We start from the raw sequence: 137213 nt of genomic DNA on the forward strand, positions 1-137213 counted from the left end.
CGTTAGTTGTAATAGCCCCAAACTGGAAATAATCCAGCCATCCTTCAAGCGGTGGATGCTGACACAAAATGTTTACATCCATACCAGGGAATATCACTCATCAATAACAAGGAATAAACTATTGATACACACAACAGCCTGAATGAATCTCCAGAGAATCCTGCTGAGTGAACAAAGCCAATGCCAAAAGTTATAGTACATGCTGTGTGATGCCATTTACGTAATAACATTTTTTTAGGTTTTATGTATTTGAGTAATCTCTGTGCCCAAAGTGGGGCTCAAACTCATGACCCTGAGATGGAGAGTCACAGTCTCCTCCAACTAAGCCTGCCAAGTGCCCTTATATAACCTTCTTGAAATGACAACAGATGAGTGATTGTTGGCAAAGAGGGGGTGGGGTTAGGAGAGAAGTGGGTGTGGTTATTAAAGAGCAAATGAGGGACCCTTGAGGTTTGGAATTGCTGTGTATCCTACCAATGTCAATATCCTGGTTGCGATACTGTATTATAATTCTGCAAGACGTCATCATTGGGGGAAACTTGGTAGAGGGTGTGGGGGTCTCTGCATTGCTTTTTACAAATTGGCTTTATCAGTTTTTACAACTGTATGTGAATCTTTTTTTTTTAAGATTATTTATTTTGAGTGAGCCAGAGACAGCGTGAGTCTGAGAGGGGCAGAGAGAGAGGGAGACAGAGAATCCCAAGCAGGCTCCGTGCCGTCAGTGAGGAGCCCCACGCGGGGCTCGAACCCACGAAACCAGGAGACGGTGACCTGAGCTGAAACCAAGCGTCAGACGCTTAACTGAGCCACCCAGGTGCCCCCCACTGTATGTGAATCTACCATGATCTCAAAATGAAAAGGTGAATTAAACAAACAAAGATCACAGGTGGGGGGTTCCGGCAGCACGTGAAGTACGCATGCCCCACTGAGAAGCGTTCTAACTCAGTCTGTAGAAGAACTTTGTGCTGGTCAAACAAAACTCCACGGGCTGAATTCTGCCCCTGGGCTGCCGTTTGCAACCCTTGGCCAAGCATTGGGAACACAGATTAGCACCGTGACCAAGTGAAATTGATAACAGAGTTTAAAACACACATTTAGCGATATGCAGAATCATTACTGCTTATTCCTCATTCTCACACATCCGGACACATCATACACAAATACTGCACGTCCACACACACGCACACACCCTCCACCACACCGACACCCAGATGCTGCCACCAGTTACAGGGTGACACTTCCTCCGAGGACTCAGCATCCACAGTAGGCACAGATGGGCTCCCTATGTACCCTCGTCCCTGGGCTCCACATGGTTTGCCCCCAGCAAGGGACAGGTGGGCCCCCAAACTCCTCAGGCTTAGGCTCTTCCCCTGCCCCCACCTCTGCACACAACTCTCACACTTCCAATGCTGGAGATTGCAAGAATGTGGCCCTAGTGGTGACTGCCTACGGGGGCGAGTAGAAGGCCGGCCAGAGCGCGCTGGGACAGGAGACCCAGGAGGATGGCTACTCTCTGGGTTGGACGCTGGGGAGGAGATAAGAAACAGGCTAATCTAGCTGCAAGCCCTCTTCCTTCAGTTCCTCTTTTCCTAGCCCCGTGCTCCTTGGACACACACACACACACACACACACACACCCCATTCTACCCAGTCACACCTAGTGCCTCCAGCAGCCGAATCCTTCTCCATCAGCCCCTGCCCAGCTTCCTGTGGACCGCTTTCCTGGATGAGCACAGCCCCAGAACTCTCCTTCCAAACATCACTCAGCCCTGCAGGGTTCCTTGCTGACACTTAAAGACAGGAGGCTCAGGAGTGTGCTTTGGGGTGGGGGTGGGAGGGATGCATTGTGTCTGGAGCCCCCGAGCCTCAGCCTCCTCCCACCCCCTTCACAGCCCTCTTCTTTCAAAGACAGCAACATCCTGTTCTCCTTCCCACACTCTGGGGCACGTACACCCACAGACATGCTGCAGGTCCTGAGCACAGTGGTGTGCGCGCTCTCTCTCTCTCTCTCTCTGCCTCTCTCTCAAAATAAATAAATAACCGTAAAAAAAAAAAGCACCCTGTACTCATTAGCAGCCGCTCCCCGTTTCCTCCCAACACCCCCACCCCCCAGCTACCACCAGTCTGCTTTCTGTCTCTATATAGATTTTCCTGCTCTGGATATATATATTTTTTAATGTTTATTTATTTTTGAGACAGAGACAGAGTGTGAGCAGGGGAGGGGCAGGGATAGAGAGGGAGACACAGAATCTGAAACAGGCTCCAGGCTCTGAGCTGTCAGCGCAGAGCCTGACACGGGGCTCGAACCCACGAACTGTGAGATCATGACCTGAGCCGACGTCAGACGCTTAACCGACTGAGTCACCCAGGCGCCCCTGGATATTTTTTGCAAAAGGAATCACCTAGCATGTCACGCTTTGTGACTGGCATCTTTAACTTCCCATAAAGTTGTCAAAGTTTATCCAGGTATCTCGGTACTTTATTCCTTTTTATGGCCAAATAATATTCCATCGATAGACATATCACATTTGGTTAACCATTCACCAGCTGACACTTAGGGTGTTTCCACTTTTTTTCTTTTATGTTTATTTTTGAGAGAGAGAGAGAGCAGGTGTACGAGTCGGGGAGGGGCAGAGAGAGAGGGAGACAGAGGATCCGAAGCAGGCTCTGTGCTGACAGCAGAGAGCCCGAGGCGGGTCTGGAACCCACGAACCGTGAGATCATGACCTGAGCTGAAGTTGGTCGCTTACCCGCTGAGCCACTTGGGCGCCCCTGGGTGTTTCCACTTTTTGGCTGTTATGAATAACGTTGCTGCAAGCATTCATGTACGTGCTTTTGCGTGAACATATTTCTCGTGTCCCCTGAGTACACACCTAGAAGTGGAAATGCCGGGGCAAAAAAGTAACCACCTGTTGAGGAGCTGCTGGACTGTCCTCAAAAGCAGCTCTGACATTTGACATTCCCACCAGGGTGTGAGGGTTCCAGTTCCTCCAACTCGTTGTCACCACTTGTCTGTGTGCGTCTTTACGATCCCAGCCGTCCTCGTGGGTATGAAGTGGCATTTCTTCGTGGCTTTGACTTGCATCTGCCTAACGACTAATGGCCTGGAGCATCTCTTCATATGCTTCTCGGCCATTCGTGTGTCTTCTTTGTCTATTCTGAATGTTCGGATCCCTTGACCATTTTCTAAATTGGGTTATTTGTCTTTTTATTATTGGGTTGTAAGAACCGTGATAGATATTAAGCACCAAGCTGATTGGAGCTGTTTGCCCAGAGCCAAAGTCTTATTTGCAGAGTCCCTGAAGTTTGGCCCCTGGGCACAAAGCTTTCTGTCCCTGATACCTGATCTCCGCGCGGCCCTGCCCAGCACTTCCCTATCCCTCAGCCTCAGGAGCAAGGCACCTCTCCTTGTCCGTCACACCCCCCCCCCGTTCCCCCCTCCCCCCTCCCCCCCCCCCCCCCCCCGCCAACCCAAGCATCTCAGAACAAACCCTTCCTCATAGGTGAGGATCTTGAGGCTCAAGGAGGAAAAAGTACCTGCTCAAGTTCACACGGCTGGGGAGGGGCAGCCGGGCTCACCTTTAGGTCTGTCCAGCTACACCCCACACTCGCTCCACATTCCCTGCACGTTTGCATGGCCCGCCTGGGTTGTTTTCTAATTTGCACTCCCACCGCGTCCATTCTCATCCCCGCCCTGTGAGGTGGGTCATGTCGACGTCGTTTCCCTCATTTAACAGAAGAGGAAACTAAGGTAAGAGATGATAGGACTTTCCTCGGCCTCGCAGCTGGCAAGACAGAGCACACAGCACCCCACCCAGGCACCGCCAGCCAGGGACCCGTGCTCTGGCCCAGAGCACCTGAGCTCGGCCCCCCTACGCCCAGCCACACTGCCTGAGGCTTCTGTTTCTCTTCTGGCCCAAAGCCACCCTCACTAAACAGGAAACTGAGGGCAGCCAGCAGTCCAGTGAGGTGGACCCAGGCTTACGAAGTTCCTCACCCAGCACCAGCTGGGCCCTCTGGCCGGGCACTCCCAGCCCTGCCCAGCCCGGCCCCGACAGGCCCAGCCCAAGACCTTTGCCCCTGAAAGAAGCAGGGACCCTGGTTTTCATGGCCCTCTGGCCCTGTTTACCTTACTCTCCTATCACCCCAGGGCCCGGGCACTTAGGGAAGAGGCTGCATGCGTGTGGTTGGACAGACATGGGGCAAACCAGAAAAACGCTCAGGGCTGGCTCCGTGAGGCCTCTCATCTCACCTGGAGGTGCCCCTGGTTCCTACTAGATTACAAAGCTCCCTCGCAGCAAATAAAACCGGCAGAAACCCTCGCCCGTTTGAGGACATTCTGGATGTCCCAGTGGAGCTGACATACTGGAGAAGAGAAAGGAAGAATGAAAAATAAATTAGAAAACTCAAGTACGACGGAGGGTGTTTAACGCTAAGGAGGGTATGAAGTATGCAAGGGAGATAGGACGTGGTGGGGTGAGTGGCTGCAGGAAATCCAACTGCTGGGGTGAGAGGTGAGACCGAATGGGGGGCAGCCCAGCCAGAACCACCAAGGCCAATGCCAGAAAGGCTCTAAGCAGGGTCAGGAATAAAGGGAAGCCTCCCTAAAGTGGACCAGGGATGCTAGAAGGAGAGGCTGGGGGTGGGGCAAGCCTTACACCTCCATGTCAATTACAGGAAGCACTGTCAATTACGGGCCCAACAGGGAAGGACATACAGAACATCTTGCATCTTCTATAAGGAATCTGACCACCCCTGAAACTCAGCCAATGAGAAACCCTCATCACCTTGAACTCCTGCTTCTCTCCAATGGAATTCTGTTCAAAACAAGCCCTCCCAACTTCCTCCTTCTTCTCCATAAAATAATGCTCCCCTGATTTGTCGGACTTGCCTATGGTTGGTTTTGCCCTAGCGTGCTTGTTGTGGATTATGAGTTCTCTACTATTCCCAAAGAAAGCCATTTTTGCTGCTTAAATACTGGGCAGTTCTATGGGTTCTTTTTAATGGTTTTTTTTTTTTTAATTAATTTTTGAAAGAGAGAGAAACAGCGCAAAGGGAGGAGGGGCAGAGAGAGAGGGTGGGAGACACAGAATCTGAAGCAAGCTCCAGGCTCCAAGTTGTCAGCCCAGAGCCCGAGGTGGGGCCAGAACCCACGAACCGTGAGATCGTGACCTGAGCCGAAGTCAGACACTTAACCCACTGAGCCACCCAGGTGCCCCAAACACTTTTATGTTTAAGGTCAGCCTTTCTTGGTGATCAGAGGTGGGATCCAGAGTAGACCCCCAACCACTCTGGGGCTGATAAGCAGACAGGTGCCAATACCCACAGAGCCCAGCTCACTGCTTTCTCGCTGATCTTGGAGTTTGAGGACACCTGTTCTCCTGAATTTCAAGCCCTATGCTTTGTGTCTGAGCTCTCCAGGCTTTATTTGGGATCTGATGTAAGGTCTTGGTTCTTGTTGATGGGTTTTTTGGTGTGTTGTTTTTTTTTTGTTTTGTTTTGTTTCAATCGATGGATTAGGAGCCAAAGTTAGGAGTTTCCCAGAGCTCCTGGGGGGCTCAGTCACTTAAGCGTCCGACTTTGGCTCAGGTCACGATCTCTCAGTTTGTGGGTTCGAGCCCCCCGTCGGGCTCTGTGCTGACAGCTCAGAGCCTGGAGCCTGCTTCAGATTCTGTGTCTCCTGTCTGGCTGCCTCTCCCTGGCTCGTGCTCTGTCTCTCTCAAAAATAAACATTAAAAGAAATTTTTAATATACATACATACAGACAGACAGACATAAATAAAGTCCCAAAGTGACTGAGGATCCCCTGGCAACTTGCTGAATAATCTAACATAGTTATTCAAACCTAGCAACCTGGGTTTTGAGATTTTTATCAGTCTGCATGCTTGTTGCTGAGGACCAGCCTAGCCACTGGATAAAATGAACTGAAAAGTAACATCCTGAAAGGGGATTTAGAGAGACAAGCCCCTAACTTTTGGCAAGATGCTAGAACACTCACTGGAAATCCCCGGCGAGCAACACTTTTTTAAAGGTACTAGTCCTACAGAAAAAAAAAAAAAAAAAAGAAAGAATATTCTGGTCTCCCTTTAGATGTTAAGTCCACTTGGGTAGCATTTAACTTTATGTTTGTTTATTAATGGCCTGAACCAGTATCTTATTCTTTCAGTTAAAAGGACCAGGATGGAACGGAAAAGTGACCACTATAGATTTAGTTAGTGTGGCAAACTGACTCACTCACATCTTTAAAAGAAAGACCAGGGGCGCCTGGGTGGCGCAGTCGGTTAAGTGTCCGACTTCAGCCAGGTCACGATCTCACGGTCCGTGAGTTTGAGCCCCGCGTCAGGCTCTGGGCTGATGGCTCGGAGCCTGGAGCCTGTTTCCGATTCTGTGTCTCCCTCTCTCTCTGCCCCTCCCCCGTTCATGCTCTGTCTCTCTCTGTCCCAAAAATAAATAAACGTTGAAAAAAAAAATTTTTTTTTAATAAAAAAATAAAAAAATAAAAGAAAGACCACTAAAATTCTCAATTTTCAACTCTGACAAATGAAGGCCCATAAACAAAACTAATAACCTTTTCATTTCTGCTATTATTGCAAAGAGCCAGGTCATCTAAAAAAAATTTTTTTAAGATTGTTACAAACTTAAGCACTCCAGGGGCGCCTGGGTGGCTCAGTCAGTTGAGCGTCGGACTTCGGCTCAGGTCATGATTTCACGGCTCATGAGTTCGAGCCCTGCGTCGGGCTCTGTGCTGACAGCTCGGAGCCTGGAGCCTGCTTCCGATTCTGTGTCTCCCTCTCTCTCTCTGACCCTAACCCACTTGCATTCTGTCTCTGTCTCTGTCAAAAATAAATAAACATTAAGAAAAATTTTTTTTAACTTAAGCACTCCAGCTGCCTTCAGCCCTCTGGTCAGTCTTTTTAATGTCCCAGCAGTTCCCAGGGTCGGGGCTCCCAGAAACTCCAAGGGGCCGGGGATGAACCTGTGTCTGTCTTCATTGACACCGAAGGTAATTCTCACTGCTCAACCTCTCTGCTGTAAAGCAACCCTTATCTCAAAGTCCTAGAATAGTAGGGGTTCAAATAATAGAAATTTCTAATCAACCTCAACAGGTTCCTGTCTCTGAACCTACTCCCTCTTGTCCATGACCTTTGAGAGACAGGCACCCTTTTCTCCTTACTTCCTCTGCCCCTATTCATTTGCTGGGCCGCGATTTCTTAGAAAAGTAGTACCGTGCCAGAATTTGTTTCTCCTAAAAGGGAGAAATAACTCCAGAATTTGACAGAAGAGCCAAACAGGAGAAATAAATGGCCCTTTGGCATATTTTCTGTGCTTTGTCTCTGATGGCACCATAGTTGAGACTTGGGGACACAGATCATTTATTCCTATCAGATCAGGTATTCTCTTCTTTATGGGCAAGATCCTCAACTGATATTAGCAGAATCCACAATGCACCTCCCACCAAAATTCAAATAGATCCCTGAAAACCTCTTCCCATAATTAATCAATGCCGTAGAACTAAAGAGGAGCTTCGAGGCAGCAAGCCTGTAACAGACGATTACAAGGCTCAAGCTTCATGAATCCCTGCACAAGTCCCTGTAAGGCCCCAATTATACCCATGAGAAAACCCGAGGGCCAAGGATGAAGATTTGTCCAGGACCTCTGAGCAATAAATGACAGTTGTCCCTGAGCACCTGGTATTCCTAACTCCAGTGTGTTATTTCCAACATCCATTCCCACTGAGAGCGTATTTTTCACGGTAATTGATCTATGCGGTACATCTCTAGTATTCCAGTTGATAAGGACAGCCAGTAACTTTTTGCCTTCACTTGGAAGAATGGAAATAACAGCTGGACAGTAACGCCCCAGGATTTCACAGAGAGTACTTCCTACCTTAAAAGCTGATGTGAAAAACAGAACGTTTTCTGCGGGCTCTATTTGGCCAAAATGCGTAGATGGTTTGCTTCTCTGCCCCCTTCCTCAAACCTCTTCACAGGAAGACAGCATCCATCTGTTAAGACTTTTGTCCTTAAAGGGACATAAAGTCTTCAAAGAAAAACTACAGTCTGGTCGCGTTTAGGTTAGATACTTAGGGCATCTGATCTTGGAATACGGGCTTACAAATGGACGCAGATGAAACCCCTCATGACTGCTTACTGCTAACAGATAACCTTTTGACACCCACTGACAATTTACAAGACTCCTCTAACAGATGCAGATTTTTCATGGTTTATTTATAGTTCTTATTTATTTTTTTTAATGTTTTATTTTATTTTTCAGAAAGAGAGACAGAGGGCCAGCGGGGGAGGGGCAGAGAGACAGGGAGACACAGAATCTGAAGCCGGCTCCAGGCTCCGAGCTGTCAGCCCAGAGCCTGACGCGGGGGCTTGAGCTCACAAACTGTGAGATCATGACCTGAGCTGAAATCAGACACTTAACCGACTGAGGCACACAAGTGCCCATAGTGATGGTTCTTATTTATAGAATGAAAATGGTAAATACTGTCCTGGGTATGCTTTTCCCACTCCCTTGAAGTCATTAAGGCAGTACCTTTACCTCTGGCTACTTCAGCCCAATGTCAGTGAGTTATAGGCTGAGTTATATGCTCTTACTCAGGCTTGTACTTTACCCGTGGGTAAAACCTCAAACATTTATACTGATCCTTGATATGCCTTTGAGGTAGCTCATGACTTTGGAATATTGTGGAAACAATGAGATGTTCTTATCTCCAGTGGGAATAATATTAAAGATGGCTCCTATGTCCAAAATTGATTAAATGCCACACTTTGGCCAGCTGCTCTGACTCTTAACGATCCTGGGCACTCCAGCCTCGACTTCTTGAGGACCAAAGTAATCCACCCTGATGATATTTCCATCATCAAAATGGAAATGCTGCTCTCAAGGAGTCCAATAGCCAAACCCCTGTTATAGTCTAAAGAGATGGTGTCTCAAATGATAATTTTGGAGACATCAACAAAAGATACCTAACAATTGGCCCCAGAGAGGGGAAAAACAGCTTTGGAAATGTATCATTGTAGGTTCCACAAGAAGAGAGAGAACTCTGGTCGGGACCAAATAATAATTGGCCCTACTAGAAATTCTAAAATTTCCAGTACTTACAACCGTACACGCATTAAACCACTGGTCTGGGGCGCCTGGGTGGCTTGGTCGGTTAAGCGTCCGACTTCGGCTCAGGTCATGATCTCACGATCCGGGAGTTCGAGCCCCGCGTCGGGCTCTGTGCTGACAGCTCAGAGCCTGGAGCCTGTTTCAGATTCTGTGTCTCCCTCTCTCTCTGCCCCTCCCCTGTTCATGCTCTGTCTCTCTCTGTCTCAAAAATAAATAAACGTTAAAAAAAAAATTAAAAAAAACCCACTGGTCTACTGACAAAATGACAGCATTCGTCAATGAACATTTGTGGTGAAAAGTTCGTAAGGGCCACACAAAGTGCCTCTCTCACTTGCCCCACGTGTCCAAAGTATAATCCAGGGAAACCTGTTCATATAAATGGATTTCATACAGCTTCCCCATCTCATGGACAAATGCGTTTTAGTTATGGCTCATATGCTTTCTCACTGGACCAAAGTTTTGTTGTGTAGACAGGCCAATGCTTCCTCTGTTAGAAAAGATTATCACAGGGCGCCTGGCTGGCTCAGTCGGTAGAGCATGTGAGTCTTGATCTTGGGGCTGTAAGTTTGAGCCCCACATTGGGGAAAAGAGATTACTTAAAAATAAAATCTTTAAAAAAGAAAAAGATTATCACGACCTGGGGAGCCCCTCTCAAACTTCACAGTGATCAGGGAATCCATTTTGCCGGTTGGGTGCTTCAACAAGTACTAATGGACTATTAAGACTCAAAGGGAAAAATTTGTAGAAACCCTCCAAACACCTTGACCTAAAGCATTGCTGTTGGTCCTCTGAAACTCAGATCCACCCCCTTAGCAACTCTACTCTCCCCCTATGAGGTAGTCGCAGGACATCCAAAACACTTGGCCTCTGCCTCCTTTGACCCACAGCTGATAAAAGGAGATATATTTCAATAGTGTAAAGGCCTAATGGCTTCTATTAAAAATGATCATGCTGGGGCACCTGGGTGGCTCAGTTGGTGAAGCGTCCGACTCTTGATTTCCGCTCAGGTCACGATCTCGTGGTTCGTGAGATCGAGCCCCGCATCGGGGTCTGTGCTGACAGCTCAGAGCCTGGAGCCTGCTTCTGATTCTGTGTTTCCCTCTCCCTCTGCCCCTCCCCTGCTCACACTCTGCTTCTCTCTCAAAAATCAATAAAACATTAAAAAAAAAAAAAAAGTTCTCATCACAAGAAAAAAAAATTTTAAGAGGAAAAAATAAACTTTTAAAAATAAATAAATAAGTAAAAATAAAAACCAACTATTAACTGACATTGGATTCTTATACACATCCATGGTCTCTGAACTTGCAACTTTACAGACTATTATTTGATAACATTTGTTTTCAAACCAGTCCATTTGAGATAACTATTTATTTATTTCTCTCTTTTTTTTTTAAGTTTTTATTTATTTTTGAGAGAGGGAGGGGAAGAGTGAGAGGAAGAGAGACAGAATCCCAAGCAGGCTCTGCACCATCAGGGTAGAGCCCAATGGGGGCTCAAACCCATGAACCGTGAGCTCATGACCTGAGCTGCAACCAAGAGTGGGATACTTAACCGACTGAGCCTCCCAGGTGCCCCTTCCTCTCTTTTTAAAAAGATTTTATTTTTAAGTAATCTCTACACCCAGCATGGGGCTTGAACTAACAACCCTGAGATCAAGAGTCTCTTGCTCCACTGACCAAGCCAGCCAGGCGCCCAAGATAACAATATATGTTTTTTTAAGTCTTTGAAGTGTTGCTGCTTTGCATCGGATCTTCCCAATGTACTTGATTCCTTCTTCTCCTGTGCTCTGGCAGTGTTTACCATTCTGCTTTCACGGTTGCTTTAGGCAGGGACTTCCAGGAGGCATAGGTGAGTCCAGGTCTGCCTTCATAGCCAGAAACTTTTCTTCCCTAAATTGGAATAAGTGCCAATGAACATTTTCAGCTGGCTAGCTTCAGACCTAAGGTCCTGATTTACAACCAACATACAGGTTGGAATTGTCACGTTGCTTTTGATTCTGTACTTGTTGCCTATCAATCTTTCATTTTAAAAAAATGTACCCAATAAGATTATACTGGCTCCATACTTCAAGATGACTTCCAACGCTGATAACCTTGAGAAGATACAGACTTGAGATGGGAAATGCCTGCCTGAGAGCTCTCCCTCCTAGCCCTCCTTGCTATGCCAACCTGGCCTTAAGTGGTTTCCAACTGCTATGCACTTTCCTTCCAAAGTGGGGCGTGACAACCAGAAAAGGTCCTTCCAGGGACTCAGGGACAAAACCACTATACGCAAAATACCTAATTCTCGATCAGCGATGCTTTCAAGGAAAGATCTTGATCAAAAGAAGGAAATGTGAAAATTAATGAAGCAGAACTGGGGAGCTAGAACGGGAGGCTGGCACTCCATGTCAATTACAGGAAGAATGGTCAATTACAGCCTCCAGCAGAAGAATCTCAACAGGACAGAATAATCAATTACAGACCCCAACAGCGAAAATTGTACATAGCATCTTCTGTAAGAAATTCACCACCCCTGCAACTCAACCAGTGAGAAAACCAGCATTATCCTGAACTCTTGCAATCCCTCCCAACTTCCTCCTCCTTCTCCATAAAATAATGATCCTCCCCTTTGTTGGACTTGCTTATGGTTTTGCTGCAGCTTGCTTGTCCTGGATTGCAATTCTCTGCTATTCCCCAATAAACCCATGTTTTGCTGGTAAGATAACTGGCGGCTTTACTTTTAAGGTTAATAGGAGGGAAGGCATTGTAAGTAACACCTCTGACTCCCCACTTCTGCCAGCAGCAAACCTTTCACTACGATTTCATGAAAGTGGGCCCAGAGGGAGGAAGCACGAGGCTGCGCAGGAGGAGGGGAATCAATGAGGAGGAGGGACTTCTGGGAGGGGAGAGCGGCTCTGCTACCAGGATCCAGGAGCTAAGGGAGGAGCAGTGGGGCTGGGAAGTGAATTTGAGTTCGGCGCTGGTTTGGGGCATCTTCTCGGTGTCTTTGGTGGGGAGTGGCGGATTTCTGGCTTCTGAGCGCAGACTTCCAGGGCCTGGATCAAGCCCGGATTGTGTGCCAGCAGAGCCTCAGAGGCCAGAGGGACCTAGGAGCAGGTGTGCGGCTCCCGGAGCAGCCGCCCACTCCGGAAAACAGCCCCGGCCACGCCCACTGGGCCCTTCCAGGCCCCATGGATCCCGGCCAGCTGGCAGAGACCCCCTTCCCGACGACGCCTGTGCGAACGGCACCGAAAATGTGGGGAGGTCGGGGAGTGTCGAGCGGATTGTGATTTGCACCGCAACCCCTGCGAGCCCCGGAGAATTAGCTTGGGAACTGGGCGATGAAGAGCGAGGGGCGGGGTCGCAGGCCCCGGCCCCGCCCTCTCTTGGCACCCTCCCCCCCAACCCCCACCCCGCGCGGTGCGCCACTCCCCGCCGGGTCCTTCCTCCCAGGGCGCTTGGTGAAGGTGGGAAGAGGGGCCACGTCACAGTCTCCAGGCCCGGGGACCCGCGGCTCCGCCCCTCCCACCCCCGCCGGAGCGCTGGGCACGGATCTAAGACTCACCGGCCCCAGCCCAGGGCCAGCCCAGTCGCCGCCGCCCGCCCACAAAGCCACAGGCAGGTGCAGGCGCTGCTTGGGGGCGAGCGGGCTGAGCGGAGCCGTTAGCGCGCGCCGTCCGTCCGTGCGTCCAAGCCGTCCGCGCGTCCGTCGAGGCATCCCTCCGTCTGCGCGCGGCAGCTCCCACCCAGGCCCGGCGGCCACGGCCCGTCGTCTTCCCGCACCCTGAGCCGCCCGGCAGAGCCGGCCTTGGCGCGGCAGCCATGTCCATGGGCCTGGAGATCACGGGCACCTCGCTGGCCGTGATGGGCTGGCTGAGCACCATCGTGTGCTGCGCGCTGCCCATGTGGCGCGTGACGGCCTTCATCGGCAGCAGCATCATCACGGCGCAGATCACCTGGGAGGGCCTGTGGATGAACTGCGTGGTGCAGAGCACCGGCCAGATGCAGTGCAAGGTATACGACTCGCTGCTGGCGCTGCCGCAGGACCTGCAGGCGGCCCGCGCCCTCATCGTCGTCGCCATCCTGCTGGCCGCCTTCGGGCTCCTCGTGGCGCTGGTGGGCGCCCAGTGCACCAACTGCGTGCAGGACGACACGGCCAAGGCCAAGATCACCATCGTGGCGGGAGTGCTCTTCCTGCTGGCCGCCTTGCTCACGCTGGTGCCGGTGTCCTGGTCGGCCAACACCATCATCCGGGACTTCTACAACCCCCTGGTGCCGGAGGCGCAGAAGCGTGAGATGGGCGCGGGCCTGTACGTGGGCTGGGCGGCCGCGGCGCTGCAGCTGCTGGGGGGCGCGCTGCTCTGCTGCTCCTGCCCGCCGCGCGAGAAGAAGTACGCGCCCACCAAGATCGTCTACTCCGCGCCCCGCTCCGCCGGCCCGGGCACTAGCACAGCCTACGACCGCAAGGACTACGTCTGAGGGGCGGCCGCGGGGAGACCCCACCACCCCACGGGCGAGAGCGCCCACCGGTGCCGCGTGCGGCCTCTCCTCGGAGACCGGCGCCCCCTCCCCCCAGGTGCCAGGAGCTCTCACACGGGACCGGGAGGGACCAACCCCGCGGCCCCTTCCTGGGCAGCACACCCCGCTCCCCGGCCCCACGGCGCGCGGGGGACCAGCCCACACGGACAGTGAAACCTCAGCCCCTCCGGAGAGCGGGGCCGGGTGGCCGCCGCTACTTGCCCGCCCCGTCGGGCCTCGGTCCCAAAGCCCGCGTTGGGCAGGGACCGGCAGTCTTGGAAAGGGCCAGTTGATATTTTTCAATAAAAGCCTTTCGTTTTTGCAGTTACGGGCGCCTACTTTCCTGAGCGAGCGCCCACAGGCCTCCACCTCCCTGCCGAACACCCGCCCCTCAAGGGTTGGCCTTGGCCGGGTTCTGCTCTCCCGCTATGAAGCTTAGAGAAGGCAGAGGTTGGGTAACCAAGAAAGTGTGGTTCGAAACCGAACTGGGTGCGCCCTAGGTGGTCATTTGACCTACTCTCTGGGAATTCAGACATTGAAGGGCCAACCTAGAGAGGCATGAGCACTTCCAGCCCGCTGCATGGACGGAGGCATGGGGGCGGGGAGAAGCGTGGCCCCGGGCCCTCCTCCCTAGTCTTTGCCTTCTGGGTTTGTGCTTGGAGAATCGTCCTCCCCTGTGCGGCTGCACATCTAATCTTCCCTCTCCGTGTGAAAGAGCACATTCAGTGCTATGATTTCATATTTGGAAGGGGGGAACAAAAAGCCCTATTGTTGTGGTAAAACAGCATCAAAAGTGAAGCCGGGCGGCAGTTTCTCACCTGGAGGGGCGAGGAGGAAGGGGCCTCATTTTCTTCCTAGGGACCCCCAAGGGTCAGGATGCATGACCCTCTGGCGAGGCTGGAGGGCTTGAGTTTAAACAGGCTTGGAAGGCCTTGTGTCCGGGAGAAGGCGCAGGAGGTTCAGGTAATAGGAAAGGGCGCCTGTGCCTGGGACCAGGAAAGAGAGATCCCCCAGGGCTGGCCGCATAGCAAAGTGTGAGGGGAATGTGGTGAGGCCCAGCCAGGGGCCAGGAGGAGGCCAAGCCATGGAGTCTCAGATGCAGAATTACAGACTCTGGACCTTCACTCTGGTGTTTTGGGAGTCATGGAAGGACACACCTGGTCAGATTTATGCTCCAAAATACCATCTCCAGGAGCCCCTGGGGAAGTGGGATTCCAGGAAGGAGAAGAAGGTGGGGACACCATCGAAGAGGCGCCACAGCCATCCTCTTGGAAATGGTGTGGCCAGAAAGAAGGCAGGGACAGTGGGGTCAGGAGCAGGGCCTGACAGGGGCTGGAAGGAAGCAAGATGAGGGCTTGAGAAGCATCTCGATAGGTAGGGTGAGGGAGATGGAAACATTAGGATAACCCCAATCTTCTGCCCTAGGTCATTGCTGGGATGGCGGATGCCATTTACCAAAATGGGAAACTAGGTTTCCGGGGAAAGATGATGGTTTCAGTTTGGAATGCACAGAGTTTGGCAAGCCTGTTGGGCCTCCAGGCAGAGACGTCCAGGAAGCGGCAGGGCATATATAAAGAACTGAGACTCGGGAGTGGCCAACGCCAGCTGTTGTTAGCATACAGATGGCACCTGAAACCAGGGTGACTGAGGTTGCAAGAGTGGTCAGGCAAGATGAGGCCCGAGGAGTAGCCGTGGGGTTCAAGGCAGCAAGGTGGTTCCTAGTGGCCTCGGCAGGAGGCAGGCAGGCAGACGCAGCAGGTGGAAAAAACAGTGGGAGTTGAGAAGTAAAATCAGAACATCTGGACCATGGGCCCAAGACCTTTGCTTATAAAGGGAGTCTAGGCCAAGTTAGCAAGTTGACAGGGAGCAAGGGTCAAGGGACAGGATATGGGATGGAAGAGAATGATTTCCCAGTTATTGTATCTCAGACTTCTCCACCTGCAGCAAAGCTTCAGCAGAAGGTCCTAGTGGCCACCGGATTTTTTAGCAGGCTACTCCCCCCCCCGTCCCCCCAAATTATCCAGTTAGGGAATACCGACATGTAGCCACCCTTTATGACCCAAGGAAGAGGAAGGAGGTTACGATGAATAGTAGGGACACCCTGGCTTTAGGTCATTCTCTATAAGATTCCAGGAAAGTTCGAGGGGTTGGGGTTGGGGGTGCTTTGGGGAAACCACTCTTCTAGCCTGAGGGGGAGTAAAGGTGAGGGAGGAATGAAGGGGAGAGGCTGGAGGGAGAGCTGGACCGGAAGTGAGCTCAGGAAAGGGGGAGGGCAGAGTAGGGGGGCCTCCGTGAGGGGAGGGGACCCAAAGAGAAGGAGGGAGCTCAGTGAAGGGGAGGGGCTCAACGGGGAAGGGTCAGGAGGGAGGAAGCTTAGCAACAGGAGGTGAGAGGGAGAGAACTAAGAGGAGAAATTTCTCTGGGCCTGGCTGGGATGGAATTGAGGGAGTAAGGGGGCAGACGGGCCAAGGGGGTTGCATTTGCCCTTGAACCTCCACAGTCTCTGGCCATGGATGCCAGGTTGGGCCAAGTCAGAACCGAGGGGCACCTGAGTGGCTCCTTTGTCCCAGAGGGCCCTGCAGGTAGGAACAAGGTTATTCATTTACCACCAGCTTCCAGAAGGCAGCCTGAGCACAGTGCCTCCTGGGCCATCCTAGGGCAGAGCTGCAGCCCAGGGCTGGAGCCAGCCTGCCCTGCAGCCCACCCCCAGTGCCCCTGAGCCAGAAGGATGTGACAGAGAAGGGAGACAGCCCCTTGGGTGGGAGGCCCTCAGCTCCTCCCCTGGCTCCCTGGTCTCTTCCCAAGCCTGGGCTCCCCGGGGGCCCCCTGGGGGCAGTGAGGTCTCCTGTCCCATCCAGCGCTCCTCCCTGACCCGCGCACACGCACGCGCACACACACACTTGCCAAGCTCCAGGGCCTGTCCTAACTCTACCTGCTCTTATGCTTTTAGAGTTTAGGGTCTATACACGGGCATGCAGACCACAGGCTGAGGGGGGTCTCACGGGAAAGATCCGGGAAAACTTCAGCAGGCTGGAGGAGAGACAGGCATTTGATGTGAAGAACACCCTGGACTGAGAGAGAGTAGTTTCTAGATCTTTTCTCCGTGTGCCTCTGAGCACTTCCCTTCCCCTTCTGGGTCTCAGTTTCTCCACCATTTCAACCAGGGGGTTGAACCAGGTGGTCCATGAGGGCCCCTCTAACTTGTATTTTCCATCCCTGTTTTTATCCTTTTTTGAACGTTTTTATTTATTTTTGAGAGAGAGAGAGAGAGAGAGAGTGCAAGCAGGGGAGGGGCAGAGAAAGAGGGAACACAGAATCTAAAGCAGGCCCCAGGCTTCTGAGCTGTCAGCACAGAGACCAACACGGGGCTCGAACTCGTGAACCGCGAGATCATGACTTGAGCGAAGTTGGATGCTTAACTGAGGCACCCAGGTTCCCCTTTCCCCGTTTTTATCCTTATCACCCCTTGCAGAAGAAAATTAGAACCAAATCGACAGGGTAAGCCGGGAAGTTCGCTCCTCTGAGCCTCGGCTTCCTCATCCGCAAAATGGGTATGATAATGGCACCAGGCGATGTCGAGGATTAGCTGAGTCATCTTCTGGGTTCCCGTTCAGCCTATTCTCACCCCATCACAGCACTATGTTGTTTTGTTTCTTTCTCTTTCTCTTTTTTTTTAAATCTTTATTTATGTTTGAGAGAGCGAGCACAAGTGGGGGAGGGGCAGAGAGAGGGAGACAGAGGATCCCAAGCAGGCTCTGTGCTGACAGCAGAGAGTTCAATGTGGGGCTTGAACTCACGAACCACGAGTTCATGACCTGAGCCAAAGTCATACGCTTTTTTTTATATATATAAATTTTTTTTAATGTTTTATTTATTTTTAAGACAGAGAGAGACAGAACATGAGTGGGCATGGGGCAGAGAGAGAGGGAGACACAGAATCCGAAGCAGGCTCCAGGCTCTGAGCTGTCAGCACAGAGCCCGACGCAGGTCTCGAACTCATGAACTGGGAGATCATGACCTGCGACAACCGGCTGAGCCACCTGGGTGCCCCGCCTTTTTTTTTTTTTTTTTTTAACATATATTCATTTTTGAGAGACAGAGTGTGAGCAGAGGGGTGGCAGAGAGAGACAGGAAGACACAGAATCGAAAGCAGGCTCCAGGCTCTGAGCTGTCAGCACAGAGTCCGATGCGGGGCTCGAACCCAAGAACTCTGAGATCGTGACCTGAGCTGAAGTCAGACACTTAACCCACTGAGCCACCAAGTCGCCCCATGTTGGTTTTTCTCATCAGACTTCCCACCACAAGGTCATCCCCCAAGCTCAGGGGCACTGTCCCCAGCTTCTGTCCATCTGCAGCACCCAGCGCAGGCCAGCGCCCATTTGTGGAAGGAAGGCATGACTGCGTGCTTTTCCACCTAGCACAACGCTTGGCACGCAAAAGGACTTCAATCAACGTGAACTGGTACCAGTGTTTTGGGTTATTCAGCCAGGCAGGAGCCTGGGAACATGAGGGCAATGGCTGGGCCATGAGAAAGTCCTCGGTTTCTTCAAAATCCACAGCCCCGGACACCCCCTGCCAGGCTCTGTCCCATTCCACCTCCCACCGTTGTGCCTCAGGCTGCCCAGGGCTTGCCACACCTGTTCCAGCTCTTCCTCCTGCCCGGACCAAAAGCCAAGTGCTTTATCAAACAAACACAGCATTTATTGTGGCTCCCTCAAGGTCTGTGGCAGGCCTGGAAGAACAGACAGTACCTTCCTTCTCCCTCCCCTACCAGGGCTCCATTCAAGGTCATCTGTGCCAAGACAAGTATGTTCTGCAAAGCAGGTTAAGGGAGCAAGAGTGCGGGCTCTTGTGCTCGCTGACGGACCTTGGGCATGTCTCTCGCCAACTCTCACTCATCTGTAAAAGAGGTGATACCGTCCCTGATCTACTTGACCCCCAAAGAACCCCGCAGGGTAGGCATTACAAAATGAGGCCACCAAGGCTCACCAGCTGATGGCCCTCCTGCCAATGACCAGCCCCTGGCCTGTCAACCTCGTCACTATTTCTAGATGTGTCCACCTGTCTTCTTCCCCACTTGCTGCCATGACTCTAACCAGGCCACCACCATCTTTCAGTAACAGCCCCAAGAGGGTCACCTGGCTCCAGGCTCCCTCCCCAACCCGGCTATGCCCCTGTCCAAGCCACTCCCCTCAGAATAGCCAGGTGACAGTTCAATCTGACCATATCACTCGCTTACTTAAAATCCTTCCAGTCCCCTACTCCCTATGGCTCTCAGGATCCCACCCAGACCCATGCGCCATGATTGCCTCCATATTGGCTCACGTCCTCCCCACCCCAACCACCAAGGCCCATCCCCTCTGGATTTCCTTCATTTCTTCAGAAACCCTGCCCTCTCCAGGCCCCAAGCCTCTCACCACAAGTTGTTCTCTGTTCTGTCCAGCTTCCCCACTCTCACCTCGCCCCTCTTGGCAAGTTTACAGGTCATTTCACGTCTTAGCTGAAGGAAGCTTCCCTGACAGCCAGCCTCTTCCCACAGAGTCCTGTCCATCCAGGAGGACACCATGGCATTTGTCACTCTGTACCCAAATCACTTCCCCCTTTTAAACAATCCCACGGCATCTATTGTCATCTGGTAAGAACATAAGCCTAATCAAAACAACACGAACAAATGTTTCAGAGCTATACTCCCAGCAAAGGACACCTAAAAAAAAAAACAAAATGCGTTGTCTTCTCAACCATTTCTCACCTCATTGACCATTTCTAGTTGAAGACACTTTGGAGCAGAGTAATACGGTCTCCTTTTAGCATGATTCAACTTATCATGGCTTAATCGACTGAGCCACCCAGGCGCCCCAGATTTTCTTTATTTTCTTTATTTATTTTAAGTAATTCCTACACGCAATGTGGGGCTCGAACTCACGACTCCCCGAGATCAAGAGTTGCAGGCTCTTCCGACTGAGCCGTCCAGGCTCCTGATTTCAATAAGGGTGCCAAGAGAACTTACTGGAGACAGAATAGTCTCTTCCACAAATGGTGCTGGGAAAACTGGATATTCACATGCAGAAGATGAAGCTAAACCTTTACACAGACAAGAATTAACTCAAAATAGATCAAAGACCTACACATACGAGCTGAGCCTATAAAACTCTAAGAAGAAAACATACCGCAAAAGCTCCACAGCATTGGACTTGTCACCAGTATCGTGGTTATAACACCAAAGGCACAGACAACAAAAGGGAAAAAAATAGACAAATTGGACCTGATGAAAATTTAAGGGGCACCTAGGTGACTTAGTCAGTTGAGTGTCCGACACTTGGGTTCGGCTTAGGTCATGATCTCACGATTTGTGAGTTAAAGCTCCGCATCAGGCTCTGCATTGATGGGCTCTGCTCTCTCTCCCTCTCTCTCTGCCCCTCCCTGCGTGCACATGCTCGCTCTCTCTCTCTCTCTCTCTCTCTCTCAAACCTGAATAAACAAACATTAAAAAAAAAGAAAATTTAAAACTTTATGCATCAAAGGACACTTACGGACAGAGTGAAAAGGCAACCCACAGAATGGGAGAAAATACTTGCAAATCATATATCTGGTAGGGAATTAATATCAAAAATATACAGAGAACTTCTAAAATTTAACACCAATTCAAAAACAGGCAAAGGATTTGGCTAGATGTCTCTCCAAAGCAAAGAAGATATATGAATGGCCGATAAGCACATATGAAAAGATGCTCAACATCACTAATCATTAGGGAAATGCAAATCAAAGCCACAATTAGATACCACCTCACCCCCATTAAGATGGCTACTATGTACTATGACGAAAGAAGAAGAAAGAAAGAAGAAGAAAGAAAGAAAAGAAAGGAAAGAAGAAGAAGAAGAAGAGGAGGAAGAATGGAAGAGGGAGGAGGAATAGGGAGGGAGGGCGAGAAGGATGAACAGGACGCAGAGTCTGCTGTCATGGTACTGAGCCAAACTCTTCCTTACTCTTCAGTCCTCCCTTGCCTTCGTTCTTCGCAGTACTCCTCCTCCTCCTGACTTCCGCTCCTGTCTGTCCTTCCGCCTCTTTCCCTTCTTCCTGCCTTCCCTTCCTTCCCCTTCCTTCTTCCTTCCTTCTTCCTCCTTCCTTCCTTCTCTTTCTTTCTCTTCTTTTTGCTCTTTCGTCCCTTCTTCCTTCCCCGCCTCCTTCCTTCCCCCCCCCCCGTTTTTGAAGTTTGAAGATTTGAGCCTTGTGCACTGTTGGTGGGAACGTCTACCGGTAGAGCTGCTGTGGAAAACAATATAGCAGCTCCTCAAAAAAACTAAAAATAGCAACGCGCATGGATCAAACAATTCCACTTCTGGGTTAGATACCTAAAAGTATTGAAAGCAGGGGCTCAAAAGTCATATTGGCATACTCCTGTTCCTATCGCTAGTCACAGAAGCCAAGGGCGTGGCAGCAAAGCAAATGTCATCTATGGTAGTCGAGATTGGGTGGCCTCTCCATACAATGCAATGTGATTTAGCCTTAAAAAGGAGAGAAATTCTGACACCTGCTACAACATGGGTGGATCTTGAGGACATTCTGCTAAGTGAAATAACCCAGTCACAAAAAGACAAACGCTGTGTCATTCTACTTATATGAGGCATCTAGAACAGTCAAATTCATAAAAACAGATAGCAGAGTGGTGATTACCAAAAGCTAGGACAAGGGGAGCAGGGGGAGAAAGGAGTTATTGTCTAAGGAGTATAAAGTTTCAGATTTATAACATGAAATAGTTCTGGCTACATATTTCACAACAGGGTAAATACATTTACCACTATGGAACTGTACCCTTAAAAATGGGTTAAGACGGTAACGTTTATATTATGTATTTTTTACCACAAGTTTAAGATTTTGTATAGAGAGGAAAAATAAATTTCAACCCGAAGAAACAAAAAAATATTTGTATCATATACAACAGAAAAATGGTTCATATACCTAATATAAAAAGAGTTCCCGCAAATCAATAAAAGAGAGTACGATAAGCCAATAGAATAATTGGCAAAGGGAAAAAGCAATTACAAAAAGAACTCTTATGCTAATAAATGTATGAAACGATGCATAACTTCCCTATTAAACAATATTTCTCCTGGGGCGCCTGGGTGGCGCAGTCGGTTAAGCGTCCGACTTCAGCTCAGGTCACGATCTCGTGTTCCGTGAGTTCGAGCCCCGCGTCGGGCTCTGGGCTGACGGCTCAGAGCCTGGAGCCTGTTTCCGATTCTGTGTCTCCCTCTCTCTCTGCCCCTCCCCCGTTCATGCTCTGTCTCTCTCTGTCTCAAAAATAAATAAACGTTAAAAAAAAAATTAAACAATATTTCTCTAAATTCTCTAAATTAAACAAGGTTTTTTCCCTGCCTTTTCAGATTGGCAAATTTTTTTTTAAATTTATTTATTTTGAGAGAGAGGGTGTGTGGGAGGGGTAGAAGAGACAGAGAGAGAGAATCCCAAGCAGGCTCTGCACCATCAGTGTGGAGCAGGGCTCGAACTCACAAACCATGAGATCATGACCTGAGCTGAAATCACGAGTCAGCCACCTGGCCAACTGAGCCACCCAGGTGCCCCGAGATTGGCAAACTTTAAAAACCAATTGTAGGGGCGCCTGGATGGCTCAGTTGGTTAAGTGTCCGACTTTGGCTCAGGTCATGATCTCGCGGTTTGTGAGTTCGAGCCCCGCATCGGGCTCTGTGCTGACAGCTCGGAGCCTGGAGCCTGCTCCGGATTCTGTGTCTCCCTCTCTCTCTGCCCCTCCCCGGTTCATGCTCTGTCTCTCTCTGTCTCAAAAATAAACAAAACATTTAAAAAAAAATTAAAAAAAATAAAAATAAAATAAAAATTTAAAAAAAATAAAAAATAAAAACCAATTGTATCGGGGGGGCCTGGAAGGCAGCAGACAGCACGCTGGATTTGGAAGAGATTCTACTGGCGGGATTATATACAGAGAGGCATGAATGGAGCTAGGGGACTCAGTAACTAAGACACTGAGGTATGAAGAAACTAACAACGGTGGGGAGCCATTCCACCCCCAAGCCTGAAGAAGCAAAGGGAACTGTAGCAAACCAGTAACCTGGGAAAACCAAATAGCTCCGCATCTCTCTCTCTCACCCTCAGAAGACAAGAATAACCCAGTCTGGAAAAGTCAGACTCCAGGCGGTACAGAGAAGACCAGACAGGAATTGGAGACAATAATCAGCACTTCGAGGATATTCCACCTGAGAGAAAATAACAGCTAACAGCTTGTAAGCACAAGGGTTACCAAGTGATATCAAGTGGTATCATCATCATCACCCCCATTTTTACAGACAGGCAAACTGAGGCATAGAAGCGTTGTACTATTTGCCCAGAATTCACACAGGGGATCTGGGCTTTGAACCCCGGGCAATCTGGTACGCTAGAGCCCAGGTTGCATGCCATGTCTCTCCTTTGCCCTCTCCCCTGCTGGGGGAGGATATATCGATACCACCGTTTTAAAGGGCAATTTGAGGGGCAGCTGGGTGGCTCAGTCAGTCAAGCATCCACCTTTGGCTCAGGTCATGATCTCACCATTCCTGGGTTCCAGCCCCGCGTGGGGCTCTGTGCTGACAGCTCAGAGCCCAGAGTCTGGGAGGCAGAAGGGATAGGCTTCTACATTTCTAAGAAAGAGAGCACTCTGTCTTTACTTGGATGTTGTCTTGTTAGGTGATGGCATCTGGAATTCTATCGCCAAATTGAAGCCTGCAGAGAATGAGCCTGGGGATGATTTTGATGAGGGCATCCCTCTGAAGAGGAGGAACTTGCAGCCCTGGAAATATTTTCTACCCGGTTATAACTGCCTGTTCTCTGGGCCCTCACCCTCCTTAGATCTCTGGCTATGGGGGACACAACTTTTCTTTTTGCTTAAGGCAAGTTTGACCTGGGTTTTCCAGCCAAAGATGTCCTAACCAGTACAACTTGGCTGTCCTTAAAAAGGGGGGTGGGGGGGGTGGGGGGACGGCGCCTGGGTGGCTCAGTCGGTTAAGCATCTGATTTCGGCTCAGGTCATGATCTCATGGCTCATGAGTTTGAGCCCTGCATCAGGCTCTGTGCTGACAGCTCAGAGCGTGGAGCCTGCTTTGGATTCTGTTATCTCCCTCTGTTTCTGCTCTCTCCCTCTTGCTCTCTCTCTGTCTCTCAAAAATAAACATTAAAAAATTTTTTTTCGGGGCGCCTGGGTGGCGCAGTCGGTTAAGCGTCCGACTTCAGCCAGGTCACGATCTCGCAGTCCGTGAGTTCGAGCCCCGCGTCGGGCTCTGGGTTGATGGCTCAGAGCCTGGAGCCTGTTTCCGATTCTGTGTCTCCCTCTCTCTCTGCCCCTCCCCCGTTCATGCTCTGTCTCTCTCTGTCCCAAAAAAATAAATAAACGTTGAAAAAAAAAAATTTTTTTTTTTTTTAAATTTTTTTTCTTAATCAAGTACACTGTCTCTCATAAAGTAGTGTTGCAGAAAAATAAACAAATAAATACAATCTGAATCTGATCACTTTCCTAGATCCAGCATTAATGTACCCGGTAAGTAAGTGGAACAAAGTAACACGGAACATAGTCTGCAAAATGACAACTGGGTTTTTCGTTGACCTTCCCCCCAAAAAGAAATCAAGGGAAAAACCTGAGATGTCGGGGAATCTATAGATCAAAAGAGACCTAAAAAGATCTAGCAACCAATCCTAGCTGTGGCCACTCATTGATTGCTGATTCAAACTGTTAAAGTTGATGGTATTTATGAGACAATTTGAAATTGGAACATTGAGTAAGATAATTGATAATATTAAGGAATTATTACTTCTTTTTTTTTTTTAAGTTTATTTATTTATTTATTTATTTAAGTCATTTCTCCACCCAACGTGGGACTCGAACGCATGACCTCGAGATCAAGAGTCACATGCTCTTCCCACTGAGCCAGCCAGGTACCCCAGGGGATTATCACTTCTTAACATGTGTAAATGATATGGTGGTTTATGTTTAAAAAACAAACAGGGATGCCTGGGTGGCTTAGTCAGTTAAGCATCCGACTTCGGTTCAGATCATGGTCTCACTGTTTGTAGGTTCAAGCCCCATATCAGGCTGTCTGCTGTCAGTAAAGAGCCCACTTCGGATTCTCTATCCCCCTCTCTCTCTGCCCCTCCCCTGCTCATGCTTTCTCTCTCTCAAAACAATAAATAAACATTAAAAAAAGAAAAAGAAACGTATCCCTCAGAAATACCTTCTTTCTCTTGCAAAAAGAGAAGTTTCCTTGACTTCACATCTGCAAACAAAGACCACCCCATTTCCCTGCTCACCCCTGATTCTGCCTCCTCCCCTCCCACATGCCAACCAGCCTCTCCTCTCTGCTCCTTCCCTTCGCCACTCCAAGCTGCTCCCGGCAGGGTCCCTGGTGGCCTCCAGGTTGCTATGGCCAACGGTCACTTTTCTTTCTATCCGGAGCTTACTCACTCTCAGCAACTTTTGACCTGGGTGATTGCTCCCTCCCCCTCAGAACCCTGGATCCTGGTCCTGCAGCTTGCAAGCTTTGTGATGGTGGGCAGTTAATTAACCTCTCTGTGGCTCAATGCTCTCGGCTCTAGAGAGGGATCAATAAATAATACAGCCATTAATGGATGAAACGACTTAATGGACATAAAGCACTTAGAACAGTGTTTGGCAAATGTTAAGTGCTCCATAAATATTAAGTGTTATGATATCTCAAGGGCATCTCAAACTTAACATGGCTCAAGTAGAACTCTAGATTGTCCCTCCCTAGTAGTACCGTGTAGACTGGAAAAAATGTTCCTCTCCGGCCTTGTCCATCTCAGTAAATGGCGCAACTACCCACCCATGCGGTCCGCCCAGAAACCTGGGAGTTGTCCTTGACTCCTTCCTTTCCCTCACCACCGTCTTCCTCTCTACCCATCCAATGCTTCATCAAACCCCACTGATTCTAACTCCAAAACATATCTCAGCTCTACCTTTCTCTACCTCCAGGGCTGCCTCCCAGCCGGAAGTTGGCATCATGTCCTAACTGGACAACCACAGTAGTGTCCGGGCTGATTTTCCTTCCTCTCCTCCGTGTGCCCTTTGGTCTGTCCTTCTACCCTCCCCTGTGCAGCCAAACAGTCCTATAAAAATGTAAATCATGTCAGGGCACCTCGGTGGCTCAGTCAGTTAAGCATCCACCTCTTTTTTTTTTTTTTTTTTAATTTTTTTTTTCAACGTTCATTTATTTTTGGGACACAGAGAGACAGAGCATGAACGGGGGAGGGGCAGAGAGAGAGGGAGACACAGAATCGGAAACAGGCTCCAGGCTCTGAGCCATCAGCCCAGAGCTTGACGCGGGGCTCGAACTCACGGATCGCGAGATCGTGACCTGGCTGAAGTCGGACGCTTAACCGACTGCGCCACCCAGGCGCCCCAAGCATCCACCTTTTGATTTCGGTTCAGGTCATGATCTCAGGGTTCATGGGATCGAGCCCCATGTTGGGCACTGCGTTGATGGCGTGGAGCCTGCTTGGGATTCTCTCTCTCCCTCTCACTATGCTTTTCCCCTGTGCATCCTCTCTCTTTCTCTCTCTCAAAATAAATATATAAATATTAGAAAAATGTAAATCATGTCTCTCCCTCCTTAAACCCTTCACTGGCTCTCATTTTTCTTAGAATAAAGACCAAATCCCCTCCCAGGCCCCTGCTTGGACCAACCCCAGGCCACATCATATATGCTTTTCTCTTCTTGCTTCCTCTGTGCACCTCAGGGCCTTTGCATACACTACTACCTCTGCCTAGACCACTTTTACCCCTGGTGTTCATATGACCCCCTCCTTCCTATCCTTCAGATTTCACCTTACTGGAGGCCTTTCCTTACCACACAATGAACACAGTATCCTGCTCACTGAACTTAACACAATTTATACTTACATATTTATTTCTTTGTTTATTTATGTACAGCTGGTCTCCCCCACCGAACAGTAGAAAAGCAGAGAATTTGGGGTTTTGGTTTTTTGTGTTCCTTGAGGAATAGGGCCATGTAATTGCCATACCCCTAGCTTTAAAAATCATAATTGGCATTAGCACATGCTCAGTAAATATTTGTCGAATGAATTATTGGACTATTGATTTAAAAAGAAAGCCAATCGTGGAAGGATGTGCACGGCATTTTCGCAATTATGAAAGTCAGTCTACAAACTTCAACACGCGATGACACTATTTCTGTGATGCTCCCCGTTCTCCCAAGGCCGTTGGAGACAAGTTGAACTTCAATCCTGCTGAGGCTGGGCCATAATTCCAGGATATTCAACAGGGCCAAATCTGCTTGGGGGGAGTTGCTGAGAGAGGGACAGGTTGGACAGTATTGAGCCTTCATGCAACAGATGACTGCTGAGACATCGTCAACTGATTCAATGGCCCCTTCGGTCCTGCGCCCTGTACTGTGTCTGCTTTGGGCTTGGGACCGGGGAAAATGTTACAAGCTGCCTGCCTAGTAGACCCATAAGCTGTTTCCGCTCTGGAGGGCCTGCCAAGAAGCAGGTGGCAGGTCCCCCTCCCATTCTGGGCCAAGCTCTTATCTCTGCTGAGAAATTCCCTTCCCCGAAGGGCTTCAGCTTTTGAAACATACAAACCAGCTTTTCTGCTCTTGGGTCAGCCATATGCATCCCCAGGGGCAATAAGCACAGAAAAGCAGGAAAACATAGGAAAGAACCAACTAGATTAACACAGAAATACATTATATGTTTGGAAAAAATCATGCTGTCCACCATGCGGGGAAATGACTAGAAAGGCCAAAATGGACAACAAGTCCACTGGGGAGTTGGCCACCCCAGGAGGAGAGATGGGGTCGAGGTGTTGGACAGGAGAGGGTGGATATCAGAGCCATTCGGAAGATTAAAATCAGTAGGAACTTGGTGAGGGATGGGGTGGGGGTGGGGGAGGTAAGGAAGGAGGAGGCATCTGGAATGACTCCTAAGAGTCTGCCTTGGGAGGGGGATGGCTCTCCCATTGCACAGAATGTTCCCACCTCCTCCACCATAAGCACTTTGCCCAGCCCCCCTCCTACTCATCCTTTAGACCTCCGTTCAAGCCTCGCTTCTACAGAGCCACCCTACCTCACCCCAGGGCCAGCTGGATTCTTGGATTTTATGTTTCTTCCTTTGAATATTTACTGGGTGTGCGATGACACAACCATTAGTGTCTCCCCCCCCCCCCCAAGACTGTCAGGCTGTGAGCGGATCCGGGCTCATCCTTGCAACCCCAGTGCCCAGCACATAGTAGGTGCTCAATAAATAAAGGCTCTGAAACGCAGGCAGAGGAGGATGGAGTGTATCCTGCAGGCTGGTGTTTCTCCAGGGGAGTGGAGGCTGCTGGGTAAAAAAAAATACATAGACCCCCTCTGCCACCTCTACTCCTCACCCTCCTCACTTTGTGCTTGTGATGAGAGTGTTACTAGGGGTACAGTGTGCAAATGAGTCTGGAAGTCGGAGAAAAGTTGAGAAGATTGCAGTTAGCAGGACCCGTGGGTGTTTCTGGAAGGGAGAAGAGAGTAGATGAAAGCAGGCATGAAGGTCTGTGGGCCTGGCCGGAAGCTCAGAGGGGACAGGGTGCAGGAGGGGCCCGGAGGTGGCAGAGAGGGCCCCCAAGGGGGTTCGGACACCAGAGCTACAGGATGACCCTGAGCAGTCCCCACCTTCTATCCGTGGCCCGAGGGGCCTTCCCAGCCTGGTCTGAAGGAAATAAACACTCTGCTCCATCCACTGGTGAGCAGCCCCTGAGTTTGCTGTTTTGCTCATGGCTGTGTCTGGAAAGGTGTCTGTGTCTAGAAAAGCCCATAGTAGAGGCTCCAAAGTATCTGCTATTATTGAAGGAAGGAAGGAAAAAGTGAATGTTCTCAAAGGGCTTGGTAAGTCTCGGGGAGGCACCGGGATTACCAGGCTCCTGTGGGAAAGGCTGCTGTGAGTGTTAAACAAGATCCTGTTTTTAAAGAATGCAAGATCAAAATCTGAGAAGACAGAGCTGGGCCAGACCAGGAGGAAGCTGGGCAGGGAGTCACCTAGCGGCCGGCTCCCGCTCCCCCCACCCCTAGGCCAGCCCCTCGGGAAACCTCAAGGGGTCCTCCGGGAGCGCCGCCCCAGCACGACCGACACCTTCGCCCCACCCGGCCGGCAGGCAAGAATTTGCCCCGCTGACCTCCCCAGGCGCGCTGCTGTCGCCATGGCGACCAACCGGGAAACAAGCGGCCCGATTGTCCCTGCTCAGCGGGGCAGGTGAAACCCTGGCCACGTGACCGATACTGAGCCAGGTGCGGTGACTGGGACACCCGCCGCCTCCCCGCCTTAACCCCTTCAGCGCCGCCGCCCCCGGGGCGCCGGGTGCCTGCAAGCCGCAGGCCGCACCCCTTCGGGCCCCGGCTTCCCAGCCAGAAGGGAGGTGGCTAGATACCCGGAGCACTGCACTAGGAGTCACATTCCCGGGAAGGAATTCGGGCTGGGCCACGCACGTGCTGAGTGACTGGAGCTGGGTCATTCCCCTCCCGGCGTCTCTATGTTCCCGGCAGTAAAATGAGGATGACAACACCCTCCCACTACCCCGGGACTTGCAGACGGCTGGGAAGGGACGCTGGGAGTAAAGACTCCCAGTGCAGTCTCATTCTGCACCCCTCTCCCCCCGCGTGACCGCAGCGTCTCAGGGGCTCCGGAAGGCCTCCCCTCCAACAGCTGACACTCCCCCAAGAGGGACACCCTCACCAACAAACCAGTTAGGAGCTGGCCGGTTCCTATCAAGCTGCGGAGGGGTGGACGGCCCCCAAGTTGACCCCTTCCCAGCACTCCATCACCAGAGTCCTTCCCAGGTGGTGACAACCCCTCTCTCGAGGCCCCACCACTTTCTCTGGAGTGTTCAGTGGAAACCTCAAGCCAACTGGTTTTTCCGCTTGCCTCCAGGCCCTAACCAGCCACGTGATGGGGCCTGGGCCCAGGTCTCAGGAATGTCTCCGGACTGCTTCTGCCATAGACCCAGGGCTCTGGGCAGATGGTCAAGGGTTGTGGGCCAGGCTCAGGTTACCCGGCTAGACTGTAGGCTGGAGCAGCTGTGGGGGGTGGTTTGAAACCACTTTTGAAATACTACCCTTCTGAATCACCATCACGATGTCAACCCCCAGCCTCTTCATCCGCCAATTCTAGAAAAACACCCTGCTTGATGTCTCCTCTGAGGACCCCTCCCATGCCTTGGATCGGCTCCCATTTTGGGCTCAGATGTCCTCATCACTCCCCTAATGACTATGCTGGTAACAAATCATCACACCACCTGGTGTGTTTAGCGTCCCCAGTGACCTTAAAGCCCTTCTTTCATTAGAACAAAACAACTGCCAGTCCCCAAGCTGACTCAAGGTGAAGGCCATTTTATGGGGCAAGGGATTTATTACATCTTAGAGTTAAGATGCATCCTACCAGGGGAGCCTGGATGGCTCAGTCGGTTAAGCATCAGATTTCAGCTCAGGTCATTATCTCACCATTCATGGGTTCGAGCTCTGCATCAGGCTCTGTGGGGACAGCTCAGAGCCTGGGACCTGCTTCAGATTCTGTGTCTCCCTCTCTCTCTGCCCCACTCGCACTCTGTGTCTCTCTCAAAAACAAGTAAAGATTTTTTAAAAATTAAAAAAAAAAAAAAAAAAGATGCTCCTACTGGTCCTGACTCCCATCAGGCCTGCCCTAAAGAGTGAGAGTCCTGGCTGGACCAGATGTCATCTCTGGAAGGGGCACTGACCCAGCCACCAGGTGAACCTTCACCTAAGCCTCAGCTAGTACCCTGAATCTCTTCACGATCATTCGGTAAAATGATTACAATTGCACTTTGCACCAGATAAACAACACAGGACTCCGGTCCTCCAGAACTCCCAGCCTATGGGGACACAGAGAAAGCCAGTTCTAGGATACCATATGGCAGACTGACAAATGCTTTGAGAACATAGGATAGAAGAGATTAGTGTCAACCGGGGAAATCTGGGAAGGCTTTTGAGGAGGTGGCAGCTATCCTGGACATTTACAGTTGTACAGGACTTGGGCCACTAGCTATCTAGAAGGCAGCCGCCCATCTCAGCAGAGGGAGTCTTCGGGATAAAGACCAAAAGGAAGGTGTGCAATGTAGATCTCTGATTGGGGAGTAAGAGAATAGGAAGCATGGGTGGAAAAGCAGGTAGGATCAGACTGGGGGATGCTAGGGATGCTGTTTCAACTCTCAAGTTTAAGGGTGGGGAGTCTCTAAAGGTTTCTGAGCAGAAGAATGCTGTAAAAGGAGCAGCAGGCTGAGACCTGAGACCATAGCACCACTGCCACCACTGCCCCAGACTGGGGAGAGAAGGTGGCAGCCAGTCAGGCTTCCAAAGGGAGGCTTTTTAATGTGCGGGATGTGCTGAGTTCAAGGGTGGGAGAATCGTTTATTTCTCTGCTGGTAAAGAGGCGTGAGGTCTGACCCATTTCAGCTCAACGAAGCAAACACCCTCCAGTACAAACACCTGGCTTCCCACCTTGATTCGCATCAAGAATGGCAGATAGATAGATAGATAGATAGACAGACAGACAGACAGATAGATAGAAAGAATGGCAGACCAGACAGCCGTTCTGGTTCTGCCTCTTGTACAAGCCATTTGCCCCAGTTTCCCCATCTCGAAAGGGTGGGCATGGAGGGTGGATGGAGATGAGCTCTCTAGAGTTTCCCCTAGCTCTTTCTAGAGTCCAGGACTTCGGGATGGGAAAGAGGTGCACCACCCGGCCTGCCTGGGCCCCCAGCTGTGGAGCACGACGCCTCCAAGCCGGCGCCTCGACGACGGGAGCCACTTTTGGCGCCTCTCCGCGCCCGCCTGCGGCACAGAAAGCATGGCACCCACCCAAGGCGGGGCGTGAGGGCAGAGGAGCAGGCCAGGTGTGGGGCGCGCGCTGGCCAAAGGCAGGGGCTCCTCGGCTTGCCAAGGACCCGTCCCGCGGCCGCCCAGGGCTCCCGCCCCAAATCCAGGACATTCCAAACGGCGTGGTTTGGACTCCCACGCCACAGGACCCTGACTCTCCGCGAGGACTCGGCGCCTGGGGCGGGAGGGCGTTGGGCGGTGCTTCTCAAGGGGCGTGACCAAGGCATAGGGTGGCTCCGCCCGGGGCGTGGCGAGGGCGGCTCTCTCACCCGCTGGCGTCGTGGCTGAGGGGATTACGTAATGACGCAAGAGGAGGAGCTGCGGGAACAGACGGTACTCTGGGATTACGTAAGGAAACGAAAAAGGAGGCGGGGAACTCCGCGGTAGTGGGCGGGATGGAAGGCGGAGCTGCAGTCGGAACTGGACAGGGCTCTGAGCAAAGGCGGGAGGCGGAGCCAGGGGATAGGAAGAGCTGTGCGCTTGGTAGCTGTTCCCGGGCATGCTCCGCTGGTCCCGCGCCTGGAGGCTCCCCCTTAGGGGGCTCGGCCCCTCCAGTCTCAGCGCCTCCAGGGTGCCCCTCGCACCCAGCAGCAGTGGCCGAAGCGGCACCGAGAGGAGGTCAGTCAAGGGCGCCATGTGGGAGGCCGTCCATCGCTCCACCTCGTTCAGTTCGGCTCCGCCCCCTCCGCTTACGCCCGCCCCCCCAGGCCGCTCCCCTAAACCCCTTCCCCTGCCAGTTTAGACCCCTCCTCCATCCTTGCTCCTCCCTCCAGGTCGGTGCTGCTTTCCTACAAACTTCTGGACGGAGAGGCGGCCCGCCCGGCCCTCGTGTTTCTGCACGGGCTCTTCGGCTCCAAAACCAACTTCAACTCCATCGCTAAGGCCCTGGCCCAGCAGACTGGCCGGAGGGTGAGCTTCCGGGAGAGGCGGGGTCCCCGGGAGGTGGGACCTGGCTGGGCGGGGCTAGGGAGATGGCCAAGGCGGGCCCCGCTTTTCCGCCCTCCCTACTAGACACCCGGCGAGGAGTGGCCGGTCTCTCTAAGCAGAAGGGAAGAGGTTGACCTTCTAAGGATGCAGGCCACATGGCACACCGTGGCCCTATGTGGACCCATTCATTCCGTCGTGCCTGCATCCATCCAGTCCTTCATTCGTGTTAATAGATCTTCAAGCTAGGCTCGCTGTCCAGTGCCTAAGTGCCAACACCTCCCTGGTAAGGGGACCAGCCCTGTTTGTTCACCAGGGTTGATGGGGCTTACCACCTTTTACAGCAGCCCATCCTTCTGTGCTCCAACTGTTTTCCACTTCAATATCTTTCCCCAGGCTCCCTACCCGCCCCCCACCCCCTCAGCCTTCAGGAATGCCGTGCCTTCTCTATGCCCTGAATGTGGATGCCAGCTCTTCCCACCCTCGCTCCGCTCCGCAGGTGCTAACAGTGGATGCTCGGAACCATGGTGACAGCCCCCACAGCCCAGACATGAGCTACGAGGCCATGAGCCAAGACGTGCAGGATCTCCTGACCCAGCTGGGCCTAGTGCCCTGTGTCCTCGTTGGCCACAGCATGGGAGGCAGGACGGCCATGCTGCTGGCACTCCAGAGGGTGAGCTGTCCCTATACAGGGCTTCTTCCCATCCAGTGTAGACCATGAGTGCCCAGCAGGCGACCTGGGACTCAACTGAGCCTTGGACGGCCAAATTCAGGATCTGGCGACTATGCCTGAGACCCACTGTGTCTGCCCTAAGGCTGGTCCCAAGTTTGGTTCTTTCACCCAGCCAGAGCTGGTGGAACGCCTGATTGCTGTGGACATCAGCCCAGTGGAGACCACATCCAACTCAGACTTCCCATCCTACATGGCAGCCATGAGGGCTGTAGACGTCCCAGATGACATGTCCCGCTCCTCTGCCCGAAAACTGGCCGATCAGCAGCTCAGCACTGTTATCCAAGTAATGTATCCATGTCCCGGCTGGTGTTGTGGGCTGGGACCTGTCCAGGGAAGAGTGGCAGCCCCAGGCCTCACACGGAGGTTCCCCCGCCCCCCACACCCAACTACTGGACCCCTACAGGACACGGCCGTGCGTCAGTTCCTGCTCACCAACCTGGTGGAGGTGGATGGGCGCTTCGTCTGGAGGGTGAACTTGGAAGCATTGGCCCAGCACGTGGACAAGATCTTGGCTTTCCCACCACGACAAGAATCTTACCCTGGGCCAACCCTCTTCCTCCTGGGTGGAAACTCTCAATATGTGCAGTAAGCCAGACTGGGTGGCGGGAGGGGCATGCCCCACTTACCCAGGCCCCAGCCTGGGGATCCTGCCTTGGGGAGGGCTTCGGTGCGGGCAGGGGGGTGCCTGAGAGTTCACAAATACCCCTGGCATGTGTGTTCACGTAGCTCTCTCCTCCCTGCTTTGCCTCCACTTCTCTCTCCCCCCCATCTGGGCGGCCTCCTCCTCGACGGACAGTCCCAGCCACCATTCTGAGATCAGGCGGCTCTTCCCTCAAGCCCAGATGCAGACTGTGCCCAATGCTGGCCATTGGATCCATGCTGACTGCCCACAGGACTTCATGGCTGCCATCCGAGGCTTCCTAGCCTAAGAGTTGCTGGCAAGACGAGGCAGGAAGCCCCAGGCTTCAAGGCCCTGCAGCCTGTTCCACGCTTCCGCACAAAAGGACTCAGGCACTGAGAGGGCATGAGGGTGCGAAGGGTCAGACCTCAAGTTTTAATGAATAAAGACCCTGCTCCCAAGCCCCCGGGCTGAGCTCTGTCACCGCCAGCGTCCCCACTGACCCAGGAGGAATCGGACCCAGGGAGCCCTGGCAGTTCTGGGGGTCACCGGGGCTCCCTGAGGGCCCCTGGATTCTCTCTGCAGCTGACTCTCGACCTGCTGTCTCACCAGTAGCCGCATGTCCTCCTGGGGGGCAGGAGAGCAGGTTCAGGGCCGACCCTGTGCCTCTTCCCCATGCCTCCCAGGCCCGGCTGGCATTCCCACCCTACCTCCCAGGCCTCCACCTCCTGCCTCAGCCTCAGTTTCTCCTCCAGGACCTCCAGCAGCTGGGCCTCCACAGCTCGCAACTTGGCTTTGCATGTGTCCAGCTCAGCCTCCACTGCCTGCTTCCTGCAGGCGGCAGGGAGAACAGCTTGAGCTTGAACCCTGCAGATCTGCTTCTGGGCCCTGAGGGTGGGCACGTGTGGCCACAGCCCCTGCCTTGTGACGAGGCGAGTATGTGTGTGGCTTTCCTTCCAGGAATGCCTGACTTCTCTCCTCTAGCAGGACAGAGCCCTGAGGGCGAGCCACCCACTGCCCTCCCCCCCCCCCGCAAGCATCTGCCTCTCACTTGGCAATGGCTTCATCCCGCTCCTGGAGGACTTGGTCCAGCGAAGGCTCTGTCTGGGTGTCCCCCAGTGCTACAGCGACTCACGATTCTGGGCTCTGTTGTAGAGTGACAGAGAAGGGAGCAGGGATCTGGAGCTTGTCTGGATGAGGTGTCCCACCCGGGACCCTTCTGCCCTTGCCTGGGCTCTGATGCCAGTGTCAGGAGGTGAGGGGTCTGGAAAGTTTCATTCCCGCCCCCCAGTACCCATCTCATGGACCTCTGAAAGTCGAGCAGGGGGACCGTGCCACGCTGAGGGGGTGGCAGGTGTGGCCTCTGTCTGGCACAGGGCTAAACAGGGGACAGGGTGTTTGGACCCTCAAGGAAGAAAGAAGTTCTCACCCATTGCATAGGAAAGAGACAAGGTGGGTTCAGAAGGACACTTACCCCTCTAGGGCCCCAGACAGAGAGGGTGGCCTGGTAACTGGGACTCTTGTCAGTGGGGTGGGGCACGCGGACAACATGGCCCTTTGCCCTCCCTTCCGGGCTAGGCACTCCCAGTCAGGCCCCGCCCCCTGTTGGCTTGCCCCTGCCTCCCCTCCTTGATCCTGGAACCCTCCCACCAGGCCCAGACCTTCCTCAGCCCCTTCCCGCAGTCACACATGTCCCTCACCCCAAGGGGGCGCTCAAACCACGTCTGAGGGACAGGACGGCTTCAATGCTGACAGGCACAGGTACCCCAGGCCCCCATCCTGAAAGGTTGGCATCTTGATCCTTTGAATGGCATCTATAACCACCTATAACCCATCTTAGCTCCGCAGAAAACAGGAGGAAAAATGTTTAACCATTCCTGGCAGGGTCCTAACATCTTTGGATGTCCATACTTCCTGGCAATAATATTGCTCGCTGTTCCTCCGGTATGTTCCCAACATTCTAATCTTTGAGCGCGGTGGGGTCCGCTGTGCTGGGGTTATCCAGGCAGCCCCCGCCAACCTCCGTGCCCTCATTGAGCACACAAGTGACATCAGACGTGAGAGAGAGTGTTCCCCATTGAGAAGCCTCTTCAGCAAGGTCATGTCTAGGGGATTAGATCCTCAACTCTGTCCTGCATAATAAATATTTCCTCCAGGGGGCACCTGGGTGGCTCAGCCTGTTAAGCGTCAGCCTTTTGATTTCGGCTCAGGTCAGGATCTCAGTTCATGGGTTCAAGTCCCACATCACTTCCTCTCCCTCCCACTCAAGCACGCACGTGCTCTCTCTCTCTCAAAATAAACAAACTTTAATTAATTTTAAAAAATTAAATGTATTTCCTCCAGGAACCCCCCTGCAGACATGATTCCTGGTTGTTCATGGGTGCCACTGAGTCAGGTGCACCTCCAACAGTCAGACCAACAATTTCTTTGGTTGAGTCCCAGGTGGAGAAGTGGGGTTCACATGTACTCCCAAATACACCCTTTTTGTTGAGGAGATTGGTTCAGTGTGTTTTGAGAGGTTCGTCTGTGTGCCATGATCCAGACAGGACCCAGAGACCTGGTCTCAGGAACCTCCAAGGCCAGCAGAGATGAAGCATAGATATAATCAGAAAAGAGTGTCAGGGGGTCCGGGAACAGTGGGAGCACAAAGGAGGTCACAGGAAGTCCTGCAGAAGCTTCTTCAAAATGAATCCTGCAGGCCAGCAGGAGTCAACCAGGAGAAAGGCATTTCTTTTAACTTTTTATTTGGAAACAATTTCAAAACTGCCCTTCAGTGTCCAAAAAAAAAAAAAAAATCCTTTTAGGGTAAAAAAAAAAAATCTAATAGGGTATCAAACATTGTACCTAGTCGTCACATCTCTCTGGTCACCCTCGGTCTAAAACGATTTGCAGCCTTTGTTTGAATGTCATGGCCTTGACATTTTGAAGATTTCAGAGAAGTTATTTTATAGACTGTCCCTCAATATGGGTTTGTCCGTGCCTTCCAATGTTTATTTATTTTTGGGACAGAGAGAGACAGAGCATGAACGGGGGAGGGGCAGAGTGAGAGGGAGACACAGAATCGGAAACAGGCTCCAGGCTCCGAGCCATCAGCCCGGAGCCTGACGCGGGGCTCGAACTCACGGACCGCGAGATCGTGACCTGGCTGAAGTCGGACGCTTAACCGACTGCGCCACCCAGGCGCCCCTGTCCGTGCCTTCCTTATGATTAGACCACTGTTACCATTATGGGGCAGAGATATCACAGAAAGGATGCTGTGTTTTCATGAATCCAATATCATTTGGAACCATGATTGGTGGGATCAATGCTGATCACTTGACCATGATTAATAAGCACTGGGGCAGGGAAGTACTTTGAGATTATGACACATCCTTTCCTTTACCCCACTTTCAGCCATTGGGTTCAGCACCCACTGATGTTTCTTGCCCGAATTAATTATTACTACGATGATCTCCAAATGGTGATTTTCTTTTCTTCCTTTTTTTTTTTTTTAAGATTCCTTGGGGTGCCTGGGCGGCTTAGTGGGTTAAGCGTCCCACTTTGGCTCAGGTCATGATCTCACTGTTCAGGAGTTCCAGCCCCACGTCGGGCTCTGTGCTGACAGCTCAGAGCCTGGAGCCTGCTTCAGATTCTGTGTCTCCCTCTCTCTCTCTGCCCCTTCCCTGCTTGTGCTCTGTCTCTCTCTCAAAAATAAACATTAAAAAAAATCAAGAATAACTTTAGTCCACAACGATCATTTTCCCACTCTTGTGGTTTGTGAACATTGATTCAAACTCTTCACTTGCCTCTCTGCTTCTCTCTTCACATCACGTGTCCATCCTGAGCATCTCCTCTGAGTTCCCTAACACGGTTTTCTCGAACATATCATCCTCACTTGTGCTTGGAAATACAGAGCTTTTTGAACGCACGAATGACACTTGCTGCAAACATTATTCCAAATTGTGAGGGTGGTTTTTTCATCCGAGTGATAGGTTCATATTTGAGATCTCCTTATCGTAGCACAGGATAATATAAAACAGCAATTTGCAGGGCGCCTGGGTGGCTCAGTGGGTTAAGTGTCTCACTCTCAGTTTCGGCTCAGGCCATCATCTCACAGTTCGTGCAGCGAAGCCCCGTGTCAGGCTCTGTGCTGTCAGTGTGGATGGAGCCTGTTCGGGATTATGTCTCTCCCTCTCTCTCTGCCCCTCCCCTGCTCGTGTGTACACGCCGTCTCTCTCAAAAATAAATAAACATTAAAAAAAATAAGTGAATAAAAAAATTAAAATAGCAGTTTCCGGGGCCTTCTTGTTCTCTTGCCCTGCTTTTCTTTTTCTCCACAGCGCTCCTTACCATGCGGTGTACCCATTCACCTGCTTGTTGTCCGTCTGCCTTCACTAGAATGTGAGCTCCGTGAGGTCAGGGAGTTTTGTCTGTCTTCCTATTTTATGCCCACCCCCTGGAAACATGCCTAGAACGTAGTAGGTGCTCAGTAAGTATTTGTGGAATGAATGAATAAAGGAGTAACTATAAAGCTCTTAGACACTTTTGGTAGCCCAGGGGCAGCCAGGAGCCATGCACGAGGATGACATTGGAGTTGAGGGTTGGGAGGTAGCCCCACAGGAGCCAAGCGCACAGGAGAGCATCCAAGTCCAGGGAAGCCCGGTTGTTTAAGGGGATTCGCTGCACACAGGGACACTGGCCAGATTTTGAAGTGTATTGAAGACAATTGGAGAAAGGAGGTAAAATATGGAACGGGGGGAAGCTAGGATGAGCCTATGCCTGTGGCCTGGAATTTAGGTCTAAGGGTAAACTTTTTCTTTTTAAAGTTTATTTATTTTGGGAGAGACAGAGACAGCATGGGTGAGGGAGGGGCAGAGAGAGCGGGAGATCAGAATCTGAAGCAGCTGTCAGCACGGAGCCCGACGCCATGAACCACAAGATCATGACCTGAGCCGAAGTATGACGCTTAACTGACTGAGCCACCCAAGCGCCCCAAGAAATCTTAGAAAGAAAGAGAGAGAGAGAGAAAGGAAGGAAGGAAGGAAGGAAGGAAGGAAGGAAGGAAGGAAGGAAAGAAGGAAAGGAAGGAAAGGAAAGGAAAGGAAAGGAAAGGAAAGGAAAGGAAAGGAAAGGAAAGGAAAGGAAAGGAAAGGAAAGGAAAAAGGAAAAGAAAAGAAAATCACCATTTGCAGATCATTGTAGTAATAACTAACTCGGGCAAGAAACATCGGTGGGTGCCGAACCCAATGGCTGAAAGTGGAGTAAAGGAAAGGATGTGTCATAATCTCAAAGTACCTCCCTGCCCCAGCCCCATTTAAGTTATTCTTAAAAATACGTGATTTAAGGGGCACCTGTGTGGCTCAGTCGGTTGAGTATCTGACTCTTGATTTCAGCTCAGGTCAGGATTCCAGGGTCGTGAGATGGAGCCCCACGTCAGGCTCATACATAGCGAGCCCCTCTCCCCACTCACACATACTCTCTCTCTCAAATAAATAAAAATGAAAAAAAAAAAGCATAATCCTTAAAAAATATATGTGTGATTTGGGGGTGCTTGGGTGGCTCAGTCAGTTGAACATCCGATTCTTGATTACAACTCAGGTCGTGATCTCACTGTTTATGGGATGGAGCCCCCATTGGGCTCTGTGATGACAGTGTAGAGGCTGCTTGGGATTCTCCCTCTCCCTCTCCCTCTGCCCCTCCTTCGCTCATGCTCTCTCTCTCTCAAAATAAATAAGTAAACTTTAAAAAAAATTTTTTTAAATATGTGATTTTAAGATAGTTACACTTTAAATATTTTCGCTAAGTATAACCAGGAAGTCATTTATTTCATATGCATCCCCTAAATGTTTAAACTAGAATATTGGGCCAAAGTTCTTTTAAATATTCTCATTGGGAAAAGGAGGGAACAACCTTATATTCAGGCATATAATGAATCCCATCGCAAAGCCCTACCTCAAATCACACGCTGAGCAGTGGGACCCATTCCCCAGCTGCCCATCACCCAATCTCCCTCCTCCCCTGCTTCCCCAGGAGGGCTGAGCTCAGGGCTTGGGGCTGAGCTGGAAAATGGTCGACGGTGGGCTGGGGTGCTGGAGGATGGAAATGGGAAGGAGACTGCCAGCTGGCCAGGGGGGCTGGGCTGTATGGTCAAAACAGCTGGTACAAGCCATGTCACCCAAACTTTGTGATCTTGTTTGGGCTTACCTCCCTGCGCCTCATCGTCCTCATCTGCGAAATGGAATAAATGGAGGACCTCTCTGATAGGGTCACAGTAAAGGTTAAATAAGGTACCTTGAACAATGGTCAATGCTTGTACCGTAATGGGCCAGGGCCAGATTTCCCAGGAAAGGAGAGAGAGTAAGTCTGCCATTAAGCGAAAGAAAAGCAACAAAGGGAGAACATCAACAACAAAACAACAACAACAACAACAACAACAGCAACAGCAACAACAACAACACGCTCCCTATGCTCCCTCCAGGTCAGCTGCCCCTTCCTGCTCTGCACCTGTCATGGGCTCTGCCCCAGGGACGGTTCTGCTTCTGAATTCTACACCAGCGGCCTCCTCATCCCCCTCCAGCCCCTGCACTTCCACATTATTGTCTTGTCACTTTCAAAGTGTCTCTCCCACCAGCCCGAGAGCTTCTGGAGGACAGGTGGTGACTGTCATCACCCCAACCTGGGCACACAGGTGCTCAAGCCGCGATGGTGGCAGTAAAGCAGCACCAGCCTTGCCCAGCAGGTGGCAGCAGTTCCCAATCACAAGGATCTGGCGGGCAAGGGGCCCAACCCCACCCTGCCCAGCCTGTGGGATGGAAACTCCAAACTGCCCCCAGGGGCTTGGGGAACCCCCAAATGCCCAGCCTTTCCCTCGGTGCTCCTTTATAGGAACACCACTCATTCAGGCGTGCAAACATGTATCACTCATTCCACAAACACAGTTTTGGTGCCAGCCTCCAGGAGTCCACAAGAATGTGAACTGGTTCCTTCCCCTTCTATGTCCCCATCTAATGAAGGAACAGACACCTGACACAGACCATAGCCACACACAGGGCAATACGTGCTACAGTCAGGATAAATACAGGTCTTTGGGGGACCACACGGGAGCCCAGCCCTCATTCTTGGGCAGTCAGGACAAATTCTTAGAGAAGGTGATATCTAGGAGGGAAAGAGTGAAAGTCAAGGGCCAGGTGCACGGGGAGGAGGAAGGAAAAGAGGAGGAGGGTGTCCCAGGCCTGGGGAACTAAGCCAAGTGCAAAGTTCTGAGAGGAGCGTGCCCAGTGGGCATCGTGACTTCATCAAGGGAAGGTGGCCTCCAACAGGTGACACAGGGGTGGACTACAAAGAAAATAGAAATCTATATCGGGGTATCAGGATTCTTCCCCCAAGGGCAATAGAGAAACTCACTGCCCTGAACAAGTAGGGTGCAGAATGCCACAGAGATGCTTCTTTGACTAAAGTGGAAAAGGGCTTTACACGCGTTGGTCTGGACTGAATGCCCATCGATTATCCATCCACATTAAGGAATGGGGTGGGAGTGATGTGTTATGGGGACTGCCTGGTTCCCACGGGGAATAAGCCCTGCTCTCACTATCCCTGTCCTTGGCCCAGAATGCCTCTCCCCCATTCTCCACCTGGCCACCTCCTACTCATCCTGTTAAGCCCCAATTCAAATGCCCCACGTCTGGGAAGTTGTCCCTGACCCCAGGGAGTTGGCTGCTCTGGGGACCCATGGCATCTTGTGCAGCAGTTTCTATTTCAGTCCCTGCCATGTTTCTGGCTCCCCTGTCTCTGCCCATCCCTCACCTGTCAGGGAACATTCCAGTTCCAAATTCAGCTCCTGTTTCTTATGCCATAGACACGCACAGACACACGGAGGCACTGTGTCCCACATCTCTACCCCAAGCCAGCCGGCTCCTGCCTCCTTAGTCTCCAGCTGGTGTTCCACATGGACTCTTCATCGACTATCTGCATGTGTCCCCGGATGTTGGAGTGGGCACCTTAAATGCTTACACGTGTCTGGTCTGAACCCCCACCCCACCCCGCCCCCTGGATCCGCTCCTCCTCCGGGAGCCAGTTCTGCTCTCATCTGCACGAGCTCAGTCATCAGCACCTGTTGCTTCTCGTTCGTAATATCTCTCATCGTTTTAATGGCTTTTAAAAAATATTTTGTTTTTTAAAGTAATCTCTACATCCAGCATGGGGCTCGAACTCACAACCCCGAGATCAAGAGTCACGTGCTCTACCGACTGAGCCAGCCAGGTGCCCCTGATTGTTTTAGTGTTTTACAAAAAACACATTCTTTTCATAATTGAAATAAAGTATAGTTACATTAAATAAGTCTCTTGAAGGGGCGCCTGGGTGGCTCAGTTGGTTGAGCGTCCGACTGTTAATTTCAGCTCAGGTCATGGGATCGAGCCCCGAGTCTGACTCTGTGCTGTCATCGCAAAGCCTGCTTGGGATTCTCTCTCTCCTTCTCTCTCTGCCCCTTCCTGCGCTCCACCCTCTCTCTCTAAAAAAACAAACAAACAAACAAAACTTTAAAAACTTAAAAGAAATAACTCTCTTGGGGCCCCTGGGTGGCTCAGTCGGTTAAGTTTCTGACTTCAGCTCAGGTTATGATCTCACAATTTGTGGGTTCGAGCCCCACATTGGGCTCTCTGCTGTCAGTGCTCTCGCTTCGGATCCTCTGTCTCCCTCTCTCTCTGCCCCTCCCCCACTTGCACTCTCCTCCTCTCTCTCAAAAATAAATAAACATTAAAAAAAAAAAATAAGTCTCTTGAATGCCTTTGACTCTTCTCTCCAGGCCAACAGGCCCTGCTATCGTTCAGATGGTCAAGGTTTCTCCTAGCCACCACTTCCAGCCGTCTTCCATGCTCCTTACAAGCTCTGCCCATGCGTCAAGAACGCTCTCAGCTCGGACTTCTCCCAGGAAATCCAGATCACGTGGGCAATGGCCCACTTGTCCTCCTCGTGGGGGTGTCCAATGGGCAACTCAAAATTAACAGATCCAAACCCCAAATCCTGATTTAGCCCCGCCCCCAACCTACCCCTCCTCCACTTCTTTCCCCACCTTTACAAGAGGTCACACCACCTTTCCAGGTGTTCGGGTCAAAAACCTTGACTCCAGTCATCCCGGATCCCTCTCTCTCTCTCCATAGGCTCTACCCTTAAAATATATGCAGAATAAGACCACTTGTCACCCCCGTCACCCGGATACCTTTGGCCCAGCCACCTACATGACTGCGATCACTTCCTAAATGACGTCCCTGCTTCCTCTCCAAACCCCTTCACAGTCTACAGGCACAGACTTAGGATGGTTCAGTGTATGATTTTTCGACTCTCCGATGGTGTGAAAGTGATATGCGTTCAGTGGAAACCATACTTCAGATTTCGAATTTGGATCTTTTCCCAGGCTGGCGATTTGAGGCGCGATCCTCTCTCGTGATGCTGGGTCCTGGCAGCCACGGCACCCCGCCAGCCACGCAATCAAGAGGGTGAACAACCTATGCACAGACAACCTTCCTGTGCCCACACAGCCATTCTGCTTCTCACTGTCTGTACAGCATTCAGTAGATCCCCTGACACAGTCAACACTTTATTACAAAATAGGCTTCACGTTAGATTTGCCCGACTGCCGGCTCGTGTAAGTGTTCTGAGCACGTTTAAGGTCGGCCAGGCTAAGCTATGATGTTCGGTGGGCTAGGTATATTACATGCATTTTTCCACTTACGGTATTTTTGATTTACGGTGGGTTTATTGTGACGTTACTACACTGAGTCGAAGAAGATGGGTATTTTCCACCCAGCAAACGGAGCAATTCTGTTAAAGCCAGAGACGGATCATGGCTCTCCTCATGTCCCTTATCTGCTCCTGTGGCTTCCGTCCGGGTCAGAGTAAAAGCCACAGGAAGTGGTCACTTACAAGCCTCCTCCTCTTGACTTCTCTGACTTCTCCTCCTCTGAGATCTTCCTCCAGGCATCCACACCTGCTTACTATTTCTCTGACACGCTGGGCATGCTCCGTGCTCATGGTCATTACACTGGACCCTCTTCCCAGAATGCTCTTCCCCCAGAGACCTATATGGCTCACTCCCACCCCTCCTTCAGATATTTTCCCAAATGCCACCTTCTCAGCAAGGCCGTCCTTGACAATCAAACCAAGAGTGCCTGGCCGGCTCAGTTGGCGGAGTGTGCAACTCTTGATCTCAGGGTTGTGAGTTTGAGCCCCACGTTGGGTATGGAGGTTACATAAATATAAAATAAATAAAATAGGGGTCCCTGGGTGGCTCAGTCCATTAAGCGTTTGACCCTTGGTTTCGGCTCAGGTCACGGTCTCACGGTTTGTGGAATTGAGCCCCGTGTCGGCCTCTGCACTGACAGCATGGAGCCTGCTTGGGATTCTCTCTTCCTCTCTCTCTGCCCCTGCCCTGCTCTCTCTCTCTCTCTCTCCCTCTCAAAATAAATAAACATTAAAAATAAAGAAATACGTGGATCGATCGACAAAATTGGAAACTCACCTCAAACCCGGCACCCCCTCCCCCTACTTCCCTACTTTGTCTTCTCCATGGTACATTATCGCCACCATGGATGTTACTGGTTTGTTTCTCATCTCTTTCCTTTCCTAGACAAGGACTGCCTGAGGGCAAGGATTTTGTCTGTTTTGTTTTCTGCCATGTCTCCAAGATCTAGCACAGTCAGTCCATAGTAGATGTTCAGTTAATTTTGATTAACGGAGTGAAAGTCAGACCCTTGATCGCCTCTCTCTTGCCTGCACAATAAAGTTCAACATTCAAGGCCTCCCTCACTGGCCTCACCTCTTACTCATGCACACCCTCTCACCTGAGAGCCAAAGCAGGCTCCTCGCGTTCTCCGAACACTCCCCAGCCTCACCCCAGTGTCTCTGGACACACTCCTTCTGTCCTGAATGCCTGCACCTCTCCCTGCAACAATCCTACTCCTCCAACACCCAGCTCCAATGTCACTGCCTCTGGGAAGCCACCCTGGGTCCCTCACATACTGAAACCATTGTCTGTCTCTCCCACTACATTACATCTTAAGCGCAAAGCAGTGGCTGGAGCATGGCATCCTAGGTAATGTTTGATAAATGAATCAACGATTAAATGAGCGTAAGACCGATATCCGAAAGGCAGAGTTTAAGGTGAAGGGCACACATCCATTCTTTATTCATTTTTCATGCTGCCATTTAATTTTTTTTTAATGTTTATTTCTTTTTAAGAGAGAGAGAGACAGAGCACAAGCAGGGGAGGGGAAGAGAGAGAGAGAGGGAGACACAGAATTTGAAGTAGGCTCCAGGCTCTGAACTGTCAGCACAGAGCTTGACGTGGAGCTCGAACTCACAAACCGTGAGATCATGACCTGAGCCGAAGTCCGATGCTTAACCGACTGAGCCACCCAGGTGCCCCTTTCATGCTGCCATTTAAAATGCACCTCAGTAAGTGATGCTTAGCGTGACACTGGGGCTCTCTGAGGACATAAGCTGTGTCTCCCCCTCCTGCCCTCTCTCCACGGGGCCAGACACTGGGCTCTGGGGGTGCACCCACGACCCAGTCCACCAGTTCACCCAGCACACAGGAAAGCACTCTGGACCAGGAGCCAGGTAGCGCCTTCCCTGCCACTGGTTCCCTGTAACCCTGGGCAAGTGCCTGTAGCAGGTGAGTCCCGTTGAATGGGGGGGCACCACCAATGCTTGCTCTGTGGGGCGCCCAAGGCTGAGGTCTGGACAACTGGGAAGGGTGTGGCCGCCTCTCATGCCAGGCTGCGTCTAAGCTAGTCTCGGGCCAGATTTCCAGGGAAGGAGAGATGGCTGGAACAGTGTCTGTAGCCTGTCTGCCAGCCAGCTAACCTGTGCCCACAGTCTGGGAGAAGCGCCAGGACCAGACACACAGGGCAGCAGGGGGCTGGCCCAGCTCCAGAGCAACACCTTGGCAGCCCTGGGGAAAGGAAGAGGGAGTGTTTGGCTTGAGGTCAAGAAGGTCTGGGCCAGGGCACAGAGGGGACAGCTGGAGGGAGGGTGTTATATGGCTGCTGTCTCAACAAGATGCTGGCAAGGACCAGAAAAGGAGCATCTGCTACTGACTAGCCCCCATCCACTACCCCTCTACATACAGCTAAGATCTTTCCATTAGTGTCAGAGTGAGCCGGGCCCCAGGCTTAAACGCCCCCCCCCCCCACTGGTATATAGGAAATAGAATCTCGGGGGGGGGGGGAAGCAGGCTTTAACTTAGATTTCCTTTCCCCAAAGACAGAAGGGTTCCTGCGTCCTGCTGGGGGCGGAAACTAAAGGAAAAGAAGTGGTCACCCTGCATCAGACCAGTGAACTGAGAAATCCCAGGGAAAGAGGGGCCAGAGCCTGAGTCTGGATGAAGTGTTGGGGGAAAGTGGGAAGGGTAGGGGCTCAGAGGCTGGAACTCTGGAGGAGGCTTTTGGTGGAGGAGGTTTTCGGAGGGGAGTGCTAGAAGTTCCAAGGCCATAAAATCGAGGGGGTTCCAACCTCCAGCAAATCCCCAGGGAGGTGAGGAGCTCTGGGGGTGAAGATCCAGGGTCCAGAACGACGGCTGGGCTGCTGAGCGGCTGAGCGCCGAGAGGGTTGGGGTAAGGGAGGGAGCAGGGGCTCTGGAGCCCCATCCCAGGCAGGGATCACGCGAGGTGGGGAACACAGACGCAAGAAGTCCCAGGGTTTCGACCCCACTGCGCTGGGCGTGGGCCGGCGGCTGGGCGGGGCCGGGCTGGGGGCTGGGCCGGGGTCCCGGGGGCCGGGGCGGGGCCGGTCTGGCGCTGCGCAGCCGCGGGGCGGCCGCCGCGCATGCGGGGCTCACACGGCTGCAGCCGGCGCCGCTGCCACTCCCGGGAGCATGAAGGACCGAACCCAGGAGCTCCGCACGGTGAGTCCGGCCCCAGCGCGTCGCCGCTCGCCGCTCGCCGCCCGCGCCCGGCGCGCCGCCCGCTCCCCGCCCGGCCTCGGCGGCCACCCGGCGACAGCCCCTGTGTCCCCGACCCGGCGGGAAGGAGCGGTGCGGAGCCGAGGACCGCGACCCCCCTCCGGGTCCCGCCCCTCGGACCCACTCGGGGTCACGGGCTCGCGTGAGCTCGGCGCCATGGGCCCGCGGGCTGGCGGCCGGAGCCCGGGATCCTGGATAAACTTTTCGGCGCCCCCTTGTTTTGAGGGGTCGGAGGGCTATTATCGGATACCGGTGGCGGGACAGAGGGCTGACCTCTCCCGTAGCCCGCGCGGAGCAGGTCCCGTCTCTGTCCCCACACTGTGCCTCATCACCGACCCTCCTGTCCCCCGCACTGGTAGAGACAGACGGCGGGACCGCAGCGGGAAGGGGCCGGGGGCGGTCCCCTGCTCAGAGCCCAGCTGCGGGGCGCTGCGGAAACCGGGCCGCCGGGTGGGGCTGGGCTCTTCGGGCTGGCGCTGTCCCGCGGGCCGCCCCCGTCACCTGTAGCTCCCATCACCTGTGGCTCCCCATCCCGGTCACGCTCGGGGTCTGCTGCCCGCCCAGGTCCCAGAGGGGTCAGATTCGCCCCCCATCCTCCGGTCCACCTTCCTAGCCCCCGAGCAACCCCGACCCTGGTGGTGTTTTCAGACCCTTCCCGGGTTCCTGGTCTGGTTCCAACCTGAACCTGTCTATTTTTCCACCTGTGTCTCGGGGCCCCCGGGGTGTGGCTCCCGGGGCGGGGTTCGTGGGGAGTAAGAGGATGCGCAAAGGTTCTGACCAGAGCCCACCCTTTCCCAGCCCTGACCCAGAGCCCTGCCGCTTGTTTCTCATGCACCCCCCTCCCCAGCCTCCCGTGGCCGCTGACGTTTACCCGGGCATTCTCACCTTTGCCCTTAGAGATGGCAAGCCTGGGGGCCCCGCGGGAGCAGTGAAGGAAATGAAGCCTGCCTGTGGGGAGGGGGACATGAGGACTCTAGACCAGGCTGACCCTTGTCTGATCCCCTAGTTGACCACCCTGCTGGCTGGCAGGTGCCCTTCCCGTACCACTGATCTAGGGTGGGGGGGCCCGCTAGCTCGGTGGCCCCTCAGAGCCCTCCCCCTGCTGCCCCACCTGGAGCCAGAGACATAGGTCCTCTCATAGGGAAAGTTTCAAGTGTGCTTTGGGCTTTTGATCTCATGGCCTGACCTCTCTGTCCAGAGGCTCCCCGCGTTTGTGCCCCGTCTCCCCCATTATACCAGTCCTGTGTCCTGGGCAGCGCGGAGCTGCGACCTGTACCATCCAGCCTCTATCTCCCCCTGGCTCTGGCTACCGGCCCCACCCTCCCATCAGACCTTTTATTCCTGGCCAAGTGCCCGGCCCCTAGGGTAAACCCCACGAGGTTTCAAAGGAAGAAGATGGTCCCTCATGTCATATATGATGTCTAAACACTTCCCCCGCCAGCCCTTGCGGTTGCCCTCAAGCTTCCTGTGCTACGTTGAGTCAGAAAGAATGTTATCTTGGCGATGTATGTCCACGTGGTGCGTTTGCTGATGTTTGGGTGCCTGGTGGGTCAGACGACAGTATATGTGGGAACCAAGTGGTCAGGGAAACGCAGTCCTTTCCGTGTGACAGGATCTGTGGCTCATCAGCCTTCATCCCCTCTGATAAAGGGGAAACTGAGACACAAGAGAGCCTAGTCCCGAAGACAGACTTAGGCCTGGCTGGGCAGGGAACCACCAGGAGAGCTAGGGTTGTAGGGAGGTTGAACCCAGGTGTTTGGCTCCGGTATGTGGCTCTGTGACCCCTCACTCCCCCCCCCCACATACACATAAACACTAGCCAGCGTGGTCCCCTAGAGGGTGAGGCCTGGCTTCTCTGTGAATTGAGGGGGGCTTCCTCTCTAGACCCCACCCCTCAGGCAGTCAGAACCCATGGAGGTTTGCTGTATCCACTGCTGGGTGGCCCTGCCCATTGGGCGTTTCTTGCAACCTCCAGGAGCCCACACTGTGTGGGGTGGAACAGGTAGTCTGTGGGGGGCTATCGTTTCCCACAAGTCCCCCTCCGGGCCTTGAGTTCCCAGCTATATAGCAGAGATGAGACACCTAGAACCCAGTTTCTCAGGGCAAGAGGTAGTCACAGGTCTCCTGAGTCGCCTCCATATTTCGGGGAGACCTTGAACCCCAGGAGCCAGAATTTTCAGATTAGAATCCCCAGGACCCAAGAGGCCGGTACTGGCTGGGCTGGACAGAGGTGGTGCTCGGGACAGTGACTTGCACCACCACCAACCCTCCCTCCCTTCTCCCCCCTCCTCCTTCCCCACCCAACGCCACCACATTTGGAAGGAAGGCAAAGGGAGCTTATTTATAAAAGTCACACTTGGGGAAGGAGCTGGCGCATTTCCTCAGCGCTCTGCAGGCCAGGCCCAGCCCTCCAGCCTCTCCCATCACTCATAAGGCTGATTCTCTAGTTGTGCAGACAGACTGAAGGGATCATTGGGGGCCCTCAGAGATCAAAAGGGCAACCCAAGGGCCTAAGAGGGGCAAAGACTAGCCCAGGGGCACACAGCCAGAGAGACTTGGGGCAAAGTGTCCCTGGGCAGCCGCATCTGGCACGCAGCTGCCTCCTTCCCCCAATTCAGAGGCCTCTCTGGTTTTCTTTCTGAGAACCAGAAGTTCTCAGACCTACCCCTCCCCGAGCCCAGGACGGTGTTTATCTTTTTCCCGAGTCGTGTGCGACACAGGAGGCCTGCTGCGGAAGCCAGAGGATGGAGAGGAGGGAGTGTTGGGGCAGCCAGACCCTGGGAGAAGAGAACATGGGGTGGCCCAGAAAGAGGAGTTGGATTTAGATGGGGGGAGGAAAGGTGGTCCAAAAGGAGAGACCCGCGTGAGTAAAGGCAGAGAGGTTGGGATGCCCAACCGAGAGTGGTGGGTGGTCTGACGCCTGCTCACTGGAGAGCAGGGGCAGGCCCGGAAGGGAAAACCCCGTGGGCCCCTCTGTCCCCCAGTTCCCCTTTTCTCTCTCATTGCCGGGAAGAGACAGGGTGCCCTAGGCAACACCAGGCAGGTTCTTGCCTTAAGCTCTCTGTGCCCACTTCACCCATACAGTGGAGCGAGTGGGATCCGCCTTGCAGAGTGGAAGAAATGGGGATGTAAGAGTAGGCCTCCTTCCCTCCTCTGACCTCCTTGGGGTGCAGCGAATTTGGGCACATTTTCATCTGGGGTGCAGCCGGAACGACCTCCAGGGACTGTCTAGTCCAACCTCCCCTTTCACAGATTGGAAAGCTGAGGTCTGGAAGGGGCCAGGGTGTTATCTAAGGTCACACCATGTGTTGGAGGGTGCCGGGCAGAGGCCAGCTCATCTCCTGGGGCTGAGGCTGCCTCCTGGAGCTGCCCTGGGGGCCTGCTAAGGGGCAGGGATCTGGTGAAGGGCACACACAGGATGCAGAGAGGGGGAAGGGATCAGATGCGGGGAGCCCTTCTTTACTGGGGATGCAGCTTGGCCTCGCATACCCCTGACTCAGCTCTGGGTCTGTCCGCTCTGGTGGTATTGACTTTGATTCGTCATTAAAAAGGAGGGGGGGAATATAGTCCTCGAGGCAGACAACAGCAACTCCTGCTCAGGAGGAATGAATCAGCCCTGCTGGCTGGCCTCCCACTCTCCATCCCTGGGGACAGGCCTGGAGGCTGCCTGGCCTCCGAGGCTCTTGGAAGAATCACTTTTGTTTCCAGGAAGGTATCCTGGAATCCTGGAGCCTCTGCCAGGAGAGACCACCAGGGCTGTCTGGCCTCCACTAGAAGGTTGGGGCTTCTCCCAAGTGCGGCTTTCATTCCTGATTGCTTGGGCCAGAGCCTATGGAGAGCAGTAAGACCAGACCAGTGGTTCTCAACCCCGGGGGGGGGGGGGGGCGGAGCTTTTTAAAAACAGCCTCCCCAGCCCCACCCCCTGAAAGTCCAATTCAGTCTCTCTAGGATAGAGTCCTGGAAGCTGGTGGGGGTTTTTTAAGCCCCCAAGGAATTATGGTCCTGGAACAGGGTTGAGAACCATGGAGGGATGAACAAAAAAACATCATGACAAGTAAAATTTTGGTTGGATGTGAGAAGAAAAGGAAGAATGTGAATGTACCCCGGTTTCTGATTTGAGGGTCCTCGGGAATGGGGGCTCAGGAGAAAGAGGTGGAACCTTGTTTGGGCCAGATGGCAGGTAGGGTACATCACAGGATGCCTGGGTGGGTTTTTTCTAAAGATGTTTGCAGCTTCCAGCTTGTGACCACTCCAGGCTCCAGCTGCCACCTCCAGCTGCCACTGGGGACCCTCAAGTCTCCAGTCTAGTCCAGCCCTCTTTCTGGAGCTGTGACTGTCACTCGCAGAAGGCTGGCAGATTTCCAAGGGAGCCGGGGCCCTCATGATTTAAAACTATCTGGGTGGCCCCTGTGTGCATGTAGGTGATGTCTGCCCTGACCATCCCCAGACACTGGGAGATAGCACACCAGCCTACTTCCTACTTCCTTTTGGGTCAGGAGCGTGTCTGGGTTTGGGGCTTGTCATTTACTCAGTGTCCCATGAGACCTGACCTCAGTCTTAGTTAACCTGGAAGATGTCTCTAGAAAGGTGCCACAGGGCACCGGCCTAGATGTGGATGAGGTTGCGGGGGGGCAGCAAAATCATGAGCCATCAGATTCTCACAAAGTAGAATAAGGATCTGAACAAATGAATAAATGAAACAGAAAAAAAAGTCCTTCGCTTGAGCCTAAAATCCAACCAAGTAGACAGTGGTGGGGAAGGGCTTGGGGTTTTCCTGGGCAGGAAGTGCTATATGATCACTGATACGATCATATATCATATATCGTACTGATTTCTGGTTGCATTAACAGAGGTAGACCACATAAAAAGAGGGAGGGGATGGGTCAGCTCTTTGGTACCATTCAGACCACAATCAGCAGCAAATTCAGTCTGTATCATGTACTGCAGGAGAAGATAGAGGCTGAACCAAGTAAGTCTGGGGCAAGGACTGCAACTTCGGGCCCTAGGAAGGATCTGAGGGGAAGGGAATAGCCAACATGAGTAGAAAAACCCAGAGAAGATGCTGATGCTGTCTTTAGATCTCTAGCAAGTCCAGCCCAAGGAGAGGGCACCAACAGGTTCTTTATGGCCTAGGGCCAAACTGTACAGGAAAGGGACAATTGGGGCAGCCCAAGATGGGCAGAGCTGCCCAGGAAAGGTAGTAAGCTCACCATCACAGGAGGTGTGCAAGCTGAGTCTGGAAGCTGAGGCCAAGGTGATTTTTCAGGTCCCTCAGGGCCTGAGAGTCTGTGGTTGTGGTTCCAGTAGAGAAGGGAATAGTGCAGGGGAAAGCAGAGGAACAAGATAGTGGGGAGCTGGGGAAGGCTTCTGGAAGGAGGCAGCATCCAAGGATGAGGGGAATGAATGCCAGCTTCATGGAATCGGCATTCCAGGCAGAGGGAATTGCATGGGGAAAGGGAAGACAGTTGGGTGGGTCATCGAAGCAGGGAAATGGTTATAGGTGGGGCGTGCTGGGTCCAGTTTTAGGCTGCAGCAGTGAGGTGATGAAGGGTGGTGGGCGAAAAGTCCCGAGAGGAAGAAGTGCTGAGACTTGGTAAGGAAGGGGTCCCCGTGGAGAATCCCCTCAGGGTTTTGCTTGGAGCCACCACTGGTGTGACCGAGGCTGTGAAGTCAGGCCCTAAACCCTCCAACCAGCTTTGGGGCTAATCTGAACGCCACCTTCGGGACAGACCCCAACCTGGGGGCCCCCACCAGGCCCTGGCCCCAGGTATCCCCTTCCTCAGCTCTGCCCTCATTGACACAGGGCCTGGAGGAGAGCGTGGGCGTCTTTCCTGCCAACCCTGTGCTGGAGAAACTGCCTGAGGCCAGGCTTCTTCAGTCTTCTGGGGAGGCTGTGGAGGGAGCAGGTCAAAGCTCCTGGATGCATGGAGAAGATACATCCTCATTTTACAGATGGGCAAGCTGAGGCCCGGGGAGAGCCATCAGCCCAGAACCCAGGGGTCTCTGGCAGCGACTCTCATCCTTGGAAACTCTGATGCCCTTGTCTTTGGCCCCCGCCAGTCATTACTCTTTCTGGGAGGGGAGCTGGAAAATTCTCCTCAGTCCTTTCCTGTCCACCCTTGTCCCAAAAAGACAGGGCAGGGTGCTGAATGGCAGGCGCTCCTAGGGCCACCTCCCAAGCTGGCAGCCTGCCCTGAAGGGGGACCTGGGCTCCTCCAGACTGCACTCTGCCTCAGTTTCCCTAGGGAGTGCTCTTCCAGCTTAGCTCCCGGGCCTGGCAAGGCCCAAAAGTGTAGAAATGGCTCCTAGATTTTCTTTGTCTATAGGTGGGCTCGGTTGGGGGGAGGGGGCCACCTGGTAGCAGCCACAGACACTTGTGGGAGCGAGGATTTATTTTAGCTGCTGGGGGAGGAGGTGTGATCTCTTGATGAGAGGGGCCTGTCAGAGCCGCCTCCAGGAAGCTCCCAACCAACCCCGTCTCCTGGTTGGTCCCACTCCGGTGGGGCAGTAGGACCCCGAGAGCCCCAGGGGCACAGCCCTTTACAGAACATGCTGTGCTTTCCCACCCTTTCTCTGCCCTCTGTCCCTGCGGCCGGGCATCGCTGTCCCCACTGCAAACAGGAGCAGACAGACCCAGAGGGCAGGTCCCTCAGTCAGCCCCTGCTGGGTGCAGAACCTGGGTCCCTCCCCAGCAGGCTAGCTGGGCCCAGCCCTCTGGGTCCCTCAGCTTCACCGACCCTCGACCTCCACCTGCCCCTATCCTTGGCTCTGACCCTGATGTAAGAGAGATTGAGGTGAACGCCAGTACTGAGCCAGCTCATGCCTGCCCTGTGGGGTGCTAAGATATGAGATGTGACCAAGCCTGAGATCCCCAGTCCAGGGCGAGGCCGGTCCTGCCCTGGGTATCCTGGCTTTGGCTGTGGAGACGGACTTGCCCTTGCCAACAGAGTGGGCTGCCCCTGGCGACTGCAGGCGCCTAAGGCGGACAGTAATGAGCACGGCCAGTGCACTGGGAAGTCAGAGGTGTAATTACCCCGCCCCCCAGGGTGGGGGGCTTTTATACAGCTGCTCTCAGGGTGGTGGGGTGCGGCTGCACCTGTAGCTGGGGCCTAGGGCAGCCCCTGAGCCAAGTGACATGACTGGTCTTGCCAGGCCCACCTCTGAGCCTGGAGGGAAAGAGGATCGAGGTCTGATGTCAAGAATGACAAGAAGAGGGGCGCCTGGGTGGCTCAGTCGGTTAAGCGTCTAACTTCAGCTCAGGTCACGATCTCACAGTTCATGGGTTCGAGCTCCGTGCCAGTCTCTCTGCTATCAGTGTGGAGCCCACTTTGGACCCTCTATCTCCCTTTCCCTCTGTCCCTCCTCCGCTGGCACTCTCCCTCTCTCTCAAAAATAAATAAACATTAAAAAAAAATTTTTTTTTAATTAAAAGGAAAAAAAGAATGACAAGGAGAGAACAGAGTTCACAGAGCCCCGTGCAGGCAGTGTCTCTCAGGCCTGCCTGAGGGGCTGTGGGACGGCCTCTTTCTGAGTCATCCTACCTTTTTAGAGGCAGGTGTTGTTGGCACATGGCCTCCTCTTCCCGGGTGCCCCTAAGAAAGGGAACTCGGGAACTTTGGGCCCCATCTTAATTAAAACCTTCAGGCCCAGAAAGGAGAGAAGAATGGCTTCCAGGCAGCCTGTCTCAGGCCAGGTCTGTGAGTTGGGGCCACTGGCCAGGGGACCCAGCCTTCCCAGCTGTGCCCTAGGGTGAGGGGCATACTGGGAGGACCCCAGTCCTGTGGGGAAGGGGCAGGCAGCTGGGTAAAGGAAGGAATCCCTGGCCTAGAGGTGGAGACCCGGTCCGGTCACCAATTCGACAGGCCAGGCCTCTCTCCTTATGCTGGGTCCCCCAGGGTCCTCCAGGCCTCACTGTGGCTGGGAGCCGAGGGCACAGCCGGACCTCGTCCCTGCCAAGATGACGGAGGGCAGTGGTCAGGGCCCTGGAGCTGAGCTGCTGAGTATAGATGCGGGGCAGTTTGTGGCCCCAGGTCCAGCGGGCCCCAGTGGGCCCACCACAGGTCCGCTCATGTGTCCACACCCCTGTGCAGGCCAAGGACAGCGATGATGATGACGATGTCACTGTCACCGTGGACCGAGATGGCTTCATGGATGAGTTCTTTGAACAGGTGGGAGCCAGCACACCCCACCTCCTTGGGCAGACCTCCAAGGCAGAGCTCGGGGCGGGAGGGGCCCACATCCGTCCTCTGAGTCAGGCCCAGGGCCCTTACACCAAATAACAGAGCCATTCTGAGGGAGAATAGACTGAAGCTCAGAGGGGAGCAGAGTTTAGGATTGGACTCGCCCACTCCTCCCCATCCCGTTCTAGAAGGATAGTTGGAGTCCCTGCCCCCACTGCCCCCCTCCCCCCTGCCCCGCCTCCCGAAGCCTGGTCCAGCCTCTCCCTGAACCTGACCGCCAGCCCCAGTCTGGGCCAGCCCCGGGCCCACGAGCCCCCTCCCTGGATCTCCCCCTGCCTGCCTGGCCCTGGTGCGCAGGTGGAGGAGATCCGTGGCTTCATTGACAAGATCTCGGAGAACGTGGAGGAGGTGAAGCGGAAGCACAGTGCCATCCTGGCCTCCCCCAACCCTGACGAGAGTGAGTGTGGAGGACCGAGGGGCGGGTTTGGGGCCTCCAGGAAGGCACTGCTGCCTGGGAGGGGCTCCCGGAACCCCAGCACCCTCACCGTTGGTCGGCAGAGGGGTACCTTGGCGTGGCCGGGACGGGGAGGGCCCCTGTGGAAAGCTTCGGGAAACACAGTTGGCCCAGGCGTGGGGCGGGGTTCAGCGCCCGGGTCCCACGCGGACTTGTGCGGAGTGGGGCGGCCATCCTGGGGCCTGGGTGGCATCGGGCGCCAGCCCCACCCTCTCCAGGTAAGCTGGGTAGGTGGGTGCTGCCCAGCTCCAAAGGAAGCCTCCCCGCCCAGCCCCTCCCCTTCCCTAGCCTCCCGGGGGAGCAGATGGCGGTGCCGAGGCTCAGCGCCGTGGGAGGGCAAGCCGGCCGAGCGGGAGGAGCTTCCGGAAAGAGCTGGCAGCCACTGGTACCCCGGGGCTGGGCATTATCAGGATTCCAGGAAGTCACCTTTCTCCCTCTGCACAAGGAGCCTCTGTGTGTCTGCATTCCGCTCTGTCCCCAGACAAGTCCTCCTGACCCTGCCGTCACAGTTGCTGGGGAGGTGCTGATCGCTGCACTGCCCTGTGTGGGGCTGGTGGCATGCGGGCCCCAGATTCCTTCCCCTCGGCCCCAGGGAGTCCGCGACAGGGCTGGGGTCCCGGCCCGCGACCTGGACAGTTGACTGTGCATATATGCACACAGCTTCTGTCTGCTCATCTCCTCCCTCACCTCTCCAGCCCTTTTGGGAGGCACCAGCCCACGGGGCCCCAAGAATGCAAAGGGGAGGCTCCCATCCCTGGGTGGGCCAGGCGAAGTGTCAGGGCTGGGTTTCTGTGTCCTCGACAGCAGTGCGTCTCCATCCATAGGCCCTCAGCCCTGGTTCCACTGGTGTCCTCAAGCGCCCAGAAGACATCTCTCCACAGCCCCAAAGAGTGCTTGAATGTGAGACCAGTGCCAGGCCCTTGGGAAGCAAAATGAGTCCGCTGGGAGCCAGGAGACTGTGCTGGGAATGGGTGGGAAGGAGAGAGGGGTCACCCGGGGCAGGGCACACATTCGGTGTGGCCGTCATGCATTGGCCCTCTCCCCAGCGGTTTGTCTGGGAAGGCAGCTGTGACATGGTGGGTTTTAGTGCGCATGTGTGTCTGAGTCCGTGTGGGCCCCCGTGTGGGCCCCTCCTGATGAGAGAGGGGGCTGCCGGTGAGAACAGAGTACTTGAAAGAGCTCGGGCATTGGCCTGTCACCCGCTGGAAGACGGGGAGAGTGTGGGGCAACGGAGATGCCAGTCCGTTTCTCTTGGCTCCCCTGTGCCACCTTCCACACAAGGTCTCCCCGAGTCCTACAGTCAGTAGCGACCCGCTAGGAATTGCCACCGTGAGCTGAGCAGTCAGGACCAGCCAGCGGTCACTGATGTGGGCTCACGGGCCATTCCTCATGGGGAGGGGACTCCTTCTAGGGCAGAGGGCGCCGTTAACAAGGAGTGACTGGGAAAGATGGCAGTGAGCGGGCGGGGGGGGCTTGCCCAGGCCGAGGCTTGCTCGGTCTCCCCTGGGCGCGGCCATCCGGGCCGGGCTATTTTGGGTCTGAGCAAAAGCGGCTGAGACATCAGAGCAGCTGGTAACTAAGTTTCCTTTGTTTGAACGAACGAGGTGCCCTCCTCCGCTCCTCGAAGCCCCCCACCTCATGATCCACTTGGTAGGCACCCCCCCATCAACCGCTATAAGCCCCTCCCAACCCCTTACAGGAGAGGCCCCAGCCCCAGAGGAAAACAGACGGTGCATAAGAAAGGCTCGGCCAGGAGCTCAGTCCTGGTTTCTCCAGGAAGTAGAGCCCTGGGGTCGCCCTGAGGCTGGGGCGCTGTCCGGAGCCGTTGCTGCATCACCCCACGGGAGAGCAGCCCCCTGGCCCCCCTTGGCCGGCCAGCCCTTCGCTGGGGGTCGAGCAAGCTGAGTACCCCTATGGCCTCTACCAGCTTTAGAGAGATGGTTCCAGTTGGAACAAGGGCCCGAGAAACACTAGGTCACGGCCTTCCCCCAACTTCCCCCTCTTAGGCCCAGCCACCTGCTGCTTCACGGCCACCTGTGGGCCGAGGCCCACCTCTTTGAGGCGCTTCTCCGCCAGCTCCCATCCAGGCCGGGTGCCTCACGCCCCCGTCTACCCGCCGGGCTCAGCACCTGGGAAGGGGGGACTCTAGCAGAACAAGGTCTACCCCACCCAAGCTGCTTGCTTCGGCCTCTCTGGCCCTGGCTCTGTCACCCCCTTGGCTGGATGCTTCCCCCTGCGCCAGAGCTACCAGGTAGCGCTAGGTGAGCCCGCTCCCCCCACCTTCGACTCAGGCAGGCATCAAGTAAATGTCCCCCAGCGCCAACTCCAGCATTGCCAGCTGCTCCACAATTATTTCTGCCTTAAATTTAGACCCATCTGTTATCTGCAGGGGGTGGGAGAGCCAGCAAAGGAGGAAGGGCGGCTCCTCGGAAGGCAGCACAGAGGGAGCTAGGCGATAGCTGGTGTGGCCCCCGCCCAGGATCGGAGGGGCAGGCAGAGCCTTAGCCGGGGGAAGGGGGAAGACCCAGGACCCAGGCTCTGCCCAGAGCCCCCCCCCCCGGGCCCCCTGGGCCAGAGGCTGCGCCTGAAGGGCAGGCAGCAGGGGAACCCCAGGTGTCTACCCTGTACCCCTTCTGCCTCCCCAGAGACGAAGGAGGAACTGGAGGAGCTCATGTCTGACATCAAGAAGACAGCAAACAAAGTTCGCTCCAAGTTAAAGAGTGAGTCTGGGCTCCAGGCCTTGCCTGGGAGGTGGAGGGGCCCTCTGGACCCGCTTCCTGTGTGTAGCCGTGGGGGTTCACTAACTCTGAAGGGTACATTGGGTCTTGCTCTCCTTTATGAGGGTGCCATCATGCGCCCATTCCCTCAATTGCTGCCTGGCAAGGCTTGTGTGTGCCAGGCTCCGGGCTGGGCCTGGGGACGCAGGGGCCTGAGGCTTCACTGAGGGAGTGATCCCCTCTGAGCGTTGTCCCCCACTGCAGCTAAAGAGGGTTCAGGGAGTGGCCAGCGCCACAGATGTGCCCACCCCACAAATGCACAGGACTGGGGGCCGTGTGCTCTGCAGGTTGTGGCCACCAGGCCCTCCCCACTCTGGGCATGGCCCCTTGTTGGGCGCACAGGAGGCAGGGTGGGCCTGAGCCACCAGGCCTAGCGCATAGTGGGCATTCACACCCATAGCGTGGCATGCACTTGAGGCCTCACAAATGGGCCGCATGTATGCACACACCGAAGCGTGCATCATGCGAATGGGCCCTTGTTACCCCCCACCCCCATCAGTCCCGCGCTCCCTCCTCCTCTGCTTCCCATGTGACCCCACTTACAGACCACAGGAGATCCTCTCTAGGGGAGGAGGTCCTGAGCCAGATCCTGGGCATGTGGGTCAGGGGGATGGGCAGTGGCGAGGGAGACAGGCTATGGCTCAGCAGCCATTCGTTCCCCCAGGCATTGAGCAGAGCATCGAGCAGGAGGAAGGCCTCAACCGCTCATCCGCAGACCTGAGGATCCGAAAGACACAGGTGCCGCAGGCAGGCCTCAGGGTGGGCAGGCGGGCGCTTGAGGCTCTGGTGTTGGGTGGGGCCGGGCCTGACACCTGCACCCCCACCTCGGATCCCCAGCACTCCACGCTGTCCCGCAAGTTCGTGGAGGTCATGTCCGAGTACAACGCCACGCAGTCCGACTACCGCGAGCGCTGCAAGGGCCGCATCCAGAGGCAGCTGGAGATCAGTGAGCTGGCGGGGCGGGGCCGGGGCTTGGGGGCGGGGCCGGGGCCAGGGCCGCCGCCCATCTGCGGGGTGTGCAGGACTCGGTGTGACCCCTCCTCGCAGCTGGCCGGACTACGACCAGTGAGGAGCTGGAAGACATGCTGGAGAGCGGAAACCCGGCCATCTTTGCCTCCGGGGTGAGTGGGCACCACACCCCTCCCACCGGGCCCCCAGGTGTGCTGGGACAGGGCAGTATTTGGACACAGCCACCTTTTGAGCCTCAGAGAAGGTGGAGTCCCAGAGAGAAAAAGGGACCAGGCTGAGGCCACATAAATGTTAGTGGCGGAGGTAGAATTAAGACCCATGTCTCCCGGGTCCTCCCAGTTAGGTCCACTTCCTTGCTTCTCCTGTCCATTTGCCAGCTAGGGGTGCCTTCCACTATCCTCTGGGCCTTTTTCCTTTCCTGGGGAACACGGTGCCCTTGGCCGTCTCTCCATTCAGGTGAAGCTTGAGCAGGGGGGCTTTCTGAAGGAGGTGGCCCACGGGGTGGAAGGCGGCTTGGGGACGTGGGTTCCAGGAGGAGAGAAGGGAGAGGCAGTTACCCTCTCTGGGAGGCAGAACAGAAGGAGAGGGGAAGAGAGAAAAGCAGTTCAAGGCCTGGGTCCTTGGGACAGTCAACTTGGGCTGTACAAGACTGGTGACAAGAACTACCACTTAGTTACCGTGTGGCAGGCACAGGCGGGGAGTGTTATTAGCCCCGTATTAAGGAGGAGAAATCCATCTCAGAGAAGTCAGGTAACGGCTAGTAAGAACCAAGCAGGAAGTGGGAGAATGCTGTGGCTGAGGAGGGAGCCACTGCCCATCCCAGCTGCCTTTGCCCTTGGCCTGCTGTCCTGGCCCCGGTCCCCATCCCTGCCCCCTTCAGCAGGCCCCTGGGTCCCAGCCCACTGCTCCCACCCCCTAGATCATCATGGACTCCAGCATCTCAAAGCAGGCTCTGAGCGAGATCGAGACGCGGCACAGTGAGATCATCAAGCTGGAGAACAGCATCCGTGAGCTGCACGACATGTTCATGGACATGGCCATGCTTGTGGAGAGCCAGGTGAGTACCAGGGGCCCCACTGCCCTCCGCCCCCCAGCCCACAGCAGCACCCAGGGCTGCACTAACCCCGACCCTTTCTGCCTGACACGCTGCCCTGCCCGGGAGGGACCGAGTCTCCAGGTAACTAACCGCCTGCTGTTGAAACTGCCTCCAGGGCCGTGCCCACCTAAAGGACCCTGTCCTCTGCATGGCTCTGCTACCGGGACCCAGTGCTGCATGGCTCTGCTTGGCCCTCCAGGACCCCAGGCCCTGCATGGCCCTCTACCCAGCCTTGTCCCATCGTATTCATCAGCTGTTTGTCACATGGGCACAGCGGACGGCCACTTTTCAAGGAACTGGAAGTATAGCAGTGACCAGGACAGCTGAGGGCCTGCTTCCCGGAGCTAATGTCTGTTGGGTGAAAGGGCAGCATAAGTATATGACAGATGGAATGTTCTCCAGTTGTGCCAGGTGCTCAGATGTTAGGAGGCAGTGTGAATGAGCGGTGATTCTCCAACTTGAAAGTGCCCGAGAATCACTTGGAGGGCTTGTAAGTTTCCTGGTTCCCGTTCCCAGAGATTGGTAGGTCAAGGTGGGAGCCTGTAAGTTTGCTTTTTTTTTCAAGTTAATTTTGAGAGGGAGAGAGAGAATCTCGAGCAGGCTCCATGCTGTCGGCACAGAGCCCGACATGGGGCTCGATCTCACTGGGAGATCGTGACCTGAGCCGAAATCAAGGGTCGGCCGCTCTAACGACTGAGCCACCCAGGCGCCCCGGAATTTGCATTTCTAACAGTTTCAAGGGCGATGCCGATGCTGCCAGTCTGAGGGCCACGGCTGGGGTAACGGTAATAGAGTCCCTGAGGTGGCCACTTTGGACGGGGTGGTCAGGGAAGACTTCTCTGTGGAGGTGGCATTTGAGCTCTGAAGACTTCCCGGGGTCACAGTGAAGAGCTGGCCCAGGCAGAGGGACCAGCAGCAGAACTGTCCTGAGACTGGCAAGAGCCGGGCTCTCGGAGGAGGAGGAGGCCGTGCAGTTGGAGCTCAGGGGCGGCAGGGAGGAGGCAGAAGGTGGTGCTGGACGCCTGGATTCTCTTCTAGATGGAGGGTCTTCAGTGTGGGCGTGGTGTGGGCAGAGTTAGGAAGCAGGGAGGCCACGAGGAGGCTGCTGCCACCGGTGGCTGAGAGACCGTAGCTGTATGGACGCCAGTGGGAGCAGCGGACTCGGAGAGAGCAGTCGTGGGTCACAAAGCTGCTGCTGGGGGTCTCAGCGCTGTGGTCTCCAGGGGGCTGCGTGGGACCGGATTACGGGGCCCAGGAGGGCTATGGGAGGGGGCGAGGAGTCTTGAATGTTGAAGACTGAAGACAGAGCTGGATAGAACCACTGTGCCTGCGGAGGACGGAGTGGGACACCGTCCAGACCGCCTGCTCCCGCCCCGGTCTCCCTCTGCCGCGCTCCAGGCCCCAGCTCGGCGCCCTCTGCATGGCCCCCATGCCCTTGGCTGAGACCGCATGGCCAGTTCCCTCCCCCAGGATGACTGCTCTGCAGGGAGAGGAGGGAGCTGCCCCGGGGTGCCTGGCCTGAGGGGCACAGGTGAGAGGCTGTACCCCATCCTCACACCCCCACTTTCCTTTCTCTGACTTCAGGGTGCTGCCCCAAAGTCCTGCCCTGAGGGGGGCCCTGCTGGAGCTTGAGTGCCCTGGCCCTGCAGGGGGAGATGATTGACAGGATTGAGTACAACGTGGAACATTCGGTGGACTACGTGGAGAGAGCGGTGTCTGACACCAAGAAGGCCGTCAAGTACCAGAGCAAAGCACGCCGGGTCAGTAGCCTCCCTGCCCTCTCCCATGAGGGCCCCGGGACCACCGCAGATCCCTCCCCACTCTGCCTTGACCGCTTGCCCCCACCTCGGAGCTGAGCACAGCCCCCATCCTGAGGCCTTCAGCTCTTGGTGTCACCGCCTCTGGGCTGCACCTTCCCCAGCCCTCATCGCCACCCCTCTCAGAGCTCTGACTCAAGCCCTTGGCCTCCCTCCCTCGTCTGAGGCTGCTCCTTTGTGCCTCTCCGGTGCAGAAGAAGATCATGATCATCATCTGCTGCGTGGTCCTGGGCATCGTCATCGCCTCCACCTTCGGAGGCATCTTCGGATAGAAACCACCCCACCCGCCACCCCGCTCGGGATGGTCTGCCCTCAGGAGGCCCCTTGGCTGCTGCTGCCTTCTGGCTCGGAGCCCCTTCCTCCCCGCCCCGTACTGCTCCTTTCTCTGCCGCAGGGCCCTCCGTCCCCACCCCGAGCCGTCGTGTGCATGATCTCTGTGACCGTGTGTGTGTCTGTACGGGGAGCCAGCGGGGAGCCGGGCTGGGAAACAGCCAGTGGGGTGGGGCAGGTCAGCAAGGCACAGACTCAGGCCCTGGCCCAGGCCGCCTCGCCCTTCCCAGGTAGTGCCACCCAGGGTAGCCATATTCCCCCCTCCCCCTTCCCCTGCCTTCCCGAATTCCACTCCAGCCTGGGGTCTGCCCTCTCCTGGGACCGAGGCTCGCTCTGGACCCCAACCTTGCCTCCTCCTGACTGGCCCATCTGCCCTGACCTCTGTCCTCTCCAGCTGTCCCCCTAAGCCGAGCCCCCTGAGGGGTGGGGACCAGCTGGCCACATGGTGCTGCTTTTCAGGTTAGGGGAGGGGTGGCCCTGAGAGACAGCCCAGCTCTAAGCCTCTAACAGCTGATCACTGCCAGGGAGGCTCAGGGTGCTGTGGCCAGGTGGCTTCTGGCTGTCGAGACCAGGCTCCCTCCCCTGCCTAGGGGCAGAGTCCAGCGGGTCTTGGCTGCCTCCTCCTCCCTTCCCGCAATCCTGCAACCCCAGGAGCAACCCCTTTGGGCTGTGCCTGACCCCAGGTAACATTCCACAAGAGACTGTCCGGTGCCTGGTTTCCAGCCACCCTTCCAGCCAGGGAGGCAGATCGGGCCCGTCAGTTCTCTGCCATAAGCCGAAGCCTGCACCCTGGGCCAGCCACTCTCCCCGGCAGGCCTCAGGTCCTCAAGCCATTGTGTTGCATGTTTGGGACAGTGGTTCCTGCTCTCTCGTGCTCTGGGAAGTCAGGTGTCCCTTCAGGCCTGCAATCGCGTCCTGCCCTTGCTGTTCCCCAGTGATGTGCCACGTGGGTGTCTGGTGTCTAGGATGCAGTATTCAGCAGCCAGCCAGGGAGGAGTACCTCCCTCCTCCCCATCTCGGGGCTTCTCAAGTCAGAAACGTGCCCCCACCCAAGCCCCCCTCTTCCTCGTTGACAGGCAGGGAGTGTGCATGCGAGTGCATGCAGTAGGGGATGGGGCCGCATCCGTGCCCCGCCTTCCCTCAGCTCTGCTCCTGCCCAGTGACTGTGACCACTGTCCGTGCTGCCTTCTTTAACAGCAACTTCCCTTCCTCCACCCCTTCACCAAAGGTCTTGGTACAACCAGCTGCCCCTTTTGTGAAATTTTTATGTAGAATAAACATTTGTATCTGTACCGTGTCTCTGCCCTAGGTTTCTTACTGTCATGAGGTCACAGCCTTAGAACTTGGGGGTAAATGTGCCCAGCACTAACCGGAAGAAGGGGTTCAGAGGCAGAGGATCCCGCCTCCCACCTCGGCCTTCAACCTCCAGATCCTCTGGCCCCTCCACCCCAGCCTGAACGTTTCTACTCCTGCTTAAAGCCTGATGCCCCGCCCCTTCCGTGCTGAGGGCGCAGATCTACCCCTCCTTCCGCTTTCCCAGTAGCCACAAATGAGGCCTGGATCCCCACTTGCTCAGCCTGCTGCTACAGACCCCCCTCCCCCGCACCCCAGGGCAGGCTTGCCTGCTCTCCTGACCACTAGTAATCGGACAGGAGACACACCCAAAGGCAACCGAGTGCGGGCCAATCAGCAGTTGGTGTAGCTCAGGGCCAAAGGTCAGCCCAGGCCCTGGCTGGATGCCGCCTTCAGACTGGGGGACAACCAGAGGCTGGGCGGTGGCCTCAGAACAGTGGGTCCCACGGATACTTTGACCCCACCCATTTTTCCCAAATTTGCCTAGTGCTGGAATAAACAGACCAAAATTCAATCTACCTGCGTTCCTTGTAGGTTAAAATAGGGTGCTTTTCATACACTCAAGTTCTTTGAGCCTCTTTTGGATCAGGGGAATCAAGTACTCGGAGAAACTCGAGATTTGTTCAGGATCCCAGAGCTAGAAAATGCCAGAGCCACAGTTCCACAGAAAGTGGTTTATTGCTTTTAGAACAAAATAAGATGCTTTTAGAACTTTTGTTAAAGAAAAACGGTTAGAACTTGAAAACGTTTCTAAAACAATGTTTTGTCACCGGATGCAAGTAGGCACTTCGAGAAAACTGCCCGCTTGCAACTGTGCAGACCCAAGCTGCCCGGTTACGTGGAGCGAACGGCTTAGAAGCGGGGCTTGCGCTTGCGGCCGGTGTACTGGGTGTCGGGTCTGACCTCCCTGTGGCAAGGAGACAAGGGGGCGGTCTCAGAAAAAAGAACAAAGGACCTACACCTCAGGGACGCTTTCAAGTGCAGGCGATCCCTTGGTGGCCACAGACTGCCCCCTCCCCCCATCCCCAGCCTGTCCCCAGCCCAGGTACTCACTTGCCCTGCCGCCTGCGACGCTCCTTCTTCTCCAGCACCCACTCACGGCTCTTCCTCACCACCCCGCGCCTCGCCATCCTGCGCTGGATCCTATGCGGGAAACACAGCTCTGAGGGCACGGGTGGAACCCACGTGGCACTCAAGCTAGTCCACGCAGGGAAAAATAGTGGTCCTCCCCGAGGCAGGCGGCCTCTGATGCCCCTGCCACAGAAGTCCCTGCTTCTGGACACCTCTCCTCCCCCAGTGATATCCCCTGGGGCCAAAGCAGTTGTCTGGTAGAAGAGCGGGAGGTGAGAGGCCCTGCTCCCTCATGGGCATCTTTGTGGCAGTGACCACCTGTTTAGGTGTGTTCCCTTGTTAGGTGCTGCCTGTCGGGCAGGCAGGGGGCCGAGCTACTTTCAGGGCAACACGGGCCAGGGTCAGCCCTTGAGAGCCTGGCACTGCCAAGGACAGCCAGAGGCCCGATGCCCAGTGCTGCCGACTTCGGACCCTAGTCCGGCTGCGGGGTCGGCGTGCCTGGCATAGACCAAGTGGGGGTTCCCAGCAACGACAGATGTCTGAGGCAGGAAAACAAGGCTGTCAGCTCACGGCAGCCGCGACAAGGATCCTCAAGCACTGATGTTGGCCTCCAGCCCTGGCTGAGGAGAAAAGGGACCCCTCACAGCCCCATGGGAGAGAGGCCCTGGGAACAGGGAGAAGCCTTTTGTCCCTAAACCACATCCCCACCTGGCAGCTGGGCTCAAACGATTTCCAGCATAATTCCTGCCACGGAGGGCCGCTCGCCATTTGAGTAACAACCATTTCCTGAGCACCTGAGCGCCGGACCCGTGGATGTCCTACGGCAGATACGAACCAGGCTTGCCCTTGAAGAGCCCACGACTGGGCCAGGGCAGGGACCAGCCACACCAGGCAAAGCGAGTGCAGAGACCCAGCAGCTACTGAGGGAATGACACGGAAAGGAAAAGCAGAGTCTGCGGAAAACAAGAAGGCTGCTGAGATAAGCGGGCATTTCTGCAGGCCGAAGGTGGGGTGGCAGCAAGACCAGAAGAACCACGCAAGGGTGCGGCACTGAAAGGACCGAGGGAGAGTTAGGGAACAAGAGTCCCGTGTGCCAGGCGAGAGAAGGGGAGGGGTCCAAGTGAGATCCTGAGGGTCCAAAGCACAAGTTCCCTCCTTGCATGAGGGCCAGTGCAGGCCGGATTCCAGCACAGACCATGTTTGCAGCTACTTCTCATCTGTTCTGACCTAAGAATAAAAGTCAGAATCATTAAAAACGAAAAAAAACTCAGGGGCTTGGTCGGCTGAGCATCTGACTTGATTTTGGTTCAAGTCATGATCTCGTGGTTCGTGGGATCAAGCTCCGTGTCAGGCTCTGAACTCAGCATGAATCCTGCTTAAGAATCTCTCTCTCCCCTCTGCCCCTCTCCCCTGCTCACACGCTCTCTCCCTCTAAAATAGAAAGTTAAGGGCGCCTGGGTGGCTCAGTCGCTTCAGTGTCTGACTTCAGCTCAGGTCATCATCTTGCGGTTTGTGAGTTTGAGCCCCACGTTAGGCTGGCTGCTGTCAGTGCAGAGCCTGCTTTGGATCCTTTGTCCCCCCCTCTCTGTGCCCCTCCACTGTTCATGCTTTCTCTCAAAACTGAGTAAAAACACATGAAAAAATTTTAAAAAGAAAAAAATCTCAGAATCTCACTTGGCTGGGCCAGTTCACGGAGGTGTGAATACAGGCAAGGAGTGTGCTCTCCCTTCAGTAAGCAGTGGGTGGCCAATGAGGTTTCACAACAAAGAAGTGAGACAATGTGATCTAGACACTTCAGCACGTACAGGCAGTGGTGCATGAAAGAAACATTAAGAATGCCCACAACCAGGGGGCAGGAGTCTGAGGCACCAAGTGCAAAGCAGGAGGCAGCTGCCAACAGGGGGCTGGAAGTACAGGACTAATGATCAAGGGTCTGTAAGGAAGGACAAGCTGGGTGGCAAGCTGGGAGCCATAGAAGTAATGATGGGAAAGAGTCATGGGGGCAGATAAGAGCAGCAGGTGGGGGCAGTGAGCGAGGGCCCCGGACCAAAGGTGCCAAGAAGGAAGTTGGGCAGTAGTGGCAAATGCCACAGGTGGACCGAGTCATCAGAGAGAGTCAGAGAGACTGACAAGAATGATTAGACAAAGGGGCGCCTGGGTGGCTCAGTCGGTTAAGCGGCCGACTTCGGCTCAGGTCATGATCTCGTGGTCTGTGAGTTCGAGCCCCACATCAGGCTCTGTGCTGACAGCTCAGAGCCTGGAGCCTGTTTCAGATTCTGTGTCTCCCTCTCTCTGACCCTCCCCTGTTCATGCTGTCTCTCCCTGTCTCAAAAATAAATAAAACGTTAAAAAAAAATTAAAAAAAAAAATGATTAGACAAAATGACAAGAACACGAGAAGGCCAGATCATCCTCCCAAAGGACAACAGCCCCCTGCCCCCCCACCCCCTGAGCTGAGGACCCACAGAGCGAGTGCCCACAGAGCCAGGGAGACAGGCCTGTGCCGGGCACTGTGCCGGGTCTGCCCACACACACGCGCTCTGCTCCTCCACACACTGCCCGGGTGCTGGCATTATCCCCTCGCTGAACAGCCGAGAAACAGACGCTTACCTAAGTTTACAGTTAGCATATGTCGTCTGTAGACCCCAGTGTGAGGACAAGAGGGATTCTATGGTGGGTGGAGGGGGATGAACCACGTGCACATCCTCTGTGAGGTGGGAGAGGGCGCCACTCGCTGGGAGCAAGTGGTGGGCGACTTAGAGCAGAAAACATCTAGGAGAGCCCCCCCACCACCGGCCCGCAAATCCCCACGGGGAACACGGGCTGAGGAAGCTAACAGAGATGACCGTGGGGAGGTCAGGGGGCTCCACTCTGTAGTGGACACAAGGAACACACTTGTGATCTTCACCACCCGTGGCCTTCCTGACCTATTCTCTGCGCATTTTTCCCCTTAAACGTCTTAAAAGTCTTCAGGCTTCTCACTCACATCAACCAGAACTAAGAAATAACCTCCTTCACTGCCTTCCCATCAATTATCCAGTCAGCAAACACCGGAAACCTTTCACTAACAATAAGACCCGACTCTGGGATCAGGGACACACCAGCAGAGCCCAAGTCCTCCTTCTGGCTGGGGAGCCAGCAAGCAAACAAACACACAGGATTCAGAACAGTGAAAGGTGGTAAGGAAAACAAAGGGTAAGGAAAACTCACCAAGGATACTGGAACAGATAAATGGCAACGTGTGATTTCCCTTTCTCAAAAATTAAAGGAAAAAGAAAGAATTCACCTTGCTGCTGTGCAGAAAATCAATTCAAAGAGGCAAAGTGGAAGGAGGCCAGTGCCGCAACTTCCACACTCCAGGCAAGGACGGTGGGGGTTCAGACCAGGGGAGGGGACCGGCTGTCACCCGGACAGACACAGAGGACTGGTCAGATGTGAGGTAAGAAAGACAAGAATGACTGTGTGGGGAAGGACAGAGGAAGGCAGTCTTGGTGTGAAAAACAAGAGCTGGGTTTTGTTCCCAATACTTGTGGGAAGCCTAGGTATGGATACTTAGGAGGCAGTTAGGAAAATGGAGGTGAGGTTGAGACCATAGGCATAAACCCAAAGCAACAAACCTGGAGTTGGTGATTAAGGCGGCAGAGAGAGAAAGGGTCCGGGCTGGGCCCCAGAGTGCTCGGAGAAAGAGGAGCCAGCAAGCTGAGGACAAAACCAGGATGGCAGGCAGGAGGCCGAACTGGGAAAAGCATCGAGGGAGTGGCTGGCTGTCGTCAGTGCCCGAGGAACAGGCAGGTTAAGAGGAGGACAAGAGAGAAAGCGGACTGAGAAGCAGCCACAGATTTGGCAAGACAGAGGCTGGCGTGGCCTTGAGAAAAGCAATCCATGAGGAGACGGAGGTGGGAGCAGAGAGGAGTGAGAGAATGGTGTGGTGGAGCAAGCGGCACACGTGAGATGTGACCCAGAGGGAAGCCCATGCACGAGGGGGCGCAGCGGGGGGAGTTAGGGCGCTTAGGGAGAAGACAGAAGAAACAGGGTCTCTGCAAACTGAGGGAATGACCCAGGAGAGTAAACATGAGGACACAGGAGCGGGGAGGGAGAGCCAAGAGGGGACAGAGGCCAGGATGCAGGTGGCGGAGGCAGCCTCGGGGAGGGAGGAGACAACCCGGCAGTCCTGGCAATAGGGAAGGCAGAGAGAGGAATGAAAGATGGTTGCGTGGCTGTCCACAGACATCCAGAAGGGCCCCTGCTGCCCAGCCTGAGGCAGGAGCGGGCACAGGCCCACAGGGTTCCCCACTGTTACCACCCTGGTGTCACTGCCACACTTGAACCTCAGAGACCTGGTGCAAGCAGAGAGCCACGTAGGACGACCCCGGCAGAAGCAAGCCCCCGCAGTCCAGGCAGGGGTGACAACTGCTTACCTCTCACTCGTGAACGCAGACTCCGTGGCCTCCTCTTCATCAGCAGTTTCGGTCAGGGCCTGTGGGGACCAGCGTGCTCTTAGATCAACCTGGAGATCTCTCAACCCACCTGCCCCACCCCAGAAGGTCAGGCCACCCAGGCCTGAGTCCTTCCAACAGGTACCAGGCCCAGCCCCACAAGAAGGGAATCTAAAGGACACGAGCCTGCAAACTCTGGATCCCTCACCTTTGGCAGAAAGGTCGAAGGCCCAGAAAACAAACAGAGGTAGAACCTGAAACCAGAAAAGTACAGAGTGAGGGCTGGGCTCATAAAGCCACGCACAGGTACAAGTCTCCACACTCCTTCCCAGGAACAGGTGCAGAATGTGTAAGCCCCGGTGACCCAGCCGAGCACTCCTCTGGCCCACTCATCACCCCAACACCCTCTCCGCTCAACGCGGACAATACACTAGCCCCCAGCACTCACTTCTTTGCCTTGGCGCTGTTGGGGAAATCCACCACCACGCCACCAGTGAAGCCAGCCTTGGTGGCCTGGATCGTGATCAGCTCCAACTGAGAAGAAAACGGCAGCGAGTCAGGCAGGGAGACTGGGGGAGCAGACAGCTTCCGCTCCACTCCTTTCGAGAAGCCAGTCTGCCCCCCAGGGTGGACCCTACCCAGGAGAGCTGAAGGTCTTCATCAAACTGTTCCCAATTCTGAGTCCCCAAAAGGCGTATACACAGGAAAGTGCAGGCTGGAACAGCAACTCCCCTGGTTCTCACTTTTCTAGCCCAGGGACCCGTCTCCCTGCTCCCATCTCAGGAATGAAAGGCCACCATTCAGGAAACAAACTCCTTCAAGTTAGGGGCCGGGGACAGCTCACCACTGGTCTATCAGGGTCTGCACCTATATCTCCTCATCCCCATGGCGTGACCCGCCACAGAACAGACAGCTGTTGCCATCCTATCAAATCCTCCCCCCACTGCCATTCATTTGGTTACAGAAATCAGACACATCCTCATAATTGTAATACCACAGATCAGCCGAGAGAACACACAGGTCCTATCCTAGCCCGCAGAAACCTCTCCCTCAGGTACTCACTCCCTACTTTTCCCACCAGTCAGCAACAATTTCCTTGTTCCGTCACCTCCTGACAGCAAGAGGGCAGGTGAGGGAGGCACAGGACAGCTTACCTGTTCTGGGTCTCTCCCCCTCCCCTGCACCTCCAGTAGCCAAGGCGCTCACCTGCTCAGAGTTCTCAGGATACAGCTGCAGGACAGCCCGGGCTCCACGGACCTATAAGCAACAGAAACATCACTCTCCTACAAACATACCATGGGCTCAGGGCCCAACACTTCTCTCTTCCTCGTTCACTAAATATCTGAAATCCCACTGTGCACGTGACCCTGTTCTCAGGGCTGGGGATGTAGCCGTGAACAAAAGAGAGAGCGCCTGAACTCTTGAAGGCCCGTTGCAGTGAGAAAGGCAGCTAATACATGGTGGTGACTTAGTGCCAAGAAGAAAACCAAATCAGGACAAAGGAATGTAAGTGACAGGAGACTATTGGGTTTACTTTTGGCTCAAGGAAGGCCTCTCTCTGAGGAACACTTGGGCAGAATCCTGACTGTAACGGGGAGCTGGCTGAACATAGAAGGGAAAACCATTTCCACAGAAAGGCAAACACAAAGGCCATTAGAACCTCAGATTAACCCCAGTGTGTGTGTGTGCAACAGAAACCACATAACACACAAGGACAGCCAGCCATCCACAAGAAACAACCCATTCTAGGAAAACCAGGGATGAAGCGAGGTGATTAAGAAGAACCCAGATATACCTGGCCTGTTCCAAAAAGGAAAAGAACTCATTTTTAGGACTTAAAATCTCAAACTATCAATTGATCCTATTAAACAACTGAAATCAACACCATCAGTTACAAAAATAAAAACCTACTGAAGGCTCTGTCTGTGATAAATAACCCTCCTGCACCCCATCTGAGCATCAGCAGTAGGGGAGAGGGAGGGTGGGAGTCACAGGATGTAAGCACTCTGCATGCCCTGGACAGGAGGTCTCTGTCCTCACTCCGTGCAGTCCGTGCCCCCACACCAACTTCCGATTAAAATTTAGTGCAGCCAGACACAGGAACTGTGATCAGTCTCAGACACCACCATCTTTTGCCATTTCATTAGGGAGTGTCAGACCACCAAGCTCTCTCTTTAGGCCAAGACAGGAGAACCATGATAAGGTCCTGCCACCCCATGCAGTACCATTTGAATGGCTTTCCCCTGGGAAACTTACTACTCCATTACTGCCTGTAGAAGGGAGAAGTGGCCAGCCCAGACTGGGAGACGATCTCATACTCACCAGCACAGAGTAAAGAGAAGAAAAAAAGCAGTATAGGCGCTTGGCAGGGATGTCAGACTTCTTATTTGCATTACAGAGCCACTGGACAGCAGAAATGCTGAGAAAGGAAAGGACCCCAGTCAGGACAAGTACCAACATGCAATGCTCTCTCCAGCCTCTTCAAGACTCTAACACCACACACAATCCTTGAGCCCCAGGTGAAACCCTCCTGCCTATAACTCTCTTTCTGGGCCTGTGCAGATCCACTCCAGGTCACCATTCTATAATACCGGATGGAGGAGAGTAGAGAGAAGGTTGGCATCAGCTTCCTTGTAGCCAATCTAAACCAGTATTTTCTCAACCTTGTTTCTCCATGCATCTCAAATTTAAAATTACTCAGTGTGTCAAGGCTCTCTGCCACCTACCCCTTCATTCCCTTCCTCTAATCAAGGGAAAACCCCTTTATAGTATGTACACGAAGGCACTCATTCACTTTTTCTCCCCTTCAATCGGTTCCTTCAACTGTACCTGTGTCTTCACCATCCCCAGATTTAAAACGCTCAAGCAACTATTATGTACTCCACTCAGGTGTTTCCCCCTTCACTGCTGTGTACACACATGAATGGAAGCCCAAACCCCACTTGTCTGTCCAACTGCCTCTCCCAGGTTTTACCTTCCTCTACCACTCTCCTGGTCAGCACTCATCACCACCTCCAGCTTGCTTCAATAACCTAACTAATCTCTCCTTTCTTTTCCTTTTTTTTTTTTTTTTTTTTTTAATTTGAAGGAGTGGGGGAGCACATGCAAGCTAGCAGGGGAATAGGGGCAGAGAGAGCAACAGAGAGAGAGAGAGAGAGAGAATGAATCTTAAGTAGGCTCAATGCTCAGCACAGAGCCCGACGCGGGGGTTAGCCCCACAACCATGGTATCACGACCTAAGCCGAAATCAAGAGTCGGCCCCTCAACCAACCAAGCCACCCAGATGCCCCTCTCCTCAATAATCTTCCCAAAATACAGCTCTGATCTGGTTACTCCCTAGCTTCCCATCAATTACTGAATAAAGCTCAAACTTCTCAGCATGGAATTTAAAAAGCTCTCATTCTTGAGGTGCCTGGGTGGCTCAATAGGTTAAGTGTCCAACTCTTGAGATCGGCCCCTGAGTCGGGCTCTGTGCTGACAGCTTGGAGGAGTCTACGTGGGATTCTCTCTCTCCCTCTCTCTGTCCCTCCTTTCCTTGCATGCACCTGCATGCATGCGCTCTCTCTCTCAATAAACAAACTTAAAAAAACACCTCTGGTCTTTCCCACAATCTATCAGGTTCCTTTCCCTGGGCACTTCTGTGCCTTTGTTCACACTGTTCCTTCCCTCAGAGCCCCATCCCCAGTCCCAGGACTATCCAAGTTCCTCTGAGCCTTCAAGGCACAACCCCAGCCCCTCCTCCTCCTCAAGGCTTCCCCGTGCTCTCTAGCTTTTCTTCACTGCTCTGGTGGGTCCCACAACTCTGGTCACACCCCACTCTCAACTTCATGTTTAGCTGTATGGCCCATGTCTTATAGCACCTGACACACCATGAAGAGTTAAAAATTAAAAGAAAGGGGGGCGCCTGGGTGGCTCAGTCGGTTGAGCATCCGACTTCGGCTCGGGTCATGATCTCACGGTTCGTGGGTTCGAGCCCCGCATCGGGCTCTGTGCTGACAGCTCAGAGCCTGGAGCCTGTTTCGGATTCTGTGTCTCCCTCTCTTTCTGCCCCTCCCCCACTTGCACTCTGTCTCTCTGTCTCAAAAATAAATAAACGTTAAAAAAAAAAATTAATGGGGCGCCTGGGTGGCGCAGTCGGTTAAGCGTCCGACTTCAGCCAGGTCACGATCTCGCGGTCCGGGAGTTCGAGCCCCGCGTCAGGCTCTGGGCTGATGGCTCAGAGCCTGGAGCCTGTTTCTGATTCTGTGTCTCCCTCTCTCTCTGCCCCTCCCCCGTTCATGCTCTGTCTCTCTCTGTCCCAAAAATAAATAAACGTTGAAAAAAAAAAAAATTAAAAAAAAAAAAAAATTAAAAGGACTGTGTTGTATTTCCACAAACCTCGCAGCACCTTGTACCATGTCTTACATATAACAAATGAAAAAAAAAAAAAAAAAAAAAAAAAAAGTAGTAAGTTTGCCATACTCTCTCTCCTCTCAAAAACAAATAAAAAGCGACTACTTACTTCTAAAACATACAGACCGTATCACCGGCCTTTGGTTTGCTGCAGCTTAGAACAATCTCACTCAACCGTTACTAAAAAGCAATTGCTTTCCTTGAAATGATTTCCCCCACTCTTGTTCCCAGATGTAAACTAATCCCTTACCCTAGAAGAAAATCTTCAAATCTACATTTTTACTGCTTACCCAGATCCCTAATGCTCAACCCACAATCACAGGATTAAAGCTGACTTCTTCCCCTATCCCCTACCCTCCACCCCATCAACAAAGAGAACAGAGAATACACCAAATAATCAACAATTTACCACAGGACACAAAGAACAACTTCATGTTTCTAACAGTCACTTCAACGTTCTAAGATCTGTTATCGAAGTACTACGTAAAGGCTCAAAACTTAACCCAGACAACCCAAAAAGGACTAAGCCACTGAAGAAACTGGCAAATCCCGGACCACTCTCCATTACAGTTAGTCAAAAAGAAGGAAACAAGATGGCTGCTGGGGCCCACAAGATGGCTCCTAGAGGTGTAAGAAGCCACCTCTCCACCACCCTCCAACAAAGCACAGAGAATCTATAATCTATACCAGTGGTACCTGAACCTGGCAGCGCAAGATGATCAAAGGAGTAGACAGTTTCAAATTTTTTTTTTTTTTCAACGTTTATTTATTTTTGGGACAGAGAGAGACAGAGCATGAACGGGGGAGGGGCAGAGAGAGAGGGAGACACAGAATTGGAAACAGGCTCCAGGCTCTGAGCCATCAGCCCAGAGCCCGATGCGGGGCTCGAACTCCCGGACCGCGAGATCGTGACCTGGCTGAAGTCGGACGCCCAACCGACTGCGCCACCCAGGCGCCCCTAAGGAGTAGACAGTTTCAAAACACAAAAAATGCATAATTGGGGACACTGCTCTAACCAGGGATGTGTATTTCTAAGTCTCCTGTGTAACTCTGCACAACCAGTTTAGGAAGCACTGACCTGCAGGACTAAAAGCAGGAACTGAAGACTCTTACCTGATACAACCATCAAAGGTGCCTGGTTTGAAGGGAATGCCCTGGCCCATGTCCCCCAGAAGCAAGTCTCCCTCAGTGTCTCGGTCCAAGGCCGCATCTACATTGGACGATAATACGTCAGGAAAACAGACGACGCGTAGCTGCTCCGTACTCATGAAGCGTAGTCTGCTCCAATGCTAAGCAGCACATACTTACCCAGCATGGCAGGGCTGATGTCGATGCCCACCCAATAATGCCCCTCATCCGAGAGATAATCTCCACTCAGCCCAGAACCACATCTGGAAGACACAATAAAAACAGGAACTCAATAGTGTGAGCAGGAAAGACACTCCTCCACCTGGACAAGCTGAACTAGGCCCCAGGATCTCACCCAATATCCAACAGGTAACAGGGCTGACCCTCGGGCAGACAAAGGAGCTCCAATGCGCGCCCAGCCATCTTGGTCTGGACATCAATCATCCGTGAGCTGGGAAGGCAGAAAACACAAGTGATAAAGGAGTTCTGGGCTAAAACATTGCTCAGAGCAAAAGAAGAGAAAGAGAACAAGGCACAATCACCCTGAGGTACCGTCCCAGTCACCATACCCAACTACACCTATTTAAGAGCGACCCCCAAAGTCCATGTAATACAGCAACAAGTTATTTTGCGACACAAATTACAACTTTGCCAGCTGCAAAACTGATGTGAAGGGAATAAATCGCTTAGCTAACGACTAACTATTGCCTATTTTCAACTCCATGTGGTTCTGATATGTTTATTACTTAAAAACGCGTTTTCTGGAAAAATTACCCACCATAGTTACTCTCCTGTATAAAGCTTAACAAGGTACAACAAAAATCCATAGCAGTTGCTACCCATGAGAAATATAATGCAAGCCACGTGGGACTTTCTTAGTGCCATGATTAAAATGAAATGCTAAAATTAATTGTAATAGTTTACCCAACCCAATAATCCTGGTAATATATCTTAACCCGATATGCTCCAAATAGCATTTCAACACATCATCAACATTCAATAGGTAAAATGTTAACATTTTCTTCACAGTAAGTCATTCCGACCAAACATTACTTCAAGAGAATACTGCCTCTTAACAAAACGGATCTTTGGTGTTCTCTGCCTTTCCCAAGATCAAGAGGAAGAATCGCACTGAATTCTGCAGCTGGGAAAAAAGCTTATGTTGCTACATAATGACAACCGGATCAGAGATTTCTGCTGGCCTTGGTCTTGGACTCTAATTTGAATGGAAAAGTGGAGAACAGTTATCTCTAGAGTAGTGATATCAGAGAGAGCAGGCTTGGAAGTCCCTGTTCTAGCCTTCACCTGTTAAATGACTCTATGGTTAACACAAGTTAACTCCCCCCCTGAAATTCAGATTCTACACCACTTGTCATAAGACCTTAACGATAATGCAAACAGGGGCACACCGCATTCTGGGAATACTACTTCCTCCCCCTCAACAGCACTGACCCCCCTACACGTATCCACCGCCCCTGCCGATTTTACCGCATGCTTCAAACAAGCTGTCACATGAAACTTTGAGAACCCCCTAGAGAAAGTACGCACGATTCACCTCCATTTTAATGCTAAGTTCACCGAGGCCCAGAGGGTTCCGAGACTTACTCAAAAGTTGCCTTTCCCACCGTAAAAAATAGGATCAATCCGGGTCCCTTCCTTCCCCAACACCCCAAACTCTTGCGTGCTTTCCAAGTAGCGCCAGCTATCAGGGTAACTTGCCGGCCCGCGAACCCCGACGCCGCGCAACATCTAGGCTCCCCTTACTTGCGCACGTATTTCCGGGCTTCATTCTTGTCATAAAACTGCGGGAAAGAAAAAGAGAAGAGTAGTATAGAAGGAATCAAGACGCGAGGGCCTTAAATGGAGGAGAGAAGGACGCGCGCGAGCCGCAAGCCTCACCAGCTCCGGGGGCCCGCCGTGCTCCGGTCTCTTCCCGCGGAACGCCATCCCCACGCCTCAGCCGCGAGACTCACGCTAGTGTTCCGGGAACCCGGCTTTTATGTCTTCGGCCCCGCTCCCGCCCAAAAACACGCATGCTCCACCTTTCTCCCCGCCTCCCTTTTTACTCGATTGGCTAGAGGGCCGACGCGCTGCGAACAACGCGCGCTTCCCATTGGCCAGTTAGTCTCGCACCGCCCGCATGGCCCGTTCAAGATGGCAACCAAGCACGATCTGAGGTGGCCACGGCGGTTGCTGTGGGGGTTGTGGCTGGCCCGGGGCGCTCCACAGAGCCCGGGTTCCGGCCTGGGCCTAGAAGGGAGGACTTATTCCCAGGGCGACGGCCCATACTCGCGCACGGCGCTCTATGAACTGCTCGGCGTGCCCACCACAGCCACGCAGGCGCAAATCAAGGCGGCCTACTACCGGCAGAGCTTCCTCTACCACCCGGACCGCAACTCGGGGAGCGCCGAGGCTGCCGAGCGCTTCACGCGCATCTCCCAGGCCTACGTGGTGCTGGGCAGTGCCACCCTGCGTCGCAAGTATGACCGCGGCCTGCTCAGCGACGAGGACCTGCGCGGACCTGGCGTGCGGCCCCCCAAGGCGCCGGTCCGCGACACCGGCTCGCCCCGCCCCCCGCCCCCTGCGTCTCAGGCCCACGGCCGCGGTCAGGCCACCGCGGGCGGCAACCGCACCATGTTCGACTTTGACGCCTTCTACCAAGCTCACTACGGAGAACAGCTGGAGCGTGAACGGCGCCTCAGGGCCCGGCGAGAGGCCCTACGCAAACAGCAGGAGGACCGGGCCAAGAAGGGCTTCCACGGGGACGATACCCGAGACGCGACCTTTGTCTTCCTTCTCCTCACGGTCTTCATCATCATGGGCTTTCGTTTTTAAAAGGAGAGAGGAAGAAAGGGAGCAGCCCCCCGCCAGCCCCGAGAAAATGGCCTTTCCGGTGTTCTTGAACCCTTTGCCTTCCATAGTCTACCTCTGCGGGGGTCCGGAGAAACTGCTCTCCCCCTCCTGTTCCCCGCCCGCCCAGCTTAGCCGTCCACGTACGCTTCCCTCTCCTACGGTCCAGAAAAGAAGGCTTCTCGATGCCCAAGAAAGAGGCCCCAAGAAGAAGAGTCCCAAAAGCCCGAGAGTGAAGGGTTTTCTGGAGTCCCTTGGGTGCCTGCTTCCAGAGGTTGCCTTCCTGATGTCAGCTTCTGGAACACTTGCTCGGGCTTTATTGTAAAGCTCTGAGCAACAATTGTCTGCTCCTGCCCCGCGCTTGTACCGTGGGGCTCCTGTGTAACCTTGAACCGTGCAATGTGACCAATTGTTGGCTGCCAAAAGAAAAATTGTGGGGTTGTACGAACCTTGTCTTTCTGTGAGTTCCCCAGCCACAGGTGAGACCTGACGTAAGACTGTGATCTTTGGAAACCTTGCCATTCTTGTATGATCAGCCCCAGACCCCACTCCCTTTTCTGTTGATGGCATGTGGGAGTGGGAGAGCAAGGTCGTGGAGCATAAGGAATTGAGTGTTCCTGTGCCCACACTTATCTAATGTGTATGACCTTGGAGAAATTACTCTGTGGGCATGACAGCAGAGGAACAAATCATTTGCTCTCTTGAGGCCTGTCACACTTTATTATCTACAGTTCTAATGGGCTCATTGATTAAAACATGATGTGATAGAGTTAGGTTTATCCTTGGGACAGTCAGTATGCCTGTCTCTTGGTCATTCCTTTGCCAGCCAGCCCCATTGCTAACTGTGCAGCCCATCCCCTCCCAGAGATAGAGCGGCCAGCTGGGACGCTGAGTGGCTTGAATGTGGCCTGTCCTCTTGTTTAGCCCCACAAGCCAAGTCCTTGAAACCTGCTTGAGTTTAGGGTATACGGTAGTACAAGGGACAAGAGGCTTGTGGTGAAAACAAATTTCTTTATTCAGAGCTGGCTGAGGCTTTCTGTCTCTCCCTCTCTCTCTCTCTCTCTTTGTTTTGTTTTGTTTTTTAATATTTATTTTAAGAGCACATGTGTGAGCCCTGGAGAGGGGCAGAGAGAGAGGGAGAGAAAATCTTAAGCAGGCTCCATGTTCAGCCCGGAGCCCGATGTGGGGCTCCATCCCAGGACTGTGAAATCATGATCTTAGCCAAAGTCAGGAGTCGGACGGTTAACCCACTGAGCCACCCAGGTGCTCCTCTCTCTCTTTCTAAGCAGTTGGTCATCACTTGGCAAGAGCTGTAGAAGTCAGGCTGTCAACTCTGAGTCCCTGCGCGTGGTACATGTATTGGCTGTAAGATTTTAGGTGCTTAAGCATTAATGCATGGGGCCTAAGTGTAAAGCTGCGAGCTAGGGAAGCCTTTACAAGAGAGATCTACCACAAGGGTGAGGACAGAAGTGAGCGTAAGTTCTAAACAAAGCCAGAGGTGCTTGGGTATATGAGTAAGAAATCCTGCATTCAGTCTTTCATGTGAAATCCTTGTAATTAGGATAAGCCCACAGCTAGTTCAAACTGGTGTCTTGGAAACCATTTGATTCCCTCCAGCCTTGGAGGTCAGGGGCTGCAGTGACTGTACGATTCAGTGGTAAGGATTTGAGCCTGCTTGGATTCAGGCTTGGTGAGCTCAGCTAGCCTTGGTTTGGGGGGAGGGGTGTATGTACTTTTGAAAAGAACATTTAATGTTATTATGTTTCATATTTGGAAAACAAGTTCTTTTCGAAATCCAAACAACAAGTAGTGTTAAGCTTAGCAAAATGCACAGAAACTAGTGATTCTCAGCCAAGCTGTTGGCATTATTTGGGGCAAGGTTCTATCAAAGTTTCTATCAGAAAGGATTGGGGTTCTTTTGGGTTGGTTTATAAAAGCACTCGTGGTCTGTAAATTGCTGGGCCCTTTCTCATGGGCTGCTTAACGTAGACCTCAAGTTTGTTTTCTCTCGGTGAACATTCCCTGGGGCTCCAGAACATAGAGAAGGATAGAAAGTTACAGAAGACTGGAGGAAGGGGCAGACTCTGTGGAACTTCTGGAACATTCCATGCAACTCTGAGCAGGGTAGTCAATAAAGTTTGTTAATCATCCAACTGTAAGCCTCTCCTTAGGCGTAGGACCAGGCTCACACTATATTTAACAGTGCCTTCTTGCCTACCTCAGGTTTTTCTTAGCCTCAAGCTGAACTCTTAAGTTCCTACTCTGTACTCTCCCTAAAATGGAGTTTGGGCTCTTTATGGAAGGGGAGATGTGTAGGAGGATTTTTGAAGGACCCTCAGACCCCTTCCCACCTATCCCCCATGCCCGAGGATCGTCATAGGTCGTTCTTTTCTCAGTTTCTTACCTGCTCTGGAGAGGAGAGACTGAACCAGGTCGTGGACATTATCCCCTGCCTTCTAGGGGCTGCTCCCCAATTCCTAATAATGGAAGAAGGCTCAGACACGCTCAACTTGAGTCCCTTTTCTCCTTTTGATCACAAACTAAAACAAAACTCCCTTGAAGGTTTGGACCTAGGACAGGAGGTGGACCAGAGCAGCCCAGCCTGCCTTGGGCTGTGTTCCCTGGGGTGGGGATGGGGTTGCGAGTACAGTATCAGGCTGAGTGAGCAGCACACACAAGGCCTAAATGGGGAGACCCGGCTGACAAGCCAGGAGTCAGGTTGTCAGGCAACTGTATGTTGTATACTGTCTTTGGACTGGATCAGGACTTCGTTTCTCCTGAGCCTAACTTTTCCCTTTGTCGCATTTTGTTTATTGCTGGGTGAAATGATCTGTTACAGATCCCCCTCTGAAGTTCTGGCATTTCGTTCACTCGGCACACCTTGCCTTCTATAGTGATCCCAGCGTGAGCCAAGATGAGGAAGAAGAGCCTACCTTAGGCCGGTGTGTGGCCTCTCTGGTCATTTTTATACACGTGTATATAGTCCTTACAGCCAACAGCTGAGGTGCCAAGGATGGAACCCAAGTGAGCGGCCATCATACTCCCTTTTGGGCAAATGACGGTGGGGATGGGGGAAGGGGTGTGTATCTCGGACCTTCCTGGAAGGTCACCAGATCCCAGGAAGAAAGGCTGAAACAGGACAGCTGGTAAGTGGTGGTGTTACTTCAGTCCACTGTCTCGAATTCAGTGCACTAGATAAGTGCGCTCTATCCTGGTCTTTGCCTCCTCTCAGTTCCTCACCTGGTGACAAGGTCACACACTGTCACCTGCCTATGATCAGGATCATAGGAGAAGGCCCGCCTTACCTGTGCTCAGTGCCTTGGTTCTCAGGCCCAGCTTGTGGCCTCGGTGGCCATAGGGTTTGTGCAAAGCAGTTGAGGGTCCCTCTGAGGATGAGAGTGACCTGAGTCTGGTCCTCTGAACTTGCAAATACTGAGAATACTCGGTGCTGTTGTGCCCAAGAAGCAGGTGCAGAGAACTCATCTTCACCATTTGCTATGAGGTCATAGCGTCACTCACGATCTAGCCATCTCACCACCATCTCTTAAGCCTGTCCAAACCTGGGGTCCTCTAACCAGACTTGAGGTGTGTTTGCCTTTCCATCCTGCTTTGGCCCCTTCAGCTTTCACACCCTCAGTCCTGGGAGGGGGCTGCTCCTAAACGAAAGAAAGCCTGTTTCAGGAGGACCAAGGAGAGGCTGAGATTTGTGGGTCACAGGCCACATAGCCAACCTGCACACAGTGTTTGGCTGTGGTTGGCACAGTGTCTTAAAAAAACTTTAGCCAACTTTCAAATCTTGGGAGACTGTATAAAAATCTAGAATTCTGATTTGTCTCAAAAAAATGAGAAAACGTGCTGCCATTGCCCTCACACGCACACTCGAGTGTACTACCACGTGGGAGAAACTGTAACATTTGCCTTTGAGACAGGACATAGCCCCCCATTTCACTGTGTTCCCACCAGCAGACAGGAAATGTAAAAGGCCTTGATCTACACACTTGGACATTTTGCTCATAATAGAGGGGTGTCTATATTCCATGTCTGTCGAGATGGAGAAAAAAAAAAAAGAACCATGCATTTCCAAAAAAAATGAGGGAGGCTGTATTCCTTTGTGGAAATGGACTGCTTTGCACCTCTGTGACCTTCCTAGCCCTGGCAGACATTTGAGTTTGCAGATCCCTGGGCTACATCATATGTTGTTCTGAGAGCTCACACTTAAGCGGGGAGGCAGAGTGTAAACCTTATTTTCATTGTGGGACAAGAAGGATCTTTTGAGAAGTCTACAGCAATGGCCAAGGTCCTAGACAAAGCCAGAGGTCCTTTGGTACAGTAACATCAATTCCTGCACTCGCACTCAATCTTTTGTATAAAATCCGTGTATATAAGTTGGGATAAACCAGCAGCGAGTCCAACTTGGTCTCTTAAAAACCATTTGATTCTCTCTAGACTTAGAGGTCAGGGGCAAGTTCTTAGCCGTGGCTTTGCAGTGACCACACCACAATTCAGTGGTAAAGATCTGAGCCCACTCTGGTTCAGGCCTGCTCAGTTCAGTAAGCCTTGATTGGCTCAAAAAATGGTATTATGTTTTATATTTGAGAAGGAGGGAAACTTAGGAAAATACTCAAAAGCTAGTGATTCCCAAACAAGGATATGCACATAACAGACTTTCTTAAATGGTGGGAACTCTTGTGTTGTGTGTGTGTGTGTGTGTGTGTGTGTGTGTGTGTGTGTGTGTGTAAGTTTATTTTGAGATAAGAGAGAGAAAACTCCAAGCGGGTTCCGCACAGGGCTCGAATTCATGAACCATCAGATCATGACCTGAGCCAAAGTCAAGTATCAGACACTTAACCGACTGAGCCACCCAGGTACCCCTAGAAACTGTTTTTATCAAAAAGAGATAAAAGTTTTGTTCTTTGGACAATTTTTTCTTTTTGGTTTGTGAAAGCACTGGTGGTCTGTAATAGGTGAGACCTTTCTCATGGGCCCCTTGATTTAGATTCTCAAGTTCGCACTCTCTCAAAGAGGAGTGCAGCAGCCAGGAACATTCCCTGGGTGCCGGGAACCCCACAACAGAAAGTTCCAAAAGTTGTCTGGCAGCAGAGAGTACACAGACCACCTGGAACCTTCCAGAGCCTTCCAGAACATTCCATGTACTTTCAAGCAGGGGGCTTAATGAAGTTTAATTAACCATCCAACTCTAAGACTTTGCCATGGCCCAGAACTGAGCCCACTCTACTCTGTCAGTACCCGTACCCACCTGCCTCAAGTCTTTTATGCTGGAGCTGAACACCAAAGAACCTCGTTCCGTACCCCTTCTAAAACTGAGTTTGAACCCTTTGAGGGAGGTAAGGGGTGTGTAAGACTTTTGAAAGACATCATCTAGTTCCCTTGTTAACACTCTTCCCCTCTCAGATCCTCCCTTGGGTCATTCCTGTTTCTACTTACCAGCCCTGGGGAGGGGAGGCTGAGCTACTAGGCTGCGGACATTAGCCTGTGCCTTCTAGAGGCTTCTCCCCAATTCACAATAGTGGAGGAGGATTCAGGCACGCCCAGTCTTAGCTCCTTTTCTCCTTTTGGTTGCAAACGAACAACCCTGGAAGCTGGACCAGGAATGGAAAGCCAAGACAAGGGGGGCCCACCTTGCCCTAGGCTGTGCTGAGAATGTGGGAGGTCTTCCAAAGTTGTTCAGTCTTCTGTCATCTCAGGCAGGTACCTGGTGGTTCCAGTGTCCCTCGGCCCCCAGCAGTTCAAGTGCTGGCAGCAAGGACAGTAGGGGAACCAAGGCCAGTGTGGGGTAGAGCTTCTCAAGTGGGCACTATCTGTGTGTGCTTTGGCTGGGCCCCTGGCAGGGATACCTCTGCCTGCCTGCACTTGAAGGGCTCTGGAAGGCTCAAATGAGCCAGTCCCTCCAGCCATTGCTTACATCTCTAAAACTCCCATCAAGCAGTCACTGGGGTACTGCTCACACATCTTTGTGGTTGGTCCTCATTCTTCCTGTGGTTTCCACCATTGGTCTTGACTCTGACCTCCAGCTCTACATCTCTAGCCCTTGGAGATTCAGAGGCTAACTGTCTCACTTGTAGCCAGATCCCTCAACTACTCATCATGGGATTTAGTCCCAATCCTCTTTCTCATCATACACACTAGGGACATTGTAAGGAGACCAAAGGCGGTAGTTTGGTGGGTCGGTCCCTCTTACGGTGTAAAACTTCGGTGAAGAGCAGAGCCAACCCAATACTTTACTCTTTCTAGACGGTTCTATCCCTATTAACATGGACCAAGATCACACTCGCTTCTACAGCACTCTGCCCCCTCTTGTTTGCAGGACCTTCCATGCCTCCCTGCCAAACTTCATCTCATTAGGCTTGACCTAAGCTGATCCACGGCCTGTTTCTGCTCTCCTAACTTCTTGTCCCACACTCATCAGCCAAGCTGGTCACCTAGTATTCACCCTGGCTGAAGACCAATACCTTCAGCCTTATAGAAGCCCTCCATTCCTCAGCGGAGGTGGTCATCTGGCAGGCCAGAGCAGGAGCAGGCACCATCCTGACTGGGCTTACAGGCAGCCCAGGAGCAGAAGGTGCATACAGGTGAGGCGGTTGGGAGAACAGAGGTGGAGCAGAGTGTGCTTCTGGCCAGAAGTGCTGGGAAGTTAAGAGTTAGGAAAGACTCCCAGTCAGTAATCAGAGAAGGCTTCACGGAAGAGGCAGCAGCAGTGCTGGACCTGAAGGAGCTAGGCTTTGGACAGGCAGAAAGGAAGGGAGGGCATCTCTAGAGGAGGAAGCACAGGAACTCCGGTGTGGAGGCTGCAACGGCAGAGGCAGAGTGGCTGGTTGAGGGAGCAGAGACGAGTCGGGCAGCATCGTCATCCTCATCATCACATTTATTGACGGCCCCTGGGAGGTGGGGCTGGGGACAGAACATACAAAGACAAGGACCTGCCCTCAAAAAGGTTCCATTCTAAGGAGACGGGGACAGAAAAATACAGAATGGTCTTTCCTGGGGATGGCCCACTCTCATCTGTGCAGGTCAGGAGCCCCTGGCCTACCTTGCCCCAGCGACCGGAGCATGAGTGGGGCACAGAGTAGCCCCAGGGCCATGGTGTCCCCGGCCCCGCAGCTGGGGTCTGACCACCTGGCTCCTAGGCTGTGGGCCCCAGAACTGGGGAAAGGTAGGAGCAGGACGCGATGGAAGGCGCTCCCGCGCCCGTTGTGCCAGCCCAGTGGAGTGGCAGGGTGCTTCGGCCCCCTGGGCAGGGTCCCCGGGGGCGAAGCAGGCACCTTTCCAGGCGCCCAGGCAGAAAGTCCTTTCACTGGGGCTGGCCCATTACCCGGGAGGCCCCAGCCGGGGAAGAAAAAAAGGCAGAGTTTGCTCAGCGCCAGAGACACCCTGCCCACCCCACCTCCGGCCCGCTCTCCGGGCAACTTCCAGGTGACCCTCCTCCCCAGCTCAGCCTCCAGGGCCGGGGACTGCCTGAGGCCAGGGGGAGGGGCCTGCCCCTCCCCCCACCCAGGCAGTGGGGGAGGAGGAGGAGCCACAGATCAAGTTTCTCTGGGCCCCCCACCGGGGGGCCGTACGCCGGATCCTACCGGTGGGGGGGCTCCGGCTGCGAGGGCCGAGGGCTCAGCAGAGGGGCCGGGCCCAGGGGGCACCCGGGGGAGCCCTTCAGGGGGGGCACGGGGCGGGAGTCCAAGGGGGGCAGGCTCCGGGGCACTGCCGGCGGCCCCCGGGCGGCCCCGGTGGGCGGGACGGCCGCGGCGGGGAAGGGTCTGGGGGGGTCCGCGGCAGCGGTGGGGGCTGGCTGGGCAGACCGCTCCCGGCGCCGCAGCAGCTCCTGCAGCTTCTCCGCCTGGGTCCGCCGCAGGTGGGCCAGGGCGCGGCCGCGCTGGAAGGCGGGCAGGAAGGCCTCCAGGCTCTGCTCCCCCAGCAGCAGCTGCTCCATCTGCTCCTGGGGTGGGAGGGCCGAGCCCGTGTGAGAAGCGCACCCCCGGAGACCGCCCTCCCTCCCTCCCTCCCCGAATCTCTCCCAGGGGCCACCACCCCGCAGCTGGGAGATGAGGCGCCCGAGTTGTGGCCTGGGCCTGCCTGGGGCTAGCTGAGGGACAGCGGACACGTGTCCTCTACTCTCACGCCTTGGTTTCCTCACTGTCACCAGACCTACTGGGCGGAAGACGAGGCAGAATCAGAGATGGGGCACACTTAAACTTAGGTGTCTCTCATCAAGTCCAGGGCCAAGGCCCCTCCTCCCCTACCTCCTTCAACTCAGCACTGCGCTCCCAACCCGGCAAGCTTGGAGAAGTCTGTCCCAGCTCCTCGGGGACCCAGTCTACACTGTCCCACACTGAGACAGTCACAGGTGGTGAGAATGAGCCTTGCCGTCCAATGCGGACAGCAGTGTAGCGGGGCTCTCCTGGGGCCAGGCACTCCAGGTGGGCTTCCTGGAGGAGGGGCTCTCAACCCTACCATGTAAGAATGAAGGGGGGGGGGTGATGATAGTTTGGGTCTCCCACCCTGTCCCCAGGCGCAGCGGCCCCTCCCCTCACCTCAGCTTCCTGCTCGGCTTCTTCCAGCTCTGCCTGCAGCCAGCCCAGTGCGCAGTGGGGGCTCCAGCGATGCATGCTCTCCTCTGAAGGCCACAGAGGGACCACAGTAAATAGCTCCTGCCTTCGGGACCCATGGCCTAGGACAGACAGGCCAGAGCCCCAGGGCCCGATCCTGACACTCACTGAGCCTGTGTGTGACTCTATGCCTCTCGCTGGAGCCTCAGTGTCCTTATCTGTGCACTGCCCATGGGATCAGTTTGTGAACCTCCCCCCCTCCCAGGGTTCTGTCCCCGTCCTAGTGCAAAAGAGGAAGCAGGGGCTGTGTCCCCTGGAGCACCCCAGGCCACCTTCCTTCCCCTACTCAGGGCCCCCAGTTCTACTCACTTACTGCTCACTTCCCCAACTCAGTCTTCCAGGAGGAGGACCCCTAAGCCTCGCCCAGGGAAGAGGTCTGCCCACGTCCTGCCCTTCAGAGCCTAGCGCCTCCCCAAGGCCAACCAGCCGGATGGCCAGCTGCCCCCCCCCGCCACAGCCAGTTCTCCCAGATGTCCCTCACCCAGTCGCTGCAGCTTGTCCGCACAGCTCTCGGCCACCTCTCGAAGCTCCTGGTACTTGATGGCGAGGGCAGCCCGGCCCATCTCCAGGCGGGGCCGCAATGCCAGGTTCTCCTTGGCTAGCGCGTGGTTGGAGGCCAGGCATGCCTCGCGCTCCAGCTGCAGGCCCTGGAACTGCCGGCACAGAAGAACCAAGAGGCCCGCTCAGGGAGTCTGCCCGCGTCCACCTCCTGCCACCCCGGGGGTAACAGGGCCCAAGGGCCAAGCCGAAGGCGCCCCAGCCTTCAGGATGGCGGACTAACAGGTGGAGGGACTGGGAGAGGCCTGGACGGAGCTTTGCCTTGAGGTCCCTCTCTGGGCCTCAGTTTCCTCTCACACAAAGTAAGCTAAAAACATCTACCTTGTGGGGTTGTTGTGAGACCAAGTGAGGAAAATGATGACCGCCTCCACAAATGTTAGTTAATTTTTAATTTTTCAATTAATATGTCTGCTCAGGTCCCTAAGGAGTCCCCCGCCCTCCTCTGTCCCATTTTCCATGCATGGGCAGCTTTCCTCTTATTCCAGGCCTTTGTCTGCTTCCTCCTCAGGTGTTTGTGCCGAAAACACTCCCCCCTGCTCTTACTCTCCAGAGGGATGCCTTGGCCCTGTCCCTGCATGATACCCCCCTCAAGCCACCCTCTCTTTCCTTCGCACCCCTCCTTCTGCCCTCCAGTGGAATCCCCACACCCCAAGGAATACACACCCCCTTTTCCTCCCTGATCCCCAGCACCTGCTCCCAGCTTTCCTTCTCTTGCAGAAAGCAGACCCCCTTTCTCTCCTGGCTCTGGAGGATGCTTTTTCCTTCTGTTTCTCGGAGGGCCAAGCCCCCCTCCCTGCCCCTGGAGAACGCACTACCCTCCATCTGTCCCCTATAGGATGCACATGCCCCTCCTGTCTGCCTCCCTCCAACATACACTTTCCCTTTCTGCCCCCCACAGACAAGCAGCCCGGGCCTATCTCCTGTGAAATATACAACTTTCTCTTATGGTGGCCTATGGAATACACGCCTCAGCTTCCAGTACCCCTCCCCAGCGGAAGACACAAAGCCCCCTCTTGCACCCCTAGAATGCGGACGCCCTCCCAGAGGTCCCCCCAGGTGTCAAACAGGCCCCTAGTTCTCCCTCTAGAAGGCGCCTCCCCTTTTTGGCCCTACTGAACGTGGGTGTGCGAGACAGGGCCCCCCACAACACAGCCGCCCCCTGTCCCCGGAACACACCTCCCCGGAGCATCCGCTGGAGGACACGCCTCGCGGCCATCCCGGGGGTGCACGGGCGCCTCCCTGGGTCTCCGGCGCCCCACCCGCCCCAGGCCGGCTCCGGGCGCCCCCTCCCCCGGGGGCGACTCCGCGGGGCCCACTCGGACGTGCCAGGTTCCCGCGGCCCCGCGGCCCGGCCCGCGCGGCCCTTTGGTCGGTCGGTAGGTCCGGCAGGCCGCGGCCCGTCCCCCGCGCCCCCCGCCCGCGCCCCCCGCGCTACCTTCCTGCTGAGCCGCACGATCCGGTCCAGCTTGGGCTCATCCTGAAGCAGGTCCCGGAGCTGCCCGGTGCTGAGGATCCCAAAGCGCCCCGGGCTGCCGGGCTCCGGCCCCGCCCGCGCCGCCCGGGCCCGGTACATGCCGCCCGCCCGCGCCCCCAGCTCGGCTGCTGGCTCGGCCCGCTCGGCCCGCTCCGCCCCGGCTCCGCTCCGCTCCGCTCCGGCTCCGGGATCCGGCTCTGGCTCCGGCCGGGCGCGCCGCTCAGCCGCCAGAGGGCGCCCCGCCCGTTCTTAAAGGGGCCGCGGCGCTGGGGCTGGGGGTGGGGCGGGAGGGGGCGGGAGGGGGCGGGCCGCACCCCTAGCTGCCGGGGCAGAGCCTCGCCTCCCGCACCCGCGATCTCCCGGCAAACCCATCCTCCTGCCGCCAGGCGGTTACCCGAGGCTTCTCTCCCCGCACCCTGGCTCCGGCCGGCATTCACCACGCCCCCCCAATCCCCCCTCCCCCTGGCGCGGACTCTCCCACCCCAGACGTTCACAGTTTGCAGGGCTATTTCACATTTCTCCCTTGGATCCTCACAACAATTTGCTGAGTTTGGCTGGGCGCCAGGAGCTTCTGCCCTGTTGCTAACTTGGGCAAGTCCTTTACCTCCCCAAGACTCAGTTTTCTCTTCTGTAAAATGGGGTGACGATACACCACGTGAAGATTAGAGCTAGTGAATGCTGAGTGTCTTATCTGTAGGAAGTGAATACCTAATGTGAGTGATGGTTATATTAGAGATGAGGAAACAGATGCACACAGATGATGTAATCTCCCCAAAGTCACATTACAGGTAAATGATAGACATTCTCCTTTCTTCCTGTCTGTGCAGTATAGTATGCACAGAGCACATGGTGCCTCTCTGTGCTGGGCACTGGGCTGAGCTCTGTGAGGGCCTGGTCTCTGCCCTCAGAGAGCTCACGGATTAAGGCAGAGTCACATTCTCAGCTTCCTTTAATAGCAGGTATCAACCACATGATGTCTTCTTTTGTGATTCCCATGTGATGCCAGAGGATGTCATGGACCTTATCTTCAGGAATAGGTTTGGCCAGTGCCATTGTCAAAAAACAGACAGAGCGTAAGTCACTTGTCTAAAACCAAACCGCAGGGGCGCCTGGGTGGCTCAGTTGGTTAAGCGTCCTCTTGATTTTGACTCAGGTCATGATCTCACGGTTCATGGGTTTGAGCCCCGCTTAGAGCTCTATGCTGATGGCACGGAGCCTGCTTGGGATTCTTGCTCTCTCCCTCTCTCTCTCTCTCTCCCTCCCTCTCTCTAAATAAATAAATGAACATTAAAAAAAATAAAACAGCAATGAACAAGCTTATTCCACCTCATCACTCTAAGAAAGCACAGAGGTGGGACCAGGACAATCAGAAAACCTCACAGTGGTGGGGGGCGGGGAGGAAGGAGAGGACACCAGAAGAGGTGATGTTTGAGCAGGGTTTTGAGGGATGAATAGGAGTTCTGAAGCTCCCTATCTTCATAGGGAAAATAATGAAACCAAAGGGAAGCCCAGAAGCCAAGGACTCTCCCAATCCAGCCAGAGCACATATCTCTACATGGTAGAGATATCTGAGAAGCGGAGAGAAAACTGATGGAGCTGGGCGGGACAGGCTTATTGACAGACCACGACGATAATATTTCTTCCACATTTTATTTTTTATTTTATTTTATTTTTTTCCACATTTTAATGATAACTGAATTTGGTTTTCCCCTTCAAGACTCGGCTGGAACACCACCACCTCCCGGAAGCCCTCTCTACCTCCCCAGCCTGGGACGTGTGCCCCTCTCTTCTGCGCTCCCACTGTCCCATCCCTGCTGTCCCTCCATCCTGGTCCTGGCCATGATCAGGAGCACCTCTACACCTGCCAGTTTCCTGGCTATGATCTCCCTGGTTCTGGCCTGCCTCCTCAGGACCCACCATTTCCATTAAGCTTCCGTGGTTCTCCTAGATACCCCCCTAGCTGGCCCTCCTTTGGGCCCTCCTACTCCGGGCTGCAGGACCTCTACACTCTGGGAGGCGCTGGTAAGATCTGATGGGAGACACCTACGCCGCTCCATTCCCCACCCTTTCTTGCCCACCCCCCTTTGTTCACCAGTCCCTCTGTTGAATGCCCCACAGCAGCGCCTCCTGCCTCCCGTAAACCCTCCCCACACTCCTCGGACCCTCATACCTACTCCTACCTCTCTCGGCAGGGGAGGGGGGGAGAGGGGAGGTAACTCTGCTGCCTGTCACCTGGAGAAGCTTCCGCCACTTTCTGCCTCACCTCTTTGGGTTTTCTCTGCATCTGCTCCGCAGGCAGCCCTTCCTTCCCTCCAAAGCCAACCCAGGTACCTTTGCTATGGGTCTCACCTTCACCTGCCTCCTCTCAGATGTCCTGATCCAATCGAGTAGTTATGTCTCTCTTTCTGTCTCTGTCTCCTACATCTTTAATCTCTGTCTTTAGACTGGCACCTTACTTTCACTACCACCCCCAATATTTTGTTCTCTCTCTCTCTCTTTTTTTTAAACATTTATTTATTTATTTATTTATTTAAGAGAGAGAGAGAGAGAGAGAGACAGAGTGCAAGCAGAGGAAAGACAGAGAGAGAGGGAGGCACAAAATCCAAAGCAGGCTCCAGGCTCTGAGCTGTCAGTACAAAGCCCGATGCAGGGCTCGAACTCATGGATCGTGACCCGAGCCGAAGTCAGACGCTCAACCGACCCTGCCACCCAGGCGCCCCATCGCCCCCAATATTTTGAAGTAACTTATGATAGACTGAATACTTGTGTCCCCCCGCCCCGCCCTAAAATTCATATGTCAAAGCCCTAACCCCCAGTGTGATGGTATTTGGAGGGGGGCCTCTGGGGATGATTAGGTTTAGACTAGGACATGAGATTGGGGTCCCCATGATGGAATTAGTGTCCTTACAAGAAGGGGAGGAGAGACTAGAGTTCTTTCTCTGTAAGCCCGATCTGTGGTACTTACTTTGATCTTGGACTTCCCAGACTCCAGAATTACGAGAAATAAAAGTCTATTGTTGAAGCCACTTGGTCTGTGACACTTTATTTTGGCACCCCAAGCAGACTAAGATGTCCCCTCCACACTTCATTCCCTGCGTCCATTTCCTCGCCCTCCTAATTCCTCGACTCAGTCTGACCTCACCCCCTTCTCACCGCTTGGAAGTCACTGGTCTGAGCCAGGACTGTTCTTTTTCACATTCACCACCATTGACCACAATCTCTTTCTTGACCACATTGCAGTCAGACCCCAGACATTCCATAGCCATTGGGCGACAAAAATTAAAACGTCAGATAACGTCAAGCGTTGGTGAGGATGGGAAGCAACAGGAATGCTCGTGTCCTGCCAGCGGGAGAGAGAATTATTGGCTCCAAGAGCATTCTGGCAAGCTCGTCATTCAAAGATCCCCTTATCACGTCCCTGCCATGTTGGACAGTGTAGTGCCCCCCAAAGATGTCCACAGCCTAAACCCTAGAAACTTAATGTTACCTCACAAGGCAAAAGGGACTTTGCAGATGTGATTAAATTAAGGATCTTGAGACGGGGGGGTGGGCCAATGTAATCACAAAGGTCCTTATAGAGGGGAGGCGGGGGTGGGGGGTGAGAATTAGAGGAGCTGGTAACAGAAACAGAGGGCCAGAGTCAGAGAGGAATCTGAAGACACTGCGTCACTGGTTTTAAAGACGAAGGAAGAAGCCACGAGATACAGAATGGAAGCCTCTAGAAGCTGGAAAAGGAAAGGAAACGCATCTTCCTCTCCAGACTCTGGAGGGAGCATGACCCCCCATGACACCTTGACTTCAGCCCAGTGAAACCCATTTTGGACTCGTGAGTCCAGAACCATAAGATAATATCGTGTTGTTTCGAGGCACTAATTAGGTAATTTGTTGTAGCTGCGAAAGGAAACTAAAGCAAACTCCTAGGAATTTGGGGAACGGGAATGTTCACAGTGGCCCTAACTTGTAAGAACGGAAAACTGGAAACAACCCAGACGTCCAACCCCAGAAGAACAGCAAAGGAACTGGTGAGCCTTTGTACAGGCACCCCTTTGCCCTAGACACCAAATACAGGAGCAAATCATAGTGCACGCGACCCTTTGGGTGAATCCCACAAACAGCACTAATTGAGAAAAGGCAACCTGGGAAGAGTTCATCAAGTGTAATGCTGTTTACACAAAGTTTAGAAACAGGCAAAAGTATGGGGCGCCTGGGTGGCTCAGTCGGTTAAGCGTCCGACTTCGGCTCACGTCATGATCTCACCGTTCGTGGGCTCGAGCCCCGTGTCGGGCTCTGTGCCGACAGCTCGGAGCCTGGAGCCTGCTTTGGATTCTGTGTGTGTGTGTGTGTGTGTGTGTGTGTCTGCCCCTCCCCCACTCACTCTCTGTCTCTCAACAATGAACAAACATTTTAAAAAATTTAAAGAAAAGAAACAAACAGAATTAAACTTCATAATGCTTGGAGATATGTACAAAGGAAAAGCATGGGAACAATAAATACCAAATTCTGGAGCATGGCTGTCTGGCAGAAAAAGGTTGCAGTCAGGGAGGGACCAAGGGAAGTTCAATGGCATTGATAGATAGTTCGATTTCTTTCTTTCTTTCTTTCTTTCTTTCTTTCTTTCTTTCTTTCTTTCTTTCTTTCTTAATTGAAAGAGAGAGAGAGAACAAGGAGGGGAGGAGCAGAGAGAGTGGAGCAGAGGACCTGAAGTGGGCTCTGTGCTGACAGCAGAGAGCCTGATGCGGGGCTCGAACCCACAAACCGTGAGATCATGACCTGAGCGGAAGTTGGACGCTTAACCGACTGAGCCACCCAGGCACCCTGATCGTTTGATTTCTTAAGCTGGTCGTGGTACACAGGTATGCACAGTATTATTCTTTATGTTTTTAGTAAGTCTGAAAACTTTGATATAAAAATAATTTTTAAGGTCTATTTTTAGACTTTACCTTTGGAGTCAGACAGACCTGGATCCCTTTCTGAGTTCTGCTACTTCCTGTGTGACCAAGAGTAAATTCCTTAATTCCTTGAGCCTCAATTATAGTAAAATGGGTAGTTGAAGGGTGTGACTTGATGTAAGTGTCTCGCATGAAGCCTGACATCCGGTCAGTGCTTCAAAAACAGCAGCCGCGATGTGTTTCTCTTTCTGGAAATGCTCCCTTGGTTTTAATTTATGGAGCACCTACTATCTGCCCGGGACGTCCAGGGGCTGACCCTACAAAGGGGACCCTTCATCTTCTCCCTGGTTCAATTTTTAAATTCATTATTCTCCAGGCGCGCCTGGGGGGCTCTGTTGGTTAAGCGTCCAACTTCGGCTCAGGTCACAGTCTCATGGTTCATGAGTTCGAGCCCCGTATCAGGCTCTCTGCTGTCAGGACAGAGCCTGCTTTAGATCCTCTGTCCCCCTCTCTACTTTCTCTTAAAGTAGAAAAGTAGTAAAGAAAGCTCTCTCTTTCTCTTAAAGATAAGTAAACATTAAAAAAAATAAATTCATTATTCTCCAAAAATCCAATCGCTACCCCTTAAAAAAAAAACAGCTCTATTGAGATATAATTCATATGCAATATAATTCAACAATTTAAATTCTACAATTCAGTGCTTTGGGGTACATTCAGGGTTGTACAACCTTCGGTACAATTTTAGAACATTTCCAACACCGCAAAAAGAAACTTTGTACCCATTAGCAGTCACTCCCTATTCCTGCCCCAATCCTGGCCTCACCACCATCCCCAGCATGAGGCAATCACTAATCTACTTATTCTATAGATTTGCCAATTCCGGACATTTCATACTAATGGAATCCTATAAGATGTGGTGTTTTGTGTCTGACTTCTTTCATTTCACATAATGTTTTCTTTTTTTCTTTTTAATGTTTTCTTTTTTTATTTTTGAGACAGAGAGCACAAGCGGGGGAAGGGCAGAGACGGAGAGAAGGACAGAGGATCCTAAGCGGGCTCTGTGCTGACAACAGCGAGCCCGATGCGGGGCTCGAACCCATGAACCATGAGATCATGAGGTCATGAGCTGAGCTGAAGTCCTACGCTCAACCGAATGAGCCATCCAGGGCACCCCCCATTTTAATCATTTTTAGGTACACACTTTGTGACACTAAAACACATTCACACGCTCAGGGACCATCACAACCATCCATCTCCAGAGTGTGTTGATCTTCCCAAACTGAAACTGTATATCCATTGAATACTATTTCCCCCTTAGGTCGGATCCTGATACCTACCCTACTGTTCTACTTTCTGTCTCCATGAATCTGACTACTCTTGGAACCTCGTACAAGTGGAATCAGACAGTATTTGTCCTTTCGTGACTAGTTGATTTCACCGAGCGGAATCTCTCCAAGATGCATCCATGTTGTAGCACGTGACAGGATTTTCATCCTTTTTAAGGCTGAATAATATTCCACTGTACATGTGGTGTGCAACTTGTTTCTCCATTCATCAGTCGATGAACATTGGGGTCGTTTTCACTTTTGGGCTCTTAGGAACAATGCTGCTATGAACATTCGCACAAGTGTTTTTGTGACCTGGGTTTTTTTTCCTCTGGGTTATGTACCAATGAGTGGGTACATGATAACTTCAGGTCTAACCTTTCTGAGGGAAGGCCAGACCATTTCCCAAAGCAGCTGCACCTCCCTACACTTGCACTAACGATGTAGGCAGGGTCTGATGTCTTCACCGATACTGTTATTATCCATCTTTCTTGTCACAACTCTTCTGGGGCGTCTGGGTGGCTCAGTGGGTTCAGCCTCCAACTCTTGGTCTCAACTCAGGTCTTGATCTCAGAGTCCTGAGTTCAGGCCCCGTGTGGGGCTCCGCGCTGGGCATGAAGCCTACTTATAAATAAATAAACAAACAAACAAATAAATAAATATCCTAGTGGATGTAAAGTGGAATCTCACGATTTTGATTTGCATTTCTCTGATGGCTAATAACGTTGAGCATCTTTTCATGTACTGTTGGTCATTTTTTTAAAAAGTTTATTTCTTGGGGCGCCTGGGTGGCTCAGTCGGTTAAGCGTCTGACTTCGGCTCAGATGGTGATCTCATGTTCATGGGTTTGAGCCCTGAGTCCAGCTCTGTGCTGACACCTCAAAGCCTAGAGCCTGCTTTGGATTTGTGTCTCCCTCTCTCTCTCTGCCCCTCTTTCTCTCGCTCTCTCTCAAAAATAAACATTAAAAAAATTTTTAATAAAATAAAATTAAAAAGCTTATTTCTTTATTTAAGTAATTTCTACCCCCAACATGGGACTTAAACTCACAACCCTGAGTTCAAGGGTCACTGTGCTCTTCTGACTAAACCAGCCAGGTGCCCCACTATTGGTCACTTTTATGTCTTCATTAGAGAAATGTCTCTTCAGATCCTTTGCTAATTTTTTACTTGGGTATTTGCCCTTTTATTTTGCAGTTGTAAGAGTTCTTTATATAGTCTGGAAAGTAGTCTTTCATCAGATATACAGTTTGTACTTTTCTCTCATTCTGTAGGTTGTCTTTTCACACTCTTGATGGTGTCCTTTGAAGCACAAAAGTTTTTATTTTTTTTTTTAATTTTTATTTCATTGTATTATTTTTGAGGAAGGCAGGGGCATTTATTTCTTCCTGCGTCCCCCATGGGAAGCCTTCACCCAGGGGTCCACCTGCCCAACACCACTGGGCGCTTATTTCCTGCCAACAGGCACGAGAGTTTTTATTTTGATGAAGTCCGATTTATCTATTTTTTTCTTCTGCTACTTGAGCTTTGACATCATATTGACGAAACCATTTCCCAACTGAAGATCATGAAGACTGGGGCTCCTAGGGCTCCTGGGTGGCTCAGTCAGTTAGGTGCCCAACTTCGGCTCAGGTCATGATCTCGAGGTTTGGGAGTTTGAGCCCCGAGTCAGGCTCTGTGCTGACAGCTCGGAGCCTGGAGCCTGCTTCGGATTCTGTGTCTGCCTCTCTCTCTGCCCCTCCCCTGCTCACATTCTGTCTCTCTCTCAAAAATAAATAAACATGAAAAAAATAACTTTACTGAGGTGTAACTTCTGCAAAATAAGCTGCTTAAAGTTTATTTATCTGAGAGAGGGAGAGAGAGAGAGAGAGAGAAAGAGAGAGAGAGAGAGAATCCCAAGCAGGCTCCACACTGTCAGAGAGGAGCCCAATGCAGGGCTTGAACTCCAGAAATGCAAGATCATGACCTGAGCCAAAGTTGGACGCTTAACCAACCCAGCCACCCAGGCACCCCAAGCTACACGTATTTTAAAGTATACAATTTGATGAGTTTTGGCTTGTGAAACTACCCTCAAAATCAAAGCAATGGGGGGCGCCTGGGTGGCTCAGTCGACTGAGCGTCCAACTCTTGACTTCAGCTCAGGTCATGATCCCATGGCCGTGGGATTGAGCCTTGAGTCAGGCTCTGTGCTGAACATGGACCCTGCTTGAGATTCTCTTTCTCTTTCTCTCTACCCCTCTCCTCCGTTTGTGGTCTCTCTCTCTCAAAAATAAACTTAAAAAAAATCACGGCAATGAACACATCCAACCCCCCTAAAAGATCATTTATGCTCTTCTGTGATTTCTCCCTCCAGCCTCTCCCCTACCCCTCAGCCAGATAACCCCTGATCTGGTTACTGACCAGATCCCTGACACTACTGATTAGTCTCCATTTTCCAGAATTTTATATAAATGGAATCGTACGGTATATGCTATTTTTTTTTTTTTTTTGGTGTGTGGCTTCTTTCACTCATAATAGCTATTTTGATATTCATCCACTCTGTTGCATTTATCTGTTGCAGTTTGTTCCTTCTTATTGCAGGATGGTATTTCACCATGTGGATATATCATAATTTGTTTATCCGTCTGTTGATGGACATGTGGGCTGTTTCCAGTGTGAGACTTTTACAAGCAAAGCTGCTATGAACATTTGTGTACAAGTCTGTGTATGGACCTATTCCTTTATTTCTCTTATCTAAATACCTAGGAGTGATGTGGCCAGGTCAGATAGGAGGCACCCATTTAACATTTTAAGAAAACCCCAGTCTTGCAAACTGTTTCATCATCCCCACCAGCAGTGTGTGAGGCTTACTTGATCCACATCCTTACCCACGCTTTATAAGCTCATGCCTTTTCCACTTTACCCATTCTAACAAGTGGTAGTCCCTTCGCTTTGCTAAAAAATACTTTTTGTATACACACGTGCATCTAGACAATATACTATTTGTAGGTGTTTTGAACATGAAGGCTCTGGGGCGCCTGGGTGGCTCGGTTGGCTGAGTGTCCAACTTCGGCTCAGGTCATGATCTTGCGGTCTGTGAGTTCGAGCCCTGCGTCAGGCTCTGTGCTGACAGCTCAGAGCCTGGAGCCTGCTTTGGATTCTGTGTCTCCCTCTCTCTCTGCCCCTCCCCTGCTCACGCTCTGTCTCTCCCTCTGTCTCAAAAGTTAAACGTTAAAAAATTTTTAAATAAATAGTTGAACATTAAAAGAAAGAAGAGAAAGAAAGCGAAGGCTCTGACTTCAGCCATCTCTTCTTAGGGCTGCACAGGACGCCCTCCTGCATTTTGATGATGCTCCCACCGGCTCAGGATAAGGACCACAGGAGGCAGCAATACAGGCTGAAGAAACAGGCAGTGTCCTCAGAGATCCCCATCTGCCTCGTGGGAGGCGCAGACATGACCTGCCATCCTGACGACAACAGCCTAGTGGACGTCACCCCCTGGCGACCTTTCAAAGCAGTATCTTCCCATTCTGCCCGGTCAGTCTCCACTGCACCCCCTTATTTGGTTTAGGGGGTCGGCATCCTGCCGGCCAGCGAGGCTCAAACCAGGAAATCGTCCAGCTGTTCCCAGATCTTCTTGGTGCAATTCTGACGACACTTACAAACATGCTCTTTTGTTTCAGGTCCTGCTCGGGGGCTGGATCCAAGCCGTCTGGAGAAGCACACACAGAAATCACGGTGACAACCTGTCCCTTCAGTCTGGTGAGTCCGCCATCCACCTCCCCTGGTCGGTCACATGTTCGGGCCCAGCTCAGGCAGGCCTGCCACCCCTGGGCTAAGGCACCCACCCCCACGAAGCCTCCAGTCTCCTCCCCCTCCCAGTGCTTCCCTCTAGCTGCAGCCCCAGTAAAGCCCCCCCACCTTCTGCCTTTGCTCACCATCCTTCCATGGCTCCCTGCTCTCTCTCAGCTGGTCTTCATTTCTTTGTGTGACATCTGTGTTCCTCCATGATTCTCTCCCTCTTTCTTTTCCCCAATCTCGTATTCGACCCAGAGACCCTTTTCCAGTCGAGCCAGATGCCTGACAATTCCCCAACCTTATGCTGCATTTCCACATCTCTCCTGCTTTTGGACAAGGTGTCCCTCCACCGTGGATGCCTTTCCCCCCCACCACACGCCTTCTCCTAAAGCTGTAGAAGAACTGACCCGTCCTTCTTGACCTAGAACACACCCCCTCCTCCAAAGGCGGAATCAGCCTTTCCTTCCCAGCATTCCTTCCTCATGCCAACTTGACCTGTTATTAAAGACCCATCTATTCCCCACCTGTTAGCCTTAGGGGTCCCCTGAGAGCAGGAACAACATTTATGTCCTCTTTCCAGCAAAGGATCTATTTATTACACAGCAGGTGCAGAGTCGGGGCACCTGGGCTCAGACTCCAGTTCTGCCACCTACCACCGATCTGAACCTCCCTGCACCTCTGTTCCCTCATCTGTAAAACCGGGAGAAGACACCCACCCCTTCTGGCCATTGAAGGGATTCAATGAGTTAACCCACATAAAGGGCTTAAGAGGTGTAGGCGGGACCCTGGTAAGTAGTCAATGCTGGGCGAACATTAGCCAGAAATGGTAATGATTTGTTGAGTTGAAATGAAACCCTGCCCTCGTTCTAGAGAATTTTCATATGAAGAGGGAGATACTTTCTGTTGATCTTCAGGAGACTTTCTTAAATAAGGAGGCCCCCCCGCCCATGCCTCCCCAGCTTCCATTAAAGGAGAGTAGCCCCTCAACAGAAGCTGTCGAAATCATCTCCTTTCTTTCTTAGCTTCAAACTAACCATGAACATCTTCCTCCTTCAGGAAGCCCTCCAGGATTGGATTCCTTCAAGGAACTTCTTTCTTCTACCTTTCTCTGATGTGAAGGCCCAAGACCATCGCCATCCCCTTGCCCTGCTTCCTATCTTACACAGGAGGAAACAGGCACAGGAAGGAGAGAGAGGTCAGGAGGGGATAGGCGTTCTGGAAGGGCCAAGGGCTCCGTGAGGGTGGAGGGGTGTGTGTGTGTGTGTGTGTGTGTGTGTGTGTGAGAGAGAGAGAGAGAGAGAGAGAGAGAGAGAGAGAGAGAGTAGGGGGCAGGCTGCTCAGGGAGGAGAAGAGAGCCCAGGGAAGGGGTGGGGGGGGGCTCGGTGAGGTCCAGGTGAGGAAGTGGGTGAGTGGGCTTAGAAGCCCAGCGGACTCAGGATAAGACCGGTAGAACCAGGGGCGGGAATGAAGGGGTTTCGGTGAGCCAGATGGGAGCTCAACAGAGACAGGGAATTCAGGAGCCAGGATGAGGTTCCCAGAGGGGCTGGGGCTCAGGGAGGTGACTGCAGCGTCCCAGGCTCTGCCTCTGTCCACCTGGGCCATGGTCCCATACCTGTGGCTCCTCCTTCTCAAACCCAGCCAGCGGTTTGGGAGCCTGGCACCAAGCCCTCCGGGAGAGGGGGGTTAAAGGTGAGCGGGCACGAGTAGGTCCCAGACGGGGATTGGCAGGCGCCTGGGCCCGTGGCCCAGGCCCATGGCTGTGCCACAGGCCGCCAGACGGGCGAGCGGCTGCCACCCACGTGCTAAGGAGAGAAGGAGGCACCGGAACAAGGGGCAAAGGACACCCCGAACGGGCGGGGGCCGAGCAGTGCCCGCGTCCACACCCGCTGCTAAAAGCCGGGCCCAGGCCGCGGCGCACAGAGCCCTCTGCCGCCGGCGCGGAGAAGACGCGGCGGCTGCTGTCGGCGGTGGCCCAGGAGCATCCTGCGTGCGCCCCTAAGGCTCCCGCTCCCCAGACGCCGCCCGAGGAGGAGACCCTGTGGGCGTGGCCCACCCTACCCGCAGATCGCTCGGAATCCAGGCGAGGGGTGTGGAGGAGATCAGGTGGGTGCAGGTGCATAGCCCAAGGGGAGTCAGATCCTCCCCTAGGCTGGACCTCAGTCCCCGCACCTGTTCAATGGGGGAGGGCCACCGGTTCAGCTCTGCCGGGCTGGTGGGGTCAATACTCTTGTGTACTTGCCCTGGCTCAGCTGCCAGGAGAAGGAGGCAAGCTCAGACCCCAGAGAGGGCTTAGGATCAAGAATCTGAGAATTCATCCTGCCTGTTCTTCCAGGAGCGGAGGGTGAAGTGCACACGGGTTCCCACCGCCTCCTGGGCTCCCACCAGCTGGGGAAGGATTGAACGGTGCTCTGGGGACTCTCCATAGAGGTGACTGTGGGGCCGGGGAGGCAGGAGGGAGGGCCTTCTCTGTTACACCCTCTGCCCAAGACAGGTGTGGGTGCCAGGAGAGAAGCCAGGGTTCCAGGTGGGCCCTAGGATCACAGCAGCAAGGACTCAGAGCTCCCCCTGGCTGGGCAGGGAGAAGCCAGATGTTACCGTGGGGCAGGGAAGCCACGTGGATTCATGGCCACCAGACTTCTAGCCAACAGGTAGGGGCTAGGGAAATGGCAAAGGGCACTCCTTCTGGTCTGGCCCAGGAAGGCCAGGGCTCCCTTCGGCCTCCCAGCCACCCTACCCCCACCTCCGTGTCTGCTGAGGTCACCCTGGTGGGCAAAGAAGCCAGGGTCAGGCCTGGGTTGGGTTTAGGAGCTCTGAGTTCTTGTCTGTGTCTGGCTGTGTGACGTTGGGTCCATTACTTCCTTTCTCTGGGCCTGGCTCTCCCTCTGTGACATGGGGAGGCTTGTTGCTGGGACGCTGGAGGGGAGATAGGGACAGGATTAAATGGGACGCCAGGATGCTTTGGAGGACAGGGAGCCCCACTCCAAGCAAGGTCCTTGTGGTCCTTCACAAGGAGGATGATGTCCCAGGGTCAGCTGGATCAGGTGTTGGGTGGGGCCAGGGACCTGGCCCAGGCCTCCATCTTGTCCAGGTGAGTTTCCTTCTGTTCTCTGCATGTGGCCTGCCCATCTCCTGCCCAGACCGGCAGATCCAGGGGGAGGACAACTGGGGCCTGGGGATCTCAGGCCTGGGAACATGGGCAGGGAGGCTCAGCTCCTTAGCTCCAGGGCAGGGCTAGCTCCTGGAGGAGGGGGAAGATTCCCACTGAGGAGCTCTGTGCTGTGGCAACCAGGATCCTCCCTCTCTTGAGAGGGCCATCCTTCTGGTTGCCCCCAGGAAGGACACGATCTACCCCAGGCCAGGGCTCAGTTTGGAATTGCGCTCAGGGCTCAGGGTGGGATCAGGACTCAACCTGGGCCCAGGTGAGGGGGCCAGGGTCAGGGGCGCACCTGGGTTCTTGGAATGTTGTCAACGAAATCGTCCGGCCTGTGTGTGAGTAGCACTGGTGGAGGTGATGTTTGTAAACTGACGTAGAGGGCGCAATGGGCTTTGAGGAACTGCAGGGTGGGACGGAGGGAGAGGGGCTGTGCTCTTGAGGCTCCTGGGGACTACACCTGCCCCAGAGCCCACTTCTTCCCTTTGGGCAGAAGCCGTACCTGAAGCCTGCCCTTGACTCTGCTGCCGGCTCTGTGAGGGGCAAGGGCAGGTGGAGACTGGGCTGAGAGAGGCCTTCATCAGCACAATTCTCACTCCCTGTTCAGGGCTGACAAAGGTGTTTGGGCTCAGATGTGAGGCAGGGGAGGAAGGAAAGGGGGGCTCCCTCAGGCCCAGGGTCGCTTGGAAGGGGGAAGGAGGGACTGAAATTTGCTGGACACCTACTACGTGCCAGGCACTGTGCAGGGATTTTCTGTCACTGTTTCCTTCTTCCCGATAACCTGAGAGGGAAAGGATATCGTGCCCACTTTATAGATGAGGAAACAGAGAAGTCAAAGCACCGGCTCAAGGTCACACAGCCTGGAAATGACGGGGCTGGGCTTTAAAACAAGCCACCCTGATTCCAAAGCCCTGATTTCTGCTCCCACTGTTACCTCTGCCTCGTCCCCTGTCACCTTCTGGGCCTCACCCTGTGCATCCGTTGACACTGATGCTGACACCGTCGAGAGCAGCTGTGAGCAAGCGTGTGTGTTGCATCCGGGGAGCAGCACACATCAGGGGGTGTACTCGTGGATGCTCGTGGGTGTCCACATGGTCTGCACCCCGCTCCCCACCTCCCCGCTGGACTTTCCTGCCCTTGAGCTTCAGGAGCAAGGCAGCTCACATTTGCCTTTTCTCTTAGAGGTGGGCTAAGCTGATCTTGTGTAGGGGGTCCCCAACAGGGCAGGAGGAAACCAAACATTCCCAGGGTAGGGTCTGGCACTGATAAATAGGTGACGCATCCCTCCAGCTGGCCCCGAGATGTGGGGTCAGGCTGGCTGGCATGTAAGCCGGCCTGTGACAGTCTGCTCCATCCTGCCCAGAATCCCCAGGTATCCCTAGTGCTGGGTAGCTCTGGGAGTCACGGCAGCTCTTGTCCCACACAGCCCCACCAGCCACGTGACTCTGGATGAGAGGTATGCCTCCCTAGGACCCCTTTCTGTGTCAGTCCAGGGACCCGATGCCCTCATGGGGCCCATGTGACTCCCTGAGCTCCTTAGCAGTGGGAGGCCTGGGGATTCTGGGCAGGGCAGACCTGACTGTCCCTTCCCATGGCTGGTTTGAGAAGCCATTTTCCATCCTCAAGTCCCCTGATGGAGGCTGTCCCCCCATGGCCTGTCCCATAGCATCTGGTTCTTTCTCTAACACCGTACTCAGGGGTATTGGTTAGGAAGGAAAGAAAAAAGGAAGGACAGGGGTGGGAGAGGAAAAGAGGGAAGGAGAAAGGAAATTCACACTCATGTGCCTACCACTGGCTCTTACATATTTCATTTGATTCTGCCAACAACCCCGTAGGGTGAATTTAACATCAATTTCCCACACCCATTTTAAATGTTTATTTACTTGTTTTTGAGATCGAGAGACAGAGAGCGTGAGTGGAGGAGGGGCAGAGAGAAAGGAAGAGAGAATCCCAAGCAAGCTCTGTGCTATCAGGGCAGAGTCCTATGTAGGGCTCAAACTCACGAACCTGTAAGATCTTTACCTAAGCCAAGATCGAGAGTCGGACACTTAACCAACTGAGCTACCCAGGCGCCCCCTTCACACCCATTTTAAAGTGAGAAACCAGTGCTCACAAAGCCCATGATACCACTCTTTCCTTGTATGGAGCACACTCAGAGAGGAGCCCAGGGTCACACACAGGGGCAAATTTGAGCACCACAGTCCACACCCTGCCCCCATGCCTCTGTGCCAGGGAGCCCTGGATGGCAGGGGCATCATCTGACCTGGATGCTGAGGGGTCTGTGGGACCAGGGGGCTCTAGCCTTGATGATAATCCCCTCCCCTCCAAGGCACTCCCCATTCTACTCTCTTGGAGCTGACTCTGAACAACCAGGCACAGACCCACCCTGGCACACTGGGGTGGCCAGAAATGCCACAGGTACAAAGAAGGAGACTGTACTGCAAGGCGCACCTGCTCTCCAGCCCTCTGTTTTCTCATCTGTAGAATGGGTAGACTAACACAGTGTTACCTGTTCTACTTCTTCTGGAACTCCAGAAGTTCAGTGTGGAGGGGTCGGAGCTGGGAGGCAGGAGACCTGGCTTGGTCACTAATGTGACATGCACCGGGTAGCCTGACGCAAGCCGCTGCTCCAAAGGAGCCCCTCCAAGTCACATGAGCCCGTTGCCCTTGCTGATTTCTACATCTTATTCCAATTCGGATGTGCCAAACTTCCAAGTAGCAGATGTGAGTCCTGAGCAGTGTATGTTTAGTCCTTCTCCTGTGTTTCTGGCACACAGCTCCTAAAACCCTTGGAATCTCCAGAGCTATGAGTGTCTTTTGTATGCTAATGAGATGCCTGGTGGCTGGTGGCCCCTAATAGTTTCAGGATGGAAGTTGGTCACCAGGGAGATCAAGGTGGGATTAGAGAGTTGGAACTTTCAGCCCCACGCCCCCATCTCTCAGGAGGGGAATGGGGCTGGAGACTGAGTTCACTCGCCAATCACCAAAATCATGCCTGCCTAATGAATTTCCATTAAAAACTCCTCAACGAAGGGGTTGGTGAACACATCGAGGTGCTGGGAGGGTGGTGCACCTGGAGAGGGCATGGAAACCCCATGTGCCCCCCGCCCTCCATACCTTGCCCCGTGCCTGTCTTCCACATTTGGCTTTCCTGGGTTGTATCCTTTATGATAAAATGGTAAATGTGAGCAAAGTGCTTTCCTGAGTTCTGTGAGCCTTTCTAGCAAATTGGAAAAACCTGAACAAGGCGTGCTGCGATTCCCCTGATTTATAGCTGGTCGGTCAGAAGTACAAGTGTTAACCCAGACTTGTGGTTGGTGTCTGAAATGGAGACAGTCTTAACGGGACTGACCCCTTAACTTGTGGGGTTGGATGCTAACTCCTGGGAGATAGTGTCAGAAGGGAACTGAATTGTAGGACTCTCAGCCAGTGTCAGGGAATTGGAGAAGTGGTGTTGGAAAAGACATCATGCATTTGGTGTCAGAGGTGTCACGAGTAAAAATTGTCTACTGGTAAATGGTGGCCAGTGACATTTTTGCAAACTGACAGACTCTTGGTAGGATGGCTCTTCTTGGCAAAACCTCATCTCCTGGCTGACCCCCCATCCCTCCACTGCTGTGACACTGCACTACCGTATAGCACATTCTCCACCCTGGCTGGTCACAGCCTACCTACAGGCTACACTGCTTCCCCTGCTACAGGGAGGGCAGCTGAATCCCAGAGAGGGTGAATGGTTTGCCTGAGATGACTCACAGGTACCTGATGAGCCAACCTACTGGGCTCTGTGCCCTAAAGAGAAAATGTCCCCCATGGCGCCCTTGGGCTCTGTGGATTGAGAAGGAGCGTTCAGACAAGATGGGGCAGAAGGCTGAACCTTTCCCTTCCCCAGGGTCCGGTCAGCCAATCAGGGACCCTTTCCTTTGTTTGGACATCTTTGATCTGTGGACTTTGGGGTCCTCAAGAAGAAAGCAGCCATCATCTACTGCCCTATCTCCTCTTATTTTCTTTACTCTACTGAAGGATTTTTTTTCTGGTTTCAAAAGTAATATACAGGCCTTATACAATTTTAGCATTTATGGAAATTTACAAGTGAATGAATGTCTGTTTCCCATATCCCATAAAGACCATCATAATGCCATAGTTTGTTGGCTGTGTGTCCAGACTTTTCTCTTTCCATATATGAATGTTCACCATTATTTATTTCTACTTGAGTGAGATCACACTTCACACATTGTTTTTGCAACTTTCTTCTAACATCAGCATTGCACCTTAGCTACCTTTTACTATTTCTACACTTATGATAATGATAGCATGTCTTTACCACCTGAGCACTTTGAAGGTATTGATTCACTTAATCCTCATAAAAACTGTGAGAGGTGGGTACTCTGTTTATCCCCATTTTTTTTTAACTTTTTTTTCAACGTTTATTTATTTTTGGGACAGAGAGAGACAGAGCATGAACGGGGGAGGGGCAGAGAGAGAGGGAGACACAGAATCGGAAACAGGCTCCAGGCTCTGAGCCATCAGCCCAGAGCCCGACGCGGGGCTCGAACTCACGGACCGCGAGATCGTGACCTGGCTGAAGTCGGACGCTTAACCGACTGCGCCACCCAGGCGCCCCTGTTTATCCCCATTTTATAGACAAAGTTGTTAACAGCTACATGGTTTTCCACTGTAGAGATCTGTCAAAATTTATTCAACCATTCTCCTGTTTGTCAGAATTATAAACAGTGCTGTGAGGAACATCCTTGTACATCTTTGTACATTAGGGACACATTTTTATTTTTATTTTTTCAAATGTTTATTTTTGAGAGACAGAGAGAGAGAGCACCAGACGGGGAGGGGCAGAGAGAGGGGGTCAGAGGATCCAAAGAGGGCTCTGTGCTGACAGCAGACAGCCTGATGTGGGGCTCGAACTCACAAACCATGAGATCATGACCTGAGCCAAAGCTGGACGCTTAACTGACTGAGCCACCCAGGAGCCCCAATTTTTACTTTGAGTTTTAAAGTTTTATTTTTATTTTTTTAAAGGTTTTATTTTTAAGTAATCTTTATTTTAAGTAACGTGGGGCCTGAATTCACAACCTCAAGATCAAGAGTCACATGCTCCACCGACTGAGCCAGCCAGGTGCCCCAGGGAAACATTTTTATAGGATAGATTTCTGTAGTTGAACTTGATGAGCCAAAGAGTATAAATGCTTTTGGTGTAACAGATTTTGCCAAATGGTCATCCAAAAATATAATCCCATGTTACCTGTTTACAGCAGAGTAGAGAAAAGATGTTTTGCCCCACCCACATCATTTCTGCCTCTTCCTGGCCTGGGATGGGGTTTTAAGACTGCCCACGAAGCAGCCAAAGTGTTGGAGAAGGGGAAGTTTCCAGATAGATAACCCCACTGGTGATGCCACTGTTTTCCTCCTTCCCAGCTATCCCTGCACACCACCTACCCACACCCCCAGCCCCACCATGGGCTGCACCCCAGGGCCCTATGGAAACGGCTCCCCTCTCCTCACTACTATTTTAACCATGCTAGTAAAAAAGTACAGGGTGAGGAATTAGAGCCTTAGATTACTTGCTCTGTGACCTCAAGCAAGTAAGTTAACTTCTCTGAGCCTGTTTGCTCATAGATGACAAGTAATCATAAGCCCTGTTCATCTAGGTTCCTCAAGGGACAAGAGAAGATTCTAAAAGTTCTGTGGTTCCTGCCAATGGCCAGGCAGAGACTGGTGGTTTTGTTGGCTAAACTTTGGGCAGGCTTTGGAATTACAGATGGATGGACCAAGGCCCTGGCCTTGGGAAGTTGAATGATGGGAAGAAAGGGGGCACAGAAGAAGAGGAGGGAAGAAGACGGAGAGGTATTGAAGTGGGCTGGGCCTGAAACTAGCCTCACTGCATGTTCCCCCAGATCCCAGGGGCCTGGGCTGGTTTTTCTAGGACTATCTGGGGAAGCCCAGGCTGACCTTCCGAGTCACTCTCCTCCTTTTCCTGTCCTTCCTCAGTCTGGGACAGGCTCTGGATCCTAGCTCCCACTGTGTCTGCTGGTCTTTCTCCAGTTGCTTGTTTTCCTCTCCTGGGCTCTCCACACCCCACACCCCAGCGCAGCCCAGCCTGGGGCAGGAACCCATTGCAAGCTGCCAGACATGGTATCAGCCTTGGGTTCAAATCTCTGCCCTGCCCACGCCCCACTACCCCGGGCTTAACTAAGGGCCTGATACAAGGAGGCAGTTAATACGTGTGCTGGATGGGCAGCTGAAGGGGTATTTGGGTGGAGAAAGGGATGAAGAGATGGAAGGTTAGGTAGATGTATAAATGGAAGGAAAATGGACAGATGGACAGATTGGGAAGATATGAATGGATAAATAGATGGATGCAAGAAGAGATGAATGGATGGGTTGAGAGGTGATGAATGGACAGATAAGTGGGCAGATTGGGATGGATGGATGGATGGATGGATGGATGGATGGATGGATGGATGGTTGCATGGATGGTTGCATGGATGGTTGCATGGATGGATGCACGGATGGATGGATGCATGGATGGATAGGTAAATGACTAGATGTGCAGATAGATACAGTTGAATAGATGAGGGGAAGTAGCTGGGTGCTCACTCCATCTCTACTCTGTTGTTCTTCCTCCCCTGCCTTTCCTCCTCCCTTCTCACAATCTCAGAGCACAAAGAGCAGGACTTCTCAGTGGGACCAGGGGCAGTTGACATAGAATGTATTTTTATTTGGTATTTTCATAATTTAAAAATGTATAAACAATACACTTATAGTATCCCTAAATATAAATATAGAAGCAGAAAGTCTAGAAACGTGAGACGTGCTTCTTGCAAAGGGAAGTGACTTTTTTCACTCCCTTTGGGTTGAGACCTATATTTTTTTGGTAGAACACTTGGGTGCTTCTGATGTGAAAACTAATCTGGTCCAACTTGCTCACTTTAATGTAGTCACATTTATCGACTTTTCCTTCATGATTTGGTCCCCCATTTCACAGATGCAGAAAGTGAGACTCCAACAGGGGAAACTGTCTTCCCATCTTGCTGCCAGTTAGAGACACAGCTAAGACTCCTCTTTCTCATTCTTGTCCACCCCTGCATCCCCTGCTTCTTCAACCCACTCAATGATGTCCCCAAATCCTCTTCTGGCCTGATGTGCCACCTCCCTCCTCCCCCCACCTAAATGCCCAGTTCACCTCCAGCTGAGGGAGGCTTCAGGTAAGAGCATCCAAGGTGACTCGGGGTGGAGTGGCTGATTGTGTGTGTGTGTGTGTGTGTGTGTGTGTGTGTGTGTGCAAACTTGGTTTCTCTTTTCAAAAGCTTTTTTTTAATATCAATTTTTGAGAGAGAGAGAGAACGTGAGCAGGGGAGGGGGAGGGGTAGACAGAGAGGGAGACAGTAGATCTGCGCTGACAGCAGCAAGCCCAATGTGGGGCTTGAACTGATGAACCTTGAGATCATGACCTGAGCCAAAGTTGGACACCCTATTGACTGAGCCGCTCAGGTGGCTCTCTTTTCAAAAACTTTGAAATCAGAGTGCCTGGGTGGCTCAGTCAGTTAAGTGTCCGACTTCAGCTCAGGTCATGACCTCGTGGTCCATGAGTTCCAGCCCCGTATTGGGCTCTGTGTTGACAGCTCAGAGCCTGGAGCCTGCTTCGGATTCTGTGCCTCCCTCTCTCTCTTTCTGCCCCTTCCCCACTTCTCTCTCAAAATAAACGTTAAAAAAAAAAAAAACCTTTTAAATCTAACATACCTATGTTAGAGTACACACATCGTAACTATCCAGCTTGATGAGTATTTCCAGCAAATGCACCCATGTAACCTGAACCCAGATACGGAGACAAAATGTTAGCAGCACTCCAGGAAGCCCCTTCTTGATCCCTTCTCTCACCTCAAAGCTAAACACTACCCTGAGTCCAAAACCACAGATTAGCTTGTTTTGGAGCCTTATATAAATGAAGTCTTACAGCACATACCCTCCTGTGTCAGGCTTCTTTTGTTCACCATATTGTCGGTGAGATGTACCCATATGGTTGCATTTGGTTATACGGTGTTCATTCCCGTTACTGTGTTAATATTCTGTAGTGTGAGGAGGCAGCGCCTGGCTGCATTATAGGAATAATGCTGAGTGAATAGTCGTGTATATGTATTTGTTGCACATACACACCCGTTTCTGTGGAATCGCTGGGTTATAAGGGAGGTGGATGTTCAGCCCTAGTAGGTACTGACAAATAGTTTTCTGAAGTGATCGGGCCAAGTTACCCTGGCAGCGGCATGGATGAAATTCTGCTGGTACCACGTCCTCCCGAGCGATCGCTCATCCTTCTAATTTGAGAATGTAGGTTCTTGGGGGCAGGCTGGCATCAGATTGCCTGCGTGTGAATCTCAGCTCTCCTTGTACCTTTTGACCTTCGGCAAAGCCTGTTCCTTTGTCTACAAGACGAGTTGAAAATCACGGAGCTGTCATGAACATTCTACAGACGGGTTAGGTTAGGCGCCACCAACATTAGCCATTTATGGTTCACTCTCACAACAGTACTCTGAATCACCTCCCAGAGCCTCAGTTTCCCCTCGGTAAAATGTAACACATCCACACCCGTGCACAGTGGAGAGGACTACCAGGAAATGGAACGATATATAAAAGTGCCTGATTTTACTGAGATATAATACACTTACTATAAAATTCACCCTTTTTCAGTGTCATTCAGCATATTCACAAAGCTGCACAACTGTCCCCAACTATCTCATTCTAGAACATTTTCACCATCCTCAAGGTGAAACCCAATACCAATTAGCAGTTATTCTAATTGCCCACACCCAACTATTCCCAACCCCTAGCAGCTGCTAATCTACTTTCCATCACTATGGATATTACAAGGGCCAAATCTTTGCATTTCTGTATTTTTTAAGCTTATTTATTTATTTTGAGAGAGATCGAGACAGCGCCAGCAGGGGAGGGGCAGAGAGAGAGGGAGAGAGAATCCCAAGCAGGCTCCACACTGCCAGTGCAGAGCCAGACACGGGGCTCGAAACCGTGAGACCGTGACCTGAGCGGAAACCGAGAATCAGATGCTCAGCTGACGGAGCCACCCAAGTGCCCCTCTGTATTTTTTAACTTTCGCAAAAGTGAAATACTAGCACTAGGATAGGCACATAATACACACTTAGTAAGTGTCATCTGTGTGTGTCTGTGTGTCTGTGCGTGTGTGTGTAGATGGATGGACAGATAGAACACACGTGGTAGACAGATACAATATAAACTCAATTCATTCAACAAAAACCCATCTGCCCCGTTCGCACTTGGAGAAAAATGGTCTATGGAGAGGATGGGATTCTCGCTTCCAGGCAGTTCGCCATCTAGTGGGATACGGAGGGATGTGCAGCCCTCACTGGGAATGCAGAGCAGAACGCAGTTAAAAGTTGTATTGGAACAAGGGTTGTGGGAACTCCGGGAAGATGTTGGAGGTGGAGGCGGCACTTCTAGTTTGGGTGAGCTTTCCAGACGAGGAGGGAAAGGAGGGGATCCTGAGAGCGAAGGCTGGGACACAGGGCGGGTGTGATGTCAAGCAGGACGGCAGGGACAGCCAGGGTTTTACACCCGGTCCTGCACCTCCGTGGCCTGTGAACGAGACTTGGCTGTAGATAGAGGCTGTAAGCCCGGGGCCGTGGGTAACGGGGGCCAGATGGGAAAGGGAGGAGAAGGGTGAGCCCAGGCCAGCTCGCACAAGCCTGCACTGTCATCCGGGCAAGGGCACCCTGAACCAGCTGTGCCGAAGCCCAGGCATGCCAGGGCCCCCATGCCACCAGCTGGTTTGACTTCTCCAGTTGACCATGGCCAGAATCGTATTTAAGAGGAGAGAAGTGGCAGCCTCATAAGTGAAGGAGGCTGGACTTCAGAGTCAGACCTTGCTCTGCCCTTTCTCACGGCAGGACCTTGAGCAAGTGCCTCACTCCCTGACCTGTTTCTTCAACTGTAAAATGGAGGTAATATTACCTACCTCAGTATGGTTAGGAATGATGATTGGGGGAGAATGGACAAGGCAGATGAAGCATGCATTCCAGGCCTCAGCAAGCTTGGAGCATTGAAACATTTTCTTTTTTCTTTTTCTTTCTTTTTTTTTTTTTTTTGAAAAAAAAATTTAGTAATGGATTTTTTTTTTTTCCAATTGAAGATGTCCTCGTGGAAGAAATTGGAACTTATGAACTTCCTTGTGTTTATTGTACAATGTATTGTTGTTCTGTTTTGAATTACACAGAGAGGGATTGTCTTTTTCAGTCCTTAGCCCGCCAAAGGTATTATCAGGCCCCGAGGAGGGCAAGAACAGGGTGCAGAGGGCCAGCTGATGGCTGGGGAAAGAGAGGATAATGGGGTGAGACAGATAATTCACCCTACTGAGTCTCAACTCATGAGAAAGTCTCTCGAACCACAGGAGGCCATTCTGAGATTTTCTCCTGGGGACAGGAGGCCAGCAGGAGCGTGGTGGGGTGAGGTGGGATGCTGATAGGACAGACTTAGAACCCAAGGTGTTAACAGTTACAGAATCCTAAGAAAGCTCTGAATTCCACTTCCTGAGTTGACAGAGACAAAGCGAGAGACTGAGAGACAGAGTCCCAGTAAGAGAGAGATTTGCCCAGGGGCATTCATGGAATTAGCAGCAGAGCAAGGATCAATTCAGACCTCTGCCTAAGGCGGGGTCCTTGAAACTAGGAGGCTCCAACAGAGAAGTGGCCCTGCTTCCCACCCCTGCTCCCCAAAGTGGCCGCCAGGTCCTCTTAGTGTCATGCCCTTCTCCAGGCATTCCCAAGCCCCTGCATGCTCAGTGTGGGGGTTCAGACACCCGAGGAACAGTCCTATCTCAGGGCCCATAGGCCAGGGGCAGAGCCAGACAGGCACATAAAGGATAGGTAGTGACCCTGTCGGTCTCCGTGCCAAGGATCCCAAAAGGACCACTTAGGAATGGCTCTCTCTCCAGAGGAGGCAGGCTGAGGTGGGTACCTGAGGCCCCAGAATTTGGCCATCAGATGAGCAGAGAGAATGCACACCTGCAGAGAGCAGCACTTGGGGCTCCAGGGACTGAGAAGTGACTGTTTGGCAGGGACAGAGGGTACCTGGCCAAGGGACATGGGGTGGGTGGGTGGAGAGGCGGGACTGTGAGCAGCCTTGGGCAATCATTTCAGCATCTCAGGTGATCACAGGGGCCCTCGAGGCACTGCCATTTGATTTCAGGAGCTGTGTGACCCTACCAGGGGAGGGAAGAAAACACTCTGAGAGAACCTTCTGCAAGCTTCCAGCCCCCGCTTTCTCTCCTGTGACTACACATAGGCCACACTGTCCACAAAACCAAGGGAGGTTAGCTTTGGCCTCTAGCCCTTCCTTCCCCCACCAGAGATAACCCTGGATGGGAAGTCTGGAATTCTAGACCAGGTTCCATTTCGGGCCCTGTGTAGATATTCGGGTGTTTCCACTCCTGTGGACGCTGGTGACATGCGCTGAAGTGGGGCAAGAATCCCACCTCTGAGGATTGTTAAAGATGCCAGCTAGGTGACAGTGTGAGTGCTCTAGACCAAACAGCCCAGTTCTCAGGGTGAGAGGAGAGACTTCAGAAACAGGTACGTGAGCTGGACCCCAGGGCTGGTGAGAGGGAGGACCCAAAGCTCCAGAGCAGATGGCTTGCCTGGGGGATGTCCAGGGGAAGGTGACCAAGGCTCCACCTTGCCAGTCATCACCTGTCACCACTCACGGATTCACACTCATGTAAACCTCGGGGCCTCTGTGCAGGTGTAGTGATGATCATAATGGCAACTGGGGGGGGGGGTGCTGGGACCTTCCTGTGGGCCAGGCCACACAAGACTCTGACAGGTGCGTGCTTCCAGCTGTGTGCAGGACTGAGAGAGGGTGAATGTGAGCCTGGACACCAGAGAGGGCAGGGAGGAAGGGGTGTAGTTAGCTGAGGGACTTCACAGGAGGGCACTGGAAGCAAGGAATCCCAGGCACTGAGGCACTTTCTGGCTCAGGTGTGAATGATTAACAGTCAAACTTTTTTCTTTCTTTCTTTTTCTTTCTTTCCCTTTCTTTCTTGAGAGAGACAGTGCGCGCACAAACACGAGTGGGGTAGGAGCAGAGAGAGAGAGAGGGAGAGAGAATTCCTAGCAGGCTCCTCACTGTCAGTGCAGAGCCCGACGACGTGGGGCTTGAACTCTCTGAACCATGAGATCATGACCCAAGCCAAGATCATGAGCTGAGCGGAGATCAAGAATAGGTTGTTCAACCGATTGAGCCAACCTGGTGCTCTACTCGTCAACTCTTCTTGAGACCCCTTTTGGGTGACATAGGGGAACCGCATAAGGAGGGGCAGGAGGGGAAACAGGGACCTCTTCCTCTTCCAAACTCCAGACCCGCAGTAGCTCCGCCCGCGCTCTTGCTTAGCATATTGATCATGCTAATTTATTTATTTTTAGCGTGCATATTGATTATGCTAATTTAAACCCAGTCCCGCCTGCTCCCGCGCGCTGTCCCCAAGGCCCCGCCCCCCTGGAACGACCTATGGCTGCGGAGGGGCGGGGTTATGTTAATGAGGCCAATCTGGCCACACTGGCCGCGCCAGCTGCTCCACGGAGCCCGGGTGAGGCGGCGGCGACGAAAGCCATGGCCCGGGCGTTGGCGGGTCTGGCCGCCGGCTTGTCCTGCCCGCGGGTCGTCCCCAGCCAAGACTCGGACTCAGACACAGATTCGGAGGACCCGAGTAACCGGCGCAGCGCGGGCGGGCTGCTCCGCTCGCAGGTCATCCACAGCGGTCACTTCATGGTGTCGTCGCCGCACAGCGACTCGCTGACCCGGCGGCGCGACCAGGAGGGGCCCATGGGGCCCGCCGACTTCGGGCCGCGCAGCATCGACCCCACACTCACCCGCCTCTTCGAGTGCATGAGCCTGGCCTACAGGTGAGGGCGGCTCCGGGGCCCGGCAGCCTCGGCCCTCCGTGGCGGCACCACGCGCTGGGGCCCCGGACACCCACCCGGCCCCAAACTTTGGTCCCTGGATGCTCTCGGAGAGTCCGACCACATCCTGGACACCCTTCTCCCCCAACCCCGAGCGTCCTCTGGCCCCGGCCCTGCCTCCAGATTCCCATGGCTCACCACTTTCACTCCCTCCCCAGGGTGCGGACCTCCTGTCCTCCACCTCGACCTCCACCTCGACCCACCAAGGCCCCTCTCCCCGTCCTGACTCTTCTGCCCCCAAAGAAATTCCAGGGCATCCCTCGAGCTCCCAGGACCCTAAGCCATTCCCACCCTCCACTCTGGGGGCCACTCCACCAGACCACCTCGGCCCTCCGCTCCCTCCCCAGTACCCGGGCCCAGACACACTCCATTCCTGCACCCTGGCGAAACTCCTCACGCCCATGATTGTCCCGATTCATAGCCAACGTCTTTTGAAACCCAGTCTCTTGTCCACCCTGTACTTCCCAATTGCCGGGACACCTGTTCTTGACCTGTTAGCTCGAGGGTGGCGGGAGAAGGGTGCTCCGGCGGGCCCAGGGGGCCCAGCTGGCAGAGTTTCCCAGCGGGCGCCCGGCAGGGGGTGCTGCTGGTTCCCCGGGAGGCCTGGGTTCCCCTACCCGGGTTGAGCGCCTAACGCTGCCTGGGACCCCTGCTAAGCGCGTCGCGGAGCTTGCGGACCGCGCCTGGCCCGGGCTTCCACGCCTGCCTGCGTCCCAGGAGAGGGCGCGAACCCGGGGTCTGGCCCGGTGCCCTGGAGCAAAGTTCCCAGGAGCTGAGGGGCCAGGATAAATTATCAACCGAAAACTGTAGAGGTGAAAGGGGGATCGGCCAGCCTTGATCTTTTCTCTGTGCAAATATTCCTCTTCCTCAGAGGCGCCTCCTCCCCTTCTGAGAACGGCGGGATACAGAACGGCCCTTGAGGCTCTCTGATCTGGAGCCGGAGCTGGGGTGGGGATTGCGGGGGTGTTGCCCACTCCCAATCGCGGCAGCCCAGCCACGACCCCATTGGCTGCAGGCGGTGTAACCTTGGCCCATATGCTCTGGCCCCGGGCCCAGGTCATGTTGCAACCTGATCGTCCAGGGCGCCGGACCGATGTGGAAAGTTCAAATTCCCGTCCCTTTCTTCCCTTCCCCCGCCTCCTGGGACATCACGGGACAGACTGGGACAGAGCATCTAAGGTCCTGGTACACCGGATGTGGGCACCCCCCAGGTTCTCCCAGCCCCCCCCCCCCGGCCCCCACGTTTCTCACCTGCTCCCAACTTCAGCTTCCTCCTTCATACTACACCCCACAGACCATGGGTGACCAAAAAAGGAGGTTCAGGGGAGGGGGCAAGGTCAGGAGCAGAGCACACTCCAAAAACTGCTCCCACTAAGAGGCTGGACTAGAATCTGATGTGACCCAGGGCAGCTGGGGAGGAGAGGGCTGTTCTTTTCCCCTAAATACCCAGCATATTTGGTCTCTGTGGGGGCCTAAGAGCCATGGATGGAGGTGACTCAGTACTACAGGAGCCTTTGGCTTCCCCTGTTTGGTAGAGAAAAAAATCTGAGGCTCAAACTGGGACAGTGTTTTAGCCCTTGAATACCCCTAATTATAGGGGTCCCCCGGAGAGGAGTGGATTAGAGAAGCCAGGATGCCCCGAGAGAGTGACTGGATGGCAAGGGACAGCAAGGCAAGGGGTCCCCAGGTGCTTGGCCCAGAGGACAGCCTGTGGGTGCCTGGCCAGCTTTCATCCTCAGCAGGGCATTGTGGGCAGAGGGAGGACTTCTCTCCTAGGAGGAGGTGCATATTCCGTGGTTCTGTGGGTGGAAGCCCCAGGGAGACAGGGTCTGGAAGTTCCAAGAAAACACTTGTTTGTGGCCAGAGCTGGCTAGCTGTGGAAAGAATGGCCCCGGGCATGTAGACCCGAGGCAGGACCCTGTCAGAGAGACTCTCAGGGAGTTCCTATAAGGGAGCTTGGACTCATGAAGGGGGAGCGGTGCTGAACTAAGAGTTCTAGGTTTTCTCCCACCAATCCCTGAGATTCCCAGATTTTCTATTGGTCAGAAGAAGCCTTTGAGCCCTGGTCATGGGCTTTTTCCTCTGGGCTGAGCCCCTCTCCTCCCCTCCCAGCCAACAAGCCCAGCACAGACCAAATCCTTTCCTTCTGGGCTTGTATGTTGTCACTGTCTCATCTCCCTGAGCCCTTCCTGGCCACAAACCCCAGAACCTCGGCAAGGACAGGGAGGGAGGGGAGGCAGGCTGGGCGTGGGACACTGAGTGATCAGAGTGGGTGGGGAGGTTGCTGGGATACAGGCAGAAGCAACAAACTCAGGAGTCCCCCCAGGTGCCAAAGAAGCTGGCCCAGGAGGTATCAGTGCACCCCACCCAAGTCTCCCTTCGAGACAGATGGTGTTTATCTAACTTAGGAGGGAGAGGGCCAGCCAGCAGGCATGGGCTATGTACTCTATTTGGGTAATGAGGCCTGTGGTACCCTGGGGTGGCAGCTCTTCCCACTCCATACCCCAAAACAAACACAGGAGCTTGGAGACCAGAGAGGAGAAGAGACCTGGTGACCCATGCGCTTCAGGGGCTGTAGGAGTCAGATTGCCACCCACCCACCCATCACCCCCACGATGAGAGAGAAGCCTTGGGAGAAGGCAGGCCTGGTGTCCCCCAGGCCTCAGCCTTCCATGTGAGCAAGGGTTGGAGGAGATGGGCCAGAGGGGACTCGTATACAGCCCTGGCTTGTGGACCACGAGGAGGGAGGGAGGAGGGAGGGATCAGTGGGGGTCTAGACTCTGAGCATCTTGACCTCCTAGGTCAGATCCTTAGCGGTAGCAGACTGGCCTGTGCCTAGCACATCTTGACCTGGAGAGTCATTGCGAGAGTGGATTTCATTGACTGCTAGGATTAGGGTCAGGGTGAGGGCTGGGGTAAGGGTGCTGCCTCCCCACTGCCCACCACTCCACCATCCCAGCTGCCTTCCTTTGGGGCCTGATGGCTGTTGTTTTGCACACGCCCCTAAGAAGGGGTGCACCCCATCCAGCTCAGTCCAGATTGCCATCCTGGGATTCTGGAGTGGGCAGACGCCAGAAGGGCCGGGAAAAGGCAACGGCTGGCTGCTTGGAAGCCACTGGTAGTGAAGAGATTCTCTCCTCACCCAGGCACACCTTACCCATCCCCGGAGGAGGCCGAAGAGGGCCAGTGAAACTGGTGGAGAAAAGGCCACAGGGCCTGAATCAGTCTCCACTATGTGACCTTAGGCATGTCCCTTTCCCTCCCAGGCACTCAGTTTCCCTCTGTAAGAAATGGCTCTGAGAACCCTCCCTAGCCAGCCTAAGAAAAGGATGCCCATGAGGCCATGGTATTATTGTCCTGAGGAAGGAGCTGACAAACAGGTTTCAGCCTGGTTTTAGTTCTGGTGGTAGGTTAACGAGCAGCTCAGCCTGGAGCAGGGACCTGGGAGGGTTTTTTAAAGGCCTGACTCTCAGGGTAGGGATTTCAGGCAGAGTGAGGGGCAGGATTTGTGGGGTTGCAGGGGAGTCCTCAGCTTGCCCAGCATGGATGAGTAACCAGCGCATGGGAAGAGTGGGGAGCCAGCCCTGCAGGAGGCCTCCCTGAGCTGCCCCTTGTCCAACCGCCTGACCCAGCCCTCTCCCTCTGACAGTGGCAAGCTGGTGTCTCCCAAGTGGAAGAACTTCAAAGGCCTCAAGCTGCTTTGCCGGGACAAGATCCGTCTCAACAACGCCATCTGGAGGGCCTGGTATATCCAGTGTGAGTGGGCACCATGGGCCTCGCCAGCAGGGGGACTGCATGTGGGAGGTGCCCAGGAAACCCCCTTAGGGCCAGCACCAGCATCTGACCCCCAGAGTCTCGGGGAACATGTCCCAAAGGGTACTCTGCCCTGGGATGCTAGGCACAGCGGGGGTCACCCCTTGGAATCCTAAGGTGGGCAGAGATTTGGAGGGCAGTTCAAGACCCTTTCTGCATTCCGTCAGCATAGTCAGTGCTCCAGATGCCAGGGTGGAAAGAGGTGCTAGATGCTGGCTAGGCCAATGGCATCACATTGCCAATGGGGAAGCTAAGGATCCTGCCTGGGTCTCCACCAGCCTTTCACTAAAGTCCTCACTGAACCCCCATCAGGTGCCCCCATGGAGACTGGGGACAAGGGACCAGAGAGGCCATGTGGTACAGTGGAGGGGGGCTTCGGACTTGGGAGTTACCCAGAGCTGCTTTCCTCCCCAGTCTCTGCCCTTGCCGGCTGTGTGACTGCAGGCCGTGTGACTAACCTCTCTGAATCTGTTTCCTTATCTATAAAATAAGACCAATAGTCCTACTTTTCCTGGTTGGCATGGTGATAACAAGTATGAATGGGCCTGGCACAGAACTGATGCTAAATAAATGATGGCTGAATCTGAGATGCCCTTGAGGAGGTCACGGTCATTCATTTGGGGATATGAGACCCACCCACCCACCACGGCCCAACAGCAGAGGCTGAGCGGCCTCAGACCAGTCGGCCCTGGGTTGGGACCTTGTCCAGGTCAACCAAGTCCCACTCGATCAAAGGCTTCCCTGAGCTGGGAACACACAGCCCAGGAGGGACCATACTCAGTATTCTCTGTCCTGACTCCATTGGATTCCATCCAAGCAGAGAGAGGGAGGGTTTTCTGGTTTCTATTTATCTATGTGCCCAGTGCTCCCTAAATCATCTTACTTGAGGCTTCCTAGCAACCTTGGAAGATAGATATTATCACTCCCATTTTATGGATGAGCAAGTAAGGCCCAGAAGGCCAGTAACCTGTTCAGGGTCATGGAGCATAAAAGAAGCAGAACTGTGATTAGCTGGAAGTCCAGGGCTCGCCTACTCTGAACCCAGTGCTCCTTCTACTGCTCCGAGCAGACTGGCTTCCAGTCCTCACCTGACAACACACAGGATGGGCCCTACTCAGACCAGGAAGCTGATAGGCCAGAGGGAGTCACTGCCCACCCCTCCACACACCTCTGCGCTCTCCACCCTTCCCCACGAAGCTGGATGGGATGAAGATCCTTCTCTCTGCAGAAGACATTTCGATGCCACCCAGGGCCCTCACCCAGACAGGCAGACCCTGGTCTCCAGCTATTGCACGAGTTGCTGGAAGCACCCCACGTTCTGTGTCAGACAGAGGCGGGTTGAGACAAGTTCTAGGATACCCCAGCTGTGTGACCTTGGGAGAGTCCGTAGCCTCCTTAGCTGGAGCTCACTCATCTGCAGAGTGGGAATAACAGTAGGTCCCGCTCTGAGGTTTGCTGTGAGTCTTCAGGGAGATCATTCATATCTCAGCACAGGGCCTGACACACACAAGGGCTCCCCGAAGGTGATGATATTTTTGTGATGATAGTAACAGCACGCGGCAGGCATGTAACAAATGTCAGCACGCGCCTTCTGAGCACTGAGGGTTTGAAGGTGGGCTTCAGGAAAGGGAGAGGGGTGGGGCCAGCTAGACGACTGCCTGGCTCATCCCCTCGAACCTGCCACCTCTCTGCAGGCTCCTGGCCTCCAAGATCCCCTCCTTTCTCACACCCCCAAATCCTGGTGTCCTCTGAGCACCCAGGGCGCTGTGCACCTCTCATGGCAGGCTCCCCACCTTGCTTTAGCTTGTGTTCTGTGTGTGCTTTCCTTATCTCTCCAACTAAGCTTGAGCGCCCCGATTTATCCACCGATTCCTTGTCCCAGTATCTGTCACAGCTTAGGTGCAAGGGGCCAGGTGGTTGCCTGAATGGGTGAACTTATTGGTGTTGAATAAAGCCTACCCCAGATCCAGGAGCCACATGGTCACTGCCCTTCTGTCTGGAGCACAGGGTCCCCAAGGTGGGGGAGGAAAAGCCCAGCCAGGCCTGCTCAGACCTGACCCTCTGGGGACCCTGGACAAACTTATTCTTTCCTAGTGCCCATCTCCTCATCTGGGAAGCCAGGACAGCCACTCTCTGAGACCCTCCTTGCTCTAACCCCAGGGAGTCCCTACACCCGAGGGCCCATCCCTTTGTCTTCCCAGCCACGCTCGGGTACCAGGACAAACTCCCTCTCCCATTCTCATGGGGATCACTTGGGAGAATGTCCTTTAGGACAGAACTTTGTAAATGATGCTGAAGGTCCCAATAAGTGTCACGTTCGGGTGGTCCCCCTTGTCTGTCAATTGTCTGAGAGGAAGTCTGCTGAGGGCTAAGGTGGAAAAAGTCACTGCTTGGGGAGCCCAAGGTTTGGAAGCCCTACTGTGTGCCAAGCTCTGCTCCAGATTCAGGAATTTCAGTCTAAAGGGCAACAGCTCCTGCTTTTACTCCCGGCAGGGAGGCCAGCATGCAGAGAAATGGCCAAGGCCAAGTGGAGAGTGAGGCAGATAAGACCATGGGGTTTCAGAGGAGGGAAGCTTCCTGGAAGAGGGGTGGCCCTGGGCAATCCTGATGGGTGGGCAGGTGTGGGTGAGGCAGAGGAGGGAAGGGAAGGGCGGTGTAGAATAACACCGGAAGGTGAGCTGTGGTGGGGAAAAGCTGTTTGGCTTCAAGGTGGGGCCTATGAAGGAGGTGAAAAGGGGGATGAAGCTGACAGGCCAGTCATGGAGGGTTTGGAAGCCAAGGTAAGAGGTGTGGACTTTATCCTGGAGGTCTAGGGAACCATGGAGGGTTTCTGCACTTCCAGGCCATGACAGGAAGATGGGCTGGAGAGGGTGAGGCTGGAGTCAGGGAGGTCCGGGTGAGAAATGACATCAGGCCAGGGTGGCATTGAATATGGAGGGGAGGGGACAGTGGAAGAAATGCCACACATCCTCCGGAGTGACTTAGATAGGAATGCTGGAGCCAGTGGGGAGTTTCTGTGACTGGGAGGCAGCAGTGGCCGCCCAGAGGCACAGGCTTGGGAGGGATGTTTCAAGTTTTGGGACATCCTTTTTTTTTTTTTTTTTTTTTTTTTAATTTTAATTTGGTACATCCTGATGGAGATTCTGTGGGCAGCTGGAAAATAAGCCTGGAAAGAGGCAGGATGAGAGAGGTTGGGGGGCGGGCCTCAAAGAAGGACCAGTGAAAATGGTCAGGGAAACAGGAGAACCAAGGGAAGGTTCCCTTGTCGAGGGAGGAGGGGGTGCTCCACAGCTGAGGCCCAGAGGGATGGGCCTTGGGGGGTGGAGGGAGGTGGGGCAGACAAGGGCCTTGACAGAGCACTGGGGGCAGGTACTGAGTTACAGGAAGTGAAGAGGAGACCAGGAGGCATGGAGTGCAGGTAGTGGTGGCAAACCTTCCAGAACAAGGAGCAAAACAAAGGGGTGAAAGGGAAGAAGATTAGCTTGTTGGGGAAGCAAAGGAAGGGAAAGTTTGGCAGGAAAAGGGGAGCTTGGAATGTGTTTATGGGCCCAAAAGGAGGAACCTGGGGAGAGACCAGGATTGGAGATAGGGAAGGGAGTGGAGGAGGTGGCAAAAGGGCTCAGCTAGGTGGCCTGAAGGGACAAGGGGTGGTTATCTGGCATCAGCTTGGGCAGTGCCTGAGGCAGGGGACCAAGGGCTCCAGGCCCTGGCCTGCTGGTCTCAGGGTCTGATGTTGGAGCAGCTCATTTCCTGTGATCACACAATCCCATTCAGCAACCATTGCCTGCACACCTGCTGGGCTGCCAAGGGGGGCAGAGGAGGTGTGGGAGGTTCCTTTCACGGGGTCCCATAGAAGAGGGAGCTCTGGGAGGGCTGGAGCAGGCAGAAAGACTTCTGGAGGAGGTGGTACTTAGTCTAAGCAGGATTTCCTAGCGTGGCACTTGAGTCCCAGTCCCCTTGGAGTGGGAAGTGATGGAGCTGGGTACCCTCCTGACCTGGCCCCCTTCTCTCAGATGTGGAGCGGAGGAAGAGCCCCGTGTGTGGCTTCGTGACCCCCCTGCAGGGGCCTGAGGCTGATGAGCACCGAAAACCAGAGGTAGCTGAGACGCAGGACCTCCCGCCTGCCTGCTTCCCTACCAAGCCCGGTGCCTCCTAGTGCCGGGCAGGAGGGGCTGGCCCCGATGGGGATCCGGTGAGGGGTGGGGTCCGTGCTGCCCGTCTCACTGAGCCCCCTCCCGGGCCCTCTCCAGGCCGTGGTCCTAGAGGGCAATTACTGGAAGCGGCGCATCGAGGTGGTGATGCGCGAGTACCACAAGTGGCGCATCTACTACAAGAAGCGGGTCAGTGGGGGGGCCCCGGGGGGGTTGCTGACCACTGCCTCTCTTGAAAGAGCCCGGGGCGAGACGCCCCTCGACCCTGCCTCCCATTAAGACCCAGGCTGACAGCGCCACCGTGTGGCCGAGGGTCCCCTCGCAGCCTCCTTACCTCCCAGCGCGGAGGAGCTCCAGAGGGGAAATCGGCATCCCTCTCATCTGGGGGAGCTTGTGGGTAGGGGAGGCCTTGGCGGGAAGTGATGGAAGAGGGACAAGGGATCCATTGTCCACCTCTGTGTGTTCCTGCAGCTCCGTAAGTGCAGCAGGGAAGGGGATCTCCTGACCCCAAAGCAGGTGGGTGCTCCCTGGACCCAGAGAATTGACAGCTTCTAGGAGATGAGGCCGGGACCCGATGGGGGCAGTGGGAGTGGCCGCCGTCCTCTGGTTGATTGAGCCCTTCTCCTGAGGGGTGGCAAGTCCTTGAGCGAAGTGGTGGGAGGCATCGGGGAACGGAAGTCCCTAAGAACTGAGGTTCCAGGCAGAAAAAGTATAGGCGACAGGAAGAGGCCCCTTATCTGTTCAGCAGGCCATCCAGGTCTAGCTCGTGGGGACAGTTGTTAAAAGCCAATGGGGTGACCATAAGCCTTCCAGTAGGCAAACTGGATCCTCCAGAGAGAGAGGTGAGGAGGGCCATGTACTGACCACTTCATCCCCCAGGCGGGGGCCATATGAAAGGGCCAAGGGCAGCGGGAGACCCCGGTGTCCCTCTCTCGTGGCTGCTGAAGGTTCTGTCTCCCTAGGCGGAAGGGGGTTGGCAACCACCGGAGCGATGGTGCGAGCAGCTCTTCTCCAGCGTGGTGCCCGTGCTGCTCAGGGGCCCAGAGGAGGAGCCTGGCGGGCGGCAGCTTCTGGACCTGGACTGCTTTTTGTCCGACATCTCCGACACGCTCTTCACCATGACTCAGCCCAGCTCCACGCCCCTGCAGCTGCGCCCTGAGGACGGTAAGGGCCTGCACCTGCAAAGGGAGGCCTGTGAAAATCCGGGCAGCCAAGGGAGGATGGCCAGGGGTGGGTGGCCCCCAGTCCACCCGGCCTGCCGCTCCTGACGTCACCACTGCCCCCTCCAGCTTACGTGGGCAATGCTGACATGATCCAGCCGGACCTGACACCCCTGCAGCCCAGCCTGGATGACTTCATGGAGATCTCAGGTGAAGCAGCGCCCTGTCCTGGGGGCAGGGGGAGGCGGGGCCCGTGGCTGGGTCAGTGTGAGGAAAGTCCCAGCATGACCACCAGACCTCAGGCCCCTGTGGGAGGGTGGATGATCTGAGTGATTTCTGAGGGATCTTCCTGGTCTCCCTTTGTCAGGACTTGGGATGCAAATGACTTGGCCTCAGGTGAGAGCAGGGCCAGACTGGATACTGAGCAGGGGTCAAGGCTCAGGGGCATTGAAGCTTCAGGCTCTGGGCTCTTTGGGCTCCCAGGAAGCAATGGATGCTGGGACTCTCAGGAGAGAAAGGGACTTTCATTTGTTTGGGTCTGTTTATTATTTATTTAATTCCCTTTAAAAACTATTTATTGGGGCACCTTGGTGGCTCAGTCGGTTGAGCATTGACTTCTGGTTTCGGCTCAGGTCATGATCCTGTGGTTTGTGGGTTCAAGCCCCTCATCAGGCTCTGTACTGACAGTTCAGAATCTGCTTGGGATTCTCTCTCTCCCTCTCTCTCTGCCTCTACCCTGCTTGTACTCTCTTTCTCTCTCAAAATAAATCAACTTAAAAAAAAAAGGAAAAGAAAAAGAAAATCCCAGGAATTGTATCTTGTAAAGCACTTAACAATTTTTTTTTAATGTTTACTTATTTTTGAGAGAGAGAGAGAAATGAGCACATGAAGAAGGGGCAGAGAGAGAGGGAGAGAGAAGATCTGAAGCGGGCTCTGTGCTGTCAACAGTGAGCCCGATGTGGGGCTCGAACCCATGAACTGCGAGACCATGACCTGAGCAGAAGTCAGACGCTTAACTGAGTGAGCCACCCAGGCACCCCAAGCACTTTTTAAGTAACATGTTTCTGTGCCTCCCTCTCCTGACCCCAGGGCCACTGGGTCACTGGTTTTTGTGTCCTCCCAGAGATACCCATGTCTGTATAGCAGCTATGGACAAATGTCTTTTTGTTTTCACAACACACTCTTCCTACATCATTTCTTTTACTTAGCTATAGATCTTGGAGACTGTCCCTGATAATCAAACATTTAGGGGATTCTGGAGTCATGCTAGGGGTCAGGTAGCCATAGAGACTTGGCTTGCCTTAGCCAAGGCTCCAGGGCGAGAAAGGGGGGTTCTGGGATACAGGTTTAGTGGCAATGACCCCTCCACTCCTTTTTCACAGGGTCCTGGGCCTGTCAGTCAAGAGGTGGGGAGGGAACTAGGGAATGAGGAACCACCCCCACCCCTGCCTCAGCCCTGGACAGGGTGGGGGCTGTGGGGGCAGAAGTGTTGATGGCAGTGCCCTGAGAGCAGACCAGCCTGGGAGGGCAGCGGTCCTGTCTGGGCACACGCACCCCTGCCACAGGTAGGAAACTTCCTGGACCCCGGGCTCCAGGGCCAAAACTGGGGCTGAGAAGCCGCTTCTCTCAACCCAGGGTGGCTGCCTGGGTAGGGGTGAGCATGGGCAACCTACGATAGGGGGTGTGGGTCATGCAGAGGAGGTGGTTAGTGTGGCCCCCTCTCGTGCTCCATTACAGGGAGGGTAGGGACCACCAGGGACACCGGGGCTGGTGCTTTGATTGTCCCCCAAGAGCTCCTCGCTTGAGAGGAATCCCAGTGAAGAGGCCGGAACTCTATGGAGGGAGGGGGCTTGGTGAGGAGTGCTCAAGGAAGGGGAGGGGGCTTGGAGCAGGAGAGGGTCTCAGGGAGGGGATGCACATCGATGGTGGGGGTAGAAGCTTGGGATGGGGGAGACTAGGGCTCCGTGGGTGGCTGGCCAGGGCTAGGAAGCGGAGAGGGGCAACTGAGGGTAAACTATGGCTGGGGGTTGGTGGTGACTCAGTGGCGAGCTGGGCTCCTTACTGCATGAACCCTTCTGAGCACCGGTGGGCAGGCAGCAGCAGTGAGCAGGAAGCAGGCCCAGTATGTGGCTAGTTCTAGAGCCCGGGCCTCAGGGGGCCTAGTGGTGAGGCCCACAGTCCGTGGGGGCTGGGGGATAGAGGATCGGTGACCACTCATTCTCTGCCACTCAGTCCCTTGGTTAAACGGAGACAGTAGGACAAAAAGATCCTTTCTGATCAGGTGGCCAAGGAAAGACACACACACACACCAGGCACAGAGCAGACATGCACATGCCGAGCACCTCACATCAAGGCAGGCACACAGGCTCAGACAGAGCTACACGCACACACAGGGAGACAGACAGATGCTACACGTAGAGCCACCTTCCAGTGACAGGTGGGCACCAGAGTCACGTAAGACGTGCAGACAAGTTTAGGGGCACCTGGGTGGCTCAGTCGGTTAAGCGTCCGACTCTTGGTTTCGGGTCGGGTCATGATCTCGCGGTTTCGTGAGTTCGAGCCCTGCGTCGGGCTCTGTACTGGCAGCACAGAGCCTGCTTGGGATTCTCTCTCTCACCCTCTCTCTCTGCCCCTCCCCCACTCATGCTATCTTTGTCTCTCTCAAAATAAGTTTTAAAAACTTTAAAAAAAAGAAGGAAAAGATAAAAAAAAAAAGATGCACATACAAGTTCAACACACAGCAGGCTCCAGATTTGGCATGGTCTTATCTGTCCCACTCCTGAGTCTCCTTCTCTTGGGAGGAGGCCTGACCAGCTCCCCTGCCTGGGGAGCCAGGGCCCATCCAAGGCCAGCGGAGCTGGGTGGGACAAGACCAGGAGGTCTTGGGAGCTGCTGCAGGCCAAAGACTGGTCAGGGTCAGAGAAAGGTGCCCGGAAGGGAGCGGGTGGGCGGGCGGCGCCCAGGCCCGGGATGTGGTCAGGCCGCAGGCAGCTGCTTCCCAAAACCAGAATAGCCTGGGGCTTACACAACCCGCACCTCAGACAATCCGGCTGACCCTTCCCGCCAGCTCTTCCAGGCTTTCCAGTGCCCCCCCCCAACTCCTGCCCCCGCTCTGAGCCCACCCTCTGACCCCTGCTATGACCCCCTTAGCCCTTCCACCCCACTCCTGGGCTCTACTTTTGAGGCCCCACTTGACCTTCCCACAAGCCAACTTCGCAGACCCACTGACCTCCTGACCCCTCTCACCTCTATCTCACCCCTTGAACTCCTATCACCCCGGGGCTCTTCCCTATCCAGGACCTCTGCCCCTTTGCACCCCACCCCTGTCCCTTCAGGGCACTCTCTATTACCCCTCCCCTTTCTCTGGCCCCAGCAGGGCTGGTAACAGGAGCAGAAGAGGGGAGTGCCCAGGCCTGGGACAGGGTAGGGGGCCTCATGAGCGGAGTGTGGGGCTCGGTGGGAGGGCTGTTTCCCGGGGGGTCCTGCTCACGCCCCCACACGGCCTCTGCTGTCCTCCACGCAGGCCCATCCCAACCGAACCTCTGTTGCTGCTTCCCCTGAGTGAGACAGAAACTCTCTCAATTTCACAATCTCCTGTGGAAGCCCCCCCTCCCCCGCCTACCCCCACCTCACCGCCAGCCAGGCCAGCCCAGCTTGGGGACAGGGCACGAGGCCCACTCTCCTCCCACTGCTTCCAGCCACGCCTGGCCCTATCCTTAACTGCCACCACCCTGTATGTTGAATTACAGATTTCTTCACCAGCTACCGCCCCCCACAGACACCCACGCCCTCACACTTCCCGGAGCCCCCCAGTTTTGGCACCATGGCTGACCCTTTCTTCGGCAGTTCGATCCTGGGCTCAGAGGTGCCCCCTGCCTCGTCAGGCATGACCCACCTCTCAGGGAATAACCGCCTGCAGGTGAGCTCCCACCCCACGCCATTCAGCCGTGCCTCGCTCACCTGCCCATGTCCAGGAGATATTCAGGGCACTTCCTGGGTGCTCATTCCTATGCTTGGTCAACTGAGAGGGACTGGAGGGGGGAAACAGACCCCATCTCTGCCCTCTGAGTGGGCGCAGTTCAGCTGAGGAGGAAACCGTTGTGAAACAGAGATGGACCAGGTGGTTCTGGGAGGGAGGCTGAGGGCAGGGGAGCATGGAGCAGGGTACCACGAAGGACTGGGGTGCTTGGGGAAGGCTTCCTGGAGGAGGCGAGGTTCTGGGCTTAGTGAATGTGTTGGGTTTGGCCAGAAGAGGCCAGTAAGGGGCAAGCCAGATGGGAGGAGAGCACGCGGAGACAGAAAGCTCAGTGTGAGCATTTAGGAAACAGTGAACCTGCCATTTTGGATACGGAACTCACAGGCTCAATTCGGTGGTTGCCTCTCTGCTGCCAGGTCCCTCTGTCATCAGACTGTTCCGGCACTATTGTAGTTCATTGCTGAGAGGTCTCTCTCCTCAACCAGACCGTGAGCTCCTTACTGGAAGAGCTAGGCCTTGCTCACCGCTGCATCTTCCATACCTACCACAGTTCAAGAAGCATAGGGTCAATGGTTGCCCAATGGTTGAGCCACTAAGTGAATGAGTGAATGTGTGGATGGATGGGTGTGTTGGTGAATGGATACACGGGTTGTAGATGGGGGTGGATGCTTACATGGGTAAGCGAGTGGTTGGTTGGATGCATGTGCTGGTGGATGGATTTGTGGATGAATAGGGTGGTGGCTGGGTAAGTGGCTGGTCAGTGAACAGATGGTGGATAGGTGGATGGATTATGTCTGGATGGGTTGGTGGATGAATGGGTTGGATGGATTGGTGAATGGGTTTATACCTCACAGGTTGGTGGAGAGATAGATGAGTTAGCTCACAGGTGAGAGGCCAAATAGGGGAATGGAGAACGAATGGATTGGTGGTAGGATGGAATCATTATTTGGTGAATGAAAAGATGGGCAGGAAGATTGATGCTCTTTCTTACACCTAATGTGTGCCTAAGTGTGTTCCACTCCCTCCCCTCATTAGGTTACAATTTCCTTTGGTGTGTGTAGGTGGGGGGACAACAGGGATCATTTCTCCTCTCTCTCCCAGTGCCCAGTCCAGACCTCAGCCAGGGCAAGAGCCTGCCTGGGTGGCTGCAAAGGCCAGCTTTCTCCCCTGCTCTCTCTCTGTCCCCCAACCAGGCTCGGAGCAGCTGCCCTGGCACCCTGGACTCCAGTGCCTTCCTGAACTCTGATTTCCTCCTTCCTGAAGACCCCAAGCCCAAGCTCCCACCCCCGCCAGCACCCCCACCCCTCTTCCAATACCCTGCCCTTCCCAAGGGGCCTGGTCTAGAGCCCTGTCCCCCACCCGCCTTCCCTCCCATGGCTCCTCCCCCTGCTTTGCTGCAGGAAGAGCCTCTCTTCTCTCCTAGATTCCCCTTCTCTACTGTCCCTCCTGCCCCAGGAGTGTCCCCACTGCCGGCTCCCACTGCCTTCCCACCTACCCCCCAGCCTGGTCCAGGCCCTGCCCCTGCTCCCTTCCCCATAGACCTTCTACCCTCAGGGTATCTGGAGCCCCAATTTGGGCCTCACTTCACAGTGCCCCAAGGCATGAGGTCCAGAGGCAAGCCCCCCGCCCCATCCCCTAGAGGGGAGAAGCCCAGCCCCCCAACCTTGGCCCCTGCCACCGCCAACCCCACTACCCCAGCGGGGGGCAACAACCCCTGCCTCACACAGCTGCTCACAGCAGGTGAGATGGGAGGAGCACTGTCCTCAGAGGGGAAGTGGGAAGCCTGTGGGAGCAGAGGGTGAAGTGGTAAGGGGTGGGCTCAGCTGTGGGGGAAGTGGCGAGGAATTAGGGACATGGGCCCCAAACCCGAAAGGGGAGTGAGCTATCTGGAGGGGAGGGATGGGGTCTTGGGAGATGACGGGGCTAGGGCTGGCCCCAGTGTCCCTCACAGTTCTGCCTGTGCACAGCCAAGCCTGAGCAAGCCCTGGAACCACCACTCGTATCCAGCACCCTCCTCCGGCCCTCAGGGTCCCCGGTAAGATGGCGGGCACTGGGAGGTGAGGATGAGCCCAGGGCTTCACCCCAACTCTCTGCCCTTCTCCACCCCTGCAGGAGACAGCCCCTGAATTCCCCTGCCCCTTCCTACCCCCGACCCCGGCCCCCACACCACCCCGGCCCCCTCCAGGCCCAACCACACTGGCACCTCCCAGGCCCCTGATTGTCCCCAAAGCGGAGCGGCTCTCGCCCCCAGCACACAGCGGTAAAGAGGGCTTGCAGGGATCCGGGAGGGGGGGTCCCTAGGGGATGGAGAAAGGGGAAGGAAGAAGGGGGACCCACATCTGAGGCCAGGATGAGAAGGAAGGGGCAATGGGACCCCTCTCCCCTGTGTCGGTCTGTCTGGGGGTCTGTCTTTCCCCACCACAGGTGGTGAGCGGAGGCTGTCTGGGGAACTCAACTCCATTCCAGGCCCGGGGACCCTGAGTGTCTGCGTCTCTCCCCCTCAACCCATCCTAAGCCGGGGTCGTCCAGACAACAACAAGGTGGCACCATTCCCTCACCCCAAGATCTGTTTGCTACCCCCAGGCCCTTCCATGCTCCTTCCTAGGCTCACCCCCCTGTCTGCCTCCCCAAGACTGAGAACCGGCGCATCACACACATCTCTGCAGAGCAGAAGAGGCGCTTCAATATCAAGCTGGGGTTTGACACCCTGCACGGGCTGGTGAGCACACTCAGCGCCCAGCCCAGCCTCAAGGTGAGCCTCCAGCCCGGGCCGGCAGCCCCGGAACCACAGGGCTCCTTCGTAGACCCCCTTCCCAGGACCAAACCCCAGGGCCCCCCAGACACCCAGTTTCCTCCTCAGTGGGCCCCAGAGTGGGCCCACCTCCAGCACCTGAGCCACACTGGGGATGCCTGCAGGTGAGCAAAGCAACCACACTGCAGAAGACGGCCGAGTACATCGCCATGCTGCAGCAGGAGCGGGCGGCCATGCAGGAGGAGGCCCAGCAGCTACGGGACCAGATCGAGGAGCTCAACGCTGCCATTAAGTAGGTGTAGGCGGGGGGTGCGCATGCGCGTGCGCACGCGTGCGCCGTGGGGGAAAGGGGCAGGACTCCCAAGCCCTGACCAGCCCCATGTACCCCCCAGCCTGTGCCAGCAGCAGCTGCCTGCTACCGGGGTGCCCATCACGCACCAGCGTTTCGACCAGATGCGAGACATGTTCAACGACTATGTCCGCACCCGGACACTGCACAACTGGAAGTTCTGGGTGGTATCCTTACTTGGCCAGCGGTAGGGTGAGCGCCGCAGCCGGACCAAGCTGTGCCTGACTGCAGGCTCAGCGCCACAGGCCAGGCAGGGTCCCAGAGCTGCTCCCAGGGGAAGGGGCCCCGGTTCCGCTCCCTCTTTCCAGGCCCTTGGCATCTTGGCCAGCAGGAGTGTCCAGTGATCAGCTGGGAGCAGAGGGCAACCGAGGGAGGAGCCCCTGGGTGAGAGGAACACAGCCCCGCCCACAGAATGTTCCGAGGGCAGTTTGGAAGAGCCTAAAGTCTGGGTGATGTGAGTGGGGTCGGTCCTAAAGAAGACATGGAATCTCTCACTCCCTTACCTGGTCAAGTTCTTGGCCGAGCCTGGGCAGGAAGCCCAGGGAGGGGGGATAGTCCAGCTAGAGGAAGGGCATAGAGGAGCCGGGCAGAATTGGATGGTAGCTATAGCGGGAGGCCTCGAGGTTCAAGGTGCCACAGTGGCCAGGCCCTTCCCCTTGTTTGGCCCAGATGTCAGAGCTACACGTGAGCTGGGTGAGGGTACTGGGTGGACAACAGGCCTGATCCTTGACCTGGGCCCAGTTCAGCATCCTCATTCGGCCTCTGTTCGAGTCCTTCAATGGGATGGTGTCCACAGCAAGCTTGCAGAGCCTCCGTCAGACCTCACTGGCTTGGCTGGACCAGTACTGCTCCCTGCCTGCTCTCCGGCCAAGTACGTGAGCCACCTGCCTGCCCACCAGAATGTCCAGGCCTCCGGGCAGAGGGTTCCACCTGCTCAGACTGTAGGTCCAGCCCGACTTCAAAATAGCCTAGAGTTTGGGCCATCCCACTATGTACCCTGGAGAGTCCACTGGCTACCAGGACACCTGCAGACAGAGGTCCTACGAGGGGCTGACAGTCTTGCCACCTAGTATCTCCCCGCTATCCCTTTGTCCTCAACATCCGAGGGTAGGGGCCTGACCCAGGAGGTATCTTTCCCTTTCTCTCTCTCTCTCTCTCTCTCTCACTCTCTCACTCTCTTTCCCCAGCTGTCTTGAACTCTCTCCGCCAGCTGAGCACATCTACCAGTATCCTCACAGATCCAGGCTGTATACCTGAGCAAGCCACACGGGCAGTCACAGAGGGCACCCTTGGCAAACCTTTATAGTGCTGGCCAGACACTGCCACTTACTCAGCTGCCCAGGGGCTGCTTTCCTTGGGCCTGGGCTCCAGGGACAACTTCTGGGCACTCCCCTCCTGCCCCTTGCCCTGGCTGTCCCTTTTCCTGAGGGTCTAGCAGGGCCCAAATCTCTTCCACCTCCTGGAAGCCAGGAAGAACGGCGTTCCATTCCCTGCCCCACCAGACACTAACACCGTGACCTGGAGGATTCATACTCTCTCTTGGGACCTTCACTTTCCAGTCTGAAAAATGGGGATGGAGAAGCTTCAACCAGAAGATGATCCTAAGGCCTTAGCAACTGTGATACTTGGGGCCTAAGCTGACAACTCAGGGAGCTTGTAGGAGGAAGGGGGATGATCCTGTTTCCCCACCATCTCTCCCTGTACCCCCCCCCCCCAAAATAGGGCACAGGCCTCTGTTTCTGATCAGAGAGACAGAAAAGGAGCGTCCCATTCTCTGCTCCTCCGCTGGTAGCCCAGTGGGGGGTAGGGTGCTGCAGGATGGCAAACCTGGGTGAGGCCAGGAAGGTCTGATCCCAGGAGAGAGCAGGGCAGGAGGTGGCCAGACCAGGGCAGGCATCTTGTGTGCGTGTGGATGCGTGTGTGTGGATTTTGTAAAGAATTTTCAACCAATAAAAACAAAAACTGTTGGGGACTGTCAGTGTGTCTCACTGGGACGGATAGACAGAGCCAATTGGCAACGGGAGGTGGCCTTCAAAGGACCTTAGCTTTTCCTCTGAGCTGGAAGCCACTGGAGGGTTTGGAGTAGAGGTTTGACAAGATCAGGTATAAGGTCTTCACAGGATCTCTCTGGGTGCGGAGTCAGGAAGAGGCCACCATGGGGCAAGGGCAGGAGCAAGGAGGCCAGTTTTAGGCTGTTGCTGTCATCCAGGTCAGAGATGACAGACACTCATCCTGGAAATCCTCGCTCCATGGCCAGGAGAAGGTTCAGAAAGGCTTACCACCTTCCAAGTTGGAAGAGGGCAGAGCCGAGCCCATGAGTGGAAATCACAGGGAGCCATCCGGAAGGAGAATGTGTTGCCGCTGGGGGTAGTGATGTGCAAGTAGAGGGCAGACACACACTTGGTTGGGGTGTCTTAGAAGGAAGTGATACTTTAGATGGGGAGTTGGGGTGAATGGTCCCCATATTTCATTGATTCTTCTGTGGAGCCATTTAACAGATCCTTTCTGAGGGCCCGCGGTGGCCTAGATGATGGTCTTGGTGCTGGGATTCTGTTCACCACTAGATCCCTCTCCTCATGAAGCTGATTCAAGGCGGGGGAGTCTGAGTCTTCTCACATCTCAACTTCTGCAGATGCTTGCAGGATATAAACAGCAAACGGTCTTCTGTGGCCTTTGACTTTCCCTCATTTATGTGGAATCATAATAGCGATGACAATACTAACTGCACACTCCTCTAGCATTTACTACGTGCCAACTATTTTAAGCATTTTATATATATTAACTCACTTCTTACGTATTAACACCTATCTCTATGGGCCAGCTGTGAGGATCTCAAAGTAAATATATACAAAGCACTTACAGCAGTGACTGGCATATGTAACACTACGTAAGAGTTATCATAATAGTTACTATTAGCACCCCCATTTTACAGATGAAAAATTGAGGCACAGAGAGGTTAACTAGCCCGACATCATATGGTTAGTGAGATGCCCACTCACACCGTCTGACCCTAGTCTCTGCTTTTAGCCATCTCTCTTTTAAAAAAAATTTTTTTTAACATTTATTCATTTTTGAGAGACAGAGAGAGACAGAGTATGAGTCGGGGAGGGGCACAGAGAGACAGGGAGACACAGAATCTGAAGCAGGCTCCAGGCTCTGAGCTCTCAGCACAGAGCCTGACACGGGGCTTAAACCCACAGACTGCAAAATCATGACCAGAGCGGAAGTCAGATGCTTAACTGACTGAGCCACCTAGGTGCCCCTAATTATTTTTTAGTGTTTATTTTTGAGAAAGAGATGGGGACAGAGGATTCAAAGCAGGCCCCGCACTGACAGCAGAGAGCCCGATGCAGGGATCAAACCCACAAACCGTGAGACCATGACCTGAGCCAAAGTCTGACACTCAGTCCGACTCAGCCACCCAGGCGCCCCTAGCCACCTCTCTTTACTGAGCAGGTACCAGGTGCACCCAGGCATTGAGTGCTATTTGTTGCCACAGACAAAGGTTTGAAGTGGCTGAGAGGTAAAATTCTAGCAGTGTGCTCTGTTTTCACCGGTCACACCCTTCCAGGAAGATCCCTGTAAGACATCCTTCTGACCCTGTGTCCCCCCAATAGATGCCACTTTCCTTTGAGAAAGTTATCTACACTTGCTCTCCCTCTCTCCTCCCCTCCCACTCACCCCCTCTCTTTGGTCTCCTTCCGCCAGCTTCCACCCCAGCCTCACCCCTGCCCTGACTCACTCTCACTGAGGTCACATGACTCCCTTGTTGCCAAATCCAACAACCACTTTGCAGTGCTCTTTTTCCCCCAATACTCCCCCACCACCCCTGGGCCCCTGGACCTCATTCTTGAACCCCTTTTTCCCTGTGACTCTTGAATTCTCTCCAGGCTCTCCCACCTGCCTGACAGTGCCTTCCCAGTGCCTGCTGTGGGAGGCTCTTCCTCCTGGCCAGTTCCTTCCTGGCTCACTTCTCACTTGGTGGCAAGCGTTAGGTAATACCATTCCCTTTGCCCTCTCTGCCGAGGACCCACTATTCTCCATCTGTCCTGCTCTGCCCCTGGAGCTACTCAAGCACATATCCAACTGCCACCCTGCCCCCTCCCTCTGAATGTTTCACAGCTCCCTTTAGCTTCAAGGAGCAGAACTCATCATTTCTGAGACTGCAGCCCACAGTCTTCCATCTCAAACATGGTCCTTTTCGTGTTCCCCATCCCCAGGAAGGGTGCCACCACCCAGACATTTGTCCAAGCTGAAAACAGCCATCGTTACCAAGGGCTGGTCAGTTGACCTCCATCCCCACAGCCGCCACCCTGGTCCAACAGAGCATCCCCTCCTACACAGTCTTGTACTGGCCTGCTGGATCCCTGGGAGCTACTTCTCGAGCTTAGGCGTGCATTTGAATAGCTTGGAAGGGCTTTAAAAAATCTTCACAGCCGGGTCCAGTCCAGACCAATTCAATCAGAAGCCCTCAGGGTGGAAGTTTAGACACTAGCATTTTTTTAAGGTGATTCCAATATGCGAGAACCACTGTAATCGAGGCTTCGAGCTGCAAATAACATATGCCTGGAACTCAAGTTAGTTACATGGGTGGTTCAGAGTTTCTGAGTCTGCAGGTCTGGGGTGGGGTCTAAGAATCTGCGTGTCTAATGGTGCCGGTCCAGGGTCCATACTCCAAGAACCGCTACTTAAACAAAGGAAGAAATTTATTCTTTTGCCTAACACAGAGGCCAGGTAGGAAGGCCTCCAATCAATACAAGGTGGGTCTTCAGTTGCAGATTGTGAAGTTGTGTTTCCACTATGGTTTCTGGGCCCATGGTCAAGGTGCTTTGTGAACGGGCCTTGCTACCTCTCTGGCCTCATTTCTCTCCACAGCCTCCCTCCCTTCACATTCCTCTGGTGCCATCAGCAACACTCACCCAGATGGGCTGCCAGAGCCACTCCCTTCCACCTCCCCTGTCTGAATGCCCACCCCGCCAAAGGTATAGCCAAGTCTCACTGCCCCTCCAAACTCATCGGTACAGCTCCCTCCCTGACCTGCCCAGCCTTCCCAAATCCTGCTTTGTGTCATTGATTGTCCTTCCACAAATTGACTTTGGCTTCCAGCTGAGCCCTGTGACACCAGAGGTAAGAGCCAGGCCAGATCACCACCCACCGAGTGGCGAGTGGCATGGCGAGTGGCAAGGCCAGTGGCAAGGTGGGAGGAGTATGTGTGTAGCCCATCTCAGTTTACTACCCACCCCAATGAGCTCTTTCTCTTGCTTCCTTGTTGACCTTGGGTAAATCACTTGATCTGAGCCTAGTTGTTTTTTTTTTCTTTCCATTTGCTTAATTTCATAGCATCACTTGCCTTAAAGGCCACTATAAAAATCAACCAAATTCTTGGGGCGCCTGGGTGGCGCAGTCGGTTAAGCGTCCGACTTCAGCCAGGTCACGATCTCGCGCTCAGTGAGTTCGAGCCCCGCGTCGGGCTCTGGGCTGATGGCCCGGAGCCTGGAGCCTGTTTCCGATTCTGTGTCTCCCTCTCTCTCTGCCCCTCCCCCGTTCATGCTCTGTCTCTCTCTGTCCCAAAAATAAATAAACGTTGAAAAAAAAAAAATCAACCAAATTCTTGATGTGAAAGAATCTTGTAGCCTTGACCGAGCTGTACACAGAATCCTACTCTTTCTTCTCCTTTTCCCCCACATCAACAGATTGGAGTCACAGATCTGCATGGGTTCCCATGTCACTCTTCCCCTGTGTGATCCCTGGAAAGTCACCTAATGAGCACCTCCTAGAGCATCAGTTTCCTAATCTGTGGGATGGGAATGTGAGATTAAATGAAATGCAAAGCTCCCGGATCAATCAATGTCACATGCAAAATGCTTGGTGAAGGAACTTTTTTTAAAAATGTTTACTAATTTTGAGGGACAGAGAGAGAGAAAGAGAGCACACACAAGCAGAGAGGGGCAGAGAGGGGTCAGAGGATCCAAAGCGGGGTCCACGTGGACAGCAGCCAGCCCGATGTGGGGTTTGAACTCACGAACCATGAGGTCATGACCCGAGCCGAAGTTCTAAGCCACCCAGGTGAGTAAAGGAAGTTCTTCTAAAAGTACAGCTTTGTCGGAGCACCTGGCTGGCGAAGTCAGTGGAGCATGCAATTCTTGATCTCGGGGGTCATGAGTTTGAGCCCCATGTTGGGTGTAGAGACTGCTTAAATAAAAAAAGTAAATAACCTAAAGGAAAAAAAAGTACAGCTTTGTCTCTAGGTGATGGAGAAAGTGGTTCATGGCTGGTGCTACAGTTCTCAGTAGCAAATTAAAGAGGAAAAGCCCCAGGATGTTCTGGACCCCTCCCCTCCCCCTGCTTCCACCACTGCCCACAGCTGAGTCCATGCCAATCCCCCCCCACACACACACCTCCAAGGACAAAAGGGAAGGAAATGAGGCCACCCTCTGTTTGTTCTCTGACTGGATCTATGTCCTCAACCGAGGTTATGGGTGTATCTGTCTGTCCTCTAGTCTCTGCAGCATCCTCTCTCCTTAGAGGGTCCTTCTAAAGGCCTGAGAGCCTGCACTTCAGGAGAGGTTCCCTGTTGGGCATGGAAACTTT

General features: G+C 53.9%; 7 protein-coding genes, 1 long non-coding RNA gene and 1 other non-coding gene across 14 annotated transcripts; 5 read left to right on the top strand and 4 right to left on the bottom strand.

Annotated features, from left to right (window-relative positions):
- Positions 1 to 12906: 12906 nt before the first annotated feature.
- CLDN3 (claudin 3) lies at positions 12907 to 13938 on the top strand. The gene has a single exon (XM_030301053.1). The coding sequence runs from the start codon at positions 12926 to 12928 to the stop codon at positions 13580 to 13582; it is 657 nt and encodes a 218-aa protein (XP_030156913.1). The 5' UTR covers positions 12907 to 12925; the 3' UTR covers positions 13583 to 13938.
- An 18003-nt stretch (positions 13939 to 31941) lies between these two features.
- Positions 31942 to 34249, top strand: ABHD11 (abhydrolase domain containing 11). The gene is made up of 6 exons (XM_030301412.1): positions 31942 to 32130; positions 32286 to 32421; positions 32936 to 33109; positions 33282 to 33452; positions 33573 to 33754; positions 33966 to 34249. Exons 1-6 carry the CDS (start codon positions 32012 to 32014, stop codon positions 34096 to 34098), a joined length of 915 nt encoding a protein of 304 aa, XP_030157272.1. The 5' UTR covers positions 31942 to 32011; the 3' UTR covers positions 34099 to 34249.
- On the bottom strand, positions 34195 to 35317 carry LOC115504431. The gene is made up of 4 exons (XR_003965694.1): positions 35263 to 35317; positions 34840 to 34934; positions 34499 to 34619; positions 34195 to 34415 (listed from the first exon to the last, which is right to left on the bottom strand). It is a non-coding gene; the product is annotated as an uncharacterized LOC115504431 (long non-coding RNA).
- Positions 35318 to 46589: 11272 nt separating this feature from the next.
- On the top strand, positions 46590 to 63705 carry STX1A (syntaxin 1A). 2 transcript variants are annotated; one of them, XM_030301363.1, is made up of 10 exons: positions 46590 to 46668; positions 54816 to 54893; positions 55263 to 55362; positions 58065 to 58139; positions 58861 to 58934; positions 59034 to 59142; positions 59244 to 59317; positions 60085 to 60222; positions 61911 to 62021; positions 62273 to 63705. In XM_030301363.1, exons 1-10 carry the CDS (start codon positions 46639 to 46641, stop codon positions 62348 to 62350), a joined length of 867 nt encoding a protein of 288 aa, XP_030157223.1. In that variant the 5' UTR covers positions 46590 to 46638; the 3' UTR covers positions 62351 to 63705. The 2 variants fall into 2 exon arrangements, with proteins under 2 accessions (XP_030157223.1, XP_030157225.1); XM_030301365.1 differs by lacking the exon at positions 62273 to 63705 and having other exon boundaries at positions 61846 to 61930.
- Positions 63706 to 64420: 715 nt separating this feature from the next.
- Positions 64421 to 76774, bottom strand: BUD23 (BUD23 rRNA methyltransferase and ribosome maturation factor). Of its 4 annotated transcripts, none has more exons than XM_030301010.1 (12): positions 76687 to 76773; positions 76552 to 76589; positions 75143 to 75238; positions 74968 to 75050; positions 74773 to 74869; positions 71590 to 71686; positions 70474 to 70524; positions 69716 to 69801; positions 69476 to 69521; positions 69250 to 69308; positions 64815 to 64904; positions 64421 to 64668 (listed from the first exon to the last, which is right to left on the bottom strand). In XM_030301010.1, exons 1-12 carry the CDS (start codon positions 76732 to 76734, stop codon positions 64614 to 64616), a joined length of 846 nt encoding a protein of 281 aa, XP_030156870.1. In that variant the 5' UTR covers positions 76735 to 76773; the 3' UTR covers positions 64421 to 64613. The 4 variants fall into 4 exon arrangements, with proteins under 4 accessions (XP_030156870.1, XP_032447502.1, XP_030156871.1 ...); XM_030301011.1 differs by lacking the exon at positions 64421 to 64668 and adding an exon at positions 65541 to 65650 and having other exon boundaries at positions 64818 to 64904; positions 76687 to 76774; XM_030301012.1 differs by lacking the exons at positions 64421 to 64668; positions 64815 to 64904 and adding exons at positions 64920 to 65452; positions 65541 to 65650 and having other exon boundaries at positions 76687 to 76774.
- Positions 65366 to 65496, bottom strand: LOC115504645. The gene has a single exon (XR_003965749.1).
- A 162-nt stretch (positions 76775 to 76936) lies between the features above and the next one.
- On the top strand, positions 76937 to 78081 carry DNAJC30 (DnaJ heat shock protein family (Hsp40) member C30). The gene has a single exon (XM_030301435.1). It carries the CDS (start codon positions 76942 to 76944, stop codon positions 77620 to 77622), a length of 681 nt encoding a protein of 226 aa, XP_030157295.1. The 5' UTR covers positions 76937 to 76941; the 3' UTR covers positions 77623 to 78081.
- A 6431-nt stretch (positions 78082 to 84512) lies between these two features.
- VPS37D (VPS37D subunit of ESCRT-I) lies at positions 84513 to 88386 on the bottom strand. The gene is made up of 4 exons (XM_030301024.1): positions 88249 to 88386; positions 86737 to 86908; positions 86181 to 86263; positions 84513 to 85585 (listed from the first exon to the last, which is right to left on the bottom strand). Exons 1-4 carry the CDS (start codon positions 88384 to 88386, stop codon positions 85223 to 85225), a joined length of 756 nt encoding a protein of 251 aa, XP_030156884.1. The 3' UTR covers positions 84513 to 85222.
- Positions 88387 to 114067: 25681 nt separating this feature from the next.
- On the top strand, positions 114068 to 132600 carry MLXIPL (MLX interacting protein like). 2 transcript variants are annotated; one of them, XM_030300824.1, is made up of 17 exons: positions 114068 to 114364; positions 118071 to 118177; positions 122248 to 122330; positions 122485 to 122574; positions 122857 to 122901; positions 123348 to 123549; positions 123675 to 123755; positions 127295 to 127464; positions 128715 to 129261; positions 129489 to 129556; positions 129634 to 129781; positions 129946 to 130061; positions 130154 to 130273; positions 130438 to 130565; positions 130666 to 130789; positions 131364 to 131493; positions 132125 to 132600. In XM_030300824.1, the coding sequence occupies exons 1-17, from the start codon at positions 114072 to 114074 to the stop codon at positions 132184 to 132186; spliced, it is 2514 nt and encodes an 837-aa protein (XP_030156684.1). In that variant the 5' UTR covers positions 114068 to 114071; the 3' UTR covers positions 132187 to 132600. The 2 variants fall into 2 exon arrangements, with proteins under 2 accessions (XP_030156684.1, XP_030156683.1); XM_030300823.1 differs by having other exon boundaries at positions 131810 to 132192.
- Positions 132601 to 137213: the final 4613 nt, after the last annotated feature.

The sequence above is a fragment of the Lynx canadensis genome, chromosome E3 (assembly GCF_007474595.2).
Source record: "Lynx canadensis isolate LIC74 chromosome E3, mLynCan4.pri.v2, whole genome shotgun sequence".
Classification (NCBI taxonomy): domain Eukaryota; kingdom Metazoa; phylum Chordata; class Mammalia; order Carnivora; family Felidae; genus Lynx; species Lynx canadensis.

Coding starts and splice junctions, on each gene's coding strand:
- VPS37D (XM_030301024.1), bottom strand. CDS start 88,386: ATGTACCGGGCCCGGGCGGCGCGGGCGGGGCCGGAGCCCGGCAGCCCG. Junction 86,909..88,248: donor TCGTGCGGCTCAGCAGGAAG/GTAGCGCGGGGG, acceptor CTGTGCCGGCAG/TTCCAGGGCCTGCAGCTGGA. Junction 85,586..86,180: donor AAGCCGAGCAGGAAGCTGAG/GTGAGGGGAGGG, acceptor CTCCCACCCCAG/GAGCAGATGGAGCAGCTGCT.
- DNAJC30 (XM_030301435.1), top strand. CDS start 76,942: ATGGCAACCAAGCACGATCTGAGGTGGCCACGGCGGTTGCTGTGGGGG.
- CLDN3 (XM_030301053.1), top strand. CDS start 12,926: ATGTCCATGGGCCTGGAGATCACGGGCACCTCGCTGGCCGTGATGGGC.
- STX1A (XM_030301363.1), top strand. CDS start 46,639: ATGAAGGACCGAACCCAGGAGCTCCGCACG. Junction 58,140..58,860: donor AGTTCGCTCCAAGTTAAAGA/GTGAGTCTGGGC, acceptor TCGTTCCCCCAG/GCATTGAGCAGAGCATCGAG. Junction 62,022..62,272: donor ACCAGAGCAAAGCACGCCGG/GTCAGTAGCCTC, acceptor TCTCCGGTGCAG/AAGAAGATCATGATCATCAT.
- ABHD11 (XM_030301412.1), top strand. CDS start 32,012: ATGCTCCGCTGGTCCCGCGCCTGGAGGCTCCCCCTTAGGGGGCTCGGC. Junction 33,110..33,281: donor TGCTGCTGGCACTCCAGAGG/GTGAGCTGTCCC, acceptor TCTTTCACCCAG/CCAGAGCTGGTGGAACGCCT. Junction 33,755..33,965: donor GGAAACTCTCAATATGTGCA/GTAAGCCAGACT, acceptor CTCGACGGACAG/TCCCAGCCACCATTCTGAGA.
- MLXIPL (XM_030300823.1), top strand. CDS start 114,072: ATGGCCCGGGCGTTGGCGGGTCTGGCCGCCGGCTTGTCCTGCCCGCGG. Junction 129,557..129,633: donor TCCGGCCCTCAGGGTCCCCG/GTAAGATGGCGG, acceptor CCACCCCTGCAG/GAGACAGCCCCTGAATTCCC. Junction 130,790..131,363: donor ACAACTGGAAGTTCTGGGTG/GTATCCTTACTT, acceptor ACCTGGGCCCAG/TTCAGCATCCTCATTCGGCC.
- BUD23 (XM_032591611.1), bottom strand. CDS start 75,354: ATGGTGACTGGGACGGTACCTCAGGGTGATTGTGCCTTGTTCTCTTTC. Junction 64,905..69,249: donor TCTGCGTTCACGAGTGAGAG/GTAAGCAGTTGT, acceptor TTTCCCGCATAG/GATCCAGCGCAGGATGGCGA. Junction 64,669..64,814: donor CGTCGCAGGCGGCAGGGCAA/GTGAGTACCTGG, acceptor TCCTTGCCACAG/GGAGGTCAGACCCGACACCC.